The sequence below is a fragment of the Lonchura striata genome, chromosome 2, assembly GCF_046129695.1.
Source record: "Lonchura striata isolate bLonStr1 chromosome 2, bLonStr1.mat, whole genome shotgun sequence".
Classification (NCBI taxonomy): Eukaryota; Metazoa; Chordata; class Aves; order Passeriformes; family Estrildidae; genus Lonchura; species Lonchura striata.
Window position 1 is genome coordinate 4,471,006 of NC_134604.1, and position 141,052 is coordinate 4,612,057.

The 141,052-nt window shown below is 49.8% G+C and overlaps 4 protein-coding genes across 5 annotated transcripts; 3 read left to right on the forward strand and 1 right to left on the reverse strand.

Annotated features, from left to right (window-relative positions):
* Positions 1-1,814: 1,814 nt before the first annotated feature.
* Positions 1,815-45,260, forward strand: PDE2A (phosphodiesterase 2A). 2 transcript variants are annotated; one of them, XM_021532453.3, is made up of 31 exons: positions 1,815-2,026; positions 22,136-22,187; positions 33,204-33,293; positions 33,751-33,839; positions 34,253-34,362; positions 34,911-34,966; positions 35,042-35,101; positions 35,200-35,359; positions 35,447-35,499; positions 35,987-36,061; positions 36,170-36,211; positions 36,297-36,365; positions 36,486-36,616; positions 36,745-36,856; positions 36,941-36,980; positions 37,438-37,501; positions 37,594-37,672; positions 37,755-37,932; positions 38,806-38,918; positions 39,174-39,251; positions 39,464-39,586; positions 39,792-39,862; positions 40,220-40,342; positions 40,446-40,533; positions 40,642-40,689; positions 40,797-40,871; positions 41,028-41,127; positions 41,364-41,476; positions 41,739-41,777; positions 41,923-42,029; positions 42,237-45,260. In XM_021532453.3, the coding sequence occupies exons 1-31, from the start codon at positions 1,959-1,961 to the stop codon at positions 42,457-42,459; spliced, it is 2,829 nt and encodes a 942-aa protein (XP_021388128.2). In that variant the 5' UTR covers positions 1,815-1,958; the 3' UTR covers positions 42,460-45,260. The 2 variants fall into 2 exon arrangements, with proteins under 2 accessions (XP_021388128.2, XP_077647067.1); XM_077790941.1 differs by lacking the exons at positions 1,815-2,026; positions 22,136-22,187 and adding an exon at positions 22,929-23,078.
* A 2,150-nt stretch (positions 45,261-47,410) lies between these two features.
* Positions 47,411-60,440, forward strand: ARRB1 (arrestin beta 1). Its single transcript, XM_021532450.2, has 16 exons — positions 47,411-47,611; positions 52,559-52,589; positions 53,209-53,269; positions 53,693-53,737; positions 54,100-54,296; positions 54,846-54,905; positions 55,025-55,092; positions 55,535-55,670; positions 55,750-55,834; positions 55,932-56,004; positions 56,338-56,475; positions 56,672-56,755; positions 56,952-56,975; positions 57,841-57,911; positions 58,284-58,335; positions 58,979-60,440. The coding sequence occupies exons 1-16, from the start codon at positions 47,592-47,594 to the stop codon at positions 59,088-59,090; spliced, it is 1,257 nt and encodes a 418-aa protein (XP_021388125.1). The 5' UTR covers positions 47,411-47,591; the 3' UTR covers positions 59,091-60,440.
* Positions 60,441-63,543: 3,103 nt separating this feature from the next.
* WDR73 (WD repeat domain 73) lies at positions 63,544-69,418 on the reverse strand. Its single transcript, XM_021532449.3, has 8 exons — positions 69,357-69,418; positions 69,207-69,274; positions 68,790-68,878; positions 68,028-68,116; positions 66,841-66,908; positions 66,021-66,185; positions 64,527-64,901; positions 63,544-63,937 (listed from the first exon to the last, which is right to left on the reverse strand). Exons 1-8 carry the CDS (start codon positions 69,395-69,397, stop codon positions 63,699-63,701), a joined length of 1,134 nt encoding a protein of 377 aa, XP_021388124.2. The 5' UTR covers positions 69,398-69,418; the 3' UTR covers positions 63,544-63,698.
* A 49,778-nt stretch (positions 69,419-119,196) lies between these two features.
* On the forward strand, positions 119,197-130,215 carry LOC116183432 (transforming growth factor beta activator LRRC32-like). Its single transcript, XM_031504415.2, has 3 exons — positions 119,197-119,594; positions 122,947-123,037; positions 128,087-130,215. Exons 2-3 carry the CDS (start codon positions 122,951-122,953, stop codon positions 130,025-130,027), a joined length of 2,028 nt encoding a protein of 675 aa, XP_031360275.2. The 5' UTR covers positions 119,197-119,594; positions 122,947-122,950; the 3' UTR covers positions 130,028-130,215.
* Positions 130,216-141,052: the final 10,837 nt, after the last annotated feature.

The window sequence follows — 141,052 nt, forward strand, 5'->3', positions numbered from 1 at the left end:
TGGTCTAGTGAAAAATGTCCCTGCCCATGGCAGTGGAGTGGAACTGGAGGATCTTCAAATGTCCCTTCCAACCTAAACCATTCCAAGGTTCTATGATCCTGAGTCAAGATCTTCATCAGCTGGATAATCTCCTCACAGTCTTTGTCCAGGACCTGGTCCCTAGGAGCTTCCCTTTTTGTCTCTAGTGCTTGCACTGGAAGAAACTGAAATGCTTAATTATCTTTGAAACTGAGGTTGCCGTTTCTCCTTCTTTATTCCCTCCCCTTGTGCCAGGAGGTGTGAGGTTTCATAGAAACCTCTGACCTGAATTCAGTGTAGGATGGGTGTCCTTCCCCAGGGTCCCTCTGGGGAGTGGAGCTCCCATGGGTTGGGTCTGTGGCTGGAGAGCACAGGCAGTGCTGGCACTGCAGCAATTTTTACCCTCTCCAGCCACTCTCTGACACTGTCCCACCCTGCTGACAGCTCCCACAGCCCATGGAGCCAGCAGGTTCAAACTGGGGACCACCATGCGGGTGGGACTCTTTACAGGGCATCCACTCTCTGGCAGGGACCTGTTCGTGGTGCAGTGCTGTCCTATATTATAGAATCACAGAACCATGATTTGGAAAAACCCTCTGAGACAACTGAATCCAACCATTTCCCAGCACTGCCAAGCCTACCACTAAACCATGTCCCCAAGTACCACATTTACACGGCTTTTAAATCCCCCCAGGCAAGGTGCATGCGGTGTGTGACAACCGCATTGGGGAAGAAATTGTCCCAAACTGAAACATCTCCTGAAACACTTGAGGCCATTTCCCTTACAAAAGAGGAAATATATTGCTCAGCGCTGCTTAGTGCCCTTAGGAAAACAACCTGCCTGTGGTTTAAGTGTTGCCTAGTGCAGCTCAGTACCTCTGGGGCAGGAGCCTGTGGGACCAGCGCTGCTCAGGACCTCTGGGACAGGAACCTGTGGGACCAGCGCTGCTCAGGACCCTGAGACAGGGACCTGTGGGACCAGCACTGCTCAGGACCTCTGGGACAGGGACCTGTGGGACCAGAGCTGCTCAGTTCCTCTGGGACAGGAACCTGTGGGACCAGCGCTGCTCAGGACCTCTGGGACAGGAACCTGTGGGACCAGCGCTGCTCAGGACCTGTGGGACAGGGACCTGTGGGACCAGCGCTGCTCAGGACCTGTGGGACAGGGATCTGTGGGACCAGCGCTGCTCAGGACCCCTGGGACAGGAACCTGTGGGACCAGCGCTGCTCAGGATCTGTGGGACAGGGACCTGTGGGACCAGCGCTGCTCAGGACCTCTGGGACAGGGACCTGTGGGACCAGCGCTGCTCAGGACCTCTGGGACAGGGACCTGTGGGACCAGAGCTGCTCAGTTCCTCTGGGACAGGAACCTGTGGGACCAGCGCTGCTCAGTTCCTCTGGGACAGGAACCTGTGGGACCAGAGCTGCTCGGTACCGCTGGGACAGGACAGGCTGGAGCGGCGCTTTTTTGCTGCCGGTGCCACCGGGGCAGTGCCAGCACACGGTGACGGGGCTTGCGGTGCCAGCAGTGCCGGGGGTGCAGGGCGGGCCGGCTGCTCCCGCGGGGCGAGCGGGGAGGGCAGGACCCGCGGGCGATCCCCAGACAAAGGCAGCCGCTCCCCGGCGCGGCGCGGCGCACGGGCGCGGCCGGGCGCGGCCCGGGGCGGCGGCGGCGGCGGCAGGTGCGGCTCCTCCGGTCCCCCCGGTCCCTCCGGTCCCCCCGGGCCCTCCGCCGAGCCGCTCGGCCCCCGCCCAGCCCCGCGGAGCCGCAGCAGCGCCGTCAATCAGCGGCGCCCCCGCTCCGTCCTCCCCTCCCGCCCGCTCGTCGCGCCGCATCGGGCTCGGTGACAGCGGCGAGAGGCTCCGCTCCCAGCCAGCACCGAGCACCGGGCGCGGCGGCGGCGGCGGGGCTAGGAGGGCTGCCCGAAGCATGCGGAGCCATGGGCCAGGGCTGCGGACACTCCATCCTCTGCCGGAGCCAGCCGTACCAGGCGGCCGCGTCTGACATGTGAGTTCCCCTCTCGCCGGCACCGCGGATGGGGGACCGCGCCGAGAGGGAGGGATGCTCTGGGAGTAATGCTGGGCAAAGGAGCGAAGGAGACGTCAGGGACGCAGGGAAAAGTTCCTCCTGCCTGACAGCTGTCAGGGAGGGGGTGGCAAGGAAATTACAAGAGGCTGCGACCCCTCCCTGTTTCCCACTTGCCACCTATGTTAGCCCTGGGGCAGGTCATCGCTGTTTTTTCTGTGCCAGAGGGTTGGTGTGAACCGAATCTCCCCGTTTCCCCATCACCCTCATCCCATAATGTTTTCCTGCAAGGGTAGAAGGCTCCTGGCCCAGTGGTGGGCCGCAGGGGGGTCCGGGTGACTTTGTGAAATTCAGGTCAGGCTTCTGAATTGTGGTTTTGGCAGCTTCACGCAGGGCTAGAGGAGCCGGCCCCTGCACGCCCACCCGCTCACCAAACAGATTTGGGGGTCCCAGTGTCACAGTGCCTGTCTGTATATGGTCAGGTGGGAATGGGGCTACAGGGGTCCTGGTGGTCTCGTGCTGCAGCAGGCACAACGGGCTGTGCATGAGAGCGTGGGTGACCTTGCTGAGGGATGACAGTGCTCCCTGGAAGCAGGGAAGGGTGATGCTCTGAAAAGCCCACGTGGGAAGAGGAGCTGAGCTGGCTAACGGGAAGCTTGCAGTGTCTCAATTCCCATTGCCCACGGGCTTGGCTGGACTGGCACAGACCCCGTCCCTGTGCACACGCATGTGCAGCGCTCACGGCTCCACAGCTGCTCGGGAGCAGGCTGTGCACGGACAATTCACAGCATGTGGGTGCTCTGCCTCCTGGCTGCCTGAGATCTGGGGTGCTCCCAATGCTTTCTCCCCCTGCTCCAGTGGGAGCAGATCCCACATTTCGAAAAACCCTCTGGGAGGGGGAGCTGAACCACAGGAAAGAGGTACAGGTCTAGGGCACAAAGGAGGAAAGCTTCTCAGCGCTTGGATTCCTTTGTCAGAGAGTGCCAGCTGCACATGCTCAGGCTCTGGCCCAACTGCCTGGCTCAGCTGCTCACACCAGGACCACCAGAACCAGGAGGCACGTTGCTGCACTGGAATGTGCCCAGGAGCAGCCTCGGGTCTCCTGGAGCAGGTGCTTTGGGTGATGACAGGACTATCGGGGTGCAGGGAAGCTTCCATCCCTCCTGCCCCAGCGCGGCACATTTCCCTCACCAGCTTTTCACACCTTCAGGAGTTGACCTTTGGGTGAGAACCTTGTCCCTCTCCATAGAAAATACCCTCCAGCATCTCTCTTGTCTACATGCAGTGTGTGCCTTGGATCTGTTTTCACAAGGCCCCAGTAGGTGCTGATCCTCCTACGCTTCCGTGGGTGCTGGGTCTGTCTCTGCAGGCAGCATCCTTCCCTCAGCTCTCCTGGCTCACTCCCTGCTTCTGTGTGTGCTTTGTTCCCTGCAGAGATCCTCTCTGGTGCTGCCTGAACATGTGCACATGTTCTTTTCTTTAAGCAAAACACACAAAGGTCTTGAAATACCATGCGATCCCCATGTTCCCTCCTGCCTCTGCTGCTGTTTAAAGGCTTTTAGAAAATGTAAATGACAGAAAAGCTTGGTGTAGCTGGGTTGGCTGTGCCCAGGTAGGAATTGGCAGGCGAGGTAGGAATGATGAGTCCAGCTGCTATACCCTTTTGCCCAGGATATGTCCTTCACAGATATTTGTCCCTGTTCCTGTAAGGGGTGTATAGAGGTGGAAAAGCTTCTCAAGAGTTGTCAGAGGACAATTCCCTTGCCCTGCAGTGCTCCCTGGAGGGGTTGCAGTGGTGAGCTTAGTGGTGTGGGGAGGGATGTTCTCTGCTCCCTGCCTCCCCTCCAGCCCTGTTTGATGCTGCCTGGCAATGCTGCATGAGGCTGGGATCCAGCGGTGGCCCAGCTCTCCCATGTGCATGGTGTGTTTTTTTTTTGCACAGGGATGCAGGTGCAGCATTTTCCAGGTCACGTTTTAACCCATTTCCTCCTTTTCTCCCGCTGGGAAGTGTGCTCTCGGGTGGGTGGACGCTGACCTGGTTAGAGGTGGGTGGGGTGTCAGGGTGCCTGGAGCTGCTGCTGTCACAGCATCTGACAGCAGCCAGGGCTGGGGAAGAAGCAACCGAGCTCTGCGGATGGAAAACACAGAGGAGGAGATGCAGCTCTGAGCATCCCTGCGGGAAGGATCCAGCTCAGCGGAGGCTGGGAGGGGTCAGGGCTTCCTTCAGGGCACAACACTCCGGGATGCAGGGGGCATGAGCTGGGCTCAGCCACACTTTGGAAGCCTTGGAGCACCTGCAAAGCTGAGGGCAGGCTGTCAAACCCCTTGGAGAACCCTCCAGACCTTTCAGTCCCTGGGCTGCACGTGTGAAATGTCATGGAAAATACCACCCCCATCACTCCACTGTCCTGTCAGTTTGGCCCAGATGTCTCTGCTCCCCTGCCAGGCACTCACTTGTCAGGGAAAGGGGTTCAGTGGAATGAGGTTAACCTGGTCCTCCATTGTTGGGGTTCTTAGGTGATGTTCTCCAGGTTTTTCAAAACCTCAGGCTCTTCCTGCGCTTGTAACTGGGGCTCTTCAGGGTCACCCACCTGCCTGTGCACCTGGCCCTGGAGCCTGCAGGTGTTTGTCAGGGAAAATAGAGGGAAAACTCCTGGTTGCAAGCTTCCTGCATTCTGCATATGCCAGGAGCTTCCCAGCACCCTGCGCGTGTCCATGGGAGGTCTCCAGGGTGAGCACGGAATTTCCCACCCATCACCCCGGGGCATCTCCCTGAGCATCTTCAGCTTCAGATCAGCCAGCTGTTTGGAAGTGTTGGGAATTGGGCCAGATTCTGGCTCTGTTAGTGAGGACTCTCACCGAGTGTGCCCTGGCCATCATCTACAGCAGAGCCCTGCTCATCCCCTGTGAGCTGTGCTGCTCTGGGGGCTCTGGGAGGCTAAGCATCCATCTAGGGCTGAATGCAGGATTCCCTGGGGGCAACAGTGGATGCAGCAGCAATTTCGGGGAATCCCTCTTTCCTCCTGCTTCCCTCTGACCCTGCTCCTTGCTTTTACTTTTGCCTCATTCCCAGCTCCCACGTGGCTCAGCAGGAGCTGTGCTGGGCTGTGGACAGAAATACCAGCAGGGCTCGGAGCTGCCTGGGACTTTCTGCCTATCCAGATTTCTCCTGTCCTCCTTAATCGATGGGCTGTTTGGAGGGGGGAGTGAGTTGGACAGGGAGTGTTGGGAGATGCTTTGTTTGCTACCATGGCTCCATCTGCACAGCAGCAGCAGCAGCAGCAGTGGAGTCAGGCAGTGGAGAGGCTGCTGAGGAAACCTGGAGCTCAGTTTCCCCCAGCTGAGGTGTCAGGGTGGGTGGGGGGGGTCTCACCTGCCTTTCAGCAATGGGCAGTGACAGCAAGATTTGATGTTTGAGGGCTTGGAGCCTGAATTATGGGATTATTGGTTTGGGTTGGAAAGAACCTTAAAGCCCATCCAGTTCCTTGTCCCTGCCATGGCTAGGGACACCTTTCAGTACACCAGGTTGTTCCTCATCCAATCTGGCCTTGTAGGGAGATCTACAAATGTGTAGGAAGGTGTTTGGAAACACCCTGTAGGAATCTGTCCCCAGACCTTGTCATCCACACAAGATCCTCAGGGAATGGACCAGTATGGCAGCCCATGGGACTTGCTGGGTGTCAGCTCAGGAATGTCCCTGAGGCTGGTTATTTGGCAGCAGCAGCCCTTGGTCTGCTCCTGTCCCCAAATTCTGCTCCTGGACCCATATTCTGAGTTCTGCCTTCATCACTGGTGTGTGGAGTCAGAAGGGAGGAAGGACATGGGAGAATCTTGGGTGGGTTCAAGCCTTTGGGGCCTTTGTCAGTTTGTATTTCTGTGACAAATCAAATAGAACAAAGAGAAGGATTTGGAAGTGGGATGGGGTGCATTTCCCAGTGAAAATATTAAACCCTGACATTTTTGGCTATGACTGGGGCTGGCTTAGGACTTAGCCTGTGCATTGCAGCCATCGAGGACAGCCTTGCCATGTGTTTCAGCAGCCCCAGAGCCCTTTGCTCTCCACCCAAAGAGAGAAAAGCAGACAGCAGTGCTGCCAGTGCAGCTCTGGGACAAAGTGATGACTTAGCCAGAATCCTCCTCTGGCTCCCAGTTGCTTCCCAGCCCCTTCTCAGTCTGTTAATAACGTGCACGTTTCAGCTGGGTGACTCAGAAGGCAGTGAGAAGATATTTATAAGGAGCATTTGAAAGGCAGAAGACTGGTGGAGGGTTTTCTTCCCCCTTTTCTTCTCTTGAGCTGGTGCTAGCTGAAAGTGCCTGTGCTTGGCTTGGCTGTGGAGTGAGGTCTGGAGGGTGACCTGTCCATGTCCCCTGAAGTTCAGTGTCTTCTTGCTATGGCGTGAAGATGCTGATGCTCCAATGAAAACCTCCATGCAAACCCCTTGTTGTTGACAGGCACACTTAATTTCACCCCACTGCAGCAGAGCCCTAATGCCTGCGAGGGCAAAAGCTGGCAGGGCAGTCAGGATTTGGGAATACAGGGATTTGCAGCCTCTAAAGTGTTGGCAGAGATCAGCCTGGTGAGGATATTGCTGCTTGGTGGTGATGCTCTGGGATGTCTGTGCAGCTTCTTGCTAGTTTGGGGTTTATCCTCACACCAGAGCTGCCCTGTGTACTTACTCCTGCAGCAAGGATGTGTCCACAGCCCTGTCCTCAAGCCAATACTTAGCATGAGCCTGGCTGGAAGGACACAAGCTGTGGGTGTTGCTGTGTTTTCCCTTGCTCTCCCCAAAACTGGGGCTTTCCCCATGTTCTCTACTGGTGTGATCACAGACAGGTGGATGGCAGCATCCTTCCTGCATGGAAAAAGCAGGTGGAAGCCATGAAAGCTTTAAGTAAGAAATTGGGGTCCAGGAAGGTGGTGCTAGTGATGGGGAACAGTGCCAGAGTCCCTGACCTCCTGACTCAAGCAGGGTGATGGCAATTTTCAAGAATTTGATTGTCAGCTGCTCAAGCCAGGAACTCCTGCAATGGGATGGAATTCCTGCAGTGGGATGGAACTTCTGCAATGGGATGGAATTCCTGCAGTGGGATGGAACTCCTGCAATGGGATGGAACTCCTGCAGTGGGATGGAACTCCTGCAGTGGGATGGAACTCCTGCAATGGGATGGAATTCCTGCAGTGGGATGGAACTCCTGCAATGGGATGGAACTCCTGCAGTGGGATGGAACTCCTGCAATGGGATGGAATTCCTGCAGTGGGATGGAACTCCTGCAATGGGATGGAACTCCTGCAGTGAGATGGAACTCCTGCAATGGGATGGAATTCCTGCAATGGGATGGAATTCCTGCAATGGGATGGAATTCCTGCAATGGGATGGAACTCCTGCAGTGGGATGGAACTCCTGCTCTCCTCCTGAGAGGAGGGTGTTGGATCTTGAGCATGGGCATCCTTGAGAGCTGCAAAATGTGGGGACCCTCTTGGTCCTTCTTCAGTGCCTCAGGAGTAGAGCTTGGCCTCCCTTTGGCTGCTGAGGGGCTGAAGCTGGGCCTGAGGTTAGGAGTAGGGTCAGAGCTAAGGTTAGGGGTAGATCTAAGATTAGGGTTAGAGTTAGTTATTAGTCAATGCTAAAGTTTGACTAAATTTAGGTCTGGATTTAGGGTTATGATCAAGTTTAGGGCTAGTGCTTGGATTAGGGATAGATTTAAGGTTAAGGCTAAAGCTAAGTTCAGCTTTAAGTTTAGATCTAGAGCTAAGATAAAAGATTTAGGGTCTGGTTAGATCTAAGAGTAGTGTTAGAGTTTGGATTAAGTTTAGGGCTGGTGTTTGGTCCATGGCTAAGTGTAAGGTTCAGGTTAGTATTAGGAGTAGTACTAGTTTTAGGTTCATGCTTAGGTTTAGATTTAAGCTTAGGTTTAGGGTTATCGCTAGCCTAGATTTAGGGTTAGGGTTAAAATTTTGCTTCAGGTTAGTTTACCATCTGTGTTAGAGCTAGATTGAAGGCTTGGTTCAGTGTTAGGGTTATAGTTAGGTTTAGATTTCGAGCTAGGCTGGGTCTAAGTTTAGGGTTACAACTATGCCTAGTTGTAGGTTTATTGTTAGTTCTACGACTAGGGTCACAGTTAGTGCTAGACTAGAATTAGTGTTAGGTCTGCCAGGACAAAGGCATGCAGTGCTCCATTCTCCCTCAGCAGAATATGCTCCATTTTCCCCATCAGCACAGTCCTGTGGCTTTCCCATCCCTGCTTTTCCCCCCTCAGCTGAGCCAAAGGCTCTCTGGGACCTGTAATGTGCTTTGATTTTGTCTTGAACCTGTCCTGGCCTCATTGGGGAGTGGGACAGATGCAGAGTCAGCAACATGCTGGATGAAAACCCAAAACTGGAATGTTTTGCTAAAGCTCAAGTGAGCAAAACCAGTGCTGGCTGTGGACAAAGCAGGTCTTGAGGCATGAGAGGTGTCCATCTGGAAATGCTGGCAAAGCTGCAGAGGGCCAAGCATTCCCCAAAATCAGCCCAAGGGCACTCAGGCCCTGAGGTGCTGTTTCCTCTGGTCAGACCCAGATGCAGCAGCAGAGCTGGGTGAGCTCTCGCTCCAGAGATGTCAGAGGAAACAAGCTGCTCCCGGTGGGAGCTGGGAATAATGAGCCCTGCAAGGCTTAGGAAGAGGTTGGGGGGTCCTGCTGTTGGGTCTGGCTGTCTCCAGGGAAATGATGCTCCTGGGAATGGCTGTGGGTGCCAGTCAGGCACCTCTCGCTGGCCCTGCACCTACCAGATCAACAGGACACAGCTGGAACTGCTTGGAGAAGGATTTGTGCTGTGTTGTGCCACACTGAGGACTAAGTGGAGGGGCCACCAGTGCCTCCACATGGTTTGGGAACCCAGAGTTCAGGGTTATGTCCTTGGGGCCCCCCATTTCCAGTTGTGACCATCTCCCTTACTTCAAGAAGATGAAGCAGCCTGTCCCACCGCGCTGCTCCTGTGGGCATGCAGGGATGGAAAGGGTGGGAAGAAGGTCTCGTTCCCCAGGAGGAGCACAGTGGGAGCTGGCTGCTGGCTGTGTGGGTGTGCTGTTGTGGTGAAGATGGAGTGCTCTGAGAAGGGGGGGGCTCGGTGCTGCTGGAGAAACCCCTCTCCCCCGCCGCGCGGGCAGGGACAGGGACAGGGACAGGGACAGCAGGTTCGTGGGCTGGTGAGAAGTGCAGAGTCAGGCACGCTGTGCACAGAGCCTGGAGGGAGCTCCACATGCCAGCCCAGAGCGCCGAGAGCTGTAGCATGGGCAGGGGGACCCCAGTTTTGTCCCCTGGTTGCCTCCCTCCTGCAACCCTCCATCTGCAGGCACAGCAGAGAACTGCTGTGGTCCAAGGAGGGACCATAGTGAAACTCTGGGAATCCTGTTCCCATCCTTACTGGTGCAGCTCAGTTGGATCCCAGCTCCTGAACCAGCCCTGTCATGGAGACTGTGACACAGGGAAGAGGACAAGGCTGGGGACTCTTTTCAGGTAGCACGTGGCTGCTGGCCATCCTCTGTCCAGGCACGCTGTGGCAGAGAAGATGGAGCCAGCAGTTTAACCACAGGGAAGCCATTAATTAATGGAAAGCATGTTGGAGGATTAAAAGCCTGACGTGCTCCGGCACTGGTCCCAGTACCGGAGTGGGATCTTGGCTGTGCCAGGGATCAGCCCAGAAGGGTGTGCCAGGGGAGATTTAGTTTGGATATTAGGGAAAATTCCTTCCCTAAAGGGGTGCAGCACAGGCTGCCCAGAACAATGGTGGAGTCTCCATCCCTCAAAGGATCTAAAAGTTCTGTGGATGTGGCATTTGGGGACATGGGTTAATGATGGGCTTGGCAGTGCTGGGGGAATGGTTGAACTTGATGGTCTCAGAGGGCTTTTCCAACCTCTGTAATTCTGTTTCCATATTCCATGTGGCATCTCCATGCCTGTCCCAGGGCTGAGCTGCATCTCTTTGCCAGTTCCATCTCTCCCTCAGTACCCACACCAGCCCCACCACTGGCAGTCCATACAGCCAATCCTCATCCCCAGTTGCCCCCTCTTCTCCTCGCAGGAAAAGCTGAGGCTTCAGAAGCTAAAAGCTCAACTCAGCTCTGGGAAATGGATTGAAAGTGTCAGACAGAGCCCCAATAAGCCCCCAAAGCATGAGTGGCTTTGAGCTATGTCATCTCTGGTCCCTCCACAGATGGTCCCCACTCCCTGCACTGACTCTGGCTCATGGGAATATTTGGATTTGAGAAGTCCTGGCCCAGTGAGTGGCTCCCACTTGTGCCGTGTTCACAGATGGAGGAGTCAGTCAGGAATCTGTGGTGTTGCCTGGGGGATGATCCCTGCTCCTGAGGAGATGTTGTTTGTGGAAAGCATGGGGCATGGAAAGCACAGGCAAGATCCTGGCTCCTGCTCTATTCACACTATTTTTAAGGGAAAACAATGCTGGAAAGGAAAAAAAAAAAAAATCAAAGGGTGGGCGATGAACACATGCTGAACCATCATCAACAGCAGTTTTCTTTCCCCCTCTAGTTATCAACTAAAAGGACTAATTGAAAGATGAGTTGGCAGCATCTGTAGGGTTGCATTTTTATCCAAAGATAATTCCCCAGGGATTCAGGGTAACTGTGTGCTTTCTCTCTCACCTTGCTATCCTGCCTGTTTTGGCTCCCTTGGGGTGCTGGTGGCTTTACTTGGAGGTCCTCATGGTGGTGGGATTTGCAAGGATGTCATGCAACAGGGGTGAACGTTTGCAGGGCTGCCACGCAGTAGGGACAGGGATTTGCAGCCTTGCAGGGCTACCAGGCTTTGCAGCCCTATAACTGAGACCAGCTGCATTCCTGTGGCTCCTGGCAGCCCCAGGGGTTTGCAGGGATGCTGTGGAGTGGGGATAGGGATTTGCAGGGATGCTGTACAACAGGAATGCTACACAACGGGGATTTGCAGGGTTGCCATGCAATGTGGACAGAGGATTTGTAGCCTTGCAGGGCTGCCAGGCTTCCCAGCCCCATCCCCGGGGCCAGGTACATTCCTGTGGCTCCTAGCAGCCCCGGGAGCTACTCTCCCAGCCTGGCAGTGGGGGCAGCTGCTTGCACAGGACCTGATGCTGCAGGGCAGAGCACCCAGAGCAGTGTGTTTGCCGAGTAAACAGGGCTCAGCCTTCTGCAGCCGGATCAGCAGCCTCCACACGTTTGCTCAGCAAATAAATCCCACCCAGCAAAGCTTTGGTGCCACCGGTCCCCATCCCCGCCGTGCTCCTGCCAGCTGCTCTGTCACTGCCCAGCGTGCTGCAGCACCTGGCTGTTGGGAAGGATGGATAAATATAATTATTCATAAATAATACAGCCAGGATGAGAACAGTCCTCCCTGCTGGCTGGACAATGCCCTTGCCTACAAGTAGGTCCAAGGGGTCAAGTGGACTGTTCCATCTCACCCCCCAAAATGTATGGGTCACCTGTAACCCTCCCCTAAAACACCAAGTAACCCCATTGGCCCAAGCCTTGTTCCAGCCCATCTTGAAGCCCCCTGATAAGGGGTCTCCAAGGGGCCAGATGCTGTCTTGGAACTTCCCTCCTCTTGGAACTTCCCCTCCTCTTGGAACTTTGTCTCTCTTGGATCTTCCCCCCTCTTAGAACTTCCCCCCTCTTAGAGCATCCTTTTGTCTCTCCCCTCCCCCATCCCCTCAAGCCTCGCTGGGTCTGGCAGCTCCAAGCAAGACCTTTCTCCATCCCCAATAAACCTGATCCCCCAAGAGCAGCCTTGAGAGATCTCTCATCTCCATTCACCCAAACCATCATGGAGCTCAGCGCTCCCTACACCTGGCCATGATTCTGCAGGTCTGGAATTGTGCAGGGCTCATGATGGCTTCAAATGAATCATGGAGGCTCAGCAGCCATCCCTGCCTTTATCACTCGTAGGTGCCAGGCTGTGCGTGCCCAGGTGTGTCCTGTGCTGGGTGAAACCCTTCGGCTCCAGTGAAGTGTTTTTGCTCTGGATTGAGCAATTGCAGGAATTTTCTGTCACTGCTGGAGGCTGGGGAAGATGGAAGCTGCATTGGCAGGTATCAGCCTGGGAGGCTGGCTGCTCTGGTGATGGAGGAAAGGTGTCTGGGTGTGTGGGGATCCTGGAGTGCCATGCCAGAGCACCGTGCCCTGCCTTTGCTGCTTCCCTTGCTCCAGGCTCTGCTGTGCCCCTCCTCTGCCCCAGACATGTTCCCTCTGGGGTTCTTACCCCCATAACACACTGCCCACAGCGAGGGCTCCACTGAGGTGGGGACAGACACCACCTCCCCCCTTCCCTTTGCCTGGAGATGGTGGGATGTGATCCCAGCCATCGCATGGGCTGCTTGGCTGTTGTTCCAGCTGTCATCTTTCCTTCCTCTGCTTCCCGTTTATTTCCCCCTCACAAATACACTTTTTAGCCCCTGCTGCCTGCAGAAATGGAAAAACTCCCTTTGGCCAGGCACTGTTGCCTACCTCAGGGAATAATTTTCTTCCTGTTCCCTCGTCCCTGAGGTGCTGGAGTGTGGGAATGCAGGGCTTCCCTCTGGCTGCCCTGGAAGGTCTGGGACCCTGGCAGGGGTCAGGAACCCCCCTGGACAGAGCCCCCAGAGACACTGGCTGTGATCTCTGGCCATGGAAAAGAGTTTTCAATCTTACAGGATGAATTACCAGCTCTGAGTGTTTGATATCAGTAATAATTAAGTGTGGCCTGGGTGCAAAAGTAAAATTTTAGGATTCTAGATTAGGGGTCCAAAGGGGACAAGATGGAGGATATTGGGTGTGCCTTGTCCTTTTTCTCCTTCTCCATGCCCTCCATGTTTCACTGTGGTGTTGGCATTTTTCTGTTGGTTCAGGCTGGGGACACACTGTCCAACGTAGGTGACAGATATTGGCACGTTATTGTAAATCCAGCCCAGGGAGTTTCTGGTATTTAATGTTTGTCACATCCCACTGAGGGCAGAGCCCCACACGCTGCCCTGCAGGACAGAGCTGGGCAGGGCAGCAGAACATGTGAGAGATAAACAGAATAAACAACCTGGAAACCAGCACAGACCAATTATGGCTTCTGCTTTGGCAGGGGGCTGACAGACAGAGACTTTCTACAATCTCAGAATCATCAATACCTCAGATTCTGACACTGGAGGCATATTCTTCTTTTTTCCTTCACTCCCAGAGCAGCAGAACTGTGGATTGGTCAGGATGTGACTGTGGGTACTGAGCATCCCATCTTGCTGCACCACCCCTGGTGGAGTGGGGCAGACCCTGGGGTCAGCACTGTCACCCCATGGGGACACTGCTGCTTTCCCTTCCACAGAGCTCTCTGGCCCTGGGGCCAAGCCACCCTCCAGCCTTCCAGCTCCTCTAAAGTCACCAGAATCACTTGTGCACTTATAGGCCACTAAGTGCTGTAATTACAGATATGCTTTAATTAACATAATTGCGTTTCTACACAAATAAAACATTTGGCACAGTTAATTCCAAGGCTGCAGCTCCAAACACAGGGCTCCCTGGCTCCCCTGCAGAGGTGGCAGGAGAGCTGGCAGAGAGTGGGGTTCTCACCTCCCTGCCAGAAGTTCACCCCAATCCGAACCAGGGCGTGAGCCAGAGCCCCCCTTCCCCACTAGAGTGCCCTGCCCTGCCTTGGTGGAGCCAAGTCTGTGCTGGCAGACACTTGGATTGCTGGGAGATGGCACTGGGCTTGCTGGAGCACTGCACTGGGCTCAGTGGAACAGAGCACGGGGATTTCTGGGGTGCAGCAAACCCAGGGGTTTGCTGGGACACAGGGCTGGACTTGCTGGGATGCAGGATTGCCAAGACATAGCACTGGCTGTGCTGGGCCATGGTGCTCAGGTTGCTGGGGTACCACACTGGGCTTGCTGGGATGCAGCCCTGGCTTTGCTGGGACACAGCTGAAACCCAGCTGTGCCCTTGCAGTTGTGCCAGGGGGTGTTCACCCTGGCTGGGCAATGGGCACAGTGGGTGAATCTGGCCCCTCCATCCCATCCCAGAACCTCCCACTGAGCTGCCCCCAGGGTGTTTTGCCCTCTCAGCACCCAGAGGCCTCCCACTCCCCAGTCCCTCTTTAGCAGACCCCAGAGCTCACCACGCTCTTAGGAGTCTTTGGATGAAGGCTGGAGCCAGAGGCAGCATGCCAGCCCTTTGCCAGGAAGATGCCAGGAAGAACTGGGAAAATGGCTGGTGCTTATGTGCTAAAATGCCCTTTTCATTTAAAAAAAAAAAAAAAAAAAAAAACAGAAGAAAAAGGGAAAAAACATATTCCATTTTTCTCCAGCTGAAAATGAAAGTGATTATGTAACAAGCAATAAATTACAGAAAGGAATGAGTCATTGGAGCAAATCCCAAGAAAGGCACAGTATTTTTAGCTCCAACACCCTGTGCTGTACTGTGTATTAACCCTTGCAGGACTTGGGCCCCCACTGCAAAATGCCCCTAGGGTGACCCCCCCAGAGGCATCATATTGTTCTCTGTGAGGATTTTGTCCCTGTGACATTCCCAAGGGAAGATGGAAATTATGTAAGTTGTGGGCCCCTCATCCCATGGTCCTCCTTTGTATGGGATGCTTATGGGTGGTCCAAGGAATACTGCTCACCCCAGATCCATGTCCCCATCCTGGGCTAAGCCCCTGCTTCTCTTCCCCTCTGCTCATTCCCACTGGGATAATTAATCCTGATCCCTTCCTGAGACCCTGGGCACCACTGTTGTTTCCTTGCCAAAGAGCCTGAAGAATTAATTAGGAAATAAAAGCGAGGAACAAATTAATTGGAAGAGAACTAGCGAGGGAGCAAGTGAGCAATACTGCTTTAATCCAGGTTAAATTGGGGAGTGATTGCTTTGCTAACAGAAGAGATGATGAGGGAGAATTGGAGCAGGCAGGTGCCAGGTGAGACAATGGCAACAAGCATCCAGATGCCCAAGGGATGCCCGTGGAAAGATGTACCGAGTGAGGAGGAAAATCCTGGAGGCACCAGTAGGAAGCTGGAAGAGGAATCTGGAAGAGAGGCTCAGAGCATCCTGGGGGTGAGAGCTCAGAGTGTCCCAGGATCACCACTCAGCCCATCCTCGGGGACCCAGAGCTTGGAGCACCCCTAGGAAGAGAGCTCAGAATATTCTTAGAATTGAGGCATGGAGCACCCCTGGGATCAGGGCTCAGAGCACACCTGGGATTTGGGCTTGGACACCCTTTGGAACAGGGTTTAGAGCATCCCTGGAATCAGGGCATGGAGCATCCCTTTCCTAAGTGACACAATCATTCATGTCTACTTCTGAGAATCCTGTGGAATCAGGTACCAGCGCAGGGACCCTATTCCTCGTGTTTCTTTGGGGTATCCAAGCTGGTGGGAACCAGGCCTGCTTCTCTGTCTCTGAACAGATCCCTGGGTGTTCATGGCAGCACCACACTCCATTGTCACCTGGCAGCAACCCCACCCCTAAATAAGGGGCCAAGGAGAGCGGCAGGGATGAGTGAGAGCTGGTGGCCAAGTCCTCGTGGCCTGCAGCTGGAGAAGGGTCAGCTTGGAGTGACACAGCCAGTGCCAATGGATGTCATCTCCTCATCTTTTATTTAATCTGGCAGTAAATTTCTGTACTCCATATGCTTGGGCTGGGCTGGGCTCTTCCTTATTGCTGCTGGGCCACCTGGAAGGGTGGCGTGGCACTGCATGTCCAGGGGCTGCTCTACCCCCAGTACATGCTGTTCTGCAGGCACCTGCTGTCCCTTCTCCTGCTGCATGCTCTCATTCTGGCACGTGCTTTCCCCAGAATCCATGTGTCCCTGCAGAGACATCCTGTCCCTCTAGGCAGCCCCTGTCCTTATGGACATGTGCTGTCCCTCTGCAAACATCCTTTCTGTCCTTTCAGGCACCTGCTCTCCCTCAAGACACACGCTGTCCCCAGGTGTGCTGTGTCCTTCCAGGCACAGGGTGTCCCCCAGATGTGTGCTGTGCCCATGGATGTCACCTGTACCTCTGGACATGTGCTGCTCCCATGAATGCAGCCTGTCCCTATGGATACATGCTGTCACCCTGGATACAGGTTGTCCCTCTGGACACACGCTGTGCTTCTGGGTTCAGGCTGTCACCCACGGACACATGCTGTCCTCTGGGATTCAGGCTGTTTCCATGGACACATTTGTCCCTGTGGATGCATGCTGTCCCCATGGATACACACTGTCCCTTTGGATACACGCTGTCCCTTTGGACACAGGCTGTCCCTTGGGACACAGGCTGTCCCCCTGGATGCACACTGTCCCCCTGGATGCATGCTTTCACCGTGGCATATGCTAATTCCCTGGGTGCAGGCTGTCCCTGTGGACATCCCCTCTCCCTCACCCCCCTGAGGGTACCCTGGGGGTGTGCTCTGTCCTTACCCATGCAGGATAATCTCATGGGACAGGCTGTGTGCAACTCAGGAGATGAAATCCCACTAGCCAGGTTGAAGATGCTGGTGGCCACCATGCCCAGAGCTTGTCCACGAGGAGTGTTTGAGCCAGCTGGGAAAGCAGCCAAATAATGGGGAGAGAGAGGTATGGAAACAGAGCCAAGAGCCATCCCAGCCCCACAGGGACCTGACCACCACGGTGGGGCCAGCAGGGCTCTGCCATCCCATTTGTCCCCCTAATTAGCCCTGTCATGTGTGGGGGCTACTGGTGGCCCCCCAGCCCCCGCCATGCTCTGAAACGTCTCCATGGAGACCCTCTAAGGGCTCCATCACTTACTCCTCACGGAAATAATGGAACCATTCCCTCCACGGAATCTGCTCAGCTGGGAGGAACCCACAAGGAGCATCAAGTCCAACTTCTGGCCCTGCGCAGCACCACCCACAAGAGTCACATCACATGCCCAAAAGTACTGTCTAAATTCTGCTTGAACTCTGTCAGGCTTGCTGCTGCTCTGGGGAGGCTATTCCAGTGTCCAGTCACCTTCTGGGTGAAGAATCTTTTGCTAATATCCAACCTAAACCTCCCCAGACACAACTTCAGACCATTCCCTCAGGAGTGTCATTGGTCACCAGAGAGCTGAGATCAGTGCCTGCCCCTGATTCCCCTCATGAGGAATTTGTAAATGTGATGAAGTCTCCCCTCGGTCTCCTCTTGTTCAGGCTGAACAGACCAAGTGACCTCAGCTCTTCCTCACATGGCTTCCCCTCAAGGCCCTTCCCCACCCTCACTGCCCTCCTTTAGACTCTCTCTAGTGGCTTTACTGTCTTTTTTCTTTTGTGATGCCCAAAACTGCCCCCAGCACTCGAGGTGAGGCTGCCCCGGTGCAGAGCAGGTTGGGACAATTCCCTCCTTTGCTCAGCTGGTGATGCTGGGCCTGATGCCCCCCAGGACATGGGTGTGACTCTTGTGACTCATGTTCAACTCACTGTTGTCGTGGAAAGGTCCCTTTCCCCAGCACTGCTTTCCAGCAAATCATTTCCCAGTCTGTACTGTTGGGAAGGATGGATAAATATAATTATTCATAAATAATACAGCCAGGATGAGAACAGTCCTCCCTGCTAGCTGGACAATGCCCTTGCCTACGGATGGGTCCAGGGGTCGAGTGGACTGTCCCATCTCACCCCCCAAAATGTATGGGTCACCCCATACCTGTAACCCTCCCCTAAAACATCAAGTGCCCATGACCCCATTGGCCTGAGCTTTGTTCCAGCCCATCTTGAAGCCCCCTGATAAGGGGCTCTGAGGGGCCAGACGCTCTCTTGGAACTTCCTCCCTCTTAGGACTTCCACCCTCTCCTAGAGCATCCTCTTGTCTCTCCCCTTTCCCATCTCTTCAAGCCTCGCCATGTGCTGTGTCTGGCAGCTCCAAGCAAGACCTTTCTCCATCCCTAATAAACCTGATATCCCAAGAGCAGCCTTTAGAGATCTCTCGTCTCCATTCACCTAAACCGTCCAGGAGCACAGTGATCGTGACACTGTACATCAGGGCTGCCCCATCCCAGATGCAGAATCCTTGCTGAACTTCACACACGTGGCGATTGTCCAACTCTTCAATTTGCCAGCAGCCCCTCCCAGCTTTTTATTGTCTGTGAACTTGCTTAGTCCGAACTTCCAGTCCTGTGGCCAAGTAATTTATAAAGATGTTGAATGTAGGGAGCACTGGGCTCCAGGACAGTTTAGGTGAGTGGAGATGAGAGATCTCTCAAGGCTGCTCTTGGGATATCAGGTTTATTAGGGATGGAGAAAGGTCTTGCTTGGAGCTGCCAGATGCAGCATGTGGAGAGGCTTGAGGGGATGGGGGAGGAGAGAGACAAGAGGATGCTCTAGGAGAGGGTGGAGGTCCTAAGAGGGGGAAGATCCAAGAGAGGGGAAGTTCCAAGAGAGTATCCGTCCCCTCAGAGACCCCTTATTAGGGGGCTTCAAGGTGGGCTGGAACAAGGCTTGGGCCAATGGGATTACAGACACTTGATGTTTCAGGGGAGGGTTACAGGTGACCCATATATTTTGGGGGTTGAGATGGAACAGCCCATTTGACTTTTGGACTTATCTGTAGGTAAGGGTATTGTCCAGCTAGTAGGGAGGATTGTTTTCATCCTGGCTGTATTATTATGTATAATTATATTTATCCATCCTTCCCAACAGTTGAAGAGCACAGGACTTCCTCATCCTTTTGTTATCCTTCTTTGAATCCAATGATAGTCCATGGGATTTATCCATGGGGTATCCATGGGCAAAGCACAGAGCAGTAAATGAGATATTGATTGGGTGCCACTGTGGGGATTAGTGAAGAGTGGAAGAGCAGATGGATTGATTTCTGATGGGCTTTAGAGCTGTCAGCATACCTTGGATTAGCAGCTCCAGAGAAATAACACCCCAATCCATTCACGGATCCAGCAGGACCATTAGTGGCCACGTCCCCCAGGCTGAGCTGAGTCTCTGTCATCCCTGTTCTCTGGGCAGGACTCCAGCCCCGTGTGCCACCTGCACTGGCCACTGGTCCATCCTTTCCTGCAGGACAGGGACACTCCAGAAGGCATCACAGCCTCCCCAGAGCCAGCATCTGGCCCTGGTTCCACACCAGTGCCAGAGTTTAAGGGAGCACTGCTGATCCTGCATCACTCACAGCAGTCCTGGCCCAGCTGGGAACAGCCAGCCATGCTGCCCTCCTGCCCTGCTCTCCTCCCATCCCAGTGCTCCCAGTGTATCCAGTATGCCCACAGATGCTGCTCTGAGGGCAGGTTGCTGCAGTTGCCAGGGATGGAGAGAAATGGGATTTCAGGGTTCACAGGGTGTGAAGGTTCATCTTGGTGCCTTAACCCCCCTGCCAAATCTTCAGCTTTGGGAGTTTGATACCATTTGCTGCCAGCACCTCCCAGGGAAAAGCTGGAGTGGGGTTTATTTCAGTGTCTTGGTGTGGAATATTCCATTAACATGGAATAAAGGTTAATATTTACTTGCCTGCATGAACTTTATTCCCATTGATGCCATCAGAAACCTTCCAGATGGGATGCGGCGTGGTTGCTCCCCAAGTCCCCAGGAAGAGACAGGAGGCACAGTACTTGATTGATCCACTCCAGCTTGGGAACGAGGGAAATCTACAGGATGGATGGGAATATGGGAAGCCCAGCTGCTGCCTCTCCTCAGCACCTACACTTATTTCCCAGCAGCTCCAGGGCTGAGTTCTGAGGCTGTGTGCATCCATCTGAGTACTGTGATGTTCCCATGCAAGGAATGCCATCCTTGGGGCACACAGAAAGGCCAGGAATCAATAATTACCCCGGGACTGACTGGGAAATGAGCAATGATGCATGGATGCAATGGTGGTACTTCAGCACCAGTCCCTGCACCCTTGCATCCTTGCACCCGTCTCCCATTCCCCTGTCCCCAGGTGCTCCTGTGTCCCTACACTGCCAGTCCCTGTGCCCCGTTTCCTTGTGCCCCTGTCCCTGTGTCTCACTCTCTGTCCCCAGGCCTCTGTGCCTACACCCCTGTGCCCCCAGCCCCTCCCCTGCCATGTCCCTGTAGCTCCTGTGTCCCTGCACCCCTGTCCTACCCCCTGTCCCTGGGCACCTCTGGGCGAGCACAAGGGACAGCTCCGTGCTGTGTCCCTGTGCCCAGCAATGCCTCTGTGTTCCCTGGGCAGCTGTGCTGGCTGTGAGCTGCTCCGTGGGCAGCTCTGGTGACAGGGTTGTGCCAGGACATGGATCCTGCCAGCACCCAGCTCCTTGGGGCTTTCCCCATTGCTGGCCCCACCTGCTATTCCCACCTACTTTATTCACGGATCCCTGGACCCGCATCCGTGCCAGCAGGACCTGGCCGGGCTGGGGTGACACTTGGTACCTGCAGCAGGGTGAACCCATAGCAGGAGATTCCACACCCTGATTTTGGGGATCTGGCGGCTCTGGTGCTGTCCCGTCAGAAAGATGGGCACTGTCAGGCGCTGCTCTGGGGGGGCTGCGTCGGCTTGAGGGGTTCATGATCCTGTGCCACCCCCGCCGCCCTGTGCCGCCCCCAGGGCAGGACCACCGGAGGCCGGGGTGGCTGGGGCAGAATGTCCGGGACCGGCCGGGAGCTCCTGGTGGCCCTGGCCACTAGATGTCCCCGCGGCTCCACGGGCCACCCTGACCCTCCTCCGGCCTCCCCGGCCCGGCATCCTGCGGGTCGGGGTGCCGGGAGCGAGGTGGAGGGCGTAGCATGCGGAGTGTCCCTAAATCCTACCATGCTTGGCCCCCGCCTCGAGGTGGCATTTCCTTATCACCGCCTGTCCTAAGGAGGGTTGAGAGACGATGAGAGAAGGTTCGAGTCCTTTACGAGCCCCCAGCCAAACCTCAGAGCACCCTGTCCCTGAGGAGCGCCCTGGGGACATGGACAGAGAGGTGCGCGGACACGGGAGTGCCTGGACAGGGAGCGGGACACAGGGATGCAGAGACACAGGGACATGGAGAGGCGAGGGTATAGGGGTGCAGGGACACGGGAGGGAGTCCCGGAATACGGAGGAAGATCAGGCCATCCTCCCCCAGACCAGAACTTCTTATTCTGCCCGGAGGAGGAGAGATGGAGATTGTCGCACTGCCGGTGTCCCTCTCACCGTGTGGCGTGTGGCCATCGTGTGACGGACGATTTGAGCACGTTGACCCTCCATTCAGATTCCTAGGGGCCATTGGGATAGGGACAGCATCCCGAAATCCTGGTACTTATGTCGGGGCGGAGGAGGGGAGGAGGTGGCACTCCTCACTGAAGGTTAATATAGGAGGGTAGGGGCCAACAGACCCTATAAGGTGTCCCCAAGATGAGGGTTCCCCCCTATCCAAGAGCGGGTTGCTGGGTAGGACCCCCTTCAGTATCCTCTAGGATGGGGGGCAGGGAAGACTTTCTCTACTGAGCCCTGCATCAGAGTTACCTTAGGGCAAGGGATGGGATGAGATTTCGGCCCCTCCATCAGGGAGGATGAGGGGAAGACCGCCCCAACCCAAACGTGAGGCGCAGCCTTTTAGGGGGGAGGGGTCGTTTTACTGGGAGGTGAAACATGCCCCAGAAGGGAGAAGGGGAAGGGGGAAACTCCTGGCCCGATCCCCGAGAGGGGAGGGTTTAACACGGAGGGAGATTGTCGCCCTCCCAAATACCAGACCCGTGACGGCACACCCGGCACCTGCCCCACAAGGAGAGACTGCCAGCCCCGCTCTCCAGAGCGGAGCTCCCCAAATTGGGGAGCGACGCCCTGATCCTCTCCCCACATGGGCACCCCCGCCCCACCCCGGTTTCCCCTTCAGCACCCCACACTGGGACTCCTATTCCTGACCCCCTCCCAGTACTGGGGAGTGACATCCCGACCCATTCCCACATCGGGACCACCCGCCCCACGCCGGGGACCCCCATCCCACGCTGGACAGTGATGTCCGATCCCCCCGGCACCCCTCACCCCCCGCCCATCCTCGCTCCTTAGAGCCCCGCGGGGCCGCTGCCCCGCAGAGCAGGTGCGGGGCGTGTCGCGATCGGACGTGTCGTGACGGGGCGTGTCGCGGCGGGGGCGTGCCCGCATCCCGCGGGCGGTGCGGGGCTGCGCGGGACCGGGATGGTGCCGGGATGGTGCCGGGATGGTGCCGCGGCTCCTCATCGCGCTCCTTCGCTTTTTCAGCCGCGGGTTCCTGCGGGCGGGGGACGCCGCTCCCGGCCCTGAGGCGCTACAGGTAGGGACGTCGGGACCTCCGCCCCGAGGGGTCCCCCGCACCTCCCTCCTACTCGGGACCCTCCTCTTCTCAACCGGGATTTCCATCCCCAGCCGCATCCCCTCCCATTCGGGACCCCAATCCCAGCTATCACCCATCTCACCTGGGACCCTCAACCCACCTCCCCCCGTCCCACCCGGGAACTCAGATTCGCCTCCGCTCCCACCCGGGACCCCGACCCACGTCCCCTGACACCTGGGACACTCGATTCACCTGCCCTGTTACTGGGGACCCCCACCCCCAAGCACCTCTTCTTCCACCCGGGACCCTCAGCCCTCCTCCCCTCCCAAACCACGACACGCGACTCGCCTCCTCTCCCCCCGGGACCCCCATTCCCACGACCTCCCCTCCCGCTCGGTCCCGGGGGTGGGTGGGGGTCCCCGTGTTTATGCTGTGGGGCGGGGTTGGGAGTCGGGGCTCCCGTTTCGCCGTGCTCGGACTCCTCATCCCTTCCCGCACCAAGGGCGGAGGGGGTTCTCCCGAGCACCTTTGCACCCGCTTCTCTCCCCCTTTTCGGTGGGGGGCTCTGAACGCCAACGGGGAGAGCTTGACAGGGAAACTGAGGCACAACGGGGGCTCCCGAGGCGGAGGGCGACGGTGCCGTTTTGTGTCGTCGTCCCCGTCCCGCCCCCCACACCCCCCACCCCCGGCCGCACCCCGAGGATCGAGCACACGCTGGGCTTCCCGCAGGGAGGAGCAGGGGGCTGGGGGGTGCGGATCCCGGCGGGATCCCGGGAGGAAATGGGCTGGACTGGCAGGGAGGGGGGGCCGGCCCGGTCCCGAGGGGACCCTCACGCCCTCCGGCAGCCGTGCCAGGAGTCGGGCCGCGCCATGGGGACTCTCCAGGACACTGTGAGCGACCCTGGGGAAAGGGATACCCTGGGGGTCCCGGGGGATCTGTGGCCTCGGGCTGGGGGTCCATTCTGTCCTGGGGCGTTTGGGGTGCGATGTGCTTGGGAATGTCTGGGGGTTTCGGTTTTTCTGGGGGGTTGGAGTCCCCCCTTCCCTGTGTCCCCTCGCCCCTCTGGCAGTGGGAGCCTCAAGAGCTCGGCTGCGTATTCCATCCTGCCGCCAGACCTCGGGGTGGGTGTGCTGGGAAGGACGGAGCCCCTTCAGCACCCTCAGCAGGACTCAGCTCTGAGCCCCCCACCCTCCTTACACCAGCTGCACATTTTGGAGAGATGGAGGCTGCATCCCAGTATGTGGGTGGGAAAACACTTGGTCCTTCCCGCTCCTGCACCTTCGAGCGCACCCAAATTTGGGGAGGGGGTGACTTGAGGGGGGTTCTTCCCCTCTTGCAACTGCCTGTTCGCCTGGATGGATCCCTGACCTGCGTGCCGATGGTTTTGGGTGTAAGAACCGCGGCCTTGGTCCCGCTGCGGGTACAGCTGCTTGGGGGGTTCCAGGGGGCTGTGGGTTCAAGACAGGAGCGAGGACCTGGAGATTCAAGCTGGGAAACGAAGGGAAGGAAACGCTCTCTGGGAAATTGCCGAAAGCTGCTGACGGAGAGAAAGAAGCTGAGCAGGGCCAGTGTGCCCCGGGCGGGGGGGAAATGAGCCCACCCTCCCCCTCCGGATGGGAAGGTGGCGGCTTGAGGACATCGGAGCTGTCGCTCTGCACGGGGGTGGGATGCGACACTCCTCACCGCCCAGTGCAGTGCTATGGGGGTCCCTGTGATCCCTGTCGGTCCCAGCCCTCCAGAACCCTTCTGGCCCCGACCTAGGAGGGCGCTGACTGCAGGGCAGGCTCTGAATCCGGGACACAGCCCCCCAAGGGGATCTGGGGTGGGGGGAAGGGGGGGAAGGGAGCCACAGCTCCCAGCCTGGGGGGGCCAAAACACACCCATACCCATATGGGGGGGAGTGGGCAGACTGGTTTTCTCCCAGACCACCAGTGCTGGAGTGGCAGCGATGAGGAGGAGTGGATCACATTGTGGGGCCAAGATGCAGCCCCAGCCATTCCTGGCTGTGGCAATGGGATGTGACTCAGGATGTATGAGGAGTGAGTGGTAGGGATGGATCCTGCCCTTTCTTCAGCACATCCCAGCGCAGGGTAGATGAGGAACAGCTCATCCCCCACAAAATACCACAGGACTCCTGTCCCCATTGGTGTTCTGGGCACTGACTGCATCTGGAACTCCCATCCCTGAGCCTAGGGGGGCATATATGGGGCATACAGGGCTTGTGGCATTATTACCCTGCAACACCCTGCAGTGGGGTGAAGCTGAGAACGTCTGTTCCTCCTCTCCCTCCCTGCCATGAGCTCCAATGCAATTACCTGCAGAGTGGATCATGAATCAAGCAGTAATTGATACGTGTTCACAGCCTGGAGAAGCAGGAGGGGCTTGGGGAGGCGCCCACTGTCCCCAGGGATTGGGAGGGGGCTCTGGGGGACGATACTCAGGCACCTTTACTGACCTGCCAGGGATTGGGGGGGCTTCAGCCAGCATCGTGGGGCTCCTCCTGCCTCAGTTTCCCCTTGTGTGGGCCCAGCCACGTTCAGTGGGCTGAGGACCTGTTGAGGGCAGTGAGGGGACAGGCGTATGCGGGCGTTTGTCCTTGCGCTTCCTCTGGCAGACACAAACACATCAGCAGGGCAATAAAGGGGAGGAAAGGGCCGTGGCGGCTTCTTTCCATTACATGCAGCAGGGCTGGCTTCCTCCCACACTCAGAGGGCCGGGAGGTAGAGCTGGATCCCCAAACTGGGATCGGTGGGTGCACCCCAGAGTTTCCCAGCCAGGCGGTCCCCACAGGCCAGGGGTCGAGGAGTCACTGCTTGCAGGAGTGGAATCAGCCTGTGCTGGCACTGCAGTGGCCTGGTGCTGGTTTTTGAGGGGCAGTGGGGTTTGGGATATACGTTCCAGTGCTCTCATGCCTCATGACATCACCTGGGAAGGGAGGTCTGAAGTGGGAGTACCCTGCTGGACCCCAGGCAGTGGAGCTGGGATGGGGATGTTCCTGCTGCACCCCAAGCAGAATGAGTTGGAGGGGATTAGTCCTGCTGCACACAGAGGGAATTAGTCCTGCTGCACCCTGGGCAGTGAGACGCTGGGACAGGATCCTCCCGTTGCAGGATGACATGGTGGCATCTTCCCCCTGAACGGGATAGGCCCCGTGGGTGACCTTGGCTTTTTGGAGTCAAGCTGTGACATTTAGCAGGGAGGTGGTGGGCTGGGATCCCCTGCAAGCCTGGGTCTGGAGGGTGGTCCTCTGGGAGCTGAGTCCAAGGATTTGGGTATCCTGTTGCATACCCACCCTAGCCACTCCGTGGATGTGGGGGAGAGGATGGTGGGGACCTGCCTGAGGGAGCCATGGGGTGGAAAATGCCAGGGAATAGAGCTAGCTCTCGAGTCTCCCTCCTCTTGGTGCAGGAGAGATCACTGCTTCTGGCCTGCCTCTGGCAGATGCAGGGAGTCTGGCACCTTTGGATGCTCTGGCCACAACTTTGGAACCCCCACCCTAGATAAGGGGAGGCTGGAGGCCAGACCCCTGTCTGCGTGCTGACCCATTAAACACCAGCACTGTGATTCTTTCTGCCCTGTAATGGGCTTTGGTCTTCTCCTGGCCATGCCTCAATTTCACCATCTGAGTAGTGAGACCCTCCCCCCTACCCCCAATTCCTAGACCCCTTCACGGCAATTAAGAGCTGCATCCCACCATCAAACCCTCTCAGGCATGGAAAATAAGAGCAGTCCCTGTACAGACAGAGTGGAATCCCCTGGTGGGGGCAGCTCTGGCAGCCCCCAGCCCCCCACACCCTGCTCCGGAGCACTGCCCAAATCAAATTCCTCCCCAGCTGCAGATGGCCAGGAATTCAATTTTCCCAGATCCCATCAGAGACTGATAAATGAGGTCCCTAATCACTGTGCAGATCCCATTAGCGCCAGCCATACCAGGAGGGGATGCACGGATGGATGTGGGAACGCTGCATCTCCTTTCCCATCCCACTGATTCCTATCCCCCCAGGGGACTTAGATGTCCCCCAAGCCCTCTCTGGCTTCATCCCCAGAGCTTTGCCATGATGGTCGCAAGTAGAGCCAGGCACTGAGACCCCTGCATGGCTAATCCACCAGAAAACATCTAGGAAAGTCCTGGAAACCCAGCCAGTGTGGGTGGGAAGGGGACTATATGCTAGGGAAGTTTTTCCAGCAATGCCATGTCCCAGGAATGCACATCATGCCGCCTCTCTCCCAGCACTGCCACTGCCAGCACCCAAAGCTTGGTGCCAGCTGGGTGCCAGGATGTTTCTGTCCTTTGGGGTGAAGGCACCTGCATACCAGTGATTCTCCTAACCATGGGGCAGTTTCCCTGTAGCTGCTGTAGGAGGGTCCATGTGCCCCTCCCTGACATGAGTTAGGGACAAGTGACGTGGGGCTGAGTGGGGTCCCTTTCCCCCTCTCTGACGTGGCTTAGAGACAAGTGACAGTGAGGCCCCCAGCCCTCACCACCTTCTCTTAGAATAGTGAACTAATTAGTGACAAACTAGTGACAGATCATTAGGCTAGTGGCCGAGCCAGCTGTTCCAAGAAGGCCACGATGTTCTGGGGACGGAAATCCTTGAGGACTGTGGCTGCTGTCCCGATTTGTCCTGCCCGACAAAGGGACATCAACAGGAAGCAACCTTGACTCCAGCCCAGTTCTCTTGGCCCCGGGAGGCCAGGCCAGGATGTGGGAGGACAGACTAGGAGCACCCCAAGGGCTTGTGAGCTGCCAGAGGTTAGGAAATTTGCTTGGTTCAGCAAAACATGCCACTCAGAATGTGTGGGGTCCTCAGGGAGTGGCATCTGTCTGGTTCCAGGCTGTCAAAACTGCATGTGCAAATGGTCTGTGCAAATGTCCTGTGCAGTGTGAGCATGCCAGGCTCCAGCGAGGCTGATGTGTGGGTGAGGATGAGGAGGAGGAGGAGGGGGTAAGGGATGCACTAAGCTCCAGGGAGACAGTGGGCTCAGTACTCTTCATTCCACCTAAACCAAACTCTACTGCCATTCCAGGCAGGTCTTGCATGGCCATGACCCTTTGCTGGTAGGGAAACTGAGGCAAGAAACCTCCACAGAAAGGGAAACTGAGGTAGGCATGCAGGGCTACTTGTGTGAATTTTTGGGATGGCTAATTCCACAGACTTGTGTCCTCCAGCCCTTGGAAGCCTCAGCCTGGATCACTGGGTGCCAGGGTAGCTCCATGACAGGGTCCTGCACCTCAGCCCTTGCTTCCCATCCATGTTGCAATAGGACCCCAGGCAAATGACCATGAGGAGACAAGAGATATCCCAGAAGTGTTTCCTTCCTGTTTGCCCTCATTATCCCCCTGGAAAAGATGAGGTAATTAAGGAGCTACCGTGTTACAGGTTGTTGCTGCCTGATTAGATTAAAGCAATGTAATTTGGAACTAAGAGCGGTGCTGGGAGGAAATGGATGGATGGCTTCCCAGCTGGAGTTGGGCAGAGCTGCCAGCTCTACCTTCCATCCATCCCTCCATCCTCTGTTGCCCTGGACCTTGCTCCAGGGATACTGCTGGAGGGTTATCAGGGGTTCTTCTCTGGGGGACTAGAGATACTTCCTCTGTTTTCTCACCCTTACAGAGAGGATTTCCTGGGGAATTGTGACTGTGGGGCAGAGGGAAGGAGCCTGGAGCAGTGCTGGGGGTGACAGAGACAGGGTGACAGGGTGTCAGCAGTGTGACAACCTGTGGCAAAGCTGAAGGGTTTCAGGGATGCTCCGGGGTGGGGGGAGGGTGGGAACAGGGCTGCTGTCTCTATTCCCCAGCTCTGTGGGGAGGATTCCCTGGGAAATCGTGCCTTTGGGCCGGGAAGAAGGAGCAGTGCAGGGAACAGGGACGGGGTGACAGGGTTTTAGCAGTGTCACTCTGCCCACAGTACAGCTGGTGACAACAGAGTGGTAACTGTGCTGCCTTCAGGAGTTGCTTCCCTGCTCCTTAGCTCAGTTTCCCCATTCATACCCCAGGGTCAGAAGCTGGTGATCTCCTGCCTGGCCCTGCCCCTTGGTTGTTAGCCTGGCGTTGCCAACACACAGACAGAGCTCGGCTATATTTACCCACCGTGGCCGGAGCACGAGGCCGAGCAGCCAGGGGAAAGCAGCCCCCCAGAACTGGACGGGGCTGGGGCGGCTCAGCATTGCTGGAGGTGGGAGAGGAGGATGAATCATGGCTCAGGGATATTTTGGGATATTTTTAATGCCGCCAGATTGCTCGGCAAATGCTTGGGCAGGGTGGTGCGGGTGCAGGCCGGGTGTTTGCTGGCAGCTGTGGCTCGGTTTGGGGGCCTAGGGGGATCAGCTGCTCCCCGTGGTGCTGTCACTCTGCAGCCGTGCATTGGAGAGGTGACAAAGGCAGGGACATCTGTCCCCATGCACTTGGAAACAGCTCTGGGTGTGATGGGTGGGGGGGCAAAAGAGGGTCCTGGAACATCATCTTCTTCCTTGAAGGGGAGGCAGGAGGGGAAAAAGTTTCTCCATATCTTTCCCTGGGAAGGGGAAAGGGTTGGGAAAAGGCAGAGCTGGGGCATGGGAGAGAGGATGGGTGTGTCTGCCTGCAGCGTTGTGGTGGATGGGGAGCCCTTGGACAGGGACAGGTACCCAGGCACCCTCTGGGTGAGACCCAGGAGTGGTGAGGGGCTGTGAGGGTGGAGGTAGGCTGCCTCCCAGGATTTTGCTTCTCACCTGTCAAATGTAACAAGATCCAGAGGCTGGTGGCTAAAAATGCATCCTATCTGAAGAGACCACAGTGGGAGGGAGCCCCCAGCACTGGCTCTCAGCCTTGCAACAAGGTGACTACATGGCCACCCTCCTCATCCAGGGCTCTGCTTGGTAGGGAATTCCCTGGGGAGCACTCTGTCCTTGAAGACTGCAAACCCTCTGTGAGAGACATTGGGGCTGGTGAGACAGGCAGCAGGGGGGTCCTTTGCTGTGCCCCAGACTCCTCCTTGTTGTGCTTTGCACTCCCAAGCATCCCAATCCCTTTGCAATCTGAACCTGTAAAATCCATTGAGAAGCATCTGCATGGGCTGTGGGTAGGGGGATGTACCAGGCACCAAGAGCTGTGCACTCAGCATCTTGGATGCTCTAATTTGATTTGGGGCCTGCAACTGGGGGTGAAGTTGTCCAGACAGAGCAATGTCCAGCTCCATCCCAAAGGTGATTGCTCAGACAGGGGCTAATAGACTAATCCACTGCCAAAATTAATTGGGCTCATTTTCCTTGCATTCACAGATGGATAAGGTCCCACTGGAGGGCAGGAGCCGAGTAAGCTCTGAGGGCTCACTGTATCATGGATGCCTCAAGCTCAAGCAGTCACCTCTGGCAGATCATTTACTTGGAGTTTTTACAGCAAAGCTGGGCTGGAAGCTTGGCAGGGAGATGATTCATTTCCTCGAGCTTCTTTGGGGAGGGTTGTGGCAGGAGTCTGCCACTGAAGCCTGGGCTGCTGCCAGCATTCCGCTGTAGAACCAGCACCCATGGGTGCTCTGGCAGCGACGTCAGGATCCATCTGGGGCCTCCCCAGCCCAGCATCCCCTTGCCAGGCAGGGTGGAGGTCCTACAGCTCTGCTCAGCTCTCTCATCTCAGATGCTCCTAGGCACCTGGTATTGCTGCCTGGCTCTCCGTGCCTGTTTTCCCATGGTTAAAGAGGTGTCCAGTGTGTGGCAGGTCCCGGTTTTGAGCTTTCAGCTCTCTTCATACCAACTCTACTCACTGAGTGCTCAGGTGTGTCCCCCCTCAGAGAGAGACCCCAAGGTCCAGGTAACCTCAAGTGGGCTGAACATCCCAGTGGGTGCCTCACTGCACTGGATCCAGCCTCTACCTACTGCCAGGAGGTTCCTCCTCACCCTTGGGGGAGCCTCCATTCATCTCCCAGGAGCAGGACCAGGAGAAGGGGTGCAAGCTCAGAGACCTGAGACCCTGTGACATCAGTGTCCTCCTCTTCTAGGCCCCACCCTCCGCATGGCAGGTGTGAAATGAACCTTTCTGGAGAGGAAGCTGGCCAGGATGGGATTTCTCTGTTTCATAAACATCCAGAGGAGATGGGGGTGCCAGGGAGGACAAACCAAGCTTCCACAGCTGCTGGTGGTGGGGGGGTCAGAGGACAGATGTTGCTGATCCTCTTGAAAAAAGTCATATTTTCACTGTTGGTAAATTCCCTCTGCTAAAAATACCTGATTTTAAATCCCAGCAGGATCTATGGAAGCCTGGGATGCAGGCTTGGGAGCTTGTGCTGGGGGTCTCCACCACCACACGCATGGGGACAGGATGCTTCTGCAGCTATCCAAAGGGAAAAAGAGGGGCAAAAAAGGAGGGGAGGAAAAGGGCCATTTTCCATGAGGGAGAGAGCAGGTAGTGCTCTGGAGGTTGGTCTGTGGCAGGATTTGGCTTTGCTAGAGTTGGGGGGTCTGTGTTGGATCAGAGACAAACCCTTACTCTAAGGAGATAAATTGGTGTCATGAATCTTCCACTGGCTCCAGTGGGAATATTGAGGCAGATATGGCTCTGGTGTTGCACTGCACCATGGGATGCTGGCCAAGGAGAGCTGGCAAAATTCCTGCCAGCATTGAGGTCCCATGGGTCACCGTGTCAGCTCCAGGAGTCTGGCAGGGTGACATCAGTAGCCTTGTCCTCTCAGGCCAGAGAAAAGGTGGCAACAGTCCATGGGTGGGCACTTCACAGAGCCACGTGTGTGCATCGTGGGGACAGGACAGGACAGGGTGCTGTTCACCTGCTTTGCAGGAGCAGCATTCTCAGCTCCTGGGGCTGTCAGCAGTGCCATGCTGTGTCCCCTTTCCACACCCTGTCCTTGGATCTGTCTCCGAAGCCCTTTCTCCATGCCCATTTTCAGACAGCATTTCCCTCCAGAGCTGCTGGGTGTGCAGCCCCTGGGATGAGGGTGTTGGACTCTGCTCCAGCAGCTAGGAATTACAATCCCTCTATGCTTTCTCCTGTTTTAATGAAGTTAATTAACCCCGTGCCCACTTGAGAAGTGTTACCATAGCTCTGCCCTCCACAGAAACTGGGATGCAGAGCAGGTGCTGGGAGCTGTCCCTGGGAGAGCTGTGGTCCCCACTGGGTGCAGGTAGAAGGCTTGGTGGGTCCTGGAGACATTCCTGGTGACAGGCATGGGGTGGCTGATGGTTTCATTTCTCCACTGGTGCTGGGGATGTGTGTGCCAATGCAGCCTCATCCAAAGACCCCGACATCTGTGGAGTAGTGATGGATCCGAAGGAGCCCCCACCCAAACTGGAGTAGTGCCTGGATGGTATGGATTGCTGGGAGTAGGACACAGGGGACTCCACAGCAAAGGGAAAGCCTGTCCATGGCAGTAACCAGGACATGGCTGTGGCAGTCACTCTGGCTATGCTGGCTCTAGGCCCAGGCTCTGTCCTAGCAGAGTCCCCAGGGTGAGTCTGCAGCATCCTCGGGGCTGGGGACAGCAGGTGAGGGTGTTGGTGTAAACCTCTGCTCTGGGCTGGAGGAGGTGGACTGGGAGTGGGATGAATGGGACAAATGGAATTAATGGGCTGAGCAAGTGGGATATGCAGGATGAGTGGGGTGAGTGGAAGGAGTGGGATGAGCCATTGAATGGGATGAGCCACTGAGTGGGATGTGTGGGTTGAGCTGGATGAAAGGAACAAACAGGGTGAGTGGGATGGGCAGGATGAGTGGGACAAGCCGGTGAGTGGGATGAGCCATCAAATGGGATGAGTTGGATGAACTGGATCAATATAGTGAATAGGCTGGGTGGAATGAGCAGGATGAGTGGGAGAAGCAGTTTAGCAGGATGAGTGGGATAAGTGGAAGGAGTGTGATGTCCTTCCTAGCCCACCCTCGCTCTCTCTGCCTTCTTTCTAGGCTGCAAATCCCCCTGCCAGCATCTGCTGCTGTCTCCTTGGCTTGGGAACATCTTCTTTTATCTCCTACAGCTTTCCCCTCACTGTTTCAGGGATGGACCTGTATTCCTAGGCCTAATAAAGCCACCACCCATATCCAGCTGACACCTGTCCATTCCCACACCAAAAATGCCACTGGCATTTGATGCCCCAAGCAGACCCAAGGGATCCACTCAGGCTGTGCCCCATCTTCCCCTGCCCCGGGGGGGACACTGGAGCATCTGGTGGGACAGAGGGATGGCAGGACAGCCACCTGTCTGAGGCCTGGCTGTATTCTACAGTGCATGTGTCTCCAGTGTGAGTAAGTGACTGGAGATGCGGCCCTGTTGGAATAACATCCAGCGCCGATGTCTTCAGCTGGAAGCACCCTCACCACTGGCCACGCTCCCAGTGCCACTTGGATCTGACCCCATGGCCAAGTATGCTCCCAGGCTGGGTGGGTAGCATGGCCCTGCAAGGGGCTGCTGTCCTGGATGGAGTCATGGGGTGCATGACAGTCCCCAGGTCTGGTTATCAGGAACAGAGCCTGGAGCCACCTGGCAAAGCTGGGACCAGAGAAGGAGCAAATCCCAACACCATTATCTAGTGTCTGATTTGGAGCATCTGCTATTTCCATCATAATATCATCCTTATCCCAGTTTCCCAGACAAGGGCTGGAGGCAGGAGCAGAGCTGGGAGGGTCACACCACAGAGCCCCCTGTGCTCTCCCAGTTTTTCCTTATGTCCATCCTAACACCTCTGTCCCTCCATGGGATTGTAATCCCCAGATGAGCTTTAATCCCTCTCCTTGTCCCATTTCTCTTCCCACTGGTGCTTTATGGCATGGCTAGCACAGAGGGCAGTGTGGCTCAGTGCCAAAGCCTTCTCTCCCTTTTAGGGACCTCCCCCCTCCCCACATGGTGGACATTGACCAACACAGGAGGATTTGGCTCCACAAAAGGCACCAGGCAGACTGGAGGCCACAACAAGGGGTCTGGGAGCAGAAGGACCCGTGCCATGGCAGGGGTCAGAGAGGATGGGTGCTGCAGTGCCCTTCTCCAGGACATCAAGCTCCAGTAATCCCCTGCTGTGCTCTTGTCTTTCTGCAGGATGCTCTACTGAGCCTGGGTGCTGCGCTTGATGCCACCACCCTGCGTGATGCCCTCCGCCACGCCCTTGTCACTCTGCTGCCCGCTGTGGTAGGTGGGGGATGCATCTACATTCCCTGGGGGGCTGGGAAGAATGTGGAGCAGAGCATCCTCCTTGGGTGGGTGGGGGTTATGGGGTTGCTGAGACCCCCTGGATTGTGGGGAGCCCAGGAGGGAGTAGAGAGTGGATTATCTGCTGGTTGATGCTGGTTGATGCTGGGGTTCAGCCTGGGGTGATGTGGCTCTGGTGCTCACAGTGGCCCCAGGGTGCTGGTGGCCCTGATCGTGGTGACCCTGATGCTAGTGGTGGCTGGGCATAGTGCCAGTGCCATTTCATGGGGCCCCCCAGCCATGGCTGAGTGTGAATGGTGCACACGTGTACAGGCACGTGCGCACACCTGCATGTGACTCTGTGCGTGAGCAGGGATGTATTTGTGAATATGTGCTTGTGCACCCGCGGGTGTGCACACACGTTTGCGCACACGTGTGTGCTGTCCCTCTCCCCCAGGAGCATGTCTATATCTACCTGCTGGATGGGGACACACGGCTGCTCTGCGATGACCCCCCCCATGAGCTGCCGCACAACGGGAAGCTCAGGTGAGCTCGGCCGCCTCCCCAGCCCTGGGCACGGGCACACAAATGTGGCCCAGCTGCTGTGCACGAACAGGCACGTGCATGGAAGGCAGGAGGGTTTCCATCCCTGTCCCCATCTCCAGCCTCATTCCATCTCCATACTTGTGGCCATCCGCTTTCCCTTCCCATCCTGGATGTGCACACATGCACAGGGGCTATGTGTATGTACAGGGACACACGTTGCCACGGGCTGCGTGTGTGCAGGAAGACACACATTTGTGTCCAGGGGCTGTGCATGCTTGCAGGGACACACATACGCACATGTGTTGCACAGTCCTTGAGCCTGTCCCTATCCCGTGGGTGTCTCTGCCCAGGGGTTGCCCCTTCCTGGGGGTTTACCTTCCTAGGGGGTGCTCAAAGTATCCCTGTCCCCACAGAGATGCTGTGCAGAAGCAGAAGCGGCTGGAATGTGGGGGGCTGCTCCCTGCCGAGCTCCCTGGCCAGCACCTGGGACCCCTGGCAGCGCCCCTGGCCCCTGGCACACAAGGTGGGAGCTGTGGGAAGGGTGGGCTTGGTGGACATAGATGGGGGTATGGGCATAGGTAGGGAGGGGGATTGAGATGTGAGTGGATGGATTGATGGAAGGATGGATGGATGGATGGATGGATGGATGGATGGATGGATGGAGCTGAGGAATGGATGGATGGATGGATGATGGATGGATGGATGGGATGGAGGATGGATGGGATGGATGGATGGATGGATGGGTGGATGGATGGATGGATGGATGGATGGATGGATGGATGGATGGATGGTCTGTCCATGGGTGGTAAGAGGCAGTGTCTGAAACAACAGTGTGTGGGTGAGTGTTGGATGCATCGACAGGTGGGCAGAAGCAGGATGGAGGCATGAGGGACAGTGAACCCTGGGGCTGAGGGATGTTCTCAGGGACAAGAATATGGATAGATGGCTGGCTGACTGGCTGCCTAGCTGGGTGGGTTATGACACATCAGGACTAAATGGGGACATGCATGAGTTCCACAGCTCCGGGCTGTCTCTGGGGCCCACCTGGGACCAACACTCTCTTGCTTGCAGTGCTCATCATCCCGCTGGTGGACAAGAACTGTGGGGCCGTGGTATGCGTCATCCTGGTGAGTGGAGGAACGTGGGCAGGGTTCTGGGGACAGGACCTGGACGTGAGGGTCCTGACATCACTCCTGCTCCAGGTACACTGTGGCCAGCTGAGTGACTCAGATGAGCAGAACCTGCATGCGTTAGAGAGACATGTGAGTGACTCCTTCTGAACTGTGGATCTGCCACCTGGGGACCTACCACCCTTTCTCCCAGCCCTGCTGTTCCTTGTCCCTTCTGCCCAACCTTGCAGGCCCTGGTGGCATTCCGGCGCCTGCAAGCCCTGCAGAAGTTGCAGCCCTGGCCCCAGGTCAGCCTCTCCACCAGCTCCTCCCAGACCTCTCTGGCCAAGCCTGAGAAGGCACCTGACAGCAGCTATAATGAACTAGACTGCAAGATCCTGCAGCTCTGTGGTGAGTGGGGGGACATTGGGAAGGGTGGGCTGTGTGGGCAGGGTGAAGCCATGCTCAGCCCCTCACAGCACTGTGACCCTCATACAGGTGAGCTGTATGACCTGGATGCCGCCTCCCTGCAGCTCAAGGTCATCAACTACGTGAGTAGTTGCTCCACCCTGTCCCCATCTGCCCCCAGCTCCAGGGCACACCAGGGAGCCCTGTTTTATTTCAAAACAAGAAAATCCCCCAAAGCCAAGTAAAGCCTCAGGCATTGGCTGAGAGTCATCAGTAGTGACCAGAATGATCTGCCTTCTAACAGCCATCAGTAGACTCCAGAGTTAACCGTGCCACTCTCCTCCCAAAAACTCCTTAAGAGAACGTACAGGTTCTTCTCCTGCTCTCTATTATTCTGTACCTCAGTATTACTCTCAGTAGTGTCCAGACAGAACAGCCTTCCTTCCGCTTGCCATCAGTAGTTTCCAGAGTGAACCTGCTCAGTCATGGGGAGGAAGTTCTGGGGGGAGACATCTAGTTCTCTGTGGCATGTGTGGGCGCCCTGGGCACAGGGAAGCAGAGGAGGGGCTGGATTCTACCTGAGGAGTGCTCGGGGCAGGCTGGGGTGCTGACCCTCCCCTTACTCCCCAGCTGAAGCAGGAGACCCAGTCTCTGTGCTGCTGCCTCCTGCTCGTCTCTGAGGACAACCACCAGCTCTTCTGCCAGGTAGGTGCCACTGGGACAGTCCCCAACCCTGACCCCCACAGAGGATTGCAGTCACCCCCTGACATGGTGTCTTCCTCATGGGCACCCACTCCTTCCCATCTTTTCCAGGTGGTGGGGGACCGTGTCCTGGATGAGGAAATCAGCTTTTCAGTGAGCAGGGGGAGGTGGTGAGGGGTTGGGAGGTCAGAGGGGTGGGCAATGGTGCCATGGACTAACATGTTCCCTTTCCCTGCAGCTTACCTTTGGGCGCCTGGGGCAGGTGGTGGAGGATAAGAAGCCCATCACCTTGAAGGACATCAGTGAAGTGGGTACCAGCTGTGTACCTTGCACACCTGGGGACCTGGGTGTCACCCCAGTGTCCCATGGGGCTTCCTGGAGTGGGCCAGAGGTGTTGGTTCTAGCCCCATCTTGCCTCTCCCTGCAGGAGGAGCACAAGCAGCTGAGCAGCATGTTGGGCTGTGAGGTCACCTCCATGCTTTGTGTCCCTGTCATTAGCCGGGCCACCTCCCAGGTGGTGGCACTGGCCTGCGCCTTCAACAAACTGAGTGGGGAGAGGTGAGCAGCATTTTGGCTGGGACTCTCTGTGGGCCTGCACCCCCTCACTTTTGGGGTGCTGGACCATTTGTCACTATGGAGAAGGGGGGGACCGATGGGGATGGACAACTGAGGTGTGCCCTCGCCAGCTACACAGACACGGATGAGCACAAGATCCAGCACTGCTTCTGCTACACCTCCACAGTGCTCACGAGCACCTTGGCCTTCCAGAAGGAGCAGAAGCTCAAGTGTGAGTGCCAGGTGAGCATGTGCAGGGCCGTACCACATGCGTGTGTGTGCCACATCTTGCACTAGTCACTAATGGCATTCTCTCTGTCCCCTCAGGCCCTGCTGCAGGTGGCCAAGAACCTCTTCACCCACTTGGGTAGGTGCACTGGAGAGCACCCATGGTGAGGGAGTGGAATGGGGAATGGATGACCACCCCCCAACCCCAGCCCTGGAGGGTGGTGGCAATGGGGTCTCTGTCCCCAGCCAGGGAGAACCTTGTCCCCTTGCTGGGGAATGGTAACAGAAGGGTGATATGAGCTGGCACAGAACCTGGCATGCACTGATGCTGCATGGCTGCATGCATGCATGTAGCATGACCATAGAGCTCTTAGAAACACGTGTGCACGTGTGCAGCTGTGTGTGTGCACTGCTGCATGCATGTACATGCTGCTCACACGTGCACATGCCCCACACAGCCCCCAGCCCTCTGTGCCTCCCAGACCTCCTGCCAGGACCCTGAGCTAAACCCTCCCCTCTGCTTTCATTGCATGAGTGAGGAATGAGGGGGCAGTGCTGCCTGGCTGGGGGTCCCTGACCCTTCACTACCCCTGCAGATGATGTCTCTGTCCTGCTGCAGGAGATCATTACGGAGGCCCGGAACCTCAGCAATGCTGAGATGTGAGTGGCAGTGGTGGGGCACGTGGGTGAGGGGACACAGGGGGGACACTGAGCCCCCCTGGGGGTGAGAATGGCAGCGGTGTGTCTTGCAGATGCTCTGTGTTCCTGCTGGACCGGCTCAGTCACGAGCTGGTGGCCAAGGTGTTCGATGGTGGAGTGGTGGATGACGAGGTGAGCACAGGATGGCATTGGGGGGCCTGGGGTTGTGTCCCTCCCCCCAGGGTTGCTGGTGATCCTCTTCCCCTGCCCACAGAGCTACGAGATCCGCATCCCAGCAGACCAGGGCATTGCTGGGCACGTGGCCACCACTGGCAAGATCCTAAACATCAAGGATGCCTACTCACACCCGCTCTTCTACCGTGGGGTGGATGACAGCACCGGCTTCCGCACCCGCAACATCCTTTGCTTCCCCATCAAGAATGAGAGCCAGGGTGAGAGAGTGATGGGGGCACACTGGGAAGAGGGTGGCACAGGTCTGGCACAGCAGGTGTCTTAGTCAGCACATGGTGGTTTGGTACGTGGACATGCCACTGTCCCTGGCACGCAGGCACAGGCACAGCATCATCCCCAGCCTGTGGGCATGAATCCTGTCCAAGCACAGGGGCGCAGTCCTGGCTCAGCACTGTCCCCAGCATGTGAACACCGCTCTGTCCCCAGCCCATGGGCACCATTCTGTTCCCAGCCTGTAGGCAGAGCACTGCCCCAGCACATGGGCATGACCCTGTCCCAGTCCCACAGTCACAGTCCTGTCCCCAGCATCAGGGCAGCATTCTGTCACATAAATGTGGGCATGGTCCTGTCCTGACCCTTGGGCTCAGTGCTGTCTCCTGGCACAAGGGCACAGTTCCTGGGTGTGATCCTGTCCCCCTGCAGACAAACACAGCACTGACCCCAGCACACAAACGTGACAGTATCCTAGTCCATGGCTCAGCATGGTCCCTAGGTATGATCCTGTCCCCGTGCAGACACTCAGCACTGTCCCCCAGCCCATGGGCATAATACAGACACTCAGCACTGTCCTTGAGCACATGGGCATAATCATGTACCCTACATGTGGGCACGATCCTGTCCATGATCATGTACCACCACCATGAACGTGGTACTGTCCCTGGGCATGAACCTGTCCCAGCCCCTGGGCACTGTCCCCAGAATGTGGGTGTCATGCTGTCCCCATCCCACTGTCCCTGCTACTTGGCCACACCCCTGTCCTAAGCGCACGGACACAGTGCTGTCCCCAGCATACAGACATGATCCTGTTCCCAGCACAAGGGCCTGATACCCCTGCTGTCCCCCCTCTGCTCCAGAGGTAATTGGGGTGGCAGAGCTGGTCAACAAGATCAACGGCCCTTGGTTCAGCAAGTTCGACGAGGACCTGGCCACTGCCTTCTCCATCTACTGCGGCATCAGCATCGCCCATGTATGTACTGAGGGGTCCTCCACTTGGAGGGTGTCACACACAAGGTGGGCTCCCAGCTCTGCCACAGCACAGAGGGATGGGGATGGGGGGATGTGTTTGTGTGGTACCTATTCTCTGGGGACAAGCGGAGGTGGCCATGAGATGGGAAGGGAATTAATGAGCACAAAGATGTGCTCTGGTGCCAGGGTGAGCTTTGGGGTGCTGGAGGGTGTCTGCCCACCCCCAGCACTCCCATATCCTGATCCTGCCCCACAGTCCCTGCTGTACAAGAAGGTGAATGAGGCACAGTACCGAAGCCACCTGGCCAATGAGATGATGATGTACCACATGAAGGTGAGGTAGCATGAGGACAAGGACAGGGCTGGGGACCCCTGCTGCCAGCATGGTGCCCCCACGCTTTATCCCAGGGTGGTCACACAGTTGGGTGGTGGTTGGGTGATACCCTAGGGCTCTCTGCTCTCACTGGCTGGTGAGAGGTTCATGTGGCCTTTGGGACAACCTGGTGACCTGGTCACAGTGTGGGTCACTGGCTATGGCTCCTGCAGGTGTCTGATGATGAGTACACCAAACTGCTGAGTGAGGGCATCCAGCCCGTGTCCACCATTGACCCCAACTTTGCCAGCTTCACCTACACACCACGCTCACTGCCTGAGGATGACACCTCCATGGTGAGGACCACAGAGACAACTCTCAACTGCCACCATCCCCTGCCTGGCCTTGGTCAGGTCATATATCCTAAACCTGGAGTGCTGGGGTGTTGGGGTGAAGGGTTGCACGTCTGAGCATCTTCCTGCTAAGCAGGGGGAGGGGTGACTTGTGGGGAACCTTGCTGGCATGGTCATTCCTTGCCACTCATCATATCCCTTCTGCCAGGCCATCCTGAGCATGCTCCAAGACATGAATTTCATCAACAACTACAAAATGGACCGTCAGACGCTCACCAGGTGAGACCTTATCACTGTCCACTTTCCCTGTCTCCATCCTCATTTCCATCCCCATCCACCTATCTCATCCCCTCCATCTCCTTCCCCATCCTTGTCCACACCCATGTCCCTGTCCCTGTCCCTATCCACCTTCTCATCACAGTCCACCTTCTCTGTCTCCTGTCTGAATCCTCATCCCTATCCCTATGCCCACCCCCATGCAGATAACTGTCTGTCTTCCCTGTCCCTATCGGTCCCATCCCCATCCCATCCTCATCTTCATCCCCATCCCCATGCCTGTGCCTGCCTGGTAGACACCTGGCAAGGTGGAGGTCCCTGTGGGGTGAGACCCACCCTGCATGGCTTTGCCCTGTCCAGGTTCTGCCTGATGGTAAAGAAGGGGTACCGTGACCCACCCTACCACAACTGGATGCATGCGTTCTCCGTCTCCCACTTCTGCTACCTGCTCTACAAGAACCTGGAGCTCGTTAACTACCTGGAGTAAGGCCAGGTGCTATCCCTGCGCCTGTTCTCCAACCCCTGGCCTGGCTGGGGTGCTCCCTGCTCTCCTGCCTGCCTCAGTTTCCCTCCTCTCCCTCCCCAGAGACATCGAGATCTTTGCCCTCTTCATCTCCTGCATGTGCCATGACCTGGACCACAGAGGAACAAATAACTCCTTCCAGGTGGCCTCGGTGAGCTGAGCCCAGAGCTGGGATGGGCAAGGGGGAAGGAGAGGTATGGGGACAGCTGTGGGGGTCTTCACCCCATAGTTCCATCATTCTGGCTGCTCTACCTTGCAGAAATCAGTCCTGGCTGCGCTCTACAGTTCAGAGGGCTCTGTCATGGAGGTAAGATGCCCCAAATCTCTCATTGTCCATCACTCCTGGGTTCTGGTTGCGTGGCAGCATCCTTGCCTGCTCCCTGCCTGCTTTCATGGTCCTGGCTTCTCCCACAGAGGCATCACTTTGCCCAAGCCATTGCTATCCTCAATAGCCAAGGCTGCAACATCTTTGACCACTTCTCCAGAAAGGTGAGCCCTCCACCTTAACACCTCTCTCATGCCACCCCCTGCCCGTGCTGAGCCCCTGCATCCTCTCCAGACCTCCTGCTCCCCATCCCTGGATCCTAGGGGATGTGGGAGCTGGCAGGGGCACAGAGCTGGTCACGGCAGCTGCCTTGCCCACAGGACTACCAGCGCATGCTGGACTTGATGCGGGACATCATCTTAGCCACTGACCTGGCCCACCACCTCCGCATCTTCAAGGATCTCCAGAAAATGGCAGAAGGTGAAGATCCTGGGATGGAGATTGGGATTGGGATTGGGATTTGAGGGGTGGTAGGAACTCACCCCACCAAGGCTGGGAGGTGGCACAGGAGGTTCTTACTTCAGGGGTGATAGAGGCTGGGACATGACACAGAAGGTTCTGGCTGTCCCTAAAGTGCTCACATATGGCATGATGGGGGCTATGGAGCTCTGTCCTGAGCTTCCCATCCCAACCCCTGCCTCACACTCTGCCCACAGTGGGATATGACCCCAAGAACAAGCAGCACCACAGTTTGCTGCTCTGCCTGCTCATGACCTCCTGTGACCTATCTGACCAGACCAAGGGCTGGAAGACCACCAGGAAGATTGCAGTGAGTACCACACCATGATGGAGCTAAACCCCCTGAGTGCCACCTCACAACCCACCTAGGACACCTGCATATCCCCAGGGACACACCTGCCTCTCATGGAGTGGGTTCCTCCATGCAGGACCCTGGACCATGCAGAACCCAGTCCCTCCAAGCCAGACCACATCCCTGCTTGATTCAGAGCTGTGGGGAGGAATCTGGAGGGCAGTGGGGATGGGGTATCATCCCAGGCTGCACCCCTTGTGCTGACACCTGTCTCTTGCAGGAGCTGATCTACAAGGAGTTCTTCTCCCAGGGTGACCTGGTAGGTACCACCTAACAGGGCTGGGCTTGGCCAATGCTCCTAGAAAGCATCAATGGGATGGAGGTGTGGGCAGTGAGCAGAGAAGCCTTGCCTGGGAATGGGGGGAAAGCACCACTGGCACTGACCCTCCTTGCCCCCCATGCAGGAGAAAGCCATGGGGAACAGCCCGCTTGAGATGATGGACCGGGAGAAGGCCTACATCCCCGAGCTGCAGATCAGCTTCATGGAGCACATTGCCATGCCCATCTACAAGTGAGCCCCGGTGCTGGCACTGGGATGGGGAGGACCCCCTGCCACCCCCACCTCCCTTAGGGTGGGATGGGGTGCTGTGTGGCGAGTCTTGCAGATGTTGGGGGGCGTTCCAAGCAGTGGGGATGGGGGTTGCACTCAACTAAGGGGGTTGCATCAAAGTAAGGGGGTGCAGCCCTGTGCTGATTGAACGTGTCCCCCACTCCCCAGATTGCTGCAGGACCTCTTCCCCAAGGCAGCGGAGCTCTACGAGCGGGTGGCCAGCAACCGGGAGCAGTGGACCAAGGTCTCCCACAAATTCACCATCCGGGGGTTGCCCAGTAACAACTCCCTGGACTTTTTGGATGAGGAATATGACCCACAGGCCCCTGACCCCCAGCTCAATGGCTGCCTGGAATCTGAGGTGGGGCAGCCTGAGACTGGGGCCGAGTGAAGAAGGCGATGGGGGGCCACAGCCATGGCTGGGCTGGGAGCAGCCCCAAGCCTCATCCCCCAGCCTGTGGGGAGGAGGTTTGGGGGGATATCGGTGAATCTGGACTACCATGGCAACAGCTGTGTGCTGCCAGCAGCCGCCACTGTTCCTTCCTCACCACTGGGTGACTATCTCCTCCCTCCGGGGCAGGTGTTCAGGTGTCCCCTTCACCCAGTGGTCCATGGGACACTGCCTTGGTGGCTGGAGCACCAAAGGACACAGTGGGGCTGGGGGATGGATGTGCTTTAAGCTGCCTTAAGACTGCAGGTCCTGTTCCCATGGGGTGACAATAAGAATTATGTCCTTGGTGGAAGCACTCAGAGGGGTTGGTCACCATGACATGGGTGTGCATGGGTTAGCAGGACAGAGGGGGATGGTGTGGGGCAGGATGGCAAGGGGCAGTGGGAGAGCTGTGGGGGGTCTGTAGAGCATATGGGGGGTGTTGCCATGGACCACGGATCAGGTCCACAGAAGAAGGTTGGCTCCAGCTGGAGGAGGGAAGAGACACCAGAGTGGGATGGCCACAGCCATGGGGATGTGCCTGCATCCCCTGCTGGGTTCCACACTAGAGAACCTGCTGCAGCCTCTTCCTAGCAGCTGCGGAGCATCCGTTGGCTAAAAGCCCCACCCCTCTAGGGCCCCATAACCCATTCATCCATGTGAGCTCATATCGCTCACATAGCCCAGTCCCATGCAACCACACAACCATGTCCCCTAAAAGGGCTACACGCTTGCCAAGGCTGAGGGTCCCGCTGCTGGTCTGCATGCACAGGGGAGACTGTGCTCCACAGAGGCTTCATCTGGTCCCATATATCACCTTCACCTTCTGGTCCCATACATGCCCTTACCATAAGCAGAGGAGCACAGGTGTTCCTGTGAGGTGTCCACCCAGGCGCCTCCTCACTAGAAGCAGCTTCTTTGGCGACCATGTCGTGAGCATCCCTAGCTCACAGTGGCTTCACAACTGCCATACCAACCTCTGTGCACGGATCCTGCTGACATTTTGGGATCCTTCTGGCCTTGGGGATCACTGGACATGAACCTCAGTGATCTCCTGTGGTCCCTCTGGTCCTGCAGACCACCGTGCATTGACCCTGCCATTTTCCTGTGGCCCCTCCAGTCCCACTTGGCACCACGCACAGATGCTGTTGGTCTGCCATGGTTGATCTGGTCACACACAGACCCTGGTGTTTTCCCATGACTCCCTTCTTATCCTGACTGCCATGCATGCACCCCACCAACCTCCTGTGGTTTTTCTGGTCCTGCGGACCACTGTGCATGGACCCCAATGCCTTCCTCTGTGTCATACAGACCACAGTGCAGGGACCCTGCTGGCCTTCCTGTGGTCTCTCCAGTCCCACAACCCAACCCATATGGACCCCCTCAGTCTCAGGGGCTCCACCAGCCTCCAGGGTCTGGCCAGCTGTATGTGATCCTCGGCACCTCAGCCAAAGCCACTTGAAACACCCATGAGCAGGGGAACTGTACTGAGCAGCTTGGTCTGCTGGGGCAGAGCTGAAGAGGGGGCTGGGGCTGAGTAGGTGTGCTCAGTATTGAAGGATTAGGGTGCACTGAGACCTCAGGCTGCATCATCCAGCTTGTGGGTGCTGGATGAGTCCACCACCACACCAGGGAAAAGCGATGGGAGCAGCATGGTAAAATTCCAGCACTGCTGGCATTGGTGTTGGTTGTGTTGGGATCAAGAGTTCACATGGGGCCATTTGCCACCCCATCCCCACTCCTCTGCAGTAACCCATGGCACCATCCCAAGTGGTGCCACAGCAGGTCCCTCCTGGATTTGGGCTGCACAGTGGCTGCTTCTCTCCTTGGCTTTGTAAGCAATGACTTGCCTGTGTTCTTGGGATACCTGGAGTGTGTGTCTGCAGGAGCAATGGGAGACCTCAACGCTGAGCTGCTCCATGTGGCTGAAGTGACCTGAATTCCTTTTGCCTTACCTACTCGGAGATGCCTTCAGTGAGATGCTTTGCCCAAACCCTGGTGGGACCCACCTGGTGACTGAGTCTGTCTGCTGGCCCATGGTTTTGCCTCCAAGCCCCCCTTAAGCCCTTCCCCCCATCCCACATTGCCATAGGGGTGCCCAGAAGGCAGCAAATCCCCAAGATGCAAGAGGAGGAAAGAAGCTCCATCCCTGTCATGACGTTGGAACAGCCCTGGTACCAACGTGCCAGTAGGTACAACTGTTCAAAGACAGTCCCTGCACCCCAGTGCTGATCCAGGGATGCCTGATGTTGCACAGATCTCTCCATCCAATAGATGTGGGGGTGTCCTGCACTTGGGTTCTGCATCCCGGGTACCACACCATGGTGGGGGCACACAGGGATGCCCGTTTCCCAGCTGTATTCCACTTTTCCAGCCCTTACTGCTGGTGTGTGTAGGTAGCCAATGCTTTCCCAGCTCCTGCCCCTGTATATACCCCTCTGGATACTGAGGAGTGCAGTTTGCACCCAGCCCAGCTCACCCATGAGTGTGCACAGGCGTGTGTGGGTGTGCAAACCTCCTCCAGCTTTTCTGTCCTTCTGTCTTGCAGCACTGGTTGTTCTGGACTCCAATGGAGCCTAAGGAGGAGATGACTTCTCTTTCTTCCTCTCCTCCTCCTTATTTTCTTACTCTTCTTTTCTTCCTCCTTCTCTTCCTCCTCCTCCTTCCCCTACTGTTTCTCCTCCTCCTGCTCCGTCTTTATTATTATTTCTCTTTTTTTGGTGGGTTTTGGTTTTCCTAAATAAATTTCATATGTCAACCTCCCTGTGACGGGTTGGTGGGTGGCCTTGTTGGGGTCTGGGGAGCTCCAATTAAAACTTATGAACACCAAAATCACTGTCAGGGGAAGAATCCAGCTTGGGCCATGGAGCTCTGACTCCCCAGGAAGCTCCAGCCCCTTCTTGGATATTCCACTCTCACAGAATGCTCCAATGCCCCAGGATTCACTGATCCCCTCTGAGTGCTCCAGCTGCTCTTCTCCTTCCCCTGTGCCCTGTTCCCTCCTGAAATGTTCCAGAACCCCAGCATGCTCCAATCCCCTGGGATGCTCTTTTCATCTCTATCTGCCAGGTTGGGGCCCCCCATGCCTAGACAGGAGCCATGTCCGGACCATGTCCAGCCTGGCAGCAGGGGGAGCTGGGCCTAGGGCAGGATCCAGTTTAGGCTGGGACTGAAGTGGGATTCCAGGCTGGGATGCAGGATGAGGCCTGTATCAGAGCCCCTCTGTTCCTGGGCTGGGACTGGGGCAGAATCCTGCTGCTCTGGCTCCTGCAGCCATCCTTGCACTGCCCCAGAGTGGACCCCCTAGTCTGCCCATCATCCATGCATCAGGGCTGTAGCTTTCATTCCTGCCATCTGGCCAAGGAGCACTTTATTATACAAAATCAATGCAGCACTTTCATCCCAGCCCAATCTGACAGCTTTTGGGCATTTGATACCCAGAGGAAAAGTCCCCGGAGAATTTGGTGCTGGCATGCTCTGGCACTCCATGAGCTGCCAAAATCGGGGTGAAAAACTGCCCAAACTACCAAATGCACCCATCCTGCTCCCAACACTGATTCTAATGCTGGGATGAAATCCTTTAATCCTGCAAAGTAGTCCCAGAGCAGGGTTTATGGTCCTCCGCCAGGAGCTGTCCCACTTCTGCCTCTGCCACCGATGGCTCTGTTCCCTTAGGTGACATCCCTTCCTGGATGTGACAGGGTATCACAGCCCTCCTTCCAGACCCTGACCGCAGCCCCTTCATTTCTTTCTGTCCTTTTGTCCTCGTCGATCCCTAAAGTGGGATGCAGATTTCTCCAGGATGGGCTAAAGCTGCCCCGTGGGTGGGGTGAAGTGTCCCTACAGTGGGGTAGAAGAGACACCACGTGTCCAACCTCTGTCCCCCACGATGGCCGTGGGGGCGGCATAGGAAGGCGATGCTCCAGCTGGGGATGGACACAGCACTGGAATCACCCGAAATCGGTTCCCCACGGGCTGCTGTGCCACAGGAGGCGGGCGGGAGGGGCACGCAGCCAATGGGGACGCCGTGGGGGGAGGACGGACATGTTCCTGCAGAGGGAAGGCGGATTCCATGGGAGGAGCGGGGGGACACCTCGGGGGCGGGGTGTTCGCCAGTGCGTGTGTGTGTTTGTGTGTGTGTGCGCGCGTGTGCGCAGGATTGTGGGCACGCGTGTGTACATGTGTGTGCACAGTGCATAGTCTGTGTTGCGTGCACGTATGTGCACGCACGTGTAGTTGTGTGTGCACGTGGATGGGTGCGCACGCATCTGTGCGTTTGTGTGTGTGCGGGCACGTGTATGCGCGTGTGCACGTGTGCGTGCATGGGTGTGCAAGTTGCGTCCCTGTTCACAGCCGCCTGTATTTGTGTTCACACCCGTGTCTCCGTGGACACGCAGGACTTCGTTGTCACACGCGTGTCTCCGGCCCCACGCGTGTCTCGGTGCGGTCACGCGCGGGGGTCCCCCCGCCATGCCCACGCGCCGCCGCTGGGGGGCGCCCCGAGCCGCGCGCGCGCTCCCGCCGCTCGCGGCGGCGGGGGGGGGGGGGGGTGTGGGGGGGGTGCGCGCGCTCGTGTGTCCCCGCGCGCGCACCGCCTCACGCTCTGCTACCCCCTCACCGCCTTCCCGCCCACCTCGTGTCGGCCCCGTGGCCGCCTCCCCCCCTCAATATCCTCTCCCCGTGTCTTCTCCCTGCCCGCGCGGCCCTTGCGCGCCGCCGCCCCCGGCCCCGGGGCCGCGCCGCTCAGGGGCGGGCGGAGGCGGCGGCGGCGGCAGCGTCCGCACCGGAACCGGGACGGGCCGAGCCCTGCCGAGCGGCTCCGAGCGGCTCCGAGCGATTCCGAGCGGCTCCGAGCGGTCCCGAACCTGCCCGAGCGGTTCCGAGCGGCCCCGAACCGGCCGGCGTGGCGTCCGCCCGGGCCGAGCCGAGCGGTTCCGAGTGTTCCCGAGCGCGCTCGAGCGGTTCCGAGCGGGCCCGAGCAGGGCCGCAGCGGGCCCCGCGCCCGCCCCGCCGCCGCTCCCTCCACCATCCAGCCAGTAATTTTCCGAGCCCAGCCGGCGCTTCTCGGCTGAGCCCGCAGGATCGGCGGGGCCATGGGAGACAAAGGCACCCGGTGAGTGAGGACCGGGACAGAGCGGAGCATCCCCGGGGGCATGGCGGGGGAGGGGTGGGACAGGCGCTGCCCCTGCCCTGCGCTGGAGCTGGTGGTCCCCTGGGGTGGCCCCGCTGCTGGGATACGGTGCCCCCCGAGGGGTAGGGAGCACCCGAACGCTGGGGACGTCGCTGTTCCCTCCCCATCAGATTTGGGACGGGGGAGGCTGCTGTCATCGCAGTGACGCCAGGGGACCCAGGCCCTGATGTCACTCCCGGCATGCGGCACAGCTGGGGGTGTCAGGGAGCACGTGCCAGCCCTGGAGCGCAGGGACACGAGGGCCTGCGACGCCTTCATCCCATGGGAATGCTGCCATGGGCATGCTGCCTTTTAGGGGCCCCGTGGAGAGGTGGATGGGGACCCCCCGTGCTCCCCAGGGCTCCAGGTGCAGGCCGTGGCAGGACCCGCTGGGCTGCACATCCTGCAGGGGCTGGTGGGATTTGAGGGAGAGCCTGATGACCTCTGCCAGCCCTTGCAGGGAGGCCTGGGGGATCTGTGAAATCCGCTCGCAGGCAGAGTGGTCAAGGAGTTGACACTCGCATTCTTCACCCCAATCCCTTTCTGTACCCTTAGCCATTAATCATGGAGGACTAGGGATTTCAGAGTGCTCCTGCTCACCCCTCAACACCATCGCCCTCCCTTTGCTCAGTCCATGTCCCCTTGGCATCAGGATCAGGGGGCTTCAGTGCAGCCTCTGTACCCCACCCTCCCCACCCCCCCTGGACACGGCAGGAGAGAAGGATGAGGGGATCTAGCCCTGCCTGGGCAGAACCTTCCAGAAACACTGCAGTGTTTTGGAATGGCAGGATGGGAGTTGTAGGTGCCTGTTGAACTCATCCAGCATTTTGGGAAGCGGCTGTTGCTGCCACCAGCCTGCTGGGTGTTGGTGCCCCAACCATAGCTGACAGCATCCGCTTCCTCCTTGCTCAGTATCCTGAATTCTTGAGAATTTATATTGCGCTCCTGGAGCCGACAGCCCCACAGATCAGGGGGCTGGAGCACCCCCTGGGTTCCCCCCAATGTCTGGGTGCAAACCCCAGGATGCAGCTAGTTTGGCCTCCAGGGTTTTTCAGGTGCAGGGGGAGCTTGGTGAGTGTCATTCCCATCAGCAGGCGTGCCGGCAGGAGAGGCATGAGCTGATCTTCTCCCTGCCTACGCAGTGTGTACAGTGGGAGCTGGGGGAAGGGTGAGGGGGGAAGAATTATGCTGACAAAACCCTTCCTCTCCAGTTTGGATCTCCAAACCCAAATCCACTGGGTTTGATCAGGAGGTTCAGCTGTGAGATCTGATTTACTATCGGATTTCCCCAAAAGCCCATTTTTACTGATTCCTGCTGTGGCATCCTAATTTCTTGGGAGTCACCAGTGGGAAGAGCTGGATGAAACAGCTGACTTTGTGGCTGTTGGCATAATTGATCACCTTTTCCCACGCAGCACCCAGCCAGGGCAGCTGCAACCCCACACAGGATGCCCAGCTACTGGAATTCCTGGCTGCTGGGATTCCTAGCCTGTGTCTTGAGGGTGGCTTCCTGATGGTTGGGAAGTGCTGCAGTGGTTCCAGTACACTAGAGCCCACCTTGGTTGGCATTAAGCACCCCTCGCTCCTTTCCTCTGGCCCCACAGAACCATTCAGCCCCTCTGTAGCATTCCACCATAGCATCTTGCTACTAGGGGGGTGACCCTTGCCTACTGCCAGACCTGCTGCTCAGTCCCTCTACCATCCCTTTCATCCCCCTAGATGAAGACATAGGATGTGGGAGCAGGACAGGGATCTCCACTGGGAAGAGAAAGAGCCCTAGAAGGTGGCCCAGGACTTCTGCTTCCTGGATGTTGTTTGGAGAGCAAACTCTGATAATAACAGCAGGATCCGGACACATTCCGGATCCCACAGCTGAGGCGTTTCCTTGCCAAGAAAGTTGGTGGAGCTCTGACCCAGCTGGGGGATGCTGCTGCTGACCCTGGGAGGAGATAGATAGACAGAGAGACAGATGCAGCAGGGATGCAAAATGCAGCATTGAGCCTGTGGGATGCTCTTGCTTTGGGATTGGCTGGCATAGTTCTCCTAGCTGATCCGGGCACAGCTGGCATGGAGCTTCTGCCCGCCACCACGAGGTTGTGCCACTGCGTATGGTGTGGTTGCTGGTGGTTCCATTATCCCTGGAGGTCCCTTCTAACGTGGCTCTAGCTAATTAGATCTGCCAGCCAACCTTGTTATCATGAGAGCTGGCAAAACCCCTGAATTCTCTGCCCTGGGTTCAAAGGCAATCAATGGTGTTGCCATCAGATCTTGTTCTGATGCCTACGGGAATTAAATCCTCATAAATCTTCCCAATCAAGATCAGACCCCACTCAATTATTGACCACCCAACAAAGCCATTGTTAGCCCTGGCTGGGTGCCTAACAAGCTCATTAAGGGATGGGATCCACGACAGGGAGAGGGCAGGAGAGATGGGATCTGGCTGTGTGGCAGCATGACAGGCTCAGGGGCACTGGGACTGCCAGCCCCGGCATGAGGCCCCACGCCTCTGATGGGCAGCGGCAGAGGCCACTTCCTGCCTCGTGTCTCCAGTATTTCGACACCAGGAAGGGCTGGAGGGGGAGGGAAGGCTTCACACTTCCTTCTTCCCTCCCTTGAGATCCGGTTGTGGGTGAGGGTCACCCCGCTGGCAGCAACAGGCCACCGTGTCCCCAAGTGCCCCTTCCATTCTGCCACTGGTGCTTCAGGGGAGATGAGAGCTCCTGCACCCATGGTGTGGGGCCAGGCAGGGCTGCTGCACCCACAAGATGAGGGCACTGCACACTCATGTACCCACAGTGGGGAGCCAGCCTGGGCTCCTGCATGCACAGCGTGGAGCTGTGCAGGTCTTGAGTTCTGTGGAGCTTCTGCACCCATAACGTGGAGCTCCTGCACCTGCAGTGTGTGGCTAGACAAGTCTCGGGCTCCATGGGGCTCCTGTTCCAGTGTGGGGCCAGCTCAAGTGTGTGCCAGGCAGAGTGGTGAGGAATGGCTTCCCGCAAGGCCTGCCATCCATCTCACTTGCACTGGGTTCATTAGCAGATTCATTAGTATCTCCAGGGCTGGATGGGAGCATCATCCATGTTTCAGGGGGCTGGCAGTGGCACCCGCTGAGCCTCCACTCTTGGCTGGCTTTTCTGGGGCTTCCCAGCACACCTCAGGTTGTGATCCAGCATGCTGGACCCCCTTTGGGGTTTCTCTTGGGAGCTGGTCTGTGGGTGTAGGGTGACAGGCTGTCAGGGGATGCTTCTTATCCTGCTTTGAAGTAATGCCTCATTAATTACCCATGAAAATCCTGCTGTTAGTTGCTCTGGCTCTCAGGGGGATGCATTCATTGCCCCTCCATCCCTGACTCTGGAGATTGATCCCCCCATGGCTTTCAGACCCCAGAAACAGTGGGGTGCTAATGCTCTTCCATGGCAGGTTGAGGCCCTTATCTCCCCAAGTTATTTAATTGGAGCAGCATTCCCATTAATTCCATCTTTCCTTGCACCAGCACAGGATCACACCTTCATCAGCAAATCCTCATAACAAACATCCTACTGTGGAAGTGCTTTTCATTTCGGCTGGGAAAAGTCAATCCCCCAACCCCCACAGGGGAAAGCCATCCAGGAAGAGCCAGCAGGATGTTCCTGATGTTCCCAGTGGCTTGGGACAGCCAGGAGGATGTCCCCAATATTTTATGTGTCTGGCAGAGCATTCCTGTGGCTTGGACAAGGGAATGAGGGCCCCCATCCCCCATGCTCCCTTTTCCATACTAGATCTTGCTTCCTGGGCAGAGCTTGGCCAGGCTGTGCTGGTCCCTATGACTCTCAGGAGAGTGGGATGTGGAGACCTGGGCATGCAGGAGTGCATGGACACACATATGCAGGGATATGGAGATGCAGGGACACAGGCAAGTGGGGACAGAGAATTTCAGAGATGTGAGGGGTGCGCCCACACATCTCCTGATACATCCTACCCCATTGCTGGGGTGGTAGTCACCCCCAGGCTGGAACCCACCAAAGTGCCCCTTGGTCTGGTGTGGGCAGCTGTAGGCACTGGGGTGGCTGAGTGTCCATCATCCAGAGCAGCCTTTGACATTTTGGCAGAGCCAAGCAGCTGCCCTGGGAAATTGGTTTTTTCCAGCCTAAAACCACTACTAATCTTCCCGGATGGTTTTAATGGAATTTAAAGGCGAGGAAGGATTATCTGCGGAGAACCCATTATGGGTGGCTTTGTGCCAGGGCAGGCTCCAAAAAATCTGGCAGCACCAGGCACCCTACCTGCTTCTCCCCACTTCCTGCCTGCAGCAGACAGGCTGAGAACGCTCTGGCATTCCCCAGCAGTGGCATGTTGGATCCACATCCTTTCTCCCATATCTCTGTGGGGTGTTCCAGAAGTATTTTGGGAGTTGAGAGGGGTGTCTGGGGGCTAGTCCCATGGGAATGGGAATAAAAAGCCCTGGGGACAGGAGCATCCAGACTTTTCTTGCTTCTCCAGTGGATTTGGGATGCATTCATGTAAGGTAATGGTGAGGTGGGTTCATCCTGTGGGATGCTCTCATCCTGTGCCTGCCTTGACCCCGTGGTCCCACATGCTGGTCCCCAGGGCCAGGTGGATGCTGGGGTGCTGCTGCCTTTCACAGTGGTCTCTGGGCACCATCCTCAGGCGAAGGGGTAGGCTGGAGTCCTGACGCCTCCATTATCCAAAGCTGGGTCCTGCCAGTGGGTGCTGAAGGTTGGATGCACCTGGCACCATGGGACTGTGCCAGTGGATGCTTCTTCCCCCAGGGACCCTTCCTGAAGGGGAGCTGGACAGCTCTATGGGCAGGGAGCCAGAAGCAGAATGGGGGGTTCAGGAGTGGAGGGTACCCCGTGCTCCAGCACTCACCCCCCCTTTGCTGTTTTTCAGGGTGTTTAAGAAAGCCAGTCCTAACGGGAAGGTAAGGGGGACATGGTGGGGGAAACCATGGGGTCACAAGCATGGCTGGGGGTGGGGGATGGGCACATCCCTGAACCCAAATTCCACCCTGTGCATTGTCTGCCTCATCATCCTGCCGGGGTGGCAGGAAGGGAAACTGAGGCACTGTGGGGCTGGCAGCAGGGCTTTCCCAAGGTCAGGGGTAAAGCAGACAGGTTTTGGAGTGCTGGGGTGCATGTGACTCTGCATGTGGGGGTTTGGGTTGGGCAGCAGGAGCTGATGCAGAAAACCTTCTGCCTGGCAGCTGCCTCCCCTGTGCCTCAGTTTCCCCATCAGGAGTAAGGTGACACTGGTGTGGTGGTGTGTGTTACACACTGGGGGGCTCATCCCTGCCTGACAGTGGCGTACAAACCCCTGGGGTGCCACCCAAGAGTCCCCAGATGCAAAGTGCCTCCAGGTCTGGGGACATCTGGAAAGGTTCCAGATTTTGACTGGAATGGGGTTGGGATTGGCTTTTGGCTGCCACAGGGACATGGTGACACTGGGGATGATGAAGAATATGGACCCAGTGGGTAGTGACAACATGGGGGGCCTGGGGGGGTCTGCTCTGTGTGCCCCTGACACCCTGTTCCCCCCTGCAGCTCACGGTCTACCTTGGGAAGAGGGATTTCGTGGACCACATCGACGTGGTGGACCCCGTGGGTATGTGGTGGCAGGAAAGGGACCTCAGTTGCAGGGAGATGCCTGCCAGGGTGGGCTGGGCTGTCTGGGAAGAAGGATTTTGGGGATCAGAAAATAGCTGATTTGGGATAATATTCATGTCCCGCTGTGGCTTTGCATATGCTGTGGGTGAGGTAGGTGCACACTGTCCCTGCTGGCAGTGTGTTACCCCCAAGCCCTGGCTGGCAGCTTGGAGGTCATGACTCTCTGTGTAAAGGAGGGGCGTGTCCCCCCTTAACTGTGCTGGTGTCCCCTGAAACCTGCCTGTACATTCCCGTCTAACTTACCAGCATGTCCCCTGATCCTGACAGTTTGTCCTCTAACCCTGCCATTGCATTCCCTGACCCTGCTGGTGTGTCCCCCCTGTCCCCGTGGTGCATTTCTGACCTGGCTGTTCTGTTGCAGATGGAGTAGTGTTGGTAGATCCTGAATACCTGAAGGAGAGAAAAGGTAATGTCTACCCCTGGGATCCCTGGGGCTACAGAAATGGCACTGCCACAGGGTGATGCTAGCATCCCCATGGAATCTTACCCAGGCACTGGCATCTCTGGGCCCTTGTGTCCAGCCCCCTGTTCTCATGACAGATTCCCTGTTCTGTAGAGAATGGGGGTGCTGTGGTGGGCATCTGAAAGCCCAGTTGGCTGCTGAATCCTCATATTCTCAACATGGCATGTCCTCAAGCCACCACTACTTCCCAGTGCTGGTGGAACTGTCATGAGCAGGATGCCACCTCACCTTGGCACCCCCATGTCATGATGGTCCCCTTCATGACCCACACCCTGCTACCAACCTCCCCTTGTCACCCTCTCCAGTCTTTGTGACGTTGACCTGCGCCTTCCGCTATGGCCGTGAGGACCTGGATGTTTTGGGGCTGACCTTCCGCAAGGACCTGTTCGTGGCCAACTCCCAGGCGTTCCCCCCGGTCCCCGAGGACAAAAAGCCCCTGACACGGCTGCAGGAGCGGCTCATCAAGAAGCTGGGCGAGCACGCCTACCCCTTCACCTTTGAGGTAGGTGACAGCAGGTGCTCTGGGGTGCTTGAAGGGACAGTGAACCCTTTGGTGGGGACATTAGGGTCCCATCTGGCCCTGTGGGGTTGTGGTTGGAGGTGAGATGTTGCTATCTCTGATCAAGACACAGCTTTTAGTGGAAACTGTCAGTCTGTGTCAGCAGCTGGGGGTCCATGCTAACACTGGGAATCTATGCCAGCACTGGACAGCTGTGGCAGGGAATGGGGTGGGGGTGGACCCCTTGCTCCATGCACCTTCTCAGATTTCCCCAGTGCAGCTTTGGCAGTGCTGGCCACCCCCTCTGGAGCTCTGTGACATTTTACAGTGCTCAATCCTATGGCCTCAAAAATGGTCCTCATGGCCTGATTTCTCAAAATCTCCAATTAATTAAAACCCTCTAAAATAATGTATTTCTGTAGCACTTTGAGATTTGGGAAATGCAATTGTAAAATGAGGAATGTTTCCTGGATTTCCCTCTTTCCATTGTGGCTAGGATAGGGAACTACTGGAAGTGCCCCAAAAAGCTCCTCACCCCCGTTTGCCTTTCAGATCCCCCCCAACTTGCCTTGCTCCGTCACACTGCAGCCAGGCCCAGAGGACACGGGGAAGGTAAGGTCCCCCCATATTCCATGCCACTAGGCTATGGTGAGTGGCCGCTGCTGGGGTCACCTTTCTGGGGAATGCAAAGGGGTTTCTCTGTCTCCTTCTCCTCCCTTCCTGGTTTTCAGGCCTGTGGAGTGGACTACGAGGTTAAAGCTTTCTGTGCAGAGAACCTGGAGGAGAAGATCCACAAGAGGTAAGAAGAGAGGATCCATCCAGCCTGGATGGGAGCAGCATGCTCCTGGTGCTGGCAGCAGGACAGGGGCAACTCAATTTGTTACCCACCTTGGGTGAGATGTTTTCCAGAATGGGATGGAGTTGTGTTCCAGGATGGGGCTTGGGATGGGGGTGTTTCCACGATGGGGCTGGGATGGAGGTGTTCTCCAGGATAGGGATTGGTCAGAGAACATCTTGGGGTTGGGATACCCACCACTGTGCGAGGAACCCAACACTTGCTCTGGGCAACCTGGCCCAGCCATAGGGTTTTCCCCTTGTAGCTCTGGTGGGCATCCAGACAAGACCTTCCATGGCATCCTTCTGACCCAGCAGACCAGAAGAAAAGAGTGCTTTGACCCAGAATGGGCCAAGAAAGAGGGTAGCCTGTGGGCAGCCTGAGTTCTCCTCTCGACTTCCCCCAGGAACTCGGTGCGCCTGGTGATCCGTAAAGTCCAGTATGCACCAGAAAGACCTGGCCCACAGCCCATGGCAGAGACCACCCGGCAGTTCCTCATGTCAGACAAGCCGCTGCACCTTGAGGCATCCCTGGACAAGGAGGTGGGCAAGGACTGGGGTGTGTACACTGGTGGGGTGACCCTGGGGATTTCACCATCCTCTCTCTTCTGCTCCCCTACAGATATACTACCACGGGGAGCCCATCAGTGTCAATGTACATGTCACCAACAACACCAACAAGACCGTGAAGAAAATCAAGATCTCAGGTGAAGAGTAGGGCCGTGTCCCCCACTCCACTGGTGTACCTGTCCCCATCCCTGTGGGGACCTACCCTGATCCCCATCTTGCTGTATCTCACCCCAGTGCGCCAGTATGCTGACATCTGCCTCTTCAACACTGCCCAGTACAAGTGCCCAGTGGCTGTGGAGGATGCTGAGTGAGTTCTGGCTCCTTGGGAACATCATGAGGAGCCCTGGAGACCTCAGTGGGGTCTTAGAGGAGCCTTGGAGGTCTCCTGCCCCAGTGCAGCCCCATTGGGATGTTGCACATGGAAAGCAGGAACCGGTGGGAGGAACAGGGAGATGGAGATCTTTTTTCTGGTGGCATCTTGGGGACGTCACCCTCTGCAACCTCCAGGAAGGCGATGTTCATCAGGCTGTGGCAGGGATGGGAATACGTGGGGTTCACCAGGCTAAGATGGAGATATCTGGGGTGGGCTGTGGGAGCTGTGGGTGGCTGGGGCTCCAGCTGATGTGGAAATTGTCTCCAGTGATATGGTGGCCCCGAGCTCAACGTTCTGCAAAGTCTACACCCTGACCCCCTTCCTTGCCAACAACCGGGAGAAGCGAGGGCTGGCGCTGGATGGGAAGCTCAAGCACGAGGACACCAACCTGGCCTCCAGCACGCTGTGAGCCCCTCTACCCCCCAGGGCTCCTGTCTCCCCCTGCAGCATGGGGGCAGGACCTGGCCCTGGTGGGCATCCAGCCCCTGCTCCGGGGTTGATGCTTGGGGTGGAGGAGATCCCAAGGGGGGACCTTCAGGAGGACAGGGGGCTGGTCCCCATGGCCATTCCCGCACTGATGCCCACCTGCCTCTTCCTCCAGATTAAGAGATGGAGCCAACAAGGAGATCCTGGGCATCATTGTCTCCTACAAGGTGAAGGTGAAGCTGGTGGTGTCACGAGGAGGGTGAGTGTTGGGCACCCCCCTACCGTGCTGCACCTCCTCTCTAACCTTGGGACTGGTCTGTGCTGCAGGTGGGACCCCATCATCTTTAAAGCTCCCCTGGGATTAAGCAGCATGGGCGGGACAAAAGGTGTGTGGGGGTTGTATGTCCTTGGGAGGGGACAGTGACTAATATGTTGTATCCTTTGACTCATGCCAGCCTGCTGGGAGACCTCGCCTCCAGGTAACACTGCACTCCCCCCAGCGTCCCCCAATCCTCACTGCAGCCCCCCATTGAACCTCCTCAGCCCCTCAGGGTGCTACCTGATCTCCTGCCTGTCCTGGGAATTCCACTGTGTTGGGGATGCTGTCTCACCTAAAGCAAAAAGCCTGGCAGAAGTGGGGCTGGGGTGATGAGGCTGGGAATGCTGTCAGGGTTTGAATTCTGCATTTTCCTACTTTTATGGGAGTGAGAGGCCAGTGGGTGCTGCTGGGGAGAGTGAGCAGGGCACAGAGGTGGCTCCATAGGGCTGAGCATCTCTGGATTTGGGGAGGCAAGTCTCTGGGGCTTCCTAGGTCTTCATCGTCACATAACTTCCCTCCCACAGGGTCCTACGGGGACCATGGGACTACCCGTCCTCTTTTGGGACACTTCTCTGTCTTAGCTCTGTCCTGCCTGCCCCTGGGGCAGCTTGGGGCTATGCTTAGGCTGTCATGCCCTGATGTCACCATGCCCACTGGGCACTTGGAAAACTTGGTGCACCTCCTGCCATTCCCATGGCACTACTGGCTACAGCCTAAGCCCAAGGGATTTTGCATACTTCTCCCACAGCTGCTAAAGACAGATTTTTGTCATGCTGCTCTCCTTCCTGATGCCCCTCTACTTCTCAGGGGGCCTGTGCTGGTCCCCCACCCTGGAGTCCAACCTCAACCAAGAGGCATGAGAGCTGCTGAGCAGCTCCATGGAGGATGACACAGGGGTTTGCCCAGCTTTGTGGTCTCTACAGCAGCTGTAATGGCGGTGCTGTTCTGCTCCCCCTCTGCAAATTTGCCTCGCTCTACATGTAAAGTGCAGGCAGGCCTGTGCTTTACCCTGGTATCTCTTCCAGTGATGTTGCAGTGGAGCTGCCCTTCACGCTGATGCATCCCAAACCCAGGGAGGAACCAGTACACCGGGACAGTGAGTGTCTGTCCCTGCGTGACAGGGCCACCATCCCTGGGGGTGGGTGGGGGCAAAGGGAACCAGTGGGGCTGCACAGAGGGAGATTCTTGGCTCCTGTTGACCCTGCTCACAGGGCCTCAGCATTAAAATCATGGGGGTGCTCCCATCACCCCAGTGCAGCCAGACTCCAGAGGGGGTTGCAGCCACACACTGGAACAGTGATGATCCCAGGGGAATCTCAGCCACCCCAGTGGGATGGCAGTGATGACTGCAGGGGAGTCTCACCTACCCCGGTGGGAGGGCAGAGATGATCCTGGGGAAGTTATCACCCACCTCGGTGGGATGGCAGTCACCACCCTGTGACTAATCCTGTGTCATCCCTTTGTTCAGTTCCAGAGAATGAAGCACCCATAGATACAAATCTGATAGAGCTTGATACAAAGTAAGAGACTAAAATACACCCTTCCCCCAATTCCCACATTTCATGTGGGAATGTGAAACATGGTGGTTGCATGGCACCCTCCCCCAGTCTTGTAACACCTGCTGTGCCATGGGATTGGCACATATGATTAACCCCATGCATGTCACCTGTAACGCATGACGTGTGCTGTTCCCCTCTCTCTTCTCTCCTCCTTCACCCTTCCCTGCATGGCTTTCCAAAAAACAGGAGAAACTGCAGTAAGAGGCCGCTGGGATCGTGTTGGGGGTGTGGGAGGTTGTTGCCACTGTGTTCCTTGGGCTGGTGATATGTTTGGGAGGTTTTAGGGTACTTAACCCACCCAGCTACTTCCTGCCAGTCTGCGATTCCCTCATAGTGGGGCAAATGCTTGCCAATGGCCCTGGTAAAGTTGCACCTGCTGGAGAGCTTAGGGGCTCATTTTTGGGTGCATTGGGCAAGTATTAATAAGGCTTTGAAAATCAAGGCTGTTTGCTAGGGATGGGGAGTTTTGGGGCCCCTTGAGCTGCTGTAACATCATGGCGGTGCAGGTTGAGCTCACTGGGCAAGCTGGGACAGCTCTGTGGGACAGGAAGTGTTTGAAGACCTTGCACCCCACTTAAACCCCCTTCCCTTGTGTCCCCACTAGCGATGATGACATTGTGTTTGAAGACTTTGCCCGCCAGCGACTGAAAGGCATGAAGGATGACAAGGAGGATGAGGAGGAGCGGACAAATTCTCCGCAGCTCAATGACAGATAAGCGAGCTCCCTGCAGCTCGCCACCCTGCCCCAGGGACACCCCTACATTAGGCTGCTTCTCTTTTCTATAATTAATTAATTTTGTTTTCTACCTGTACTGGGAGCCTACCAATTGCCCGATGGCCACAGGACCTATAACCGTCCAGCTGTGCCGTGTTGTCTCTTCATCCAGCTGCCAGAGCTGTTGTTTCCTGTGCAGGGCACGGCCAGGGAGGTGAGGAGGCAGTGGGGCTCACTATAACTCCGTCCCTATCCAGCCTCCTGCCACTTACTAGAGCCCTTTCCTATGAAATGCCCCTTTTATGAGTTTTATATAAGCCCAGTCTCAACACCAGTTTGCTACAGGGAGGGGGGATGCAGCAGAATTGGGGGGGGGGGGGGGGCAGTGTTTTTTTAGGCAGCCTGCTCATGGGAAAAGGCACCTGTGCACCTCAGTGTCCCCTACTTTCACCCATGGCCAATCCCCCTCTGTCCAGCCCTGCTGCATGTGTTCCCTCTCTGGGATGCACGAGCCTGGCTTTGACTTTGGCCCCTGCCCCAGCTGCTCCAAACAAAGGGGATGGGCAGCACCTGCCCTTTTCTTCCCCAAGTCCCCCTAAAGTGGCGAACCCCAGGGGTCCTCCCAGCTGCATCTGTTTTAACACCAGTATAGTCTCCCTGGACGAAACCAGCTCGGAGCTGGGAGCTGCTGGTTACAGACCCTGTGGGTCTGTGCCATCTGCCACACACTGCTGGCTCTGGGAGAGGCCTCAAATGCCTCTTCACAGCCATGGCAATATTGTGGCAGAATAGCCTTGTCCCCAGCGGGATGTTGCCAGGGATACTTTTGTCCTGCCAAGCTGCAAAGCTCCCCTGGTTGATGTTTTGCTCTGCCTGCATGGGATCTAGCACCTCTTTGGGGGTAGGGGAGAATCAGGGCTTTTGCCACCCTAATCAATATTTCAACAGATGCTTGTACCTCCTGGATTGGTGGTGCCTGGACCTCCTCCCCCCTCCAAGGGTCTCTGGTCTCCCACCACTCACTGAGAGGCCATTCCCACTATTTATTGTGCTGTTGCAGTCAACGTTGTCATCTGAGAGCATTTTGTAGGGATAGCTCCATCCCCCCACCCGGTCTGTGGGGTGCTGAGCTGAGTCCACTCCCCTACCCCCGTAATTTTTGGGTAAAGCTGATGGGCAGCGTGGTACTTCTTTTTGTAAAGTGGTTCCTTTGTACTGATCATTGATACCTGCTGCTTTGATTTCTCCACCCTGTCTGTGATGTTTCTGTGTTCTGTCAAATAAATTATTCTAGTTTATTAAACTCAGAAAAAAAAAAAAAAAGAAAAAAGAAAAAAAACAGTAAAATACAGTCCCAATGCCTGCACACTTCTGTTGGCTAAGGATGGGGAAACTGGCACAGGCAGCAGGGCACAGAACCATAGAATGGTTTGAGATGGGAGAGACCTTGAACCTTATCCAATTCCATCCTCCCTGCCATGGGCAGGGACTCTGTCCACTAGACCAGGTTGCTGAAAGACCATCAAACCTGGCCTTGAACACTTCTAGGGATGGGGCAGCTTCTCTGGGCAACCTGTGCCAGGGCCTCACCACCCTCACAGGGGATTTTTTTTCCCTCCTGCGCAAGGACCAGGGAGCAACAGCTGCCTGCCCTGCTCATGCCACCTATTCCTCAACTGATGACAGCCTCCCTGGTGTGCAGAGACATGCACAGGAGCCAAGAAGGAGATTAAGGATTCTGTATCCCACAGCAGGGACTGGGCATTATTTTGGAAATGAAATGCATGGTCATGCAATATTTGATGAGAACAGGGCACTAACAACCTACTTGTTAAACAAGCCATGTTCAGTCTGTGTCCTGCTGAGGAACTGCTCAGAGCCGATTGTTTTAACGATCACAGAATCGTGGAGGTTGGAAAAACCCTCTAAGATCTTAAGAGTCCAGTGGTTCCCCTGCTCTGCCAAGGCTACTAAGCCGTATCTTCAAACATCAGTTTGAACCAATCTATCCAAACATCAGTTAATGCTGCAGGATGCTTCTCATCTGCTTTGAGAGCAGGAGTACTGTGGAATGAGCCAAGTAACACTTCCATTTATGGACCTGAATTCAGAGACAGTCCCTCTTGGAAGGGCTGTGGTTTATCCCCTCACAGTCAAGGAAGGAGAAACCCTGCCTCAAGTTGTTCCAGAGAAGGTTTAGATTGCATATTAGGGAAAATTCCTTCCCTGAAAGGATTGTTCAGCCTTGGGACAGGCTGCCCAGGGCGGTGGTGGGAGTCCCCATCCCTGAAGGAATTTAACAGATGTGTAGATGTGGCAATTGAAGATATACACAGTTTAGCTGTAGACTTGGCTGTGTGTGGGTAATGATTGGAATCCATGACCTTAAAGAGCTTTTCCAACAGGAATGATTCCATGATTCTGTCTTCAGCTGTGTTACCTTGCCCAGGAGTTAAAATTCTATGGCCTCAATGAAGACAGGCCTTCTGGAGGACCTCTCCGTGGTTCCAGGGAGAGCAGAGGTTGGACACATTCATGTCCCATGCAGCTTGGGCTGCCCTTACCCTTGGCCTTAAGTTGGTTCATTTCATGGTGTCAGCATTTGTGCCCGAGGCTGTGCCAACCTTCCCTGCCAAAGACAAATCAGGCTCCAGCAAAGCCAGTCTCCACAGTCACACAACCAGACTCTGATTCCACGTGGACATTGCCAGAGACTCCATGAGGTGCACTCCTGAGAGCAATGTCCCTACTGCCCAGCACAACTCCAGATCCTTCCTATGTGCATAATCCCTTCCCACAGCATCTGTGAGTACTTAATATTTTTTATATCTCCAGTCCCCTGTCAAATCTGGTTCAAGCTGGACAAGAAGGCTTAAGTTATTTTTGGAAAAAAAAAGGGAAGTTTAGATGGGTACAGACTGAGCTATTGCTTAATCCCCATTTTGAAAGCCAAGCAAATTCAGTTCCCTGTCCTCGTTGCACTATCCACATCACTGTGATGGGGGATGGGGCCAGCTCCTCCACGTGTCCCAGCAAAGGGGGCAGTCAGGAAGAAGTAGCTGGGGTGCTGGGAAGGCTCCAGTGGTCTCGCTGCCTCAGAGCTCACCTCTCCAAGGCGAGACCCTCCCTCTGTGGGTGTTTCCCCCAGGAAGGAGGAGCTGCACAATCTGAGTGCACCTCTGCCAAATTGCCTGCTCCCAGGGGTGCTTGAGGAAAACCCATTGAGCTCCAAGAACCCTCTCTGGGGGCCCTTCATGTCTGTGTACTACACACCGCCCTTCCTGGGGTTGCTGTGGGTCCGAGTCATAGGGCAGAAAATCCACCTCCTAAATGCAGGAACCTGCAGGTCTTGGTGCGGGGGAAGGGCACACTCAGCTCTACCACAGCCGGAAGGAACTGACACAGGAGCAGATGAAGAGACTTAGAGAGCCAGGAGCCCTCCCTGCTGCCTGCACTGGGGCAGAAATGCTCCCAGGCTCTTGATCAGAACCCATTTCCCCCAGTTCAACTCTGGCTCAACTGGGTTGGTTTTGCTGTGGACCCCTGGAAGCAGAAAGGATGCTCAGGCACTCCTGCAGGAGAGCTCAGCTCCTCTAGGACTCAAACAGGCTTTTCCTTTTGTTGATTGGTGGTGACACAGATCCATGCCTTTAGTAAGTGACAAAACATTAACATCCCCAGCCTTGGGCAAAACATGTTGCCCCTGCTTCACGTGCTGCCAGCGGAGTTTTGGGACAAGCGGAAGTGCTCACATGTTGTCCTGGGAGAAGAGTGAAGCAGGTTCCAGGCTCAGCTGCTAGGCAGACAACTGTTGCCATGGCACAGAATGAGTCAGTACAGCACATTCCCAGTGTAAGGTTTCCCCAGGTACTCTTGAAGTACAGCCTTCATAAATGTCAACACCCCTCGGGGGGTGCCGTTTCCCCTTGGTGCTCTGGGCCTGGAATACAGTGGGTAAATATCCCACAGAAGAGCCTGTTTCATCAAATTCTTGTGGTGTTTTTTTTTTTTTCTTTTTTTTTTTTTTCATGAAATCTAAGAATGGTTTGATTTGGAAGGGACCTCAAAGCTCATCCAGTTCCAACTCCCTGCCATGGGTAGGGACACCTTCCACTAGACCAGGATGTTGAAAGATCCATCCAGCTTGGCCTTGGGCACATCCAGGAATGAGGCAGCAGCAGCTTCTCTAAGCAACCTGTGCCAGGGCCTCCCCACCCTCACAGGGAAGAATTTCTTCCCAATAGTCCATCTAACCCTGTCTTTTGGCAGTGTGAAGCCATTCCTTGTCCTGTCAGTCCAGGCCCTTGTCAAGTCTCTCCTTTTTGCTCCTCTCCCTTTCTGCAGACATGACACAAGCCTATGACCAAACAACAGCAGGATGTTCTCTGCCAGCAGCCAGAGTCAACCACAGGCACAGCTCTCATCTGAAGGCTGGTACACAGAAGAGTAAGCAACACAGGCAAAATTTTTACTATTATTAAAATAGAAATTTTACAGTTGTTCTGCTCACTGCAACAGTCTCCAAGCAGTATCTGCAGGCAAACATACACACTGTACCCACGCACACTACAGCAGAGGCAGGAAGTGCCCCATCTCACCAAAACACCACCTACCCACACTTCCCACAGGGCTGAACCCAGTCCCAGACATGCAAAGAACCATCACTCGCTGCTGACAACAAAGTTCTGGGTTTCTGCAGATGCCACGTGTGCACAGTGACCAGGGGAGAGTCCCTGCTGCCACCTGCTCCACCAAATGTGTGGCCTTTGTGAACGAAGATGGGGTCTGCTTCCCTGCCAGAGCTGTCCCAGCTCTGTGTGTCATACACATGCACGGTGCCATCAAAACCTTGAATGAAAGGGAATTAAAAGGATAAAGAAGGAATAGAGAGTGCAGAAATTAACTGTTTTGCTCTAGTCCAGCTGGGTTCAGGCTCACCTCCCAGCAGGAACAAAAAAAAACTGGCCCAGACCAGAAACCTGTGAGAAGAGAGCAGCTCTGCCTCTGAGGAGAGTATCCCAAGGAAACAGCTGCTGTGGAGAGCCCAGACCAGATCCCTGAAGTTTGTGGATGTATGGGTGTGAACATGCAAGGCTCTGGTCAAGAGGCAGCCTTGCTGCCCAGCTGGCATTATCAATGCTGTAGCCTGCAGCCAGGCTGTGACTGGTATTATCAGGGCAGTGCTTGTGGTCAGCTTGGGGCCTTTGATCTCACAGAAAGGCAACAGGCATCTTCCAGAACCCACCCAGGCCCCTTCCGGAGCTGTTGGAAAGAGGCAGCTGCAGAGGACAATTAGCTAGCATCTCTGCTGGCTCCAGGGGCAGTACTGAAAAGCCACCCTGTCACTGGGGGGTTTTAGGTGGAGTAAACTGGGCCTTCACAAAATTATAAATCAAAAAAGCACACAGAAAAAGAGATCTCTGCCCTAAGCACCTACCTGAAATGGCAAGGTAGCCTTCCAGAGCAGGAGCCCAGGAGACACACAGGAACTCTGCATCTGAGTCAGGAGAGGGGACTCTGGCCTTTGCCAAGGCCAAGAACTCAGAGGGTTTCCTGAGGTCTGTCAGGGTTAGGAGTCCCCTGCTTGAGAGGCGAGCCACAGGCTGGGAGTTCTGCTCCAAGCCCTGAGCTCCATGCCTGGTGCCCATGCACCACTGCTCACTGCATGGCGCTGAGGGCAGTGGCACGGCCTCCACAAGACTCTGTGGCTGTCGGATGTCGGCCAGGCACAGCTGGCCTGTGGCACAGCACAGAAGCAGTGTGTTGCAGTCCAGGAAGGCTAGGTTGCTGAGCTCCTCGCTGCCTCTGGAAGCTGGAAAAGAGAGGCAGGTCTCAGGTCCAATGAGGAGCATTTTCAGGATTTCTGTGCTGCAGTATTGCTTGAGAAAGAAAGCAGGATGTATTCTCAGGAGTAATGTATGCTCCAGGGCCCCCAGCAGCAGAAAGAGTGTAGTGAGTCCAGAGGAGGCCATGGAGAGGCTCTGAGGGCTACAGCCCCTCTGTCCTGGTCACAGGCTGGGAGAGCTTGGAATGTTCAGCCTGGAGAAGAGAAGGCTCCAGACAGAAGAGAAGGAGCCCCTTCCAGTGCCTAACAGAGCTCCAAAAGAGCTGGAGAGGGATTTTGGACAAGGGCCTGGAGTAACAGGATATGGGGGTATGGGCTCACACTGACAGAAGGCAGGGTTACATGGGATATTGGGCAGAAATTCTTGTCTGTGAGGGTGGTGAGGCCCTGACAAGGTTGTCCAGAGAACCCGTGGCTCCTCATGCCTGCTAGCTGGTCAGGGCTTGGAGCTACCTTGTCTAGTGGAAGATGTCTCTGCTTATGGCAGGGAGTTAAAATGAGATGAGCTTTAAAAGTCTCTTTCAAGCCAACCACTCCAAGATTCTGTGAGTCCCTGTGGCACAAGGACAGTGATAAACAGACCTTCCTTTTCCTTAGTGCTGTGATACTGCCACTGGACACACACATCCCCTCTTCCCTCCCCAGTGATGTGCTCTGTGGGGACTGAGTCTCACTGCACAGGTGAAGGCAGAGAGTCCCCCCGATCCCCAAGGAAACCAGACCTGCACCCACCACCTGCTGTAACCAGGCTGTCACCTCCCTTGTTTGGGGCAGCACACACAGCATCCTTCTGTGAACCCAGCTCTCCACACTGAAACTATCTGCAGGACTTGGGTAGTGCCCAGATTTGGAGATTTGGAGCAGAAATGTGAGAAATCAGTATAACGTGAGTGGTAAGCAGCTGGATGGACCTGACAAATGTCACCTCTTTCCTCAAGACAATATACTTGTGGCAAATATCTTTATAACCACTTGCACATGTCCAAAAATACCTGCTCAGTGAAATGTTTGCTATTCAAACAATTAGCATTGCTTTACCCAAACTCCACCTTTCCAAAAGTAAGACATTAGGCTTGCTTTGAATACCTGATGTGTAGACATTTTTCCTTGATTCAACCTCTGTAATTTGGACTCTGTCAAGTCTTGAGCCATGAAGGACGCATGGGGCTCTGGCTGAAATGGTGGCAATTTTAGCCCAGGATTGCCCAGTGCCATTTTCTGTTGCTATGGTGCTTACAGATTTAATAACATCTATGAGGAAGAGACAGAAACAGATATAAAACACATTGAAAACTAAGCAATCCATCCAATTAGGCTGCTTCACAACAATACCTCACAAAGGTAAAACTGGCCTACAAAACCAATAAGAAATCTAATTATGCCTAATCCTCTCTTCAGGGTAAAACCCCTTTTCAACTCATCCAGCAAGGATTGACAAAATCCTGAGCAAAATGAATGAAAATTTGTGAATTTAAGTGTTTGTGTTCAATGAAGAAGTTTTCTCCTTCTTTTGCACTTCCTTTCTGGTGGTTACAAGTATTTCCCAGTAGCAGCCTGTCTCTTTTTGAGAGAAGTAAGGTGCATCATGGTGCATCCCAAAAGGCAATGGGTAGAGTTATATTTCTAACCATTGAAGCTACTAAGGGGACACTGTGACAACTACATGCAGTGCAAGGCTACTGTGATAGGCCTAAACATCCTAATTCTCTGATGAGGTTTGTGCTGTTAAGTCCAAACCACCAAAATGGGTGTAGACCCTTGTCTAGTACCCTTCTCCAGCCTGTACCACACAAGTGTGGTCACTCAGGACAGGGAAGTGGCACTCCTCATTTTTGACACAAAGGAAGAAGGGGAAGTTAGAGATGTGAGATGCAACAACAAACTGCTTGAGCTCAGAAAGCCTTACCAGAGTCCTCTGCTGACACCTGCCAGACCTGGAGGGAGCTGTCGGGTGGGCCACTGGTTACCAGCAAGCTGAGGAAACAGAAGAGTCTCACAAAAGAGTCTCCTCAGGAGCAGAACCTTGTTTTCCCCAGCCTGGGACAAAACTGGTCTGCTGCTCCTGTAAGCAGGAACTCCTGCCTCTGCTTAGAGCAGAGCAGTGGCTGGAAGGACCATAATCCCAGAACTCCTCATGCAGGGATGTTCCACATAGCCCATGCAAACACAGATCCAGGCAACAGCATTTATAAGGATAATTTATGAGGATCTGATGAGTAGTGGCTGAGGGAGCTGGGGGGGTGCTCAGCCTGAAGAAAAGAAGACTCAGGGGGCATCTTTTTGCTCTCTACAACTCCCTGACAGGAAGGTGCAACCAGGTAGGAATTGGGCTCTGCTCCCAAGGAACAAGGGACAGGACAAGAGGAAATGGCCTCAAGTTGCACCAGGGGATGTTTAGGTTGGCTATTGGGAAAATTCCTTCCCTGAAAGTGGTGTCCAGCCTTGGCACAGTCTGCCCAGGGCAGTAGTGGAGTTGCCATGCCTTGAGGGATTTAGAAGTTGTGTGTGGCACTTGGGAACATGTGTTAGTAGTGGGATTGGCAGTGATAGGAGAATGCTTAGAATCAATGGTCTCAAGACAGCTTTTCCCACCTAAATGATTCTATGATTTAATTACCACCTTTTCCTTCTTAGTCTAGAAGGACTAGACTAAGAATGAACCAGACAGCCCTAAAGTAGTCAATGGGGACTTGTGTAGGAAGAAACACTGAACAAGAGATCAGCCAGTGGTATTTGTTTGGTCTAAACCCAGAACAGCACAAAAACCTTCTGAACCTGCACACACAGGGTCTTGCAGAGCAGTGGTACTAGCCACCAGTGTCCTACTCTGCTGCTAAGCAGCTCCAAACAGTGTCAAATGCTGAAGAAAGGTAGAGCAGGAAAACTCTACAGGCCCCTGCTGCTCAGAAGTGGGGTAGGGAGCAGCAACATCAGCACTTCTTGGTATGTAACTGGCCCAGACTCGCACTGGTGTCAGAGCTGGCAGGACTGACCAGCTGGGTTGGGAAGCAGGCATGGAAAAGGAGTTTGCTCTCAGTGAATAAGTCCTTTCTCCTTCTCCAATACATCCTGGGAAGGACCTTGTGGTCATACCTGGTGTCTGGCACATATTTCAGGCTGTACACTGGGCGCTCTGAAAATCCACCACATTCTACTTTGAAATCTCTCTCTGGACACAGGCCCTAGAAATTAGAGGCAAAGCCATTTCTTCACACAATGGTGCACAACTTGTGCTCAGTTATCACAAAAAATGACGGAGACATGAGGCAAACTCTTGTTTGGTATATCTCTTCCCTGTCCAGTGCTGCCTTTTGCAACAGGAGATATAGGACTGAAGGATCCCAAAATAGTCAGAGAGAACAAAAGTCTGGAGAAAGCTGCTTCCAAGAGCTCTCCTTGTGTTTGTTGCCATCTGTACACATCTGGCTCAGGAGCTTTCTACTCACCTAGTGACCAAAAACCACCTTTTACTTTAGTGTGGAGGTCACCCACCCAAGGGCCAGCCTTGGTGCTCTGCAGGGTGGTGCCCCAGGCCTGAGCTGCTCAGCAAGCCCCTTCTTTACTTGGCTTGCTGTCCTCATCTCTTCTCTTTCCCCATGAAATGCTTTCATTCACATACCTGGAAATGAAGTGTCCATAACCCAAGCCGTCTGCAGAGCAGCTGCAGGATAACATGACTGGACAACAAACAAGTGACTTATGTGCTTTTCCTTTCAACCAAAGCTGCTCAATCCCTGGGCATGCCCAGGAAACAGGTAACAGCCCATGAAGGCCACCAAGCCCTGGCTTGGTCTCTGAAAATACTAAGCCAAGGAGGCCAGAGAGGTCTGGTGCCGCCCTGGCTGCAACACCCACCTGGGTCTCCTTTGTCAGCAGCGTTGGCGGCGGGATCAGCTGCAGGATCTCGTTCCCATCAGACTGTCCATACCCGGCTACACAGACACCTTGGTGGAGTGGGCATGAAGAGCCAGGAACATGGTGAGGGCTGTCCCCCTGCCCAGCCCACCCTCCTGAGACACACCCGAGTTACCGCACAGTCCATGCATCACCACGCCCCGAGCTGGAGCCCAGCTGAGCCCGGAACAGCTCCGGCCGCTTAGCCCCACTTCTGGGGTCCTGGCCCTGCAGCCTGGTCCAACCCCCAGAGCCTCCTTTCCCCTTCTCCCGCTGCACGGGCCCCGGCCCGGCCCCTGGGCCTCCTTCTCCACAGCGGCCCGCCAGACTCCAGCCCGGTCCCTCCGCTCCGCTCAGCGCTCCCCAGCGCGCACTCACGGTCCCCGCGGGCCCACTCGATGAGGCGGGTGGGTGCCTGGAGCTCGAAGGTGTGCAGGTCGCGGTACCTGCGGGGAGAGGGCGAGGTGTGAGGCCGGCGGTGGCCGGGTCGGGTCCGGGGGTCCGGGGGTCGGGGCCGGGGTCCCTCACAGCTGCAGCGACTGCAGCAGCCACTCGTCCGCCGCCTCCATGGCAACCCCGCCCGCCCGGCGCGCGCCTGACGTCAGCGGCCCGAGGCGGCGGGGACAGCGCGGGGCGGGCGGGGACAGCGGGACTGCAGGGACAGCGGGGACAGCGGGGACTGCAGGGACAGCGGGGACAGCGGGGATAGCGGGGACAGGAGGGACAGCGGGACTGCAGGGACAGCGGGGACAGCGGGACTGCAGGGACAGCGGGGACAGCGGGGATAGCGGGGATAACGGGGACAGGAGGGACAGCGGGACTGCAGGGACAGCGGGGATAGCGGGGATAACGGGGACAGGAGGGACAGGAGGGACAGCGGGGACTGCAGGGACAGCGGGGACAGCGGGACTGCAGGGACAGCGGGGACAGCGGGGATAACGGGGACAGGAGGGACAGGAGGGACAGCGGGGACTGCAGGGACAGCGGGGACAGCGGGACTGCAGGGACTGCAGGGACAGCGGGGACAGCGGGGATAACGGGGACAGGAGGGACAGGAGGGACAGCGGGGACTGCAGGGACAGCGGGGACAGCGGGACTGCAGGGACAGCGGGGACAGCGGGGATAACGGGGACAGGAGGGACAGGAGGGACGGCGGGGACAGCGGGGACAGCGGGGATAACGGGGACAGGAGGGACAGGAGGGACTGCAGGGACAGGAGGGACAGGAGGGACAGCGGGGACTGCAGGGACAGCGGGGACAGCGGGACTGCAGGGACAGCGGGGACAGCGGGGATAACGGGGACAGGAGGGACAGGAGGGACGGCGGGGACAGCGGGGACAGCGGGGATAACGGGGACAGGAGGGACAGCGGGGATAGCGGGAATAACGGGGACAGGAGGGACAGCGGGACTGCAGGGACAGCGGGGATAGCGGGGATAACGGGGACAGGAGGGACAGGAGGGACAGCGGGGACTGCAGGGACAGCGGGGACAGCGGGACTGCAGGGACTGCAGGGACAGCGGGGATAACGGGGACAGGAGGGACAGCGGGACTGCAGGGACAGCGGGGATAGCGGGGATAACGGGGACAGGAGGGACAGGAGGGACTGCAGGGACAGCGGGGACTGCAGGGACTGCAGGGACAGGAGGGACAGGAGGGACAGGAGGGACAGCGGGGACCTTAGAGCTCACCCAGCTCCATTCCCCTGCCGTGGGAAGGGACAGCGTGTGACAGCGCGGCAGCCCCGAGTGACGGAGTGGGCTGGGACAGAGGGGACAGCGGGGACCTCAGAGCTCACCCAGCCGTATTCCAGGGACAGCGTGTGACAGCGCGGCAGCCCCGAGTGATGGAGTGGGCTGGGACAGCAGGTGAAGCGATACACGGAATAAATAAATAGACTCCACAAGCTGGGGTAGTTATGAAGTGGGTGTGTATTGCCAGCGCCCGGCACAAGTGAGATGCCTCTCCAGGATTTGTGCCCCGAGCTCTGATCCGAGACACATCTTTATTCCCGAAGGTGTTCCACATGCAGTACATGACACAACTTTTCAGGCATATTCAACCCCTGGCCCCGCCTGCCCTCGCCACCCATCCTAATTAGTCCCCGCCTTTCTGAGCACGCGGGGTTTGCTGTGGTGGTCGTGCGGGGGTCTCTCGGTGGTCTGGGGCTGAATATCGTAGTCTTCCTCATAGGTGAACTTTCGAACTCTTCCTCTCTGCGAATGTGCTTTCGGTCTCTTGGTGCTTATCTGTCTATCTTTGACAGCCGGGGAGACATACCAGTGTTCTTATTTGGATTTCCTGCATCCCTGGGTACCGTTTATTTATGTAAGAAGCTTCAGAAATTTACATTTCCTTTGGCCTTTGACCCATGGTAGAGATTTCTTACTTAAAAGGTTAAAATTCAACACATAATTTTACAACCTAAAATATAAATGCTTAATTAATTTTTTTAACTTAAGTGAATTCTAAAAATTTCTGTTTCACAGGGACCTCAGAGCTTACCCAGCTCCATTCTGTGAAAAATGCATATTTTATGATTGTTTTTTCGCAAATGTTACAATGAATATTATATGTGTAATGTTAGAAAGTTACGCTATATTAATTCCCTTAAGTAGTATGTTAAATATAGTTTTAGGTTACAACATAATGTTAAAATAGAGACTATGTATGTGGGGGAAGTTTTTTTTTCTGGATTTATCATTTGTTGCCCCTTCCCCAAAATAAAGCCTAAATATTTCACCTTCCTTTGGCACAGCTGAGGTTTGGGTGGACATCTTACCCTTTTGCTAAAACAATATGTAATGTACAGCGTCTGCTACACAAGTAGAGTAATTTTATCCCTTAATTGCAGTGCATTAAGTACCAGAATTCTCTGCAGATACAACAGGCCTGTGAGATGGATAAGAAATTGGTTGCATGGTCACACCCAGGGGGTGGTGATCAGTGGCTCAGTCCCAATGGAAATCAGTGACCAGTGGTGTCCCTCAGGGGCCTGTACTGGGACCAGTGCTATTTCATATCTTCATTAATGACATTAATGACATTAATGACACAGACAAGAGCTCGAGTAGACTCGTGGCCAGTTTGCAGATGACACCAAGCTGAGTGATGCACGTGACCCACGTGAAGGAGGGGATGTCAGTCAGAGGGACCTGGAAATCAGGAGAACCAGCTCACGGGAATCTCATGAGGTTTAACAAGACTAAGCACAAGGTGCTGCATCTGGGTCAAGTCAAGTCCAAGCACAAATCCAGACTGGGTGGGGAATGGTTCTGAGAGCAGCCCTGCTGAGAAGGACTTGGGGGTGCTGGTGGGTGAGAGGCTGAACATGCCCTGGCTGTGTGCACTGGGAACTGAGAAAATTCTGTATGCTGGGCTGCATCCAAAATCCTGTGGGCAGTAGAGAAGGGGGGAATTCTGCCCCTCTACACCACTCAGGTGAGACTCACCTGCAGAACTTCATCCAGCTCTGGGGTCCCAGCACAGGAAGGACATGGACCTGATGGAGCAAGTCTAGAGGAGATCATGGAAATGATTAGAGGGGTGAAGCACCTCTGCTGTGAGTAAAGGCTGAGGGAATTTGGAGTGTTCAGCCTGGAGATGAGAAGGCTCCAGGGAAAACTTAGAGCCCCTTTCAGTACCCAGAGGGAGCCTACAGGAAAGATGGAGACTCTGTACAAGGTCATGTAGTGACAGAATGAGGAGTAACAGCTTCACATTACCAGGGATCAGGTTAGATGGGATATTGGGCAGAAATTATTCCCTGTGAGGGTGGGGAGGCCCTGGCACAGGTTGCCTGGAGAAGCTGTGGCTGCCCCACCCCAGAAGTGTTCAAGACTGGGTGGCTTGGGGTTTGGAACAGCCTGGTCTAGTGGAAGGTGTCCCTTCCCATGGCAGGGAGTTTGCAATGAGATGATCTTTAAGGTCTGTTCCAAGCCAAACCATCTTGTGATTCTGTGATTCTACTTCCTGAAAACACAACAGAACTTTAAAGCATTTTGTTTTTTTTAATAGCAAAATTTTTTCCATCCTGTGTGCACTAGTCTGGGGTCTTCCTTTGGAGTTATTGGATCCTGGCATATCTCTGAGTGGCTGCTCACCTGCCTCTGGCCTCAGGCTCCTGCCATTTCCCACCATGCAGAACTCCATTTGCAGCTTGCACACTAAGCTACCTGTTCTAAATGTATTCCTTAACAGTTAGTTTCCTAGTCTGGGATTTTGAACATTTTCCCAGTCTACAGCCACATTTCCATCTTTTTTCAATTAAGCTTATAAATCCATTTGACCTGCAAAAAATTGCATAAAATGATAAGACGACAAGGAGGATAAGAGAGAATTTATCTTCACACACTATTTTAAAGTATTTTTTTTTCAACATTTGTTTACATTTTTCAGTGAGTGATAGAGTGGAAATCAAAGGAATGCTACTTGGCTTCTCTACCAAGGGAACAGAGAGGTGAAATGTCACCATGGGTTGATAATTGAAGAATTATTGATTTGATCTGTAAACTGTTACCTGCCCAAAACAGTTGTCATTCTGCAGTGCCACGGGGCCTCTTCCTGTCTGAGCAAGTAAACAGCAGAAAGATCTAAAAGCTCTTTGTCAGTAGACAAATTAATGAGCTGAGGGTTGAGGAAGAGGCAGAAGGATATCAGCTGTTGTGTGCAAAGGGTTTGTGAAGCACTGCTGGGTGACTTAAAACACCTAATGTACAGGAAGGCAGCACAATATCTCTGTATGTCCTGTCCTCTCAGGATTGGAGCTCAGCTGCATATCCATGTTAAGAGAAGAGGGGGATTTTCTCCAGAGGGTTTTGATGAATTCAGAACAACACCTCATAAACCATCTTAATGAACTATTTGCTGGCTGCTTGGCCTCTGTGCTTAATTGAATTGATCTGCAGCTGGGAGAGTAGTCTGATAGGCAAGAAAAGCACAACTGGAATGATATAAAAGGCAAGAGAAGAGGAAATACAGGTCTCACAGAAATGACCCCTGTAGCCTCCACGCTACCAAACCTGACATGGCCAAAAGCAAGGGACAAAGAGATACCTGAATAAAGCCTAAAGTGTCCAAAAGTACAGATGGGGATCTTGTTGGAAAAATGAAGCTGACAGGCAACATGATGTGCAGAGAGGCCCCACCAAATTGTACTGACTCTGCAAAGGAGGAGGTGCCCCACTGTCAGCACTGCCTTCAAATTCTTCCAGCTTGTGGTCCAGAGGGGCCCATCCAAAATCTCAGTGACAATCCTTTTGGTCACACACCTAAAAGAAACCACACGTTTTACAGTATGAAAAATAAATCCTGAGGTGGGCCTGTGTTTGTCTGAGGAATAGCACAGCAGAGACAGGCTGGACAAAATAATCTCCTAGGATAAATTTTTTAGTCTGCTTTAGCTGGCACTCTAGTAATGTTCAACCTGCTAGGTGCAAAGGTGATAGTCTGATGCCCCTGTCATGGGCTGCCATGGACTGTGTGGCTTCTACTGATCTGTTGGTGCTTGCTGTGTGAGTGAGAGGAGGGCAGTGCAAATTCCCAATCCATCACTGAGGTCATGGTCATGTTAGAAAGTGCTACAAAGGCAGCAGAGAAGAGAGGACAGCAAATAGAAGGTGAAATATGGTTGTACTTGTCTTTTTGCAGCTTAATAGGAGTGTCTTTTGCATGTCTCAAGCCATTTTCGCCTCCAAGTTGAAAAACAATTTTATACTCTTTATTCATTGCAGAGCAACTGTGCTCTTGTAAATGTTCTGTTTCTGCCATGACAACATTCACAAATACTTTCAAAATGAAATTGTCACTTTCAGTTCAAAATGACAGATTTTCCTGCAAGATAGGCTCATGATTCCCTCAGTTGCACATTTATTTTCCCTGTCCAGGCTGGACTACTCAGCTCCTGCGTTCCTTGTTTTTCATTCATAGTCTGTAGGCTGCTAAAAACTTCTCATGAGGTTTAGTGAGGCTGTGGCTCTGTCACTTCCCTCCCCAGCAGAGCAGGGGAGAGAAAATCTACCAAAAGTCTGCTTTCAAGGTAAGGATCAAGGTAAGGGCAGAGAGAGATCACTCAGTCATTACCATCTCAGGCAAAACAGACTTGATTTGAGGAAACTGGTTTAATTTATTATCAATCAAATCAGAGTAGGATAATGAGGAATAAAGCCCAAATCTTAAAATGCTTTCCTTGTATTCCTCTCTTCTTCCACTCTTCCTGAGTTCAGTCAAGGCTCAGCTTCACAGGCATGGAGTCCTCCAGCTGCTGCAGGGGGATCTCTGCTCCCCCATGCCCTCCATGAGCTGCAGGGGCACAGCTGCCTCACCATGGGCTGAACCATCCTCTGCCAGGGAATCTCAGCTCTGGCACCTGCAAGACAATATGACACTCTTCCCTCTGAATAATTATAACTGAAATTAAGTGGCTTTCAGGCAAAGATATAGGAAAAGGAATAACAGTTATTTACTAGTGTGTATAACAAGTCAAACAGCAAAAACAGTAACCAACAAGAAACAAAATCAGAGACCAGTGACAGCCTTTTCTTGGCTGCAGCACTTTTCCTTGGGTGCAGTTTGGGGTGCTGCTGGCTGCTCAGCTGGGCAGTGCAGGTGCAATGATTCTTCCCCCTCTGGCTGTGGCTGCTGACAGAGAACATCCTGCAGTGGTTTGATTACAGGCTTGTGTCATGCCTGCAAAAGAAAACAGACCAAAAGGAAGAAGAACAAAAAGGAGAGAAGCTTGGCAAGACCCTGGAGCAACAGAACAAGGGGAAAAGCAGGTTTTATGTTTAGGAGTAACACATCCAACTCTGGGACCCCAAACATCAGGATGTGCAGGTGGTGTGGCAAGTCCAGGAAAGTCGTGGAGATGCTTCAAGGGCTGAAGGCCCTCTACTCTGGAGGCAGGCTGGGAGAGCTGTGTGTGTGTAATGCAGTGGTGGACACAGCTGGGTGGAAGGGATGGAGACAGCGTTTCCTACACAAACCGCCAAGGGCAGCCGAGCTGCTGCCCCTCTGGATAGAGAAAGGAGCTGGAGCAGTGTCTTGGTTTGAAAAGACAGGAGTCTGTGAAGTAAGGCAAAAGCCTCCTCTGAAATGGAAAAGGTAAACCCCCTCCCTCCGAATTACCACAATTTTAAAAAAGGCTCTCAGGCAAAGATATGGGAATAACAGTTCTTTACTATGAGAAAAACTAAATAATAATAATAATAATAATAATAATAATAATAATAATAATAATAATAATAATGTAATTAGTACAAACGCAACTAGTGATGTAGTCAGAAACCTGACACCCTGAGGAGTTGGGGTGTTGGTAGTAGTCCAGTTAAATGGTGGCTGCTCCTCCTGGAGTGGGAGATGAAATGCTGCTGGAGTGATGATCTCTAGAAGGGTGGAGTTTTCTCTGAAGGTCTGGTAGTAGTTGGGCCTGGTCTTCCTCTGGGAATTCAGCAAAGAAGAGAGCTGCTCCTCTGGGAATCCAGCGAAGTGGCTGCCCAGTGTCTCATAAAATGCTGATTTTATGCAGGTAGGAATGCTTGGCTCCTCCCTCTGGGTGGAGCATCTCACCATGGGATAATGGGACTTTACCAGTCATGCAGTGAGTCATTCAATGGTCCATTAACAGAAGAGATCTCCCCGGAGGGAGACGTTCTTGGAAGAGATAAGAAAACTACCCCACCTCCAACAGATGGCAATAGAATACATGCTTATCTTACAAGCCAGGGCAAGCAGGAACCTTGCAAGCAACAAGCTGGAATGGCAGGGTGGGTACACCCAGGGCAGCGAGCAGAAACTCTGCAGCTGTAGCTGGAACCGCAGGGCGTCCCAGCAGGCAGAGGGTGCTACAGAGTAGGAAAAAGATTTTAAAAAATAAGTGATTAGTGTTTTTCACATCAGCACCTCTCTTTTCCTTAGGAATCTTTTCCCTGCTGTATGCAAGCAGGAAAGTCATCCTTAAGTAGGTCACTGGCTTGTCAGGAACTTGGTTTTCTGTGTGGGTTAAAAGGAAGAAGTTAGTCCTGTTCCTAGGACTACACCTCAAATTTGTTTGAATGTACAACAAATAAGCTTCAACTTTGGTTGGTTGCCTCAAAAGAAGAGCACAAACCTTTTCTTTTCCCTTCTAATAAAAAAAAATTAGCAGCAGGAATTTTTGAACATTAAAGAAATGCAGAACAACTTTGCCTTAATAAATGTTAAGCCTCACCTAAACTGCAGCTGTAAATAAAGGGTTTGGGTAACAAGGAGATCCTTTCTTGGGGAAAAACCCAACCATCATCAATTTCTCTTCTGAGAGTAGTCGGGCAGGTACTCACACACCAAGTGTGCAAGCAGCAGCAATGCATCCTGCTAGCAGGGGTGTTAAGAGATATCACAGGCCTTTTCTCTACTTAAAAGAGACAGGTGTCCTTATAGGGTATTCAGTAAAATGTAATTACTCAAAATTATTTCAAAAAATATTTTGCTAATCAATAAAATAGAATTATGCAATTTTTTTAGAAGATTTGGCAATATAATACATCGAATTTGAAAAAATAAATGTTCAATAAATTCTGCATTATTTTACTATGCAGAAAGTTTCCTTCCCGCAAAATGAAGGAAAAGGAACAGAAAAAAAAACTATCCCAAACCAGAACAAGCTGCTAGGTCCTAAAAAAGCAAGTGAGTGAATTAAGTGATTGAACACAAAATCACGGAAGGGTTAAGGTTGGAAGACACTTTAAAGATCATCTCATTCCGTCCCTGCTGCCATGGGCAGGGACACCTTCTACTAGACTGAGTTGCTGCAAGCCCTGTCCAACCTGTCATCCTATCAAAAAGGTTTAATTGAAATCTCAAGTTGTGAACCACATATATAAATTATTATATCTTAAAACCAACCAACCAAACAAAAAAACAAAACCAAAAAACCCAGCGGCTTGTATATATGCAAATGAATAAAGCTAAAAATGAGATGGAAATTATTCCATTAGAGACAGCTGTATCAAAATCAGAAATGAGCTGTGCCCTCTTTGTGTGTTCATGAGTAGAAAAATACAAGAGAGGACTCTGAAAGGGAAAAGTGAATTCTTGTAACAATTTACATGACAAACATGCGCTGATTAGTACATGGACTCATTAAACTGTTACATTCTTTTTTCCCCACATAAGATATTACTGGGACAAAAGACTTATCAGCATATACATGTAAAAACTAGTAAAAGAAGTGGATGAAAGTATTCTTGCTCCATGCTTATCTCCCCAGAGCTGGTGTGGGAGTTGAGCAATTAACATGAAGGACTCTCACAGCCAGAACTGGACATGGTCACAACATCCTGGCAGCTGGCAGCCAAGGCCTGTAGTGCTGCAGCGGGTGGTGTTCAGAGTGCTGCAGCCTTCCTGAAGGAGTGTCTTCAAAAAGACACCTCGGGTGATTTCAGTTCTTCTGTGACCCAGGTGATGCAGAAGGAGAGACATGGCGTCTTCGTGTGAGGTTCCAAGGAGAGCCTTTATTGAGCTTCTTCCTTGAAGGGATCCAGGAAGAAAATCACTCAGGTAGGGAAAGCAGGGGTTTGTATAGGGATCTCAAGAGCTGGGACAGAACACTAGAGTGAGTGGGATGAGGGCACAGAGGCCTCTCATGTGGTGCTTTGGAGGACTCAGGGCAAGAGGGAGGTGAAGCGACAGATCAGTCACGATTAGCTACCAGGAAGCAATTAGGAACAATAATGTGTATTCCCAAGCAAGAGTTTTAAAGGTGTAGTGTCAAAATGATCTTTATGCTTACTTCAGTCATATTTGAAGCAACTGAACCATTGAAGTGGGTGTTATAGCACTGAGGAATACATTGATTCCTGGTGAAGTGGCTTCAATCAGGCACAGACCATTCCTCCTTTTCCCAGGACAATGGTTTGGACAACCAGCCAATGGTGCAGAATGGTGATTTTTATCACCATGTCATAAAAAACTCTGTATTCAGGAGGTCTTTTTTATGGACATGAACTGATGTAGCATCAGGGTTTTGTTGCAGGTATCAGCTTTAAAATGAAAGGGGATAGGGCTACATTAGGATAGTGTCCAGTGGGCACAGGCAGGATCTGGAGATCAGAAAGCTCCTGGAAGTGAACAAATGACTCTGCAGTTATTGACGTAGGTTCAGGAGCTTTAAAGCTTACACCACATTGCAAAAGCCCAAAGTAGTGTTACTCAAACTAATCCAGAATTTCCCTTAAGTACAAAAACACAGAACAATTGTGCATTAGAGAAGGTTAATGAATATAATGGGAAATCAGCATGAAAGCAGAGAAGTCCAGAGACAGAACACAGTTGTACATGGAGTTTTCTTGGCAGCTGCAGGACTACCTGGCACTGCCCATGCTAAATCAGCTCACTGCTGCAGGCTCTTGCATGTGCTCAGACCATTTCCTAATCATTACATTTGACACCACAAAAACAAAGGGAGAATTGAGTGGAGCCAAGTATTTCTTGTTTGTGTCTTTTGCACATTGATCTGCTCATAGGCAGCTTCATGGTTAAAATTTGCTCTTAAGTGTGACAGGCCTGAGCTGAGTAGAGCTGATTGACTTCTACAGTTTGTACATCCAGCATGTTAACTGCTGGTAGCAATTGGTTAATGGGTAATCTGGGGAGGGCATTCCTAAAATCACAGGAGCACAGAAGAGTTTGGGTTGAAAGGGACCTTTAAAAGGTCATCCAGTCCAACATCCCTGCCATGGTGCCTCGGCTTAGAGACAAATTTCAGGAGAAAAGCGCCCTGGAATGAGCATGTCATCCAAAGAGAAGGGCTTCAATAATCCCTTTTTCCAACGAGAGGACTGAATACCCCTGGGTGAAAGTGAAAAATAAGGTAAAACTGTTTATTAACAAAGCAAGATACCCACAAAGCATAGGGGGAGAAAAGCACCTCATTCATGGCCAGGATGCAAAGATGGCAGCTGCCCTTCTTTGTCTCAGGGAAGGGAGGAGAAAAATTAGTTCACACAGCAGCTTGGAACCTGTTGGATTTCTGGCATGGTTCTTGTCCTCACAGCAGGTGAAGCTGGTGGAGTTTAATGTCCCTTCTTTCACTGTTTCAGTCTTTCCCAGGATTTGGACTGTCCGTGGATGTCCCCCCTAGGCTCCTCAGACTGAAGAAAAGCAACAAACCAGGAAATAAAAATGAAAGGCTGCTGAAAGGATTTTCTGATGAAAAGCCTCTAGGCAAGAGGAAGGAAAAACCCAAAATACCAGAACTTTCCTGCCTAAATTGAATAAATTGATCTAGCAAAGGCAAGGAAGTAACAATCTGTGTATCCATTGACCTCAAAAGAGAGAGAAACTGAACAGATCCTGAGGTCCCCAGGCACCAGCCCCATCCCCTGGTTCACCTAAAATATACAGCAGACATTTCTGGGCATAAAGCAGTTGATTAGGGAATAAAGTATCATCATAAAATCACCCCAAGACACATGGGCAGAGACACCCTCCACTAGACCAGGTTGTTCCAAGAGATATCCAGCCTTGAACACTTCCAGGGATGGGACAGCCACAGCTTCCATGGACAACCTGTTCAGTGCCTCTCCACCCTCACAGAGAAGAGTTTTTGCTCAATATCCCATCTAACCCTACCCACTGGCAGCATGAAGCCAATCCCCTTGCCCTGTCACTCGAGGCCCTTGCCCAAAGTCCCTGTCCCTTATTCATGAATCCTGCTCTAAGCCCACTTAGGGCCCTGGCAGGGGCTGTAAGGTCTTCCTGGAGCCTTCTCTTCTCCAGGCTGAACACCCCCAGCTCTTCTTGCCTGGCTCCAGAGCAGAGGGGCTCCAGCCCTTGGACCATCTCTCTGGCCTCCTCTGGACTCGCTCGATGTCCTTCTTGTGTTGGGGGCCCTGGAGCTGGATTCTTTTCCTCCCTCCTCCTGGTCTTGTTCAGTGGTAGCATTGTCCCCTCTCTGAAAAGGTGAGTGTACAGTAAGACTGTCCAGGTGGCATTCATGGTCTGCAGATTTGGTCAAGCAACGAGAAGAATAAAAATACAACCCTACACAATTGTGGGTGGCTTCTTTGGCACAAGCTGGGAGATGGAAATGAGGAAGATGTGTTAGCATTCCCCTTGAATAATTCCAAGGTGCTTTGGTGGTAGAAAAGAGGAGGAGGTTTTTTGCATGGCTAAAAAGACACTATTGCTAAAAGTCATTTTAAGCATGGGGACTCACCTATCTCTTGAACAAATAACTTCTTCTTCGTCTTCTTCTTCTTCTTCTCTTCTTCTTCTTCTTCTTCTTCTTCTTCTTCTTCTTCTTCTTCTTCTTCTTCTTCTTCTTCTTCTTCTTCTTCTTCTTTGTCTTCTTCGTCTTCTTCTTCTTACTATTGCTATAAATTGTCCTCTTGCCCTGGGAGGTTGTCAGTAAATTCAGTGAAACTGTTGTAATTTTTAAAACTGTGTGAGTGCTGATAAGTAATTTTTTTTCATCGGAATGCTTCATACTGTTATCAGGAGGTAGCATCTCTGAATGTCACTCCTTATTTTGTTCACCTAATGCAATCACAGTGCACTGGCATAGGTTAGGCTGATGCTATAAATATTCCACACTCAAAGGTACAAAAATAACATTTTATTTCAGCTCTGTTGAAAGCAGGAACAGCAATGACAAAAGTCCTCACTAACTTCAAAAGCATTCATATAAATCAAAGCAAATATACTATTTTTTAAACTAAAGTGTTTCTGAAAACAACTGTATAATTCATATCCAATATCAAATGATGTCAGAGCAAACTAATTTCCTTTGAAAATATGGAAACTGAGTTTCTCAACAGAAAAAAAAAAGCAGAGATATGCATTTTGGCATTGCTAAATCTTTGGTTTTGGTATGTTATTTAAGCAAACTGTGGTACTAGAATTTAGATTTGCCATAGAATTTAGATTCACTATAAGGTGAATATTAAACAGAGACAGAGAGAGCAGTTATTGATCTTTATTGCCAAAATGCAAAGATGCATTAAATTAAGTCCCAAGGGAGTCAGACTGTCACAGCTACAGCTGCTCTGAAGCTGCACAGATAAATTTGGCCATAACAGAACCTAATTTGGCTAGCCTAGTTCATTATAGAATAAAAGTAAACAAGTCCCCAGGTGAGGCAGTGATGGGATGTCTCACCTCCAATCCCAGAGAGAGAGAGACAGAGACAGAGATGAGCTCAGTCCCTTCACCCCCAGCCAAGTCTTGGTTATCACCCCTCCCCTCCCCAGCCTCTTGTGGTATCTCTGCACTTTCCAAGAGAAAACCCCCTTGCCATTGAGCTCACTACCCAGCTAAGAGACTGCAGCAACTGTACCCCTTCCCTCCTCCTCCCCATCCTTTCTGCATATTTTTTTCTTTTAAGTATTGTCATTCATAATCTCTTAGGCAGCAAATAGGAGAAAAATTCCCTGAGAGAAAGAAAAAAAAAAAGAAAAAAAAATTAACTTCCAACGCCCTCATAATAGAAACTCTAGGTAATTTTTTCCTCAGTTTCTTCCTCACTTGGTACTTTTCTGAAGCATACGCAGTCCTTCACTGGCTGGTTCAACGTTTTCTGCTGACAATAGGTTTTGTTCCTCTTATCTTGGCAAGGTGCATTCTGTGTCTTTTATCTTGACAAAGCTAAAGTGCATCCAGGCTTCTGATTATATTTGCTGACTCTTAATAGTTAATTGATGCTTACATGAGTTAACTGTTGATCAACTCTTTTCAGGTCAGCCACAGCTTCTTTGGGTTACTTGTGACAGGTCTTCCCCACCATCACAGGGAAGAATTCCTTCCCAATATCCCATCTAACCCTACCCTATGGCAGTGTGAAGCCATTCCCCTTTGTTTTGTCACTCCAATGCCTTTTAAATTGTCTCTCTTATCTTTTCGTAGGCTCCACTGAAGAAGCCTGAGCTTCTGGAATGGGAAGGGGATGCAGAATGGGGACTGACATCCCCAAAGATGAGGTAGAGTAATTTAAGGGCAATAAGGAGTAATAGGCAAGAACATTTGCTGCTTGGATAGAGAATAAAGTATTTTGCAGAGCTGTTCTGGCTAACACAATATTTGGGTATTGTAAGTATTTGGGGGTTTGTATTCATCAGCAGAGTGCCTCTTGTGGTTCAGTTATGCCTGGAAAAACTGATGCTCAGAGCCTGCAGCTTCTTCTGCTTGTTCTTATTCTTATTTTTTGTTTCATAGGTAACTGAGATGAAGGTATGGAGCAGAAAATGCATTATGGGGATGCAATGTTTTGTACAAGGCAGCTGAGTGACACTGTGGATATTAGGATAATGCTGTTGCTGCAGATAAATAATGTTAGTTGGAAATGTTTTCTAGCTGTTAGGCAAGGTTATTATCAGATGTGATGATGCTAAAAAGTATTTAGCATCCCATCTTGGTATGTGATGGGAATTGTGATGGTATTCTTCATTGGTTGTAGGCCTCTCAGCCCTCCCTGCTCTGACCTTCCCCTTTGACACAATGTTAGAAGCCAACTGAGGTATTTGCTTCCCTTTGAAGAGCCAACAGCACTTCATATCCAGTTCCTCAAAGTGAGGGAAGAAGTCACACTGTAAAAGGGAAAAACTGTTTCAAAACGATATAAAATCCTCTAGGTGGATTTTCTTCTTTTACATAATGTGGTGGTTTAAAAGCAGCTGGGAATTAAACTCCAAATCAGCTCTTCTCCTCTCCCTTGCCCCCACTCCAGTTAGAGAGGGGCAAAGGCAATGATTAGGGGTTGAGATAATAATTTACTGAAAGCAAACAGCAACAGCATGAACAGCATGAACAGCAACAGCAATATTAATAACAAGAGTATGTATACAAGAGAGAAGGTGCTTTACACATCCGAGATGTTCACTGCCTTGGCTCAGTTCATGTGGTTGCCAAGACAAAGACAAGGTGGTGGGTGTTTGCACAGCCTGGCAGGGACGTGCAGTTTTTCCTGAGACAAAGACAAGAATATTGTGTGCAGTTATGGGCACCACAATACAAGGAAGACATTAATGACTAGAGAGAGTCCAAAGGAAGGTAACAAAGATGGTGAAGGGCCTTGAGGGGAAGCTGTAGGAGGAGCAGCTGAGGTCACTTGGTCTGTTCAGCCTGGAGCAGAGGAGACTGAGGGGAGACCTCACTGGAGTTCCAGCTTCCTGCTGAGGGGAACGGGAGGGGCAGCTCTGATTTCTGCTCTCTGGTGACCAGTGACACTCCCGAGGGAATGGCCTGAAGTTGTGTCTGGGGAAGATTAGGTTTGATATTAGGAATAGGTTCTTCACCCAGAGGGTGGCTGGTCGCTGGAACAGGGAAGTGGTCACAGCCCCAAGGCTGCCAGGGCTCAAGAAGCGTTTGGAAAATGACCTCAAGCACAGGGTGTGACTCTTGGGGTGGGGCTGTGCAGGGCCGGGAGTCGGATTCCATAATCCTTTATGACTTCCTTCCAACTCAGAATGTTTTGTGGCTCTGTGAAGATGGCAGTTGTTTCTGCAATCACCGTTCCCCTTCCCCAAGCTTAAGACAAACAGTGACAGACAAAGCCCCCGAGCCATCTTGTCCAGGCTGTGCTGCTCTGATGCTCCCCTGGGCTTGGCCGTGTCCGGCAGGGTTCAGCTGAGCCTGGCTCAGCTCGGCTCAGCTCTGTTTGCTGCTCTGCTCCCTGTGGCTGGCACAGGCACTCTGCTGGGCCTGGCTGTGTGTTCTCCTGAGGTATGAGAGGGGACAGGCAGCAGTGGGAGAAGGGCAGAGTCCCCAGTGGCAACTGTGGCAACTTCTCCAAAGAAGAAGAGGATGGCACCACTTCTGGTGTGCGTTCACCTTTTCCTTCCTCCCAAAGCTGCACCCTGGTGATGGTTTGAGTGATACAGAATAGCAAACTCACAATGCCCACGTGGCTCTAAGTTTTGCCCATTCTCCATAACTGTGAGAAAAACTAGGACATTATCTCCCCCTGATTTTGTACCATCTACTCATGCCCAGATCCTACACCTTTCAATTACATACATAGACATATAAATATACACAAGCACAGATATAATTTCTGTAGTCATGGCCATCCCTCCCAGATGTCTGCTGAGTTCATTCAGTCCATGACTGTGGGTTCTGTCCCTCCTAGATGTCTTCCAGGGCATGAGGGCTGGTGTGCTGTTGGCTGGTTGCTGCATCAGGAGCTCCTGGCTGGTGTATCTGGAGCAATCCATCCTCAGTGGACATGGCAGTTGTGACATACAGTAGCATTCAACAGCCAACATTATAGAATTCAACATTTTCTGAAAAACCACATTCCCATCCAGGTACACATAGTGTTTCCCCATCTTCCTGCATTACACACCAAGTACATGAAGGCCCTTGAGCAAAAACAATCCCGAGGATGTGTTTGCTTTTACTTGAGGCAGGATTAATCCAAACTGTCTTCCCTAACACATTTCTCATATGTACTGTGAAGACTTTATCCTTTTCTGTGCTTCGTGGAGGTTTTGATTGGCCAGGTCCAGCTTGACTGGCGTAGCCTTAGTTGTTAGCTAACCACATGGACTTCTCTAAATACACATCCCAGTGTGTGAAGGTCCCACCACCCATTGCTTTCAATGTGGTTTTTAACAGTCTGTTGTAGCATTCCATTGCCCCAGAGCCTAGTGTGTGACAGGGAATATGATACCCCCACTCAATTCCACGGTCTCTGGATCAGGTCTCTAGAAGGCTGTTTTTGAAATGAGTCCTGTTGTCTGGCTCAGTTCCTTCTGGGGTGCTGTGCCTTGCTCTCCAAAGCCCAGGCTGGTGTTCTGGGCAGTGGTGTCAGGCACAGGGTATGTCTCCAGCCATCCAGTGCTTGTTTCTAAAACTCTAAGCAGCAGAAACCCCTTCCTTGGTGGATTTGTGTGAGTGTGATGTAACCAATCTGCCACAGAGTCATGCTGGCAATGAGGGGGTGCACTTGGGCTCTCCCCTTCTCTTTAGGCTCCTCTCCTTCTCAGGAAGTCCCAGAAAGGTCCTCTCCTTCTCGAGGCTACGTTCCAGTGATACTGCAATGTGCGAGGTGGGGCAGAAGTCCAAGCCATGGCTTTATGTTAATAATTTCAAGAGACAGATGTTGCCCTGATTCTTAAGATTTTCTAAAGCCTTCTGAGTTTACATTCTGTTAAAAAACTTTCCCACACATTTTCTATAAACAACATATTGTTTTGCATTCCTTTGTGGCGGTAGAAGAAGTTAATGTACTAGTAGTTTGTCCAATGTCTTTGGAGAGGTAGCCAATTCACTCTCCAATCCACTATCACCTTTAGAAAAATATAAAAGTTAAAATCAGAAAATAAACCTTCTTCTTTTTTACCTTACCATTGCAGTGGCTCGTGTTGTGCTTTCTTGTGTCCTATAGCAACAGACAGATGCATTGGAATTATTGGAATGATGCCTTCCAGTGTAGCTCCTGTAGACAGTTCCTGTGAGGAGCACAGAGGGGACACCTGTGGTTTGGGGGAGGTTTATTCTCTTATAATCATAGAATCACAGAATCCTTAAGGTTGGAAAAGCCTTCTGAGAGACCATTGAATCCAACTGTTCCCTTAGCACTGCCAAGCCCACCACTTATCCCATGTCCCCAAATGCCACATCCACATGGCTTTTAAAATCCTCCAGGGATGGGGACTCCACCACTGCCCTGGGCAGCTGTCTAAGATGTGCTGTCAGTGTTCTTTTTTTTTTCTTTCCCTCCTCCCACCCTATTTTGCCCATGGGTGTTGGAAGAGGAGGAGTGGTGCTGCTAAAGTGTCTTAGCATTTCACTCCTGTGGCTTCAGTGGCTGATTCCTTATTTTGCTTCGTGCTTCTGAGCCTTCCCCCAAGACCACTGTGGTATTTTTATGGCAGCTGGTAACATCCTCCCTGCTGGCACTGAGAGAAACCCAAATGTGCCCTTTCTCCTTGATTTACTGGTGACTAGCTCTGGGAAGAGCACAGAACTCCCCATTTCCTCACAGGTCATATTCTCTCTCCCTCTGGATTACAGCAAATTTGTAATCATTTTCCAACATCCTGTCCTAGACTTTTGGGAGGAGTTTTCTAGCTGTGTGTGAAAAATGCATGCAAGCAAGATTGGGTACTAGGGAAAATTCCTTCCCTGAAAGGGTTGTTGGGTCCCAGGACAGGGTGCCTGAGGAAGTGGTGAAGTTCCTATCCATGAAGGGATTTAACTGATGTGTGGATGTGACACTTGGGAACATGGTTTAGAGGTGGCTTGGCAGGGCTGGGGGAATGGTTGGACTCAGGGGTCTCAGAGAGTTTTTCAACCTGAATTGTAAAAACCTATGCCCTGATGGCTTGGGAGGCATCCCTCTGAGATAAGCACCTCCAGAGTGCCAGACTTTGATCCCTGTTTGATGTGCTGTTTCCCATCCTTGGGGCACTTGTAAACATTCATGCAATCAAAACAGTAGCCAAAATTCATATATATAGGGTTTTTTTCCTCAGGAACACTTGTTTCTGAGAAATAACTTGTTGAGAAGACTCAAACTGTCCTATATGTATCAAGAGGGAAATGCTGGAACCTTACCCACCATGCTGTGTAAGGATAATATCTCTTTTATGATGCTGCAGCCAATACAGGATTATTATATTGAGTTTTTATGGATTTTTTTTTTAATTCTCCTTTTATATTTTTAAATTTCTTTAAAAAGGATGTTAAAACATATAGAGGGTTGGAAGAAAAATCCAGAGGATTGTTAAAAGTTTGGAAAGTGTGTCTTACAGTCTGGGCTCTGGCCACTTATTTCATGTGGAAGAGTTGTATCATCATGTGTGAATTTACATGGGCCACAGGGATCTGGTGTTGGATAAAAAATAAAAAAAGGTCTTGTGGGAAATTAATCAATGAATTAATGAATGAAAGGTGGGAAATGAATTACACCAAAGTGGGAATAAGGCTTAAGTTTTTAACAGTGAGAGTAAAACGAAAAGAACATTTTGCTGGTCATTATGAACCATTCTTCATTGTTAAACACTTTGTTAGGGGAAGGATTTCGACTGAAAACAATTGAACTAGATCAAACTATATTGTTGTGCTGCAAGGAGATGTCAGCTCTTCTGGACACAAAGGTCACAGTATGCAAAAATTGTGACCAAGGGTGGATTTATGATACATGGCACCTCTAACTCAGGCTAATCCTGCAATTCCTCAGAGCTCATTAGAGACCTCCTTGTCCCACGAAAGCCCTGCAGACACCTCAACATTCTTATGTTCCCATGTGGATCCCATGGTTCCTCTTCATGTGATAGAGAAGATGCTCTGTACGCTGGGGACTCAACAAGAAACAGTGAAAGTTTATAGACATTTAAAATCAACATCTTCCACCCAAATCAACTGCTATGTCTAGATTAACTCCTTCTCATCACTTTTTTCAACTAATTCCCATCTATGTGTCTATTTTTGGTAGTGGACAGTGCAGGAAAGACCATGTCATAGCACATCTGGCTGTCCTCCAGCACCATTGGCTGGAGGCCCATTGCTTGGAGGCAGGCAAGAGATGGATCACAGGAGGGTGATATCATTGCATGGGGGAACAGAGACCCTTCTAGGCTTACCTGGACTGCTGAAGCAATGGGCTGAATCTCGACTGAATCCTCATCTCAAGATAAAAATATTAATGAATATTAATATTACATAATATTTAACAGGAGCGAGGAGATAGCACAAGGTTACTCCCATATCTCTGATGCACACCCCAGCACCTTTAATGAGCTTTGAAAGGTTCTGTTAGACAGATCCCGTGGGAAAGACATACATTTCAGTCTGCTAATCTCAGAAAAATCCAAGCATGTGTCAAAAGGGCAAAGATTTTTACTAGACTAATGGTGGAAATGGAGGAAAAAGGAACTGAATAAACACTAGATGAGCAGACCCACTTTCTGATGTTTGATAGCATTGACAATTGGTGGTTCATGGTGGTTTAATGTCTGTTGCTTCATGTTGGCTTCCCTAGTGCAGGAGCCTGTGAATCAGGCTATTGGTTATAAGAAGTGGAGGATAGCACTGTATTGGACACAGACATGGTTTCATCCAGCCGTGCCTGCTCTCTTGTTAATTATATTTTACTTTCTCCACAGTTCTGCAGTCCTGTGAAGTGATTTTTTAAACTTTCCTTAGCTGGGAACAATGAGGTCCAGGGTCACTTCTGTCATTTGTAGGGAAAATTACTTCTGTCACCCTGGAAGGTATTAAATAGAGGAATTGAAAGAATGCATCCTCCATGGTGGAGAAAAGTGTAAAGAAACATGGTAATGCTCTAGTTCAGCTTTATTTAGTGCATTGGTGATTTAGTCACTGAAGGATAGAGAACAAACTAGAAAATTATAAATATTATAGCAAGTTGATCAAAAGAATCATGGAAGTAGGCTGAAATATATTTATATTAACAGCATGTGCCCTAGTTTGGGGAAACCACAGAGAATGTCTGAGGTGATGATGTCCTAATCAGAGGAGTGAAGTAATAAATAAAATTAAGGTTTCATTCCTCCTTTGATGTTGGTGTATAGTATTGAGGGGATGACAAATGACAGTGTGGTGAGGCCAAAGGGATGTGCAGCACTGTCACAGCAATAGGGAACCCCAATGGAAATGGGCACTCAAGTCCAAGCATGTGGATTGTCCAGCTGCCAGGTGGTCACCAAAGCAGTGGTGACCCATGTTTTTGTGTCTGTGAGCCAGTGAAAGGTCAGTGTGATGATGAGCCCAGGTGTCAGCAGAGCAGGGATCCAGGTGCTCACTGCTAGCTGGATGCTCACTCTTCTTGTCCCCTTGGCTGGGTAATGGGGTGGTTGCAGGTGGCAGGGTAATGGTCATAAACCTTCCAGTGCTCTGAGAGCGCTGGAGAGGGAATTCAGACAGGGGCCTGAAGTGACAGGACAAGGGGAATGGCTTCATGCTGACAGAGGGCAGGGTTAGATTAGATAGTGTGAAGAAATTTTTTCCTGTGAGGGTGGTGAGGCCCTGGCACATGTTGCCCAGAGCAGCTGTGGCTGTCCTGTCCCTGGAAGTGTTCAAGGCCAGGTTGGATAGTTCTTGGAGCAACTTACTCCAGTGGACAGTGTTCCTGTCCCTGGCAGTGGAATTGGATGATCTTAAACCTCCCTCCCAAACCAAATCATTCTGTGACTCGATGATTCCATAAAACAGGCTGATGTTCAAGATATTTCCCTAAGGAAATTTGCAGAGCTTCTCTGAGGAAAACCCTTATTGGACCAAGACTTGTAGGGCTGAGCACTTTGCAAGATACAGCTTAGCCCCTCTTGTCTCTGCCTCATAATTAAGATGCTTTGGATTCTCTGTTGGAGATGTGGAGTTTGTCTGTAGATAGTTTGTTCTTCAGCTTTGGGCACAAAAGTCAAGGATTTGACCCACCTTGCTTTGGGTGTTCTCCATTCAGAAGCTGCCCATATGGACTGGTCATTTGGGATCCTTTTCTGGTCTGTGGGGAAAAGGCACATTTGGGGCAATGCAGGTCCTTTTCCCCATTCTGCACTGAGAAGTTGAGCCATGTTATGGAAATGCCCACTTCTCTAAGGGAATTCAGGGAACTGGCTCAGCAGCAGTCCATCAGCCTTCTCTTCCTGCTAGATGACAGTCTTTGCTACCCAAAGTCCTCCTCACTGTTTTTCATACTCAAGCTGACACTGGTTGGGTACTCACAGCCTTTTCCATGGCCATTGCAGTCGTGTTCTGCTGTTGTTGCTGAATTTCAGAGAAAAATGTAGAATTTCTTTTGATTTCCATGTTGTTTCCTGGTACATAAAATACTAATGATAATAATTTTCACTGTAATTCTTTTGGCTGATGGAGGCCACCATCATCACCTTTACCATCGTAAGAAATGTTTCATGACATAGTAACAAAAAAGTAGGAATGAGCTAGTGACTTCAGCTGAGATGGAGTGGGACACACCCTGGCAGTTTACAGCCCTTACACATCTTTATTTTACATAATGTAGCTCTACAGTTGTATTATTTATATAAACTTATGATGCTTTTTGGATTTATCCAGGAAGGTTAAGACAGTGTGTGCAACTCTTTCCCATTTATTTTGCATTTAAAATTCTCGAGGTACAAATATTTTCTTCCTTCTCAACAGAAATACTGTCTTTGTTGCTCATAAAGATTTAATGTAGAAAGGACTGTTCTCCCAAAACCTATGGAATATGTTTATTTGCTGCAGAAAAAAAAAATTGCAGCATTTTGCAGCATTTTGGAAACTTCCATCAACTTTGATTCAAGCCACAGAAGAGCTGCTGCTCCTTCATGGGCACAAATTCCTTGGGAATTTTTCTCCTTTCTCTAACAGTGTGCAAATCATAACTAAGACGATGTTTGTAGGCAAAAAATACCCTTGTGTTTGTTAGGTTTAAGCTAAAAAAAAAAAAAAAGAGAAATCAGGCTTAATTAAGGTTTTATGTTATTCCTTAGTTTCCTTATCCCAGTTTAAGAGAGGGGAAATAAAACTCACTTGGAAATGTTTTGTGCATGGCCATGAGTAGTTTAGAGTAATGGCTGATCTCATACGGTTTCTGAACTTTATTAAATCTCTGGTAATTTTCCAATAGTTTTACCTTTCACCTAGAAACTCATCTCCATAACCATAAAGGAGGGATCCATTTAATACTACAAATGAATAGATTTTCTGCCACTCCAAGATTTAAATGCAATTGATATTTTGTTTACTCTCTACCTCTCACTTAATCTAACCTCCACTTCTCATCCATTTTTTTTTCCAAACTGGTAAGCTTTGAGGATGTAATTTACACAAAAAATTCTGTGCTATTAAAGAACCCAAGATAGTTTACTGTACCAAAATACAATTCCCAGCATGTGAAGTCCTTAAAATTAGCATTGATTTGAAGTTGTTTTCAGACATATTAGATTAAATTCTCATCCCTTGGAGCCTGTTAACAGGGATTACAATCATCTTTTCCCATCCTGCTCCCCAGCAGAACGAAATAAATCAAAATTAAACACTTAATCAGTCTGAAAAATATTTTCCTATTAACGCAATAGTTGCAGCAATAACTCACTTGTACTTTGGAGTTAACATAGTTTTCCCCTTCCTTAGTTTTATCCTTAGTGGGAAGTGCATAGCTCCTGCAATAAATCAATGGGCACAGCTCCTGCTGGTGCAGATCTTGTTTGAGCATTGCTGCCTTGCCCTCCAGAGATGCTCTCCAGGAGGTTTTCTTGCCTTGAGCCCACACATTTATTTAACCCACATGTTATTTTCCCAAAGGAGCATCTCAACAGTTTTGAATCCCCCTCACAGCAGATGGAGATGGCACAACCATACCCTCTGGAGCAGCAAAAAAAAAGGAATTTCCACTATCCAGCATTTGTCATGTAGTGGAAGTGGGATGTTGTGTCAAGGCCAATGGGAAACTCTGAAGGAAGATTGGTTGTTTCTTCCCAGCTGATATATTTGATGTAAACCTGCCCTCTCACAGTGGGGAGCCATCACCCTTTGTCCTGTAACTCCAGGCCCTTGTCCAAAATCCCTCTCCACCTCTCTTGGAGCTCCTTTAGGCACTGGTAGGGGCTGTAAGGTGTCCCTGAAACCTTCTCTTCTCCAGGCTGAACACCTCCAGCTCTACCAACCTGTCTCAGGAGCAGAGGTGCTCCGGCCCTCAAAATATCTTTGTGACCTCCTCTAGCCCTGATCCAATAGGTCCATGTTATTCCAGGTGGGGATCAGTCTTTTCTCCCAAGTAACAAGCAATAGGACAAGAGCAAAGAGCCACAAGTTGTGCCAAGGCTTGGATTGGATACTGGGGAAAATTTCTTCTTGGAAAGGGCTTTTCAGCCCTAGCACAGTCTACCCAGAGTCCTGGTGGAGTCCCCATCCCTGGACAGATCTAAAAGCCAAATGGATGAGGCATTTGGGGATATGGGTTGGTGGTGGGTTTAGCAGTGCTGGGGGAACAGTTGGATTTGATTATCTCAGAGGGCTTTTCCAACCCAAATAACTCAGTGGTTTTATATCCTATGATTGTCAGAGCAATTTCCCACTTGAATTTCTGATTGCATGCAAGCGGAGATGGTGCTCTTCATGCTGGACTCCCTGGACACTCATATTAAAAATCTTCCCTGTAAACATTTGGGAGAAGTTGTATTTCTAAATGTAGTTGATTTGAAATACTCATTCTTACACTTGGGAGGCAATACCAGTAAAAACAGTGCAAATTGGTCTCTCAGTGACTAGGAGATCTTTGGAGTTTTAGGAATGCTTTTTATAATAATATCCAGGGACAAACACAATCAAGGCTTGCACATCTAGGATTGTGTCGGAGTCCAGAGCATCCCTCTGGCTGTCCTGGATAACTCGAGCCCCTGGCAAAGAGCCCAGGAACCTTGGCAGCAAATGAAAACCACCTGTGGATTCAATTTTAGCCCACGGGAGAGGCTGCCGACCTTATATGAGGAATTACAAGCAAAAAGGGTTTGCATAGTGTAATAGAGAAATTGACACAGGGTGGAAAAGTAGAATTTTGGGATTTTTTAGAATGAAATTCAGGGGTACAAGATGGAGGAATCTGGGCGTGCCCAAGCTTCTTCTTCCTTCTTCTTGTCCTCCATGTCTCGGTGTGATGGTGACACTTTTCTATTGGTTTAGGATGGGGACACCTTGTCCAACGTAGATTTTAGGTATTGGTACGGGAATTGTAAACATAGTGCACGTAATTTTGGGTATATAATGTGGGAGCTGCCTGGGGTGGGAAGGAGACTGCCATGGCTGCTGTGCTAGCTGGACCTCGGCAGCTCAGAGAGAAACTGTTATAGATAAGGAAAATAAACAACCTTGAAAACTCGGCTTCACACATTCCAGACCTCTTCTTCAGCGGCTGGGCCAGGGAAAAAAGGACTTTCACACTGCTGGGGTCTTGCCAAGTGACCCTGACAGTTCTGGCATCCCCGGCTGAGCTCACCAGAAGTGCTGAACATCAGACCCCAGCCCGAGAAGAAAACTCCCTGAAGAGGAGAGGCTGACCCCTGCAGAGAGCAAGCTTCTTCAAAGTCAGCCCGGAAAGGAGAAGATCCAAGGCCCTGGGTGTTCTCCACCTGCTTCTGCTGGCCAGACACCAGGACAGCTTCCGGACCGATTTGCAGACGACGCAGCTATTGGTGAGACTGGTCAAAATTAAGAACATGGCCTGTTCCCAAGACCAACTTAATATCTTAACCACTCTAAGGAATGTGGTGGCCACTTATCCCGTGACCTTAGCCAACAGGGAATCAAAGATCTTTTGCAATGGGCCCGTTATAATTACCCACACGCTGAGACCCATGTGATTTTTGAGCCAGGATTTTGGAAGGCTGTTAATATACGATTATATCATATGGCAACACAAAAAGACAAAGTAGCTATGAAACTTCTCGCTCCAGCGAGAACCGTGCTAGAATCAGTTTTAAACAGAAATCCTTGGGGCTGGCTCCCACCAAGGGGTGGGAAGGATTCCGTCTTGCAGAAGGCGGACGAGGGATGCGCCCAGCAAAGAGCGGGGCAGGAGGCGCCGTGCGAGCTGCAGGCGGCAGAGCCGAGAAATCGGGGGGCACCAGGAGCGGGCACCAAGCAAAGAGGAGCAGGAGCTGTCAGCAACCAGTGGGTCTCCTCAAACACCCACTTAATACCGGGAAAGTTAAAATTAGATCTATTTCCCAGCGAATCAGAGGATTGGGATTTTGCATCTTTCGAGGCGTGCTCGCCCGAGTCAAAAGAACCAAAGAACCCAGGGCAAATCCTGCCTGGCAGCCAGAGCCCCCCACGCCTCCTTTCCCAGGGACACGGGTGGGGAGGCCGGGGCAGAGCCAAAGGCGAACGGCGCTGGGAACGGCGGGGGAAGGCGAGAGCGGCCCCGCAGGGACCGGGGCGGGCCGGGAACAGCACCGGGAACAGCACCGGGAACAGCACCGGGAACAGCACCGGGAACAGCACCGGGCTGGAGGGAGACCCCGGGGGTCGGGACAGCGGCGTCGGTGCCGATGGCACGGGGGAAACCTGAGCGGGGGAAACCTGAGCGGGGGAAACCTGAACGGGGGAAACCTGAACGGGGGAAACTGCGCGGGGGAAACTGCGCGGGGGATGCTGCGGAGCAAACCCGGCCGTGGCCCGGGGCGGCGGCCGGCGGGAGCCGAGCGGCGCGGGGCGGGGGATGAGGGAGCTCCGGTCCTGCGGAGCGGGGGATGCGGGAGCTCCGGTCCTGCGGGAACTCCGATCCTGCGGAGCGGGGGATGCGGGAGCTCCGGTCCTGCGGAGCGGGGGATGCGGGAGCTCCGGTCCTGCGGAGCGGGGGATGCGGGAGCTCCGGTCCTGCGGGAGCTCCGAGTCCTGCGGGAGCTCCGATCCTGCGGGAGCTCCGGTCCTGCGGGAGCTCCGGTCCTGCCGGAGCTCCGATCCTGCGGGAGCTCCGGTCCTGCGGGAGCTCCGGTCCTGCGGGAGCTCCGAGTCCTGCGGGGCGCGGGACGCGCGGACACGGCCGCGGCACCGGCAGCGGAGCGTGAGCGCGCGTTGATGGCGTCAGACCGGGAAAAGGATGCGGGGAAAATCCCGTCTCGTCTCGTTGATGCACTGGAAGCCCCGGCGGGGCGGGACGGGGCCACGGGACCGGGGAGAGTCAGCTCTGGGGAGGAGGAAGGCGGGGCGGACCCAGAAGGGGATGGAGGTCCCGTGAGCTCCAAGAGGGGAGGAGGAAGGCGCTCCCGGGGTCGCGGTCACGGCGGAGCGGGCAGAGGCGGGTCGTGGCCGCGGTGGGGGCGCTCCTTTCCGCACCCCGGGATGCCGCGGGCAGAGCCGAGGGGGCTGCAACGCGCGGGCGACAGCGCCGCCCGGTGGCGAGAGTGAGGTACTGCAACAGCGCCGCCCAGTGGCGAGAGTGCGGTACTGCAACAGCGCCGCCCGGTGGCGAGAGTGCGGTACTGCAACAGCGCCACCCGGTGGCGAGAGTGCGGTACTGCAACAGCGCCGCCCGGTGGCGAAAGTGCGGTACTGCAACAGCGCCGCCCGGTGGCGAGAGCGCGACATTGCAACAAGAGCTACGAAAGGTTCGTGGCTGTGTGGTTGCAGAAGTGCAAAAAGCAGGACTGGAAATTAGCACTTCAAAAATTCAGGAAATTGCACCATGGAATCACGGAGCAGACCATCAGACCGCAAAAAATAGAAATTAATTCAGAATTCAACAACCTACAGGATTTGAGACAACTTCTAGGAGAAATCAACTGGATGAGGCCAATTTTGGGAATCAAGAATGACGATCTTGAATCGCTGTTCAAACTTTTAAGAGGAGACAACAATATCAAATCTCCCAGGGCTCTCTCACCAGAAGCACAGAAAACCCTTGAAAGGATTGCAGACATCATTCAACAAAAACAAGCACACTGTTTTGTGACCTCACTGATTTTTTATCTAGCAGTGTTGGGAGAAAAAAATACAGTTGTAAGCCTTGATTTTTCAGTGGGACTCATCTCAAAGAGACCCTCTCTTGATCATAGAGTGGATTTTTTTATCCTACAGATCACCAAAAACAATTCTCACTGACCTGGAGATGACAGCTCAAATTATTATAAAGGCAAGGACACGGTTGCTGACAATGGCAGGCAAAGACTCCTCAACAATCTATCTATCCTTGAAGAAACAATATTTTGATTGGGCATCACAGAAATCAAAAGATTTACAAATTGCATTATTAGAATACCCAGGTGTTTGTTCAGTTCACCTTCCAAAACATAGATTACTAAATGCCAAAATAAGTTTCAGGGAAAAGCCAAAAATAAGTAAGTGAGGAACCATTGGATGCAATAATTGTGTTTACTGATGGTTCAGGAAAAACTCACAAATCAGTCATCACATGCCAAAACTCAAATACAGGAGAATGGGAATCAAACATATAAATTGTGCAAGGTTCACCACAAATTGTGGAATTGGCAGCAGTGACCAGAGCTTTTGAAATATTTCAGCAACCCTTCAGTTTGATCACAGATTCAGCTTAATGTTGCGAATGTGGTCAAAAGACTGGATGGTTCACTTTTGAGAGAGAACAAACAATGAAATTTTATATTCATATTTGCTATGCATGAAAACATTACTAGAAAACAGAAAACATGAATACTTTGTTGCCTACATCAGAGCACATTCCTCTCTTCCAGGGTTTTTGGCAGAAGGAAATGCTCATGCAGACAAACTATGCCCATTTCACAGACTTTGCCTGACATTTTTGAGTGAGCAAAATTGAGCCATGCATTTTGTCATCAGAATGCACGAGCACTGATGGAATCCTTTCACATTTCCAAAAGTCAAGCAAAGGAAATCATTAGTGCTTGTCCAGACTGTCAGTTTGTGCTACCACCTGCATCTACAGGAGTTGTCAATCCAAGAGGATTGCAAAGCCTCCAGTTGTGGCAAACTGATGTCACAAAATACCCATCTTTTGGGAAGCTCAAAAATGTTCATGTTTCAGTTGATACTTTTTCAGGAGCAATTTTTGCATCGTTACATCCAGGAGAAACTGCACAACATGCCTGGCGACATTTTTTACAAGCATTCACATCATTGGGGGTGCCTCAAGAAATAAAAACCGACAATGGTCCAACTTATATAGGAAAAGTGCTTGACAAGTTTTTGAAAAAATGGGGAGTCAGACACACTTTTGGTATTCCCCACTCCCACAGGTCAAGCAATAACTGAAAGAACACATCACACCCTGAAATCCCTTTTGGATAAACAAAAAAGTGGGGAGGCAGAGGCAACGCCTCACATGTGGTTGAACAAGGCTTTTTATGGGCTGAATTTTCTAAACTGCTCTTTTCTGGAGCCCACTCCACCGATCATCAGGCATTTTTCAAACGCCACACAGGCAAAACTAAGGGAAAATCCTTTAGTTTTGATCAAAAATCTGAAATTGGGGCAAATTGAAGGGTCTTTCAAATTACTAACTTGGGGCAATGGTTTTGCTTGTGTCTCCACAGGGTGAGGACTGAAGTTTTGGTGAGATATGTGAAATCGGACTCAGATGCAAGCAGACACTGAATCTGAGAATAAAGAGACAGGCATGCAGATGTGAAGGGACATCCACTAACATCTCTTCAATCAAGAATTTCAGGACTTGGGTGTCATTGCACTGCAAAGTCAAAATGTTGTTTTTGTGTTTCATTCTGTTGTCAATTGCCTTAGGCAATTCTATTGCCTTGGGTAATTTGGCAGATTTGCCCATGATCCAACAAAAAGAAAATGTTTGGGAAAGTTTGGCCAATGCAGCAGGTTTGGACACCATCTGCTTGACACATTCAAGACCAAAAAAACCGTTTTCAGCATGTCTGGTGGGATTGCCAGTGAGTGAATGGCCAATTCCAAAGAACATCCCTCCAAAGGTTTCGCAGGTCACTTCGAATCCTGTGGACGGATGGGAGGTTTGGACACAGTTTCTCCCAGTGGCTCCTTTTGAACCTCAGGAATTGGAAATTCTTGGTTCAGTGACCATGAATTTTTGTATAGAATTTGGCATTTCAGGAGTGACGCAAACAAAGAACAAAATGATAGATGTCACCCCAAATAATTTCATTTATAGAGATGCCTCTTCTTGGTGTAATTACACCAAGGTGTCAAACAGACCATCCCACCAAATCCCAGCACAATTGCCACAAGGAATCTTTTTCATTTGTGGGGACAGGATTTGGCCTGCTATCCCTGCAAATGCCACAGGCGGTCCATGCAGCATTGGAAAACTGTCATTGCTAACACCCGATTTGACAATCTTGAGAGAGAAAAAACGTAGGGGGAAAAGAAATATTAAAAACGATGATCCAAAGTGTGACAATAATGTTTATACAGGGAACAATGCCCAGAGAATTGTGGATGCAATATCCTCACCACAAACAGCATCAGGGGTAGCCTTGACTCAATTGGATCAAATGGGGTGTTGGTTGAGCAAAGATACTCGTGCCGTCTCTCTTGCAGTGAGTGACATGTTGACAGATGCCCACAGTGTAAGAGGGGCAACTCTTCAAGACAGAGCAGCAATCGATTATTTATTGCTGACACATGGGCACGGGTGTGAAGAATTTGAGGGGATGTGCTGCATGAACTTGTCAGATCATTCAAAATCTATCCATGAAAACATAAAGCAATTGCAAGAAAGTATAGCCAAAATCAGAAAAGTTACTGGGTCTTGGTTGAATGATTTGTTTGATTTTTTTGACCTCTCACCATTCTGGAGAGAACTTCTGAAAATGGCTTTTTATATTTTAGTGGGGCTTGTAATTCTTCTGCTCATTTTGCCATGCCTTTTCCAATGCGTGCGGCGGGCCAGGAACAGGGCTGCCAGAGAGGTGGGTTTGGTGCAGCTAGAAAGGGGAGATGTCTGAGTCCAGAGCATCCCTCTGGCTGTCCTGGATAACTCGAGCCCCTGGCAAAGAGCCCAGGAACCTTGGCAGCAAATGAAAACCACCTGTGGATTCCATTTTAGCCCATGGGAGAGGCTGGCAACCTTATATGAGGAATTACAAGCAAAAAGGGTTTGAATAGTGTAATAGAGAAATTGACACAGGGTGGAAAAGTAGAATTTTAGGATTTTTTAGAATGAAATTCAGGGGTACAAGATGGAGGAATCTGGGCGTGCCCTAGCTTCTTCTTCCTTCTTCTTGTCCTCCATGTCTCGGTGTGATGGTGACACTTTTCTATTGGTTTAGGATAGGGACACCTTGTCCAACGTAGATTTTAGGTATTGGTACGGGAATTGTAAACATGGTACACATAATTTTGGGTATATAATGTGGGAGCTGCCTGGGGCGGGCAGGAGACTGCCATGGCTGCTGTGCTAGCTGGACCTCGGCAGCTCAGAGAGAAACTGTTATAGATAAGGAAAAATAAACAACCTTGAAAACTCGGCTTCACACATTCCAGACCTCTTCTTCAGTGGCTGGGCCAGGGAAAAAAGGACTTTCACAGTGCTGGGGTCTTGCCAAGTCACCCTGACAGGACTGGAGCATGCTGAAGCCTCAGGCAGCCTGAACATCAGATGGCCTGGGTCCTAGAGAGCATGAAGTGAGACTTCTAATGAGATTAAATCCTTTCAACTCTATTTTATTTTGCAGCTCTGATGCATGAAGGATCTCCAGGGGACTTGGGCTGTGGAAAAGGTTACACTTCAGGCTGCTTTGCAGATGTGGGGCATCATCCTAGAACCATTTTTTTTTGTCCAGCTCTAAGTAAACTCATGAACACCACTGTGTTCTGTGGATGTCCCAGGGTACACCAAGGGTTTTCATTCTCCTAATTATGACTTGTTGGGAAATACTTTCATTTTCGCATAGATCCTGGAGTTAAAGAGAAAAGATTCAGCGAAGCATTAATTAATGTTAAAAAAAATTCTTATATTGAGGCTATCTGAAATAACTTTTACTCTCTTAATTTAATTTTTTTCTTAAAATTAAAATAACATGTCTGCATGTCTTTTTTAAACTATTCATAGATTTACAGAATCACAAAAACATAGAATTCCAGACTGGTCTGGGTTAGAAGGGGCTGTCAAATGTCATCTAGTCCAACCTGCTGCCATAAGCAGGGACATCTTCCACTAGACCAGGTTGCTCAGAGCCCTATTCTCTCCTTCAGTAGATTCCTTTATTAGTTTTGTAGAGCATCCCTTTCTCCTACCTTGGAGGGAGGGGTTGGGGGGGTAGAAAGGAGTTCATATGCAGCTCTGCATTCACCTTTTCTTCTTCCCCTCCACCCTGCTCCCTACTAGAGCTGGGCATGATCCCATGTAGGACCAAAAATTGCCTCAGGATTAACAATCCCAGCTTGCCCCAGTTAAAAAAATTACTTACCACACCACTGATTTAGAATTTCAAAAGTTCTGGGCAGGAAAATGCAAATTTATTTGTATGGAGTTAAAACACTTGGTGTCACTCTTCAGCTACCCAGTTTCCTCACTCCTAAGTTTTACCAAGTGTGCACAATCAGTTCTTAATAAAATAGTGAAATAAGAGCAGATTAGTAAATGGATATGCTATGAATATGGTGAGTGACATGGCTGGATCTAATCTGTATTTGGATGCCATAAAAATGCATTTCCCTGCAGCGTGTGAATTTTATACAAATCACCCACAGAGCTCAAATTGCAAGAACAAGAACTGAGAGAGGTACAGGGTCAGGGGAACAATGACACCCTCCTTCACCCATTGTCTTTGTGTTTTTCCTGTCAAAGCCCACCCTAGGTCGGGGCTGGCTCCGTGTGGTGGAAAAGTCTCTCCTCCAGCCCGTGATTCCAAAGAAAGGCTCAGCAGTCTCTTGTTTGGTCTCAAGGCAGTTTATTGCAAGTTATCTAAAAGATTTTCTTCTGGGGCTGCTGTGGTTTGCTCACAGCTCAGGCAGAGGCACACACACACCCTGACATCCTCTCTGACCCCGACTGCTTCTTCTCTCCCCGCCCAGGGCTGCTGCTCTCTTTTATATGGTACATTACGTGTGACATGGTTACAGTTTCCCCCCAATGCCTATTACCTATATTAAATGGTGATTTTCTATCTTTTATATGGGACATTACGTGTTCCATGGTTACAGTTTTTCCCCAATGCCTATTACCTATATTAAATGGTGATTTTCTATCTTTTATATGGGACATTACGTGTTCCATGGTTACAGTTTTTCCCCAATGCCTATTACCTATATTAAATGGTGATTTTCTATCTTTTATATGGTACATTACGTGTTACATGTTCACAGTTTTTCCCCAATGCCTATTACCTATATTAAATGGTGATTTTCTACTCTAAACCAATCTGTGAGTTCCAACATCACCAAGAACATGGAGGCAAGGAAGGAGAAAGAGGGAGGACAGGGCAGGCCCAAATCCCAAATCCATCTTAAACCCTCTGACCCCCATGTACAAAACTAAACCCCCCCTGTACAACACTAAAAAATTCTTCCCTCTACTTTCTAACTACTTCTACTATAATATCTAAACTTGTGTGACTTCTTGTTCTTCCTGCAAAGTTGGTAACTCATTCCATGGTTCAAACCCAAAATCACAGCTGTTTCCAGCTGCCTGCCAGGGTCTCAAATGCCTCTGACCTGGGCCCGGAACATCCAAAAATGTCTGAGGGACATTTTGAGTTCCGACATGCACCAAGCATGTGCCACCCTGTTACAAAGGGGTGAAGAACTTGGTGTGATTCCCAAATGACTTGAAAATAAACCGCACCAAAGGTGAATTAATATTATCTTCTCCAAACTTTCACCCTCTGTGCCCCTCTGCTATTGCATACTGGCATTGTGTAGGGAAAGGCATGCCCACGCTGCTGCAGTTGTTTTCATGCTGCCCTGTATTTGCCATAAGAACTGGTCCTAGAAAAAACATTTTGCTCTTGATTTTGTACAGCTCACCCAGTTTCAGCACAGTTTATAGAGAGGAAAGGATCACATGGAGGCCTCCCTAGTCTCTCTAAGCTAGAAAAAAAAATTAATTATAGTCTTATTATTTTCATGCTGAAATATTTTATCTGAACTAAATTTTAACCAATCACAAGAAAATCTTTAGCATTAAAAAGACCGGCAACCACCAATGGAACAATCAACTACTGCTCACTTCTGTAACATCAAACACAAGGTACAAATCTGACTAAGTGTTTTCTGTTCTATATATTACTGCACACATATATATGTACATATACATTCATATGTGTATATAGAAATAGATGTGTATGTATACACTTAATCAGCACCCATTCACCACGAGAGGGCAGGCAAAGAATATGAAGATCAGTTGTCCTGTGTGTTGCCTGCAAATGCTAATGAGCAAATCATTCAGTGGCCAGAAAATATCACCACTGTTTTCTTTAATCATCTCCAAAGACTTTCTTATTATAGAGTCATAAAATAGTTTGGTTTGAAAGGCACCAAAGTCATCTAGTTCATTCCCCCTGAAATGAGCAGGAACAACTTCAATTAGACCAGGTTGCTCAGAGCCCTGTCCAGCCTGGCCTTGAACACTTCCAGGGATGTGACAACCACATCTGGGCAACCTGTGCCAGGGCCTCACCACCTTCGTCAAAAATGTTTTCTTAATACCTAAACAAAATCATCCACCTTTTGACTTAAAACCATTACCCCTTGTTCTAGTGCAGCAGGCCCTTCTAAAAAAATTTTATCCTGAAGCTCAACCCTTACAACAACCTCATAGAGCACAGTTTGATAGCTATTTTTTGTTTTGTTTACTTGTTTAAAATATCTCTGCATTTTTTCAAGGATGAAATGGTCTGAACTAAGAGTAGTTAATCATGGATTAACCCCAAGAAATGTCACAAGTGAAAGGTGAGAAACTTCCTCAGTGCTGTGGCTAAAACCTCTTTCATGGTTGGCATGAGTGTTAGTGTATGTGCGTGGAGAAAGGGAGAGGTCAGTAGGAGCTGTATGTCTACTTTTCATTGGGCATAAATGGATATTCACTTATATATGGTAAAAGGACTGGTCCCTTATCAAGATCCCTGAGACCTGAAGTGACTGAGATCCAAATCTAGCATGGATAGGTTTGTCCATTCTCATAGTGCTGAGTCTTGGGAACAGTTGATTTCATCCATTAAGTTGTGAAGTGTGCTATCAGCAAGAGGGACCTTTTGAAAATGTCCAATGGGAAAAGAAGAGATTCTCTTATTTTCACACACTATATGGAGAGAATAAAAATACAGTAATCTTGATGCCAGAGAGCAAATCCAAAGAAGCACACCCCTTCATCCAGGAGATGCTTATAATATGGCATAGACAGATCTTCCAGACTGGCCATGAGATCTGTAAGGATCACTGTCTAAAACACAGTCCCTTTGACCTGAGGAGGAAAAGGGGTGTACAATCTAACCCCAAAAGACACACTCCAGTTTCTTAACAAAGACCTTTACATTTTTATATGAGGACATGCTTTATAGGGGTACTGAGGCTCTTCATGGAGGAATCCTGTTGAGGGCTTTGCTCAGTGGGATGATGGATGTCAGACCCTCAAAGCAACAACAGAATGGCAGAATCACTTAGAACATTTGTAACACACCCAGAGATACCATCATCAACTGGCTTCTCTCTAGGAAACCTCTAAATTATCTTAAGGAATTGATAGATCCAACCTGGGCTGAAAATGTGGGATTTACACCAGCAAGAGGTACATCCATAACCAGAAAAAGAATCCCCTAAATTCTCTGTTTCCTGACTACAAGAGGGACTAATTTCCCTTAATTTTGAATTTATGTCTGTGTTAGTCATTCACCACTCCCTTGTTCACAGGAGAAAGTTGGAGCTCCTTGTGGGTGACTCATCTGCTGGAGATTGAGATGAATCACAAGCAAGAAGAGCTTCTATTTCCCTCCATGAGCTGTGGAGGTTATCAGAATCAGTGTCCTTTGATAGATACTAACCTTGTATGTCTGTATTTGATCAGAGATATCACATATTTTTTTGCCTATGACATCATTCTGGAATTACAGTTTTCTATGAGAAAAAGGAGACCAGGAGTTTACTCAGCTCTTCAAACTTGCTGTCATCACTTCTTCCTGTCAGGGAGCTGGTGATACATATTTGAGCATAATTATCTATGCTTCTGTGTTGCCCATATTTCATCATTCCAGTGCACTAAACTTCTTGGTGGAAAAGTAGCCTGTACCCTGGTTCTGAAGTTTTTGCTGAGTGCATTCCACCTCTGAAATCAAGAAGATGTTCAGCAGGAAATTAGGTTTCAATGTCTGGAAAAATCAAATAGATGAGCAGATTGTTTCCTTCAGTTTGTTGCCCTATGTCTGCCTTCCCAGACCATTTGTTAAAAACCACGCTCCTGGTACTAAAAGTGATTTCAGCATTTATTATAATAAAAAGAAAGGCCAAAAGCAAGGGGGTCCATGGGCTGAGCAGGAGTGTTCCTGTTGAGGATGCTCCAGCGCTGGTGATTTATATTTTTCAAATCCTGTACTGCATTAGTGCATAACTCTAAACTCCATATAAAGTGTTAGCTAACTGTCTTCACAGTTTGGTCAGATAAAACAATCCTCCTAGGCCTGAAATTCAAGGACAGCCTACAGCCTCAGGCCCTGAAAAGTATGAACAAAATTGAGTTAGGGAGGGAAGCAAACTTGGGGTATATGACTTCTTTACCTGAAGCTGTAATTGGGGGATTAACCCCTGATATATAAATGGACCAAACTTATAATTGTGATGGTCACCCATCTTGGGTGTAGCCTCTCTCAGAGGCTTTCAAGGTGTACTTATTTACACCCAAAGATGTTAGTTCAATAAATACTTTTCATTCCCTTAATCTTGTCCAGCCTCTGTTCTAGGTAGTTGTTGGGGGTTGGGTTTTTTCTATTCTTTCCCTGCTATCTGTGGAATTTTGTTCCCATTGAGTTGCTAATAAGCACTGATGGCGGGGAGGGGGAACTCCTTTGGTTTTTTTTGGAGTTTCTCTGCAGGGGTTGGGGTGAGGAGATACCATGAGAATGAGGGCAGGTAAAACAGGAGACAGGGTTGGGGGTGTTACAGATGGATAATGGGATGTTTGGCTCTCACAATTAAGGGATGAGTGTTGTGTGGATATTAAGAGAAGCTTTCTAGGACAGGTAGAAAGAAGATGTGAACAAAAGCTTGTTGATGAGGGGAGGGCACAGCATGACAGCACCTGACCCTCCAATCAAGTTACAAAAAAGGAATCTCCACCAAAAAAGGGCAAAGAAGAGTTGACTGACAAACTGTAGGAGGGGCCAGGGTTGGCTGATGCAACCCCCAGGGGTATAAAAGACTGAGCATCCTTCTTGAAGATGAACCATGTCTAGGTAGCTATGACAGAGGCTCTCAGGCCTCTTTCTCCTTATTTAGTTCTTTTGTTGTAATTTTTGTTAAGGTTTTAATAAATCTTTTAAAACTTTGAGAAGTTCAGCACTCGTTTCTCACAGGGGCAGACACCTGTCTTGTAAACCCAGACAGGAGCCACTCCAAGACATCTGTTAGACAGTGCAGATACTTTTCTCCTCGTGCAGTATGTTCTACCCAAAGCACTACACACCAGGGACTGGCATGACAGACTGTCTGCACAGCAAGGATCATACTCAGGGCTTAAGTCAGGATTTCTATAATTTTCCTTCATGGAAAGAAAAATTCCAAAATATGTCATTAGGGGTGGAAGTTATATTATTCAAGAAAAGCTAACACACTGTGCAGAAAGCAGAGGCATTTTGGAAATAACACACCTGTAAGCGATAAAAAAAAAAAAATTACATAGTGATGGAACAAGGGCTTGTTATGGGAAAGATCAAAGGATTTAAGGAACATGACAAAAATAGAGCATTTCTAACCAATTTCTTCTCTCCCTAGGATTATGACTGCAAATTTATTTTCAGTGCTTGCCTAAAAAAAAAAAAAACTACATAAAAGGAGAAAAATCACACTCTCAACCAACTGTGGAGAAATCCTTTTCTGCATGATCTGAAAATTGCCTGTGTCATCATCACCTTCACGGCCTTGTACACAGAATGACAGTAATCCTTTCACTAGCTTCTCTCCAGTAAGACATCACATAGCCAAAATAAAGCGGTGGAAAGGAGGGGCAACAAAAGGGGAAAATTGATTATTTCAACATTGTTTGATAGTTTAAACTGATTTTCATAAGGTATGAATCAATAGCAGAGGCTGAAAATGCCAGACATAAATGACACTCATTCCCCCACCCCAAAGGAAACCAAGAGAAGGAAGAATGGATGACATTTCACATTTTAAATGGAGCAGGAGGTTTAGAATGAAACATGATCTTTAACCCCATTAGCACAGACAACAGAGAAAACTGTTCTGCTTCTTCTTTGGCACCACCTGATTCGTAGATCCTCCTGCTATTGCAGTGGTAGAGCAGAGTTATGGGAAATATTTGCAATAGAAACCACATCAGTCTTGTTTGATGTGCATTTCAAGATAAACCAGGTTTGTCCCATGGAGCACAGTTTCTTGAACCTGCTGGTTAAGCTTTGGGATGTTCAAACACAGGCAAGAAGATGTCCCTGGAGATAGTAGTGGGTGGGAAAAGTGGTGGGCATACAGTAGTGGACAGAAACACCTGAAATCTGGGTTGGGTGTAAGATGCTTCCAACCATCCAAGTTGGCAGGTAAGTGCAAGCAAGGCAGGAGCTCTCTGTCCTTATTTCCATCTTCTTGAGACATTCACCTGGCAACTCTGCTTGCAAGCTACACGTCAAAGTCTTGCTGGGCAATGGTGTATGTCTGAGGTCCACAGAGGCTGGAAAATAAAACCAGAGGGCCCTGGAGACCCTGGAGTTTTGACCCCTCATGCAAATTCCATTTGCCCCATTTCAGCCCTCCAAAAATTATGAGACTCTGAAACTCCTGTGGTATGAGTTTATTTGTCTGGAAGTTTTGACCATGTAATTTTCCTCTCCCTTTTCCCTTACTGTCTCACTGCTGCATGCCCCAGCAACCCTCACATCTGGGGAGATGTTTCCATCACAACTTATTTGTATTATCTTCTGTGATAATAACAGGTCTCTCAGTCTGCAGAAGACCTTATCACCAAAGCCACGTCATCTTTATTCTGCAGTAGTACCTACTTACACCAGGACTTTCCACAATATCTGCCACTACAAGTGATGTACAACATTCCAAACACTCCACAAATGTTCGAGCACTGTGAACTTTGCATTCTTGCTCAATTTTTTGTCACTACCCACCAGGGCATCAAGTAGTGCCTGGGGACCCTGTCACTTAAGAGTGACAAGATGAGCCAGGACGATGCCTAGGACTGTGGTCATCCTTCCAATCACTGATTCATAACACAGGTGTGGCTGACTGCTTCATAGCTGGCCCTATCTGGTTGGGTGAGGGTGAAGTGTCCCAGGAGAGCTGGACATGCATCTTTTACCCTGCTTTTGGGATGAATTTCACAGCTATTTGGGTCACCGGTAGCTGATTTGGAGCTAGTTAAGGTATGTTTCTTTTACAGTTGTACCTGGAGCTGTCTGCATCTTGTAACGCCAATGTCCTCATGGCCCAAGGTGAGGTGGACCTGAGGAAGATTTTGGCTGGGACCACAGGGGACTGAGCCAAGCCAAGTCCAGGGAGATGCCAAGAACAGCTTCTTCTTTGAGTTCAGCTGAAGACACAGTACCTGAGAGCTGTAGGCACCATATGATAAGACTGATACGGGACAAGAATCACACCTGACCAGGACAACTTCCCTTTTCTGCTCACCACCAGCACCATCAGCACCAAGACAAGCCAAAATCACAGCATGGGACACATCATCATATTCCCAGCATCAAACTTCCCTCAACACCAGAAGGAATATAAAATGGGGACAGAGCAACCCCTTGTTCCTCATGTTTATTTTTTTTTTTAAAGAACAAGCTATATTCAGAGCAGGAGGAAATGGAGCATAAATATTAAACTTTGTTTAGTCTTGGGAAATACAATTTATAATTAGAGTTGGGCATCCTGTTGACATGTTAGAACCTATTTTAAGTGTGAGGTGAGCACATGGCCAACCTCTATCTTTCACAAGTGATTAAAAATTGCCAGTTCTTTCAGTTCTTTTCTTCTTGTCTTATTTTGTCTTCTTTTTCTTTTTTTTTTTTTTTTTTTTTCCTTTTTAATGTAATTTCTAGAAAGCAACTGAGCTAACATCAGGTCAAGATAATGATACTTATAGTGGCAGTGATGTCTTGCAGCATCTCGGCAGCTGGAAATTTTGCTTTCTGTTCATGTACTTCTGCTTGTCTTCATGCCAGCCCCACCAACCAAGCCTGTTCACCTCTACTATGGAAGAATGGGAATCCCATGAGACTTGGAGAGTGAGGAGATGGTGAAGATTGACTCTGTGTGACCAGCACTGACCTGTGGGTTTTTTGTTTTGAAGTGGTGTTTGCCAGTTGCCACATCCAGCTGCCACACACAAATGAAAATGTAGGATTTGTGCATGGCAGGTACCAGCAGAAATTATTGTAGGACTGGTGCCTCCAAGCAGGTTTGGAGGAAAGATCCTACAAGTCTGCAGTGTGCCTCCTAGAGTCCTCAGGTTCTTTCATGGGTACATCAATGCTGTCAGATAACCTGGCTCTTCACATCAGTCACATTAAGGGTTAGGTCTCTTGTGGGCACCCTTCCCCACCAAACCAGATTGCTCCTTCCAAACTGGGTGTAATCCTTGGGTTTTCTTTAGGGCCGGGTTCAGGTTGGCTGCTTCTGCTCTGCACAGCCCTCCTGCACTGTTCTAGGGCAGCTTTGCACACTGTCCCCACCTTACTCAGGGCACCCTAAAAGAACGTGAAACAACGATCTCAGGGTAGTGGGGTCACCATCCAGAGGTAGATAACTGAGTGTTACGCACCTGGACGTATCCAACTTCATCTAGAGAAGGGTAAAGTTTGTGTGGATTAGGCCATGGATCACATATCTTTAGTGGGAGAGATGTAACTGGAAAAGTCGTCTGACTTAGGTCTCACTGGGAATAAACCATAGACCGACCCAAGTTTCTGCTGCCCACACGCCAGAGATGGAGTCTGACAACAGCAGGATCTGTAGGAATTATTCCTGCTGCTTCCATGTAGTCCAAAATTTCATGTTGGGAGAGTTCCTATCCTTTCTGTGATGGACTATTTTCCTATAAGCTAGCCATACACCACCTGGGAAATACAATTGGATTGCCACCTCTAAGCAGCAGGTCCAAAGTGATCCTCTAGGCTTGGCTACTGTGACATCAAGTTGGCCATCAGGTTGTCCTGCTGTGGTGACAGGAGGGTGTGCAATATATTCTTGTTTCTTGGTGAACTCCCTTTGTTAATCCATCCAGATAAGTTATTGTGGGCTATTGTGGGAACCCAGGGCACAGGAAATATTTTTCTGTCTGCTCTGAGGGGTCCTGACCCCCAGAGAAGCACTGACTTTGACCCTCATTCATGGAGAAAGCTTCCAAGACTTCAAGATAGACTAGAGTTCATAAAAATGTGAAATAGATTATAGAAAGTAGTATGGCATGTCACTTGGGTGAGAAATTTAGGTTTTGGGGTTTTTAGTGTGTTGTAGATGGGAACAAGATGGAGGTTTTAGGGCAGGGGCAGGCTGTTCTTCTTCACTTTCTTCTTCCTTCTTCTTTCAAAGGTTTGGGTGATATCTTGTAATCAGAAAAGTCCACACTGCAGGCTTCGAGGGATCAGTTATTGCCTTAAAAGGGAAAATAATCTAGGTGTCATGTCTTAATTGGATAGCTTGGTCTTAAAAGACCTTGTAATGAGAGATTGTTAGCTGTTTTTGTGGTGCTTTTACAGCGTGCAGAGTCTGGTATAGATGGCGTGCAAAACTTTAGATAAGATAACAATAAACAAGAAGCTGAAGATCTAAAAATTCCTGTGTGTCTCCTTTTCCTGACACAGAACTGCTCCAGGAGGGTTTCCCCCTGATGGGAACCCCCAGGGAGGGGTCCAATGTCAGGCCAAGAAACCAATCAGCTATGAGTTGAGTTTTGGTCTGTAATAGTTGTAGTAGTAACAACAACAACAATGCATATACAGCTACACCTGTACATAGGCAATAACTGAGGCAGTAAAAAATAATTATTGTTGCCTTTGTTACCATCATGTATATATTGCTGTTAAATTGATTAGTCTTATTACAATCTTACTGCAACAACATGAGCAAAGTGTATTTACTGAGATACTTAACAACCACATTTTTCACACCCGTAGATTGCTGCCGTGCCACTCTGAAGCCCCCTGGCTTCCCCTGCCCAGCAGAGGCATGGTGGGATGCGGGGGTCACTCCCCTGGATCTCGAGGAGAGTTGGAGAGAGGCTAAGACAGAAAGTCACACTGTCTGCCTTGTGTGGAGGAGAGGTGGCATCTGAGGAGGCAATAAAAGAACCAACTCAAGGCTGGGGGAACCATCTCAGGTTTAATCTTGGCTCAGAGAAGCTCCAAACTCCTGAGTATTCAACAGCCAAAGGCCCCCTTGAGACTTCCACAAAGTCTTAAATACCGGGGCGTAACAAGGGGAAAGGGATGCCCATTGACCAATGGGGGGATTTGGGGGAGTGGAAGGTGGAAGGATAGACAGATACAAAAACCAATGGGGGAAACTTAAGGGAGGAACCCCTGGCCCTCATCCAATCCCTCAATGCCCATGGCAGAAGGTTCTGGAAGAACGGGATGGGGTGCTGAGTGATGGACAAGGTAGCAGGGAGGGGAGAGGGGAGTGACAAAGCATTTTGAGAGAGATTGGCACTGAGGGAAAGGTGGGAAAACTCAGGGTGGAATCATTGGGAGAAAATAGGGGCGGAGGGGCAAATCATTACAGAACTGTTACAGAAATATAAAAACACAATACAACAGTAGATGTTTTCATCTTGAAACTCCCAGTACAGTGCAGTTCTGAAGTATCTCTGACTCAGAGGAGCTGGTGTGCTACAGAGAGCAAACGTGTCACAGAGAAGCAAGAGCTGGAGCCTGCAAATGTTTATCAGAGTTCACATACCTGTCTGGCACATGGTATAAAAGGACATAGCTTTCAGCTGATTTTAATAAGCAGATCTGGGAGAGCGGGACAGAATTGATGTTTTTTGGGAGAAGGGAGCCAGCATTTCATTTCTTTTGGGTGAAAATTCTTGTCCATTGTTGCATATCTAAGTGAAAAGGGGATAAAACACATTATGCTGAAGGAAGACATCTCCTCTGAGGGAGGTCACTCAGTTGAGATGTTCCCCGTGCATGCAGGGGAGAAGGTGGGAGGTCTGCAGTGGTCCCTGGAATGTTTTCTTTGATCCCTGGTGGCCCAGGGGAGGCCTTAGCCTGGCTGGTGAAGCCAAGACTCTGTTTGGTCCTAAGACATCCACTGAACACCCAGTAAAACCCTGTCAAAGGTTTAAAGTGCTGCAAACAAACATGCAGAGCCAGTGAACACCTGCCTGGATATCCAGGCATGTGTATGCAACATAGACAACGTGCATGTCCCCCACCAACTTACACAATAGCATTGCATCTGAAATAAAATGGAGCTTCACACTATGAGAAACGCCTTCACTTCTGAAATTTGAAAAGTTTTATTAAACCTTAACAAAAAATACAGCAAAGGACTGAATAAGGAAAAATTACAGCATTGGGAGCCCCTGTGACTATCAGCCATGTGCTCCTCTACAAAATGGATGCTCTGAGTTTTAGATGCTTAGCCCTTCCCAAAGTTTTGTCAGTCAACCCCTTCTCTGCCATGCACTGGTGGAATTACCATCTCATGTCTTGACTGGAGGTCAGGCTTTGTTATGCTGTGCCTCTTGGTAATGAGCCAGTCCTCTCCAAGTGTCCTGACTACAAAGGCTCTTACAAGGGAGAGGGGAAAGAGGACTATGGGGGGACATATTACAGTAACATCACTATACATCCACATATCTCCATCTCTTAATTGTGAGAGCCAACTATTACATTGCTCATCTATAACAACACCCAAAGTAAAGAAAGTAAAATTCATCCCAAAGCCCTTCTTAGAAGGTATTTATGTTATCACCCATTCAAGCATTAAATTTAATTTATCCTTTCTGTGTTTGCCCATCCCACTGCTGTGCCATGAAGACACAAATGACCTGTTGGGACACCAAACATGATGTGATCGCCCTACTCCCATACAACCTTTTCCTACACACCCCATCCTGCATGGACTTGAAATGTAAGGATTACAGCCAGCCCAGTGCCCCTAATTTACCCCAACCCCTGAGAATCTCCAGGCTGACAGCTGTGGGAGAGGCACAGATGACTTCAGAGACAATCATGTGTCCCAAGCCTGTGGAGGGGATTTTTTTGTGGTATTCACAGACTGTTTCATGTGTCAATACGAGAGGAGCATAATTACCAGCTGAGAAACTGCAGGAAATAAGCCAAGGCTGAATGAACAAAATGGAGAATAAAGAGCAGCGCAGAGGACCACATATTTTAAAAACTACAGATGTACGTATTTATGTAGTTCTGGGGAGTCTGGAAATATATTAGGGCTTATGACTGCAAAGGAATGAATTCAAGGACTAGTCTATGGGGAGCATTTTTTTTTCCCTGTGACTTCAGACTTCTCTCAATGCTTACAGAGTTTTAGTCAGCTGGCATGCAACAGAGGTACGACTTCCCCAAGGAAACTCTTTCTTGGCTTGAGCTGGAAAGGCTGCTGGGAGAGTCAGGGGAAAAAAGGGCTGCAAGCAGAGACGAAACCTTCTCCTCCTCCAGCCACAGAGCAGGTATGTGGAGATGTGTGTGAACCTGGGAGCCTGCTGTAAAGTTGCACTTTCAGCTCTGGGAGAGATGAGGGCTCTGGTGACTTTGAGCTGCAGCCTTTGAAACTAATGCAGATGAGGAAGGTACTGTATAAATAAAATGTTCTGTGTTTACGAATAGGCTGAGGAACTGGCTAAGCACTCTGTGTAGATGGCTCTATCCACCCACTTTTATATTTAATCCATCAGGGACTTGCACTGTGTGAGTTAGATCGTTTATATTAAGGCACCAGTTAGTTTATAATAGTACAGTTGTCATGTCACAGTATTTGTTATTATTCTCCATGTTTACTGGAATAGAAAATGGGGAGATGATTGGTTTTTTTCTTTCTTCACAGGACTTCAGTCTATTTATGGCACTACTGCATTATAGACTTCTGAACTAGGAGTGCTGCAGAAATCAGCATTGTACACTAATTAAATGCCACTCAACCAGCTCTCCAACACTGAATCCTAATATAGTCTTGGGCAAATCACACAGTCCCTGGTTAAAATAGGCAAAATGCTGTTTGGCTTGTCTGCTCTTCTTCCTGTTAGTGCTGTCGTTGAGCTCTTCCAGTTGGAGCATGAGGTGTGAGAATGGCAGGGTTATTTTGCTGCTCTTAAGATCCTGACATCTTGAATTTCACCTTTGGGTGAACGATGATTTACTGAGATGGCTTTGCTGGATCTGGACTGTTATCATGAGAATGAATGTTTAAGCAATATTTGGAAGTAGTAAACTTTTAGAAAATCATAGTTTACATAAAAATCACAGTAAATTTTCTAAGGCTAAGCCCAGTTGTAATTTGGATAGAAGTATTTTTGATAAAAGTATTTTTGATAAAAGACAAATATGCTTCCCTTAAATAGAAGCAATAACTTGGCTTTGCACAACAGTGATAATTTGTGTTTTTTACTAAGATGTATTAATTTATACTTTAAAATAAACATATTACTCTAAAATGCTGAAATCCTCTAGTTTTCAAGAACAAAAATTTACAACCTGTCATCTCTTTTTTAAGCAGATGGCTGCATCTTAATGACTGTATCAGTGCTTGGCCTTTTACTAATACAATGATAGGTGGATTCAAGCATGGATATCAGTATTATGCAAATCAAATCTGTCACAAATAATTCTCTTCACCTCATTTTGCTTCCTACTGGATTTTATAAAATCAGTACACCTTTTCCTAAATACTGACATCACTGTCTATAAAAAACAATATTGCTGAATTAAAAGTATATTTTATAAACTGGTAAGAAAATATTCTGGTTTGGTTCTTGAATCTGCATTTTCTTTTCCAGGGAGAGCATTTCGTGCTTAGATAGTTTAATCTGCAAATGCCAGTACATGTCACTTCTTGCTGATGAAAGAGTTTTCATTTTCCCATCTCCCTCTGTCCCTTTGCCCATCACTCACACATTCTCTGGGCTTGTGGGTTTCTTTCAGTTCTTGTTCATTTACATTTTCTTTCCTGAAGAGAGAAGGAGGAAAAAGGGTGAATAAAACAGGGAACCTGGCTAAAACCTCAATAATTGGAAATGTTCATTTTTGGTAGGGAAATGCTGTTGGCTGAGCATCTGATAAAGATGCACATGGAGAGAGGGAAGAAAGAGAAGGAAGGAAGGAAGGAAGGAAGGAAGGAAGGAAGGAAGGAAGGAAGGAAGGAAGGAAGGAAGGAAGGAAGGAAGGAAGGAAGGAAGGAAGGAAGGAAGGAAGGAAGGAAGGAAGGAAGGAAAGAAGGGAGGAAGGAAGGCAGTGGCTTCAAAAGACAGGAGAAAAGCTTTGTTGGGTTTACAAGAGATGGAGGAGTCTCTTTTGATCTGTGGACTTGACACCAGGAAGAGTAGGGGCTGCATCTGCCTGTGAGATGCAAAGCACAGTGCAGATTGCAGGAACAAAATAAACCAGGAGAATCAGCTTCTGGGAATGTTGTAGAGTGTCAGGAGTTGGAGCTGTGCCTCCTTCTCAAAGTCTGTGGCTCAGGATGGCATTGGGTATTCTTTTTAATAGGGTTAATATTAATGTTGTCTCCATCTTCCCTGTGGGTGAATCATCAAGGAGCTATTCCAGCCAAAAAGGAGCATTTACAGTTCAGACCCACTTTCTAAGGCAGGGACTTGTTTTATTTACTTCTCTAGAGAGTTTGATTCATAGAGCTCAACACAGGACCCAGACAAAAGCAGTGCCTTAGAAAGCAGCAGCATTATGAATGGACAGACTCCAAAAGGTCTGGAGACTCAAGATACAAAATGATCAAGACATTTTCTTGTTCCTCTGAAACCCTTGGGAACCTGCAGCAGTTCACAGACTGGTAAGAGCCAGCAGCTAGGATTTACTTTTCCTTCTTGCTCTTGGCCATGGTGGGCAAAAGGTTTGGAGGAAAGGAGAGGTCTGATAAGGTGTTCCTCACTTTGGGTGACAGAGAATGAAATTCAGCTGACACTGACAGAAACTGAGTAGGAAGTGACTGCTGAGACACCATTGGAAAATAAGGATTTCACAGGGTTTGCAGGTGCAAAGCCTTTGTGGTGGGTTTCAGTGCTGGCCAAACACCAGTGCACTCACTAGAATATGCTTACTCATTTCCTGCTGTGAGATTGGATTAGGAGGAAGGCAAAGTAGGCTCAAAAGTTAAAAGGATATAAAGAAAACGTTATTAACAGTAACTAAAAATAAGAGAGAATAATAAGATTCAGAATGAAACTTTTAGAACACTTCTCCTCCCACTACAACATTTTCTTTCTCACTCACAACAGACAGAAATAATTAAGTCAGCTTATCACTTCTAGATCAGTTTTTCTTCAGTTTACTTAGGAAGAGGAGTCCTTTAGTAAATTTATGGAGATTTTTCTACAAGAAAACAGTTATCTCGTGGCTTCTAATTTTCACGAGTAGCAGCCACCTGGAAAAATTAAATCTGCAACTGTGAAGTCCCTCCCATTTTTCACAGCTTTTTGAACAGCTATGTTTATGGGCCATGTCAAATTATGGGATACTATTCTAAGGATGAGCTGTTCAAAAGCAAAGTTTCTCTTTATTTATATCTGAGATCATCTTCATCTATGAGAATAGGGATCTTTTTCTGCTCTCCTGAGGGCATAGGGTCTTCATCACTCTTCTCTCTCTCTTTTCAAGCTTCTTATTAAATTCACAGCTATTTCAACATTTGTCTGCTTTAACACAGGTTTGAACAGTCCATCCCCCCATAATTCTTCAATGTGTTATAGGGAAAAAAAGGTTGATGGATCAATTAAACTTTTCTCTATAGCTTTAAAAGAAGATTTCAGTCCTGAGATTATGCCATCTCCTCATCCCTCCCATCTTGACTTCTTCTTCACTGGTCTAGGATTTTGGCAGTCCACTTTTTCTTTCCATTCAAAGTCCCACATATTCATAAAGTTTCTTTTCTTCTGGGTCGAGGTTGAACAATCTGATCCAGGTGTGGACAATTCTCCCTGATGGAATTACAGAACCATGGATTTCAGATGTATCAGCCCGGATGACTCCAGCAATCCCAATCTTGGGTCATTACCAGGATGATCAACTCCACTATCACCTCACCTAAGAACCCACATGTATTAAATTTTAAATGAGGCTTTGTCCAAGAAAACTGGTTTTGGGTGTAACAGATATGTGGGGGCAGCTCTCAGTGCTGGCGTATGTGCTTTGCAATAACAAAATATTATTTTTTAAATTCTTTTAAAATTATTGCTTTGCAATAACAAAATAACGCCTATCAAATCATGTTTCCCTAAATCAAATACAACAGTATTACACTGGTGCTAATTATAATCAATATACATATCAGGGTCTAGCCCCACAGCTGAGACAAAGGGGGATGAGCCAACTGAGCTACTTGCTCTCAGGCCAGAAAAAAAAACAGAATTCCCGTGATTTTTTGGTTTTAGCATGGGACTTCACTGAGGCTATCAGTTTTCTCAGTGGTTTAACAGATTGTCAATTCCTAAAGCTGATTACAGATTGTTTTTTTGTCAGGCATGGAGAAAACTGCTAGCAGCTACTCTTAGAACATCACTTCCATGATGCAAAACCAGCACACCCTTGGGTATTGTTGGGATGGGACAGCCCTTGCTATTTTATGGGCAAAAAAAAAGCTTGATTCTCCAATTTGTGTGATGGAGATGAGAATTACTGGGGCTTTGAGCAATGAGTGGTGTAATGGAATGTGTCCCTGCTCATGGCAGGGGGTTTGTATTATCGACAAGGGTCCTTTCAAATTGGGCCATTCTCTGATTGATGCATGTGACTTTTACCCTGCAGATGTGTCTTATCAAGCCCATACCATGCCAATTTTTCAACACCACTTTAAAGTGTAAACTGCTGGGCAGCTCAAAGCCAAAAATACAGAAAATTTGGGAAATCAGCCAAATGCTTTGGAGTCTTTGAAACTGTTTGCTGCCAGATCCCCTTTGGGAAAGGACAAAGATGGCAAGGACAGCACCGATCTTTCCCACTGCAGCTAGTGTCCTCTGAGAGTGTGGTTTTATTGAAGAAAAGCCTGAGCAGTAGAATCAGTGCATTCCCTTTCCTCCTGCTTTGGCATTTGTTTCTGTCTAGGCTCTTCTTTACAGTTTGGCTGGCACAGCTACCTGGTTACTCAATAAAACAACTTGAAGAACAGAGCTGGCTTTTTGAAAAGCACAATATCTCTGCTATTTTTATCCCTGTAACTCAAAGCTTCCTAAAGTGCTCTGAATATCCAGGTGCAGAAAAATTGGAAGCTTCCATCATCCTGGCCGCTTGCTGATCTTGATTATAGGCATGATATTTGTAGTTCAAATCAGATCGAAATATCCTACTTAAAAAAAAAGTTTTTATTTTCCTTGGAGACCTCAAATATTTGAGTTTTGCATTGGAAGGCATCTGTGCTTTTCAAATGCTACTGTGCACTGCTGACAAGGTAAGCTCTAAACCCAGAGCATCCAAAAGGCATTTAAATCTCTGAATAGCACAGTTGTCCCGAGTTTCAACATGAATTTCCTCCTTACCCCAAGGGGATTGCTCCAGGGATCATGCTAAGGAGATGAAGTGAAAAACAGCACAGCAAAGTGAAGCTTAAGACATGACATACTTGGGGGAAGGTGATCAAGACTAACGTGATGAGAACCCAGTCAAGGGAAACTTTTCTGAGGTTGTGATAATCTCACTGGTGGACAATTCTCCTGAGAGCTTAATGAGTATTTTTCTATCCATTGCACCTAATTATGCCCTCCCTGTCACCTTGTCATAGTATTTTAATTGCTAGACATGCAACCTGGTCCAGTGAAAAGTGTCCCTGCCACGGGAGGGGGGCTGGAACTAGATGAACATTCCAATCCAAACCATTCTGAGACTCTATAATTCTGTGATTTATACCTCTCATTTCAGGGTGCATTACCAAGCAAACTTAGAGCCCAGCTCCTTGGCATAGTATTTCAGCCATGGGAAAACTGTATTGTGGCAGTTCAGATTTGTATGTCTGGGAGAAAACAGCAGGGAAATCTATGTAGAGGAGGGTTTTCCTGAAGCAAGACTTAATTAGCAAAAGGAAATGAAAAGGAAAAGGAAACCAGCTGCTCTGGCTCTAGAGGGCAGCACGAAATAATAAATAAAAAGCTGAACTTTGCCAATTTGAAATCATCTTCTGCATGACAAAAGAACCCCTTTGCAGTGGGAATTCTTCCTACTGGATCCAGTATATTCAGCACTGTGTAATTTTTTACAGCCAAAAATTCAGCAGCACAACCGAAAATGCCTTTCATGGAGGCCTTTAGCCCTAATTCCTGCCTCATGCCATGGAAATCCATCCAAGGTGTTGTAGCCAACAATGGACCCCCCTCCTGCCAGCAGACTGCAGTCACACTGTCATTAGTAGGATGACTGCAAAGAGAAAAGTTATTTCTTCCAGAACAGGTTTCCAGATTTTGGGGTTTATAATTATCAGCCATGAATTTTAAATGTTTAATCCGCAAGCACTGTGTCCTTAAAGATACAGAGAGACATTTAGGTGCAGGAGGCTACAACCCTCCAGGAATGTAACTTGTAGACACATCCAAAATAAACACACTGTCATGCCCCACGCACACAGCCAAACAATGGCATCACTGATAAGTTACTTATTCTCCAGAGAAATCCTGACAGTTCCTCTGGCAAAAATCCCCCTGTCTCTCAATGCCTGCCCCAAGAAAGGGCTCCAGGATGTCACACAGAAGCTGACTCCGTCCAGAGCACAGCGGTGGCTGGGACCCAGCAAGAGCCCAGGGAGGAGTGGAGAGGAAGACAAGCAACATAATTTAAAGCAGACACTGTCCCAAATAAGGTTATTTCCCTGAAAATGCCCTTCATTCTGAAGCTATGCGTGAACTTTTAGGTGTCCTGAATGGGTGAACATGAATCTGAAGAATAATTGCATCGATACCAGGACTGAATCGATTTTGAAGAGCTGGACATGCTTTTTAAAGAGATGATAAGCAGTGTTTGGGGATGTGAGAGACCCTTGAAACAAGGTAAATGGGAAATAGTCACTTTTTTTACCCTTGGAGGCTCTAACTTAACAGGAAAGAGTCTTGTATGGGAAAGGATAAGACCCTGGGGGGTGTGATTTTTGTTCCGTGTGTTCGCTTGTATTTAAATTTCCTTGGCACAGGACAGCATTCCCGTTAATTGTCTAAGCAATAACAAAAATTATGTTTGGGAGAGATCTGGAAAGTGCTGCTTTTATTAGCTGCAAACATCTGTGAAGTAATTTCAGAATTAATGTTGTGATAGAGAGGGAGGCAAACATTGGTCTGAAGTGGACACTGGGAATAAATTGTTATTATTCCATGGTTTGAAATGTGTATGGTCTTCTCTGACTTCCCTGCTTTTCCTACTTTTTAACTGGGTATGCTGATATGGTTAGGATATGCTTTTTCTATAATTATTTGACTGACTTATTAATATGCCTTGGGGATGATATTGACTTAAACCAGCTGTATTTTTCAGCTGGGGTTGGCACTGTGTGATTTTGAAGTGCTGTGGTGGAAAGCTGTGGATTTAAGTAGGGTTCAGAGCTCAATCCTGCTCTGAGCTATGCTGGGGTTTCCATCACAGCTTCCAGTGGGAGCAAACTGGCACTGACCATGAAGCTGCTTCAGCTCTGGGAAAACCTCAAAGCAATAAAAGCTCCTTTCAGTTGAGTTATTGCTACTGCTGCCCCCAAACTGTTTTTGTAAGCTGTGGATGGAGAGATCAATGCCAACAGGAAGGGTTTAGTGCCAGTAGATGTCCTTTCACATACCAAGGGAATGGTGGTCCTGTAACCCTGAGCTTGGCACTGGGAGAGCGTGGGGGATTGCTGAGACCTGCTCAGAGGGTAGAAAAGAGGGGGATGCACTGATGTGTCACACACTAGAGGTTGCTGAGAATATTCAGAGAAAAGCTACTCAGGAAAAGCTTCTCAGGTGGACAGCTGAACTAAAATCTACCCTAGGAAAGGAATCTCCTTGAGCAAGGAGGTTGGGCTGTACCATGACAGGTCAGGAGGAAGTAGCTTCAGGTTGTGCCAGGGGAGGTTCAGTTTGGATATTAGGAAAAATTTCTTCACCACAATGGTTGTTAAGCACTGGCACAGGCTGCCCAGGGCAGTGGTGGAGACCCCATCCAGGTAGGGATTTAACAGATGTGTGGATGTGGCACTTGGGAATATGGGATAGTGGTGGCCTTGGCAGTGCTGGGAGAACAGTTGGAGTTGATGGTCTTAGAGGGCTTTTCCAAATTAAATGGTTCTGTGAGGACAGAGTCTGTGTTGTCTTATGCTTGAAGAGGCCATCACATCCTTGATGAACTTCAGTATGTGACAGCCATCTTAGAAACACCTTGAGGGACAGCATTCTTCCTTATTACAGATTTGTCTTACTCAGCAAGCCATTATATCATATTTTTTTGTGTTCAAATGCATCAATTTCCCAGTTGCTTTATAAACCTAAAAATTAGGTTAAGTATGTTAAGACTCTGGATTGTGTCAGGTTTGTTATTTAAAAGGCAAAGAGACCTTTTGTTGCTCTGACAGTGTGACAAGGGAAGACATTGCAGAGCACTTGGGCCACATGCTGTTCCTCAGGGTGGTGCCCTGTTGTGGCTAATATCCTCAGCTTAATTCATGTTGTCTGAATAGAAAAGATTTCCCTGTGAGGGCTTGGAGAAAAACCTTGTAGTCATTGGTATGTTAATCTTCTGTCACCACCTCAGAAAACTAATACTCAAATTATGAAAATATATTTATCCTCCTTAAAGAGGGTCCCAGCTGCTCTAAGCATGGGGAATGAAGATCAGAGGGGGAAAACAGAACCATTATAGATGGTGATATTGGCAATTCCTCCTTCCATCAGATGATTTCAGCATATTTTGCAAACATTGATTCAATGGTAGAGAATTTACATCCTTGGTTTGGTTTTAACAGAGAGGAACACACTTCTGATCCCATTACTGAGACCCATTCTTTCACCTTGGGGTCACAGGTCATCATCCATCACTGGGATTTTCTTATGAAATGGAAGGAATACGTAAGCTGTACACTGAGTAGCTGTGGTCTAATCCTACACAGTTTCTCTATTCCTAGAACACAGCTCTGTTCTCTGGTTCAGGAGGGTAGAAACAGGCAGATTCCCATCAGGAACTTGTTGGCATTGCTGTTCAGTGACTGTCAGTGCTGACTGTAAGGGGCCACCAGCTGCACCCATCAAAGTGACTAAGCAGAGGGATCTCCATCAGCTGAGAGTGATCCGATCTCTTTCGTTTCCACCTATTCAATGCTCTGGGTGGAAGCCACTGAGCAACTATATTGATGCCAGTGGCTTGTGCATGGGATTGGGGTTGCATCTGGAGCTGTTTGAAGCAGGAATGCTTGCCTTTGACTTTGGTTGTTTTTTCCCATTGTCCAGTGACAGGCCTCCCAGAGGTGTTTGCTTCTTTTGCAGTTCTGTGCTCTTTTATGGAGTGCTTTCCAAACAGTTAAACCCTCATGAATGCTCTGTTTCACACAAATCCATTCTATTTAAATCTGTCTCTTTGTAAGGCTGATGATCTGTCCTTGTCCATGGCAGGGGATTGCACAAGATGGCTTTTAAAGGTCCCTTCCATCCCAAGTCTGAGAGAGTTCAAGAAGCATTTGGACAACACTCTTGGACACAGGATCTGACTCTTGGGGATGGTGCTGTACAGGACCAGGGATTGGACCCAATTATTTTTGTGGGTTCCTTCCAATTTTACATATTTTGTGATTCTGTGGAATATATGGTTCTGTGATCTCCTGTCAAATGTATTTATAAGCCTGTCCATACCTGGAGTGTGTAAAATGAAAAATCTCAGTCCACTCCTTAAGCTGTTTGCATTAACTCAACAAGGGTACACATGTAAAAGCTCTTTGATGTTCTGGGATAAGAGGAGTAGAAAATGTTGTGGATGGAAATGAAAACTGTTCCCACTTCTGGTTGTTACTGAGTGGCACCTCTTGACTTTGCTCAGGACATGGTGCCCAAAACTTAAGCCCAGTTGAAAGCACCGGTGCTGTGTCTATGGGGAGTGTGAAGATAACTCAGTCTTCAGTAGTTTTCTTTCTCCATTATGCCAGACACCCTGCCCAGTTTGAACATGTGGACTTTGTTGATTGTCCTGGATACCATTTAGGCAGCAGCTGAAATCACACTGGGGAAAACCCATTCAATGTCTTGGACCTTCTGTTCAAATTCTCAGAGGTGGCTTAATTTATTGCACTGCTTGTGTCCTTCTCCATGTTAGATGATGACCTGGTGCCAGCTTTTGCATGTGTTGACCACTGTGTCCCATATGAAATCTAACTGTAATTATTTTTACCCACAGAGCCATGAAACTGTACATCATCTTCTTCCTGGCAGTGGTGAATAAACAAACCTCTAGCTACCAACCCCCTGAGGGGACATCCTGTGAAATGGTAAGGCTGTCTCTCTACTTAGGTCCCTTGAGATCTTGAATGAGGTTGGGACCCCCTTGTTACAGGCACTGCACAAGCAACTACAGTCTCTGAGAAGGGAAACCCCCAGGACCAGGCTTCTGGATGGCAGAGGTGGGATTTTCAGGTTTAGGGGATGCTTAGCAGCCTGTCATCAGGCCGTGTCCTTGTAGTGACAGCACGAGGAGGGGCAGGCACAGAAGGGTCATTATCTCAGCTTTTTTCCTAAGGAGAAGCTGGTTAAAAGAAATTTGACTTGATTTCCCTAAGATTGTACAGGGTTTCTGTAGCTAAGACAGAGAAAGAACTTAGACTTAAAATCAACTTACTTATATCAGTTGTTCTTTGTACTTGCAGTAAAACATCTTCTGTGAAATACTTCTATACCAGCTCTTTTGTAATAACAAGTACACTGACCTCCTCTGCCCTGACCCAGCATTTCTTCCAGGGAAGTTGTACCTGGCTTCTGCTGGAGTGAAGAGGAATGATAAAGACTCTTGCTCCACTACAAAATCTGCTCCTTGAAGTTTTGCAAGCACCTGGTACAATATTACAAATGTTATTTGCAACTGAACTTTTTCCCTTCCCTCTCCAAGTGCTTCTGACTGTACCAGGATGTTTAAAAATACTTTTTTCCCCCCCTTGAACATTGAAGCTGTTCAGCGCAAATCCTCAAGAATTTCCAAAATAGGGAAAAATAATTTGCTAGCTGTACACATCTCCCTTGTGGGACTCATTCCATTCCTGCCCACCCTGCCATATTGCTGCACTTCCTGAATTCCAGAGAAGTTAAGACCTAGTGTATATATAAAAAGATCTTGGGAAGGTGACTGGGTAGCTCAGCTCCTTGGCTGGAGAGGGAACACTGATGCAGCCACTGTAAACAGGACAGCCTGGGTCCCATGTCACAGAATCACAGAATAATGAGGTTGGAAGGGACCTTCAAGATCATCAAGTCCAGGCCCCTAACACCTCAACTAAACCATGGCACCAAGTGCCATATCCAGTCTTTTTTAAACACATCCAGGGATGGTGACTCCACCACCTCCCCGGGCAGGCCATTCCAATATTTTATCACTCTTTCTGTGAAAAACTTCTTCCTAATATCCAACTTATATTTCTTCTGATGCTGCTTGAGACTGTGTCCTCTGGTTCTGTCAGTTGTTTCCTGAAGAAAGAGACCAACCCCACCTGGCTACAATCACCTTTCAGGAAGTTGCAGAGTGATAAGGTCACCTCTGAGTCTCCTTTTCTCCAGGCTAAACAGCCCCAGCTCCCTGGTCACATGAAGGGAGCCATACAATATTCCAAGCAGTTTCATCCTGTTTCTTGATGGGTCACAGGCTGATTGCTCAGAAGTAAACACATGCTTGCTTGCACCACTTAATGAAGCTGCTTTCATTAAGCCAACAACACAACTATTCTGGGATAAAATGAGCCCTGACAGAAAACACATTGCAGTCAGGGCTGAGGATGCTCATGTGATGTAAATCAACAGCTCAGCACTGCTAATGTCCATACTGATTGCCTTCCTTCACTGGCATTTGGTGGCATGTGGATCTAAACACAGCTCAAAGAAAGAAGGAGCTACTGGATTGGCTGTCATTGACAGTCCTGCACTGCATCACAGCCTCAATTTATGTGGCACTTTCCCTGTGGTGACACCTTTAGAATAGCAAAGGCTCAGAAGTGGAAACTTTAATCTCAAATCTCATGGAGTAGGCAGGAGTCAGAAACCTGTGCCGCTTTCTGAGTCACCACTGATGGTTCTGTTGCTGAACTAAACTCTCCTAGAAGAAGTTTTAGGAAGTAAGCAGTCCCTACCAGACCCCTGACCTGGGGGTGAACTGCACTGATTATGCCAGTTACAACACATCTATCACTTTGTGAGACAACAAGGAACACATCAAATGCCAGGATGTTCTTAACTCACATTATTTTCCAAGAATAGGCAAAGCTTCAACTGTATCATATTTTACCTCCCAAAGAAATATGATTTTGCTAATTCCTGTTCATTGGCAAAGGAGGAGATTTCAAATAATTCATAGAAGGGAAGGGATTTTAGGAAATTCTATTTTACCTTACTTAGAGGTGATGCAAGGACAGATGCATAACCAGATGTCATAGGTCAGCTGATGTGTGGTACCTGGGCAAAATGCTGAGGTTTGATTTTGTAGCTAAGCCTCTACCTGAGCAGATCTTCTAAGAATGGTCAGGGACACCATACAAGTCCAGGTCAGTGCCAAGAGGCTCCAGCCCAGATTCTTGGTTCAAATGTTCATGAACTGATAAAGGAGATCTCACGGTTAGGCTTGAGTCTAACTCCTTTTTGTAGGGCTCTTACTGAGGTGGTTGACAACTTCCACCCAGTGCTGAGCGGTGAAGAACTGGAGTCAGAAACCAAATGATGCCCAGCTTTTGAACTGTTGGGTAATTTTTTTTTTTTTTTTTTTTGCCAGCATCTTAATGAGACCAAGTGGTCCTCACCCTCCAGTACTTCTTGATACTAGACTTGAAACAAACTGATGTCAGCACTGGCAGAGGTCATTAAGTCAGAACTTGAGGCTGACAAAATCCTCTTTTCCAGTCTCAGGCTACCAACCCATTGGATTAAGGGGGGAGAAGCAAGGAGATAAACCAAACAGATGCTGTTTGCTCCATCCCACAGAGACATGCTTCATCTTTTCCTACTGCTAATGAGAAGGAAATTCATGCCATTTGAGCCTTGGGGGAGAAAATACGGTGCAAAAGAGAAGATAAGAAATTTAGTGAGGATCAAAATAGTCAGTGAAAAGGAAGGAGAGTTTAAAAAGAAAAATGAGAGGGGAAATGTTATATGAAATGGCATACAGTGTGAGGTGTAGATTTTATTAGTCTTTTTTATCACTGGGAGGGTTCAATGGATGCAGATTAAAACCCAAATCATGCAAGATACATGGTGAACAGTGGCTGACCTCTCCCTCATCAACATCAATGAAAAGCAGATTGTTGGCATTGGCAGGAGTTGCATCAGGACTTTAGTAAGATTCTAGCTGCCCAGGGGGAATGGAGGGTGCTCAGCACCTGCTGGGATCTGGCTGAAAGTGTGAGAAGAAATCTGACATCTGCATTAGGATGCAAAGCAGTTTCTGCTTTTTCACTCTGGATTTTTGTATCCTCCTGGCTTTTTCCTCTTCCACAAATAAGTAAGAACAGGTTTCTACCCTCCTCCTGGCTTTTTCCTCTTCCACAAATAAGTAAGAACAGGTTTCTACCCTCCTCCTGGCCTTTTCCACAAATAAGTAAGAAGAGGTTTCCTACCCTCCTTTTCATGCCTCAGAAATAAGGACAATTCTGGGTATAATTTAACTCAAAATGAGGAATTGTACAGTGACTTTGCAGGAAAAATATTTTCATGGAGAAGTCAGAAAATTTTTTTTTTTTTAATTTCTATTTTTTTTTTTTTTTGCTGAAGGAGATTTGAGTGAGTTGGAGGGAAAAGAGGAAGGGATTTAAGTTTTAATGGTCAATTTACGTGGGATCATTGGGGAAAATGAGTCATGGGAATCACTGTGGAGCAGCTTGTGTACATCTAAAATTTGAATGACCACTTGAACTTCCTTGGCACATTCTTGTGTGGTCTCCAGAACTAAGATGATGCAAAAGAGATTCACAAAATACTGACTACTGCCCCACTTCTGCTAAACAGATCTGCCACTTCATTCACCTCAAAGGTCCTATAAAACAAATGAGATTTAATATCTTTGACTTTTTATATTTGCTTGATTTCTGAAAAGCTTTGTGTCATGGAATCTGGATTCTGCTTCTTCTTAGAAGTTAAGATTCAATGGGCTTTTCTTTCTTTCTCCCTTGCCTTGCCTTGCCTTGCCTTGCCTTGCCTTGCCTTGCCTTGCCTTGCCTTGCCTTCCCTCCCTCTCCCCCTCCCCTCCCCTCCCCTTTCCCCAGACACACAAATACATTAATAACAAGACTTTTTCTCCAGTAAATTAAATACTGCCTAAGCCTTTCACATTCCATTTCCTCCTGCTGTTGTATGTTCTTCTTAACAACAAAATAGAACTTGACTGTTATGTAAGGATGGTTGTTTCCATCATGTAATATGGTTCATGTTTCCAGTGTTCCTTATGAACACACACATAAATTTTTCTCTGGACACAGAACACAGTCCTAGCTACAATTAAACACAGATGCATCCAGAAGATGGATTTGACTTTGATGCTTGTTTTTTTGGTTTGGGTTTTTTTTTTTCCCCTCTACCCTTCTGTTGAGAATTGGCCTGAAAAGGCCTGACCCTAACTGCACATCACATCTTTTTCCTCTCAAAAACTGAATTGACATAATTTGTATTTTCAGTGTTGTATCACAGTGTCTCATGTGGGTGGTTTCATAAGGTGTGCTCCCCATGCAAGTAGAAGGGAACTGGTGCCTTAGGAAAAGGATAAATATGGAAGATAAAAGTGGAATGAGTTTGGAGATTGGTGTCAGACATATTTGGTTAAAGGCGTATTTGAACATGTGATTCTGAAGGAGAGACAGGGTTTGTGCTATAGGCTCCTTATAGGTTTTTATACCTCCTTGCTCTGGAGCCCATGTTTCCAACTGAGTGAAACTCTTCCAAGTACTGCTCACTACTACTACAAGTACAGTCTGCAAAATCTAATACAGTGATGAAAGTGAGAAAATTAAACCTCAGCACAAAAAATGAGGAAATCTTGCTTGATTGCAGAGAAACTTGGGACTGTTCAAATGAGGAGTCCAGGAGAAAGGTACAAAAAGAACTTTTAGTAGCTATCACATGCAGATTAAACGCTACTCTTTGAAGTCAGAAATCTCTTTAAAATGAAATGAGTGCTGTTAGCTGCAAAGAAGCTAATTGGGATTGCTGCTCTTGCTGTCTGAATGCTCAGAAAAAATTATCAGTATTTCAGAAGCAGCATCTGCCTGGATGCTGAATGTTATTTTTCTTACATTTAATGCAAAGACATTTTTCCTCTGTCATGTGACAATTCCTCTTCTCTCTTTTTCTGGCAGGTAAACTCTCAGGCATTTTGCCACAACAAAAATCTCCACCAAATCCCTCGTGAGCTCTATCCAAATGTAAACAAAATAGATCTGTCGGGAAATCTGATTCAAAGCATTTCTGAAATGTCATCATCATTTTACACTTCCCTTCAGTGCCTGGATTTAAGCTCTAACCAGATAAGTTTCATCAAGCCTGGAGTCTTCGCACACATGAAGAGTTTGCTGGAAATAAATTTAGCCAACAATCACTTGCATGAGCTTGCTCAAAATGGCACAGAGGGGATTGGGCTCCTACCCAAGGTGGAAGTACTGGACTTGTCCCACAACAATCTGTACAATGGGATGGCTGAGTATTTCATTAGAGAAGCTCCAGCACTGCAGTATCTGTCCTTGGCAGACAACAGTATTATAATGATATCACAAAAGATGTTTGAGGGATCTCCCAATCTTGTAGAGATAGATCTTCAGAGCAACATCATCATGGAAATAGAAGAAGGTGCTTTTGAGACCCTAGTGAGCCTGTCCAAACTCAATCTCTCAAAGAATTCAATTACTTGCATCTCTGATTTTAACCTCAGGCAGCTGGAGATACTTGACCTTAGCAGGAACAGCATTGAGACCTTCCACACCGCAAAATCAGATGATGAATATAGCTTAAGGTGTTTGGATCTGAGTGAAAACAAACTGTTTCATTTCCCAGTGTTCCCTCAGGTAAATAAGCTGGTAACTCTGAATTTATCAAAGAATTTAATCCAGCTCACTGATGAATCCCCTCGCAATAAAATGGACTATGTGAAAAATGAATGGCTAAATGCTTCTTTCCATATTTTTGATCAGAAGCAAAGTAGAAACAAAAGTTCTCTTTATTTATCCCAGCTTGTATATTTAGACTTAAGTTATAATGAAATCAAATCCATTCCAGAGGAGTTCTTTGAATCAATGTTGTCCCTTCACACCCTTAATCTCAGTAAAAACTGTCTTCAGGCATTTGCAGTAAGTTATGACAGTGCATTGATCTCTTTAACTGTCCTTGACTTGAGCTACAATGCTTTGCAGAACCTTCTCCTTGATGCTGGTGCACTGTCAAATTTGAAGGAGCTCTATATTCAAAACAATTATCTTCAAACACTGCAGTTTGACATCTTCTCCAATCTTCCTAGCCTTAGACTGCTTAATCTACAAAGCAATAATATCAGCCTTTGCAGCATGTACTCAGGATTAGCTAAGCAAAGACTTGCTGGAGAGGAAAGTGGTTGTGTATCATTTATCAATTCTCCTACTCTTCAGTACTTGTTCCTAGCTGACAACATGCTGAACATCCTACCAGCATACAGCTTCTACAAGACTTCTCTGGTTGTCTTGGACCTCTCCATGAACCCTGGACTGAAAATAGAACTTAAAGCATTATCAGGTCTGGAAAAGTCTCTGGAATGTTTGTATTTATATGGTAATAGGCTGATAGATTTAAATATTGACTTGCCTTGTTTTAGACACCTTAAACATTTAAACCTCTCTGAAAATCAGCTGAACTGGCTGCCTAAGTGGAGTAGTGACTCTCCACTAGAAGTTCTGGACCTACGGAACAACAGGTTCAGTACATTACAGAACAGCAATATTTTAGCATTAGAAAATTCACTTAAAAAATTGTATCTCACCGGGAACCCACTCAGCTGCTGTGGAAACATCTGGCTTTCATCCATGATCCAGAACAAAAATGTCCAGATCCCCAACGTGGAGCATTTAACATGCCAGCACACTCAGAATTTTGGGTACCAGGACAAAATGCACATCAGGAACATTAGACCAGAAGACTGTGAAAAAGAGGATCTGAAGAAAATCAACTTCCTTATTATATTAACATTTGTGTTGGTTTTATCTGTGGTCATCATTGGTGTGGGTTCATTTTTTTGCTTCCGCAGGCAAAACTTTAGCCATCAGTTTAAAGCATAGTAACACAAAATGTCTTGAAAACTGAAGAAATCAGGTGCTACACTGACAGTGTGTAGAAATAAAGGGTAAAATTCTCATCTTTGATTTTCAGCTATGGATTTTAAGTGCTTTTGAAGTGCCCTGAATTACACCACTGGTGTGGGTTGCAGGGATTTGAAGGAGAATTTGCCATGCTTTGCAGATCCATAGTTTAACTCAAAGAGGAGAAATTTGGACCTTGTGTGCAATACGTATTTAACTGAGTTTAATGTGAAGAAAGTAATCTCTGGGTGAAGGTTTAAAAAAAAAAAAACCTGGAGCATGAATTTCAAGCAGCTAACATTGAACTGAAATGTTTTTATTTCTAAGAAAAACTGTTGGAAAATCACTGCATATGATTCCATTTCAATGCAGAAGAATAGTATATCTATTTTTAAAAGCCACAGGAGGTTAGACTGCAAAAAAGTATTTTCAAGATACCAGTGTGAAATAATGCATAGGGAACACAGCCCTGGGCCATTATTCAGATCTGTCTTTCTACTGTCTTTCCCCAAAAATGTATTATTGTCTAGAGGGTGTGCTGCAAGAAAAATTCTGCAGGTCCTCATTCTGTGATGTGTTTAACATGGCCAGCCTGTTGTGTTGCTAAAAGTTGACACTGACAAATGTTATGTCCCGTAGTCTCACAGAAAATTCACCTTTTTGGAGGGAACATGGCAGTGAGTGGAGCCTGACCTGCTAACAGGGTTCAGGGGCTTTGAAAATGAACTATATCAGGTCTTCTGTTAATGCCAGGAACTGTCCATTCAGGCACATAGAAGTAGTGGTCAAACTGAAACCTGTCCAGGTAAATAACTCGGAGTCAAATTGCTGCTCCATTTCTGCTTCTTCCAGCTAGTGAATGTCAAACTACCACACTACAAAATGATGTATAATTATATTTTTTAAGCAGTTGTGTATGAAACTGGCTGGTGGTTTTCATTGTGGAATTTTGTACAATAAAAATAACTTTGAAGTCTGTAAAAAGCACAAGACAGTGGACATATTAAAGCACTAGCTTGGAATGCTCCACAGATGACAAGAATTGTCTTCCTATTTTTCTATGGTGTTTGACTCCAGAGACAGCTGCTCCATATTATAGAGTACAACCAGTGGAGAATAAGGAGTTGTACTGGAGATGTAGGCAAGAATTTGGAACAGGTTGCCCAGAAAAGTTGTGTCTGCCCCATCCCTGGGTGTATTCAAGGCCAGGCTGGATGGGGTTTGGAGCAATCTGGTCTAGCAGGTGTCCCTGCCCAGGGCAGGGCATTGGAACAAGATGATCTTTAAGGTCCCTTCCAAACCAAACCATTTTGTGATTTCTGTGATCCTATGAATTTGAACAAACCATCAGCAGCAATAGGGCCTGATCTAATGTTTATGGAAGCCAGTGGCTCAAGCACTTAATTTTGTAGAAGGCTTGCACAAGCTGCCTTCCCTGGGATCCCTAACTGCAGGGATTAGCTGGAAGCTCAAAAGCAAGCCAGACTGTGTGCCCAGATGCTGATTTGCCACAGGCTGAGTTCATGGCTTTTGTGTCAAGCATGGCAAAACTATTTCTCCTGCTGTCAGAGCCAGTGTTAGCTTGGCTGCTGTGACTAGAATTAGTAAATAACCTGATGACAGAGCCAAACTCATTTAATTAACAGTTTTAACATTGTTATTGTTTTGCTTTACAAAAATAAAGTTCTTGTTATTACTATGGAACTAATTAGACTTCCATTGCCTTCCCTGGGAGCAGAAATAATTTTTGGATTAATAAGTCTCAGAACTAATGTGCAGCATGGCTCATTTGGATTTTTCTGTTAGCAGCATAAGCAACCAAGTAGTGATATGAGCGTGCTTCAGCCAGTTCTTTTAATCTGGGTGAGATGAGAAGCGTGAGGGGAAGAAAATATGAATAAATTTACAAAGAGAGGGAAAGCAGGGAAAATGGGATCTCTACTCTACATTGTTCAAAATTATTCAAAATAGTGATATGTAGATGACAGCCCCACCTTTTGCCTCTCCTGTGTGTTACTGTGCCTGCAAGACCAAATGCCAAAGTACCTGGCCCTACATCAAAGGCAGCCATCCCTAAGACATTACACCAGGCAGCCTCATTGTCCTAGAAGGTTGGTGTCATGGTTTAACAAAGCAGAATATGAACCCCATCCCAGTAGAATCAGGACAGTAGGCATGACACAGCCTGTAATTTTGCAACCAAAATTGACACCCTCACCCATTGCTTTTTCATAAAGTCCTTGCAAAAACCTCTGTTGATGCAAAGAGATCCTTCTGCTAAGCCAGGGGATAGCCTCCTGTGATTCTGGCATTGGTAACAGAGCATTTGGAATTTATGCAGTCAATGCAAACTCTGTTTTTTTTTATGTTGCCACATACAACAAATGGCTTCCTTTCTGTAGCTGTTTGCATGGGACAGGACAATAGAAACACAGAATCCTAAACTGGTTTGGGCTGGAAAGCACCTTAAAGACCATCTCATTTCAACCCCCCTGCCATGAACAGTGATGCCACTTGCAAAAACAGATTGCTCAGGGCCCCATCCAACCAGGCTTTGAACACTGCTAGGGGCAGGGCAGCCACAGCTTTTCTGGGTGACTTGTGCCAGGCCTTCATCACTCCCACGACCAAGAATTTCTTCCTGACACTTCATCTAAATCTCCCTTCTTTCAGTTAAAAACCATTGCTCCTTGTCCTGTTACTATCTGCCCATATAAGAAGTCCATCTCACTCCTTAAAAACTCCTTTAGGTACAGGAAGGCAGCAGTGAGGTCTCTCTGCAGTCTTCTCTTCTCCATGCTGAACAACAATAGATTTCCTTTTAAGCATTTCCTACCACAATTTGCTGTGTTTTCTTCCTGAAACAATCCTCTGCAGTGGGATCAAGTAAGTACTGGAAGCACTAGAAACATTCCCAATTCCCAGAGAGGGTCTCTACAAGCTCAGCAAGTCATGATTCTCCTTGGTCATCTATAGAAAATCAAGTCTCAGTTTTCAGAAACTTGATTTTTTTTTTTTTTAATTTTTTTTTTTTTTTTTTGCAAAGACAAAATAGCATCTTCATAGGATACCAATCTCTGGCCACAGATTTCTGCTGGGACCCTGGTCTGCCCTAAACTAGCCATTATGGGTTAGTATTCAAGAGAATAATTGCTTCCTAATATTTTGGGAACTCAAAGAATTTCCTCTCCCTGTCTATTCCCCCAGTACTCTTTTATTTGTCTGTGGAGAAACAAATGGAAATAAAATACCAGTATCCAGGGAAATGGGTTGAAACAGAAATGGGAGGAAGAAGAAACTGAAAATGCATAGAACTTTCTGAGGAGGACCTGTCAGGCTATACTACATTCTTTCACAAGCAAAGACATTTGGAGGCTGATGCAACATGATATTAAGCAAAATTTTGGCAAATATAAGGGAAAAATCGTGCAACACTGAGTCTCTTTTCTCCCAAGCTATTGATCATGGCTGTTCTGTGTTGCAGAGCCAAGTTAGTTCCACAGATTCCCTCCTCCAGTCCATTTCTAGCACTTGTCACATCAGACACATATCTGGAAGACAATGGAAAACCTGTTTGAAGCCTTTCTATACCTAAAGGGTGCTCGTAAGAAAGAGGAAGAGTGGCTTTTTACACAGGGAGATAGGACAAGAAAAGGGGGAACAGCTTTAAAATAAGAGCAGAGATTTAGGTGAGGATGAAGTTCTTTACTGTGAAGGTGGTAAAACACTGGCACAGGTTGCAAAGAAGCTGTGGATGCCTCATCCATTTAAGTGTTCAAGGCCAGGTTGAATGAAGCTTGAAACAACCTGGTCTAGTAGAAGGTGCCTTTGCCCATGGCAGGGGACTGGAACTAGGTGTTCTTTAAGGTCCCATCCAACCCAAACCATTTGGTGATTTTATGATTTTCCAGTTCACAAGCAGTATACTGTATGAAGAAGTATTCTGGAAGGCGACTATATAAGAGTATTTAGTCTTTACTCTTCCTGACTTTCCCAGAAAAGGAAGCGGAGAAGGGAGTCCCTGATCCTGAAGGCCAGTGAAGGAGACACTTCCATTTTCAGGTAGAAAACCCACCAAAGGGAAGAATGTTTGAAATGGGCAGCTAGGCTGGACGTATGGCACAAGGAGAAAAGGGCAATAAGAATAGTTAAACCAGGAGTCTGGAATCCAAATTACAGAATCATTGAATAGATAGGGTTGCAAGGCACCTCTGGAGATCATCTAGTCCAACCCCACTGTTAGAGCAGGTTCCAAATTCCTGCTTGGGATCAGCCCTTTGGTGGGTTTTCTGTCACATCAGTAAAGGCACTACCATTGTTGGTGCTCACTTTTTGCTCTGCAAAAATACCAACAACACATAAGGGACCGATGATGACTGATGCTCAGCAAGTTCAATGCATCAAGCAACTCTTTGGAGAGTGCTCAGGGAACAATTTGAGTGAAAACAGGTGACACCATCAAAACTGAGCCTTTGTACAAACAATTCACTCTTTTAATGCATTTGCTTTTTCCTCCAGCTGCTGTGTTTATTCCATCTTGACCACTTCTTTCCTCTCCCTCTGTTTTTCACTGGATTCCTATCTGTTTCAAGCTGTCTGTCCCAAACAGGACATAAATGCAACAGAATTTGATCCCAAGCTGAACTTTTGAGCTGTATCATATTTGAGTGGACTGGAGATTAAGTCAAGGGAATTCATGCACACATATTTCATCAAGATGTGAGGCCTCTCTTCCTTGCTTATTCTTTCTAAAATATTTAAATCTTAAGAAATAATATTATTGACTAGGAAAAAAAAAAACACCCAAAGCCCTGCTCTAATTGGAACAGTCATTTCAATGCACCAAATTATTATGGTATCAGCCAAATCTGTGTTCCAAAGGATGCAGGCAAACTTGAATTATGGTCTGGCACTTGGTCAAAAATGGAGCTATTGTTCTCAAAAACAGGATGCAGACCAAGGGGAAATGGTGTCTAGTTTTGACTGTTCATAGCATAGGAATAAAATCCTCACCATAGTCCTATTGAAAAGGATGAAGGTCAGATCTTCATGGCAGAATTCTATTATAGACACATTCTCCTGAATCTGTTGATTTCCACTCTGGATCATCAGGCATAGATGAAAACATTTGCTTCATTCATCATGTTGTGAACTGTGTTATCCCTAACATATAGCACACACAGAAGACTTGAAAGAAGCAATTGATAACTTATAAACTTGGAAAGTTTTCAGCCATATTTTTCATCAAAATCTACTTTAAAAGAATGTAAAAATCAATGCAGTCTTTGGACCTAGGTAGAGAAAGAAGAGCTGCTCTTTTTACATTCCTCTGGTGAAAACTTGTCCATGGTACAGTCGTACTGAGAGTCCTGAAGGGATCAGGTGTGTTTGGTGTGTAACAAAACGTGTCTGAAAATCTTATTGTCAAACTCAATTAAAAATAGGTGAAAAGAAAAAGAACCTGGCATCTTCCACATATGGGGAGGTCCTGTATAAGTTCCTCCAAGTACACAGAGAGACTACAAAATGCACCTCCATTTACAGCATCCTCATCCAGAAAATATCTGCTTGCACACAGTTGTCACCCTGCAAAGTGTGCTGGTAGCTCACACACCATATTTGCAGCAAAACACATTTTGCATTGGCTAGGGGCGAAACTGTGCACAAAGCAGGGTCTCTGTACTAACCTTAAGGCATATTTGTTGAATTTCTTTCCATAGCCATTTCCCAGATACCCCAGGATTGGAGCTAAACTTGAGGCTCCCAGTTTAAGAATGAAAGCAATGATCTGCTCCTTGGTCAAAGTTCAATTGAATGGCACTTCCCTGTATTGTTCTTCTGGCAGGATGGCTGTCCTCCACCCTCCCTTGGGTCAGGAAAACCCATGTGAGGGCACCTTTCTGTTGTTTATCAGATACATTCAAGAGAAGGTCCCCTTTGCAACAGAGGGAAGGAGGGAGGAATAGAGCAGGGAAAACACCCCAAGGGGCTCAGCAGCAGGGTTGCTGCCCTTTTAGGATGCTTTTGGATCCAGTATTAGGGAATAAATCATGCTGATCCCAGACTGGACCTGCTCACTGCTACTGTTTTCCTTTCATTCAGTAACATGTGTCACAAATTATTTCTTTATAATCCAGCCCCATATCAGGCTGTGAGTGTATTCCTCAATTGAGAAAACAGACTCTTGAGGAGGGCTGCTCCAGAGAAGTCCTGTAGGAGGGAAAATGCTTTTTGGGAAAGATCTTGGACAACCCTTTGCAGCAGTTTCAAGTTTATTTGACCTCCCCAAGGGTATGTCTACACAGATGGTTGCAAGCTGTGCATTTGCCATACCTGAATACTAAACTGGTTGGCCTCAAGCCCGTTCTGGCTGGGATCTGCATGTCTTCATGTGCCAGAGCTCAGCTTCCACGAAGGAGCTTTCATGGGTACACAGCCCCACTCAGGGCCAGCTCATGCCCTGCTGTGTCTCTTTACACTGATAAGCCCAAAGTAAGGTCAGGCTGAAGAGCCAGGAGGTGATGGAGCTGTTCTACAGCACTGCCCCCTGTGAAATTAAGAAAAGTCCTCATTAAGCTGCAGACATCTGGCCTCTTGGTCTTCTTGGGCTAGCGGTGACAGCTCAGCAGCCAGATAGACAACTCTGACTCCCTGTTCAGCTCTGCCAGTTCTGTTTTATCCAATGTAAGGAGGCCATCCCAGATGGGGCAGCGGAGAAAGCTGACATGTCTCACCACACCCAACTTGGGGATGGTCCAGGCATTGTTGCTAACATCACAAACCCAGGAGAGCTGGAGTGGCTGGCAGCCAGCTTGTGAGAGACAAGTCCTTACTGTATATCATGCATGATTTGTTAACACAAGCAGCCCTATTTCCCTTCAAGGTCTTGGAGAAAGTTGTGGTGCTTACAGGATAGCAATGCTCCAGTGAAGAACTAGGTTTGGTGCCTGTGGATGAAGGAATAAATAAGGATGGGGCCAGTTTTGCAGTCAACTCACATAAATCAGTGGATGTCCTGCCTAAGGACTGGAGTAGGTGCAGTCCCTTCCCACCGAGGAAGAGTGACCCAAACATTATTGCAGAGGCTCTGCAATATTGTGGTTACACTCCAGTGAAGCAAAGAAGTCAGGGGGACAGGGCTGAGGCTTCAGCAGTCCCTGGGCACAAACCACAGCCCTTTGCTCACTGTGTGCTGGAGAGGGGAGGTGGGCTGGGTGGGGGGTGCAGGAAGGCTGTACAGCAGCCTAAGGGAGAGGTAGTTCACTAATCCAGCAATGCTGTTCATGCAGAATTTTTGGATGCCTGCTCCTGACTGGGGATGTTTAACAGATAACCAGTTCCCTGATTACCAGCTGTGAAATGAGATAATCAATTTAACAAAACAAATATTGCATTTTTCTCACAATGGAAGTATTGTCCATTTGGGGTTGGTTGGAAAATGCTCAAATGGGCATGAAAAATCAGGAGTGCAGGCAGAGGGTTCAAATCCTCTTTTTCTGGGGTACCTTTAATCTTCAGCCTCTACTTGCAAAGTGTCAGGAACAATCTGAGGGGTGTGGGGTGCATGTGGAAGCAGCATGCAGGACAGTGCTTTTCACTGTTTTTTTCTGTTGCCACCTTTTTTCTCTATCCAATTAGCAACTATGTTTACAAAGCAAAACAAACAGTTTTTTTTTCTGGAATTGCTTTCCTTCTGTTGTGTCCTTGCTCTCCGTGCAGGTGGCTCTCACTTGCCACTGAGCTTGCAAGACCTGTTGTTCATTTTTCAAATAAATTCTGGCGTGAATCACAGTGCACATGAATTGCATTGCTGGGAGGGAAGAGGTCTAAAGGAGAGCAAGTAGCTGTCATCACTGGGTAAGAATGGAAATTACAGCCAATTAATCACTAATATTTATTGATTTAAAACATTTAAATTCATTAACAGCATTCATGTTAATGAATGCTGTTCAAATTCAAATCATTTGAATATCTAAGCTCCTTTCTTCTGAGGTTGCCAAAACCACCACACTCCAGACACTAATTATTGTACTGCAAAATACTGCAAAATACTAAGACTGAGCCTTGCAGGAGTTAATCAAGTGGAGCAATGTAGGTGGAAGCTGAATTTAGAAGCTGTGACTCACAGTCCCTTGCTTGTATCCCTGTATTATTTGCGTTGCTTGTACTGTTTGCAGACCTCTGACTTCTGAAACCAGGTAGCTTTAGCCAGCTCAGTAGAAATAAACAAAAATCTAGAATTAACATCAGAGGAATAAATAACCTAAAGAGTAAAGAATACGTGTAAAAGTTAGCTGACAACCCAGCTGTGAAATGTTCTGCATGTTGCAGATGTTGCTCTTCACAATAAAGTTAATTGATAGCATAACCAAAGTAGGGCCACTTGGAGCCCCAAGAATTAGAGCTCCTAGGTCCTGTAAAATTAGATTTTTAATACACAGAAGGAACTTTTTAAATGTTCCTCCCTATCACCCCATATATAAAAATCAAACCTTTTAGTACAATTACGCTTCTAGCAATCTTTCTAAATCCAGTAATTCCTCCCTGCAGCTGCCAATAACTTACTTAGTGGCTGGGGCTTGGCACCCTGGCTAAGAGATTTTTTCTAGGATAAGTATATATGTGATAATTTTGATAATAATTGCATTAATCATGATACCTTGCTTGCTTCAATGTGTGCAGAGATTAATTAATAAGGCCATTAAAGGAGTGATTTTGGTTGAAAAGATAAGGGGAAGATTATGTACTTTGGACCTGATTAGCATAAGAGATTTGATAATCAGGATGCCTTGGCAAGAACTAACAGAGCTTTGAAGATTGCAAGACAACTGAATCAAGAAAATAACATTGAGTCAACTTCTACAAGCAAGAGATTTTGCAAAATGTATTTGTTTATGTGATGATTAAGCCAATCATTGTAGTAAAAAATTACTAGATTTCCTAGAATAGTATATATGTAGTCCACAATAAATTTGGATTCTGACCACCACAACTCAGTTGTCCTTCCTCTCTCCATCACTGACAAGACAGGAAATTTGAGAACCCATTAAGGAAACTAAAGGAGTACAAAGGGAGCTACAAATTGAAACCTGATAAGGGACACTACTCATGCAGAATGGGAAAAAAAGTATTTTGTTAAGGACTCTTAATCCACTCATCCTGCTATGGAATGAAAATACAAAGACCTGTCTAACCTGGCCTTGAACATTCCCAGGGATGGGGCAGCCACAGCTTCTATGGACAACCTGTGCCAGGGCTTCAGCAGTCTCACAGAAAACAATTTCTTCCCAATATCCCATCCAAACCTGTCCTCTGGCAATGGGAAGCTGTTCTCCCTTTTCCTGTTACTCCAGGCCTTGCCCAAAGTCTCTCTTCAGCTCTCTTGGAGCCCCTTTAGGTACTGCCACAAACTCGATTCTGTTGGTGATAAAATCAATTAATATCCCCAAGTTCAGTGTGTTTTGCTTGTGATGGTGTTCAGTGATGTCTCCCTTATCTCAAGTATTTTCCTATATTTTCTCTCCCTTTTCCAGTTGTAGAGGGGAGTAATAGAGCAGGTTTTGTGGGTACCTGGTATCCATCCAGAGTCAAGCCAGCACACATGTATACTTCCACTAGACCAGGTTGCTCCAAGCCCCATCCAACCTGGCATTGAACACTTCCAGGGATGGGATACTTTGTTCAATACAATAGTAAAGATTGGCTGTATATTTACAAAAGTTTGCCCTCTTCTTTTTTTATGTTTTCTAATATAGTACTTATATATATATATATATATATATGTATGTATGTATGTAGGTATGCATACATACACACTCTGTATATAGTTTCTTGCCACAGAAGAAACTAACAGCAAGGGTGATCTTCCATGCTTCATTAGGTACTGCAAAACAATGACATTTTTAAATCAGAATATAATCTGTTGTCCTGGATAAGTATTTTTCCCTTAAAAATAATTTTAATTGGTCACAGCTTCAATATATCTGAGTTAGCCATAGTTATCTTTGGCTGGTTGCAAGTGTTAGTATGACCTAGCTTAATATTTGAGAAGTGACTAAGAAACCCTGCTGGTCATCTTTGAACTTTGACAGAGTTCAGAGGGTCAGTACTGTCTCCTCAGAAAGCATTGGTGGGATTTACATTCTCATTTTCTATGAAAGAAAAGTTATGGATGAGCAGAGGAACAAACAGGTCTTCAAAATCAGCAGTAGGTTATCTTTCCATGGGACCCAAAGCACTGCATCAAGTAGCATCAGATATGGAATCAGGTAATGCCTTTTTTGTGCAAAGTAGTTTCCTACAACTCCGAGCCATAAACACACTCCTTAAGGATTCAATGGCAAAAAATCACCCATAGCTCCCTGATTTGGAATAGATAAATCCTCTGGCACCTCAAAACTTTCTAATAAAAGAAGTATGAAATACAAAGCACTCTCAGTGTCCAGGATGGAACAAGTTCCCCATAAAAAACTCTCCCAAACAGTCCAACTATAACACATTTCTGACCTCTTGCCTCTAAAATAAGTACAGAACACTAAAACCTCCCAATAATATTTCCAAGACAAAACAGCCCACTCTATCTCCTTCCCTAGAGAGAATGAGAGAACAAACACATGATACATTAGTCATAGGCTCTAAGATCAGAGGAGACCAAGATCATCTTGTCTGACTTATTGTGTAAGAGGTCATTAGGATCTTGGCAGTTAATTCATGCTCAAAATGGGGAAAAATATCCTATAGTGACTTGGAGAGTTATTAGCAATGAAAATTCAATCACATTCTCAGTTCTAAGCTTCCCCAATGAATTGTTACACATCTAGATCCAATCTCCATCCTCTAGATCTCATTCTGCTATTTTCTCCTAAGACTGAAAATTCTCCTGTCATCTTCCACAGCACTCTAAGAATCTGATCAAGACACTTTTTCTTCCTATCTATGTCAGCTACAGTCTCAGTACTTTGTTACTTTTGCTACAAGGCAAATTTTTAACATCTTAATTATCCT

Excerpts from the sequence above, each read along its gene's own strand:
- PDE2A (XM_021532453.3), top strand. The coding sequence starts at position 1,959 with ATGGGCCAGGGCTGCGGACACTCCATCCTCTGCCGGAGCCAGCCGTAC. Across the intron at positions 36,857-36,940 it reads AGCTCAAGTGTGAGTGCCAG|GCCCTGCTGCAGGTGGCCAA; the intron begins GTGAGCATGTGC and ends CTGTCCCCTCAG. Across the intron at positions 37,673-37,754 it reads GTGGAGTGGTGGATGACGAG|AGCTACGAGATCCGCATCCC; the intron begins GTGAGCACAGGA and ends CCCTGCCCACAG.
- ARRB1 (XM_021532450.2), top strand. The coding sequence starts at position 47,592 with ATGGGAGACAAAGGCACCCG. Across the intron at positions 52,590-53,208 it reads AAGCCAGTCCTAACGGGAAG|CTCACGGTCTACCTTGGGAA; the intron begins GTAAGGGGGACA and ends TCCCCCCTGCAG. Across the intron at positions 56,756-56,951 it reads CTGGTGGTGTCACGAGGAGG|CCTGCTGGGAGACCTCGCCT; the intron begins GTGAGTGTTGGG and ends GACTCATGCCAG.
- WDR73 (XM_021532449.3), bottom strand. The coding sequence starts at position 69,397 with ATGGAGGCGGCGGACGAGTGGCTGCTGCAGTCGCTGCAGCT. Across the intron at positions 66,909-68,027 it reads AAATATGTGCCAGACACCAG|CTTGCTGGTAACCAGTGGCC; the intron begins GTATGACCACAA and ends CTGTTTCCTCAG. Across the intron at positions 66,186-66,840 it reads GGTGTCAGCAGAGGACTCTG|ATGTTATTAAATCTGTAAGC; the intron begins GTAAGGCTTTCT and ends TCTTCCTCATAG.
- LOC116183432 (XM_031504415.2), top strand. The coding sequence starts at position 122,951 with ATGAAACTGTACATCATCTTCTTCCTGGCAGTGGTGAATAAACAAACC. Across the intron at positions 123,038-128,086 it reads AGGGGACATCCTGTGAAATG|GTAAACTCTCAGGCATTTTG; the intron begins GTAAGGCTGTCT and ends TTTTTCTGGCAG.